A 104,091-nucleotide genomic window follows, 5' to 3' on the forward strand; every position below is an offset into this window, starting at 1 on the left:
GGGGGGGGGAGTCTTCTTCCTCCAGGTCTCCCCCTTGCCAGGGGCGGGGACAAAGGTGTGTAGGAGGAGAGTTAACTCGCTACCAGAGAGACAGAGAAACAGAGACTACATACCTACAGATAGAGATGGACAGAAGGAGGGAGAGGGGCAGGGAAGAGAGAGGGAGACACCCACAGAGACAGAAGAGACAGAGACACACGGAGAGCAGAGATAGGAGAGACAGAGACACACACATACAAATGGTGAAAGAGGAAGGCAGAGTGAAAGCAACCAAGGACTTAGACAGAACCCCGAAGAGACACAGAACAGATCCTGGCACAGAGGGAACCAGGGGCACAGAGGCGAGAGTGAGGGACTGAGACAGGGATACAGGGAAAGGGACTCAGAGAGGCAGCAGCCAGACTCTGCAGGACAGGACCCCCAAGAGATGTGGAGAGACAGAAAGACGAGACCCAGACGCAGGAAGGCGGGGGCAGAGCGAGAGAAGGCAAAGGGGGGCTGCCCCAGAAGGGCTGGGGTGTTCTCGCCCCCTCAGTGCCCAGGAGGCACCCCCTCCCCAGCCCGCCATGCTCCCTGGAACACAGGAGGGGCTGAGGATGTTGGCTGCTGGTGGCGCCCCCAACCCACAGAAGGGACCTGGTATCCCCACCCGGGATATGCAGCCCCCAACCCCCATAAAGGAGCTCAGGGAAAAGCGGCTCCTGGTTCCTCAAATGTCCCCCTCCACCCGCCTAGGGCAACACCATCCTTCCTCCACGCCCCCCGCCCCCCCCCCCCCACGGAGGGTCTCTTACCTGCAGCTGCAGTCTGGAGCAGGGCCCCCAGCACTGGGCTGGCAGTGGTGGGCGATTCCGCCCGCCCGACAGAGAAAGAGAGAGAGAGAGAGAGAGAGAGAAAAGCTGGAGACTGAGAGGGAGAGCCAGGGAGGAGGGGAGGGAGAGGGGATAGAGGGAGGAGAGGAAGAGGGGGGAGGGACACGGGGGAGGGGGAGTCGGGAGAGAGGGAGGAGGAGGGACGGGGGAGAGTGCTGGGAGGGAGGAGGAGGAGCCAGAGACAGAGGGGAGGAGGAGGAGGCGGGGAGAGGGGAGGCTGCCTTGAGGCGGGGGAGGCTTGGGGAGGGGCCTGAGAGAGAAGGTTGGGGGGAGCCCGAGGCTCCCACCCACCCTTCTGGTTCAGCACCACAGACGAGGGACAGCGGCGGAGGGCACATGTGTGCGTGTGTATTTGGCGGGGTTGGGGGTCATTCAGAGGCATCCTTCCCCCTCCCCAACACACACATACTCTGATCCATACAAGGGCCAGAGAGGCACAAACAGCTACAAATAGTTACAGGCTCTCAGAACCAGGGGGAGGGCAAGAATGTTTAACCAGAGTCAGATCCAAATTCACAGGCGGTGCCTGCAGACCTGACCTCCAAAGCAAGCCAGAAACAACCACAAAGGCATCCATTAATAATAGTAACAACAGTTGCCATTCATACCGCCCTTACCACGTGCCAGGTGGTGGTATAAATATTTTTTAAGTGATTGACAGGTATTGACACAACTAGCCCTAATAACCCTGTGAGATAATGCTATTAGCCTCATTTTACAGATGGGGAAACCGAGGCACAGAGTAGCCAAGTGGGGCTTCAGGCTCCACACCCTTAACCACTCCACCGCACGTTGTCCCAGACAGAGGAGCAAGTGAGAAGTCAGGCATCACACTGCAAATGGCCAGGTGAGGGGCCAAGCCCTGAAGATACAAAATCCTGAGCCCTGAAGTGGACACACAGGTGCACATAGATGCCCGTGAGCACACGCTTCACAGATTCACACCATCACTGACTAAACTCACCTAAGTCCCACGCTGGAGTCCCACTCCCACCCAGGACGGGACGTGATGGAGCTCTCTGCCTCGGCAGGCGGGCAGCAGGAGGGAGGCAACCCCGCCTGCGCCAACGGTCCATGCCCATCGCCAGACCAGGCTGGACACCGTTGGGCGGGCTGCCAGGAGAGCGAGGAGATTCAGCTCCCTGCAATTTCCCACGATAGGGCCCGGGGTTCTGGGAGATGACAAGGGTGGCCAAAGACTGGTGGGCTCCTGCCTCCTAAAAACCCACCTGGTGGCTTGGTCTCCACGGTCAGTGTGGGTGGTCAGACTGTTGGGTGGACTTCCTTGGTAGGAGGTAGACGGACGGCCAGAATGACTGTGGTGTCTGCCCCTCCGCCCCGGGAAGCAGGAGTCCCACCCAAACCCTGGCCCAGGGAGGAACAAGCCCACCCTCCCCACCAGCCTGTATCCTGCTCAGGAATTACTTCCCCAACCCCCCTGCCCCAGACACTATTCTTAGCTTGCGGTGGGGGAGGGGAGAGCTCTCCTGGTTCCTGCCCTCCACTGGTCCCGGGGATACAAGCCTCTGCTTCCTTCTCCCTTGCCACAAGAGGGAGCAATTTCTTCAGCCAGCCCAGCCTTGGGCCGGGGAAATCAGCCCTATCTCAGACTCCCTGGTCACTGGACCCCCTGGGCTTTTCGATCAGGTTTAACCCAGGTCCTTTCCAGCATGGCACACCCCGGGGGTCTTTCCCTCCTAGGTCTCATCTCAGTATGCCCCAACTTGAATCTAAACTCAGTTGCTTTCTGCTGGGTCGGGTCTAACCTTGGCCCTTGGCACACGGTCTAACCACAGTAATTTTTGTTGGGGGGTCCAACCTCAGCATTATTTATGGGGGGGTCTAGCCTTAAACCCTCTGCTGCAATTTGACTGCTGCTTCCCACAGTAGTCTTTCCCACCTGTATCCTTTCCTTTCAGGCTTAATTTCTGTATTTTCCCCACTGGGGTCTAATCTCAGATGCAGAGCGCCCCCCCGGGTATAGCCTCAGATCCGGGGCACCCCCCTGGGGTCTAGCCTCAGATCCAGAGTGTCCCACTGGGGTCTAACCTCAGTCCTTTACCTTGGCTTCTACAATCTCTTCCACATTGGGTTCACTTCAGCCTTTATGCCAGGTCCTCATTTCTAACCTCATTTCTGTCCTCTGAGGTCTACACTATGATCTCAGCTCAGTTCTGCTTCTAGGTCTAACCTTGGATTTTCTCTCCCCATATGCCCCTCCCTCCATTCTTCTGGGCGAATCCAGCACCCAACACCGAGCCTGGCACACAGCAGGTGTCAAACACTTGCCAGAACAAAAGAATGAAGACAAATCAAAGTCTGCTTCCTCTGGACATATCAATAATCATTGGTTGACCAATTCTCATAGGGGGCGGAAGGTGCGGGGGTCGGGTAAGATCATCCTGTTTTCAAACGGGGACACTAAGGTACAGAGACAGGAGTGCGCCAGCCAGGGCTGCAGGGCACAATGGGGCAGCCAGAGCAGGGGCTCCCAGCTCCACCATCCTGGTGGGCCTGGGGAGACCATCTCCTCCTTCAGGAGGCTTCCCCACCATGAATGGCTAGAGGCGATTACTCCAGTGAACTGCCCCTGGGCCTGGGGCGGGCAGCGGGTGGGAGCTCAGGAGGCGGGGGTCTCAGCAGGCCCCGGACCCGCCCTGTCCCCAGGCCTCTGTGACTGATGTTTCCTCTGCTGCACTTGATGCCGAAGCCGGGTCAGGACCAGCTCCGACGCCTGGACCAGGCTGTGCTGTGGGAAACAAGACGAGGCCGGGGCTGAGACAGAGCAGGAGGGACAGTGGTTAGAGCACATGTGAGCTTGGCTGTGGCGGGAGGTCGGAGAGCAGACCAGCGTGTGGCGTGGGAATGGGTCTCTGTGATGGGGTGAAGGTTAGACCCAGGAGGACTTCAGTGAATTTCCAGTGGGAGGAACAGAGCCTAGGCCCAAATGTATGGGTGTGAGGTTAGAACTCAGAAGAGACAGGGAAGGACCGGAACATGGGAGAGACACTACACTGTACGGGAGTGAGGCTGAGGTTAGACCATAGTGGGGGAGACAAAGGTGAGACCTTGACAACAAAGGATAGGCCAATAAGGCAGAGGAGGAACCAATCAAAGTGAAAAAGAGAGGAATATGGCACATGAGGGACAGAGTGAGACCCTGGTTGGAGGGTCTAAGGCTAGACCCAACAGAAGAGACAGAAGACATTACAGTGATGTGGCTTGAATGAGGCAGGAGGGGTGAGGGGATGGTTTGGCCACAGTAAAGGGAAATCCTTTGTTCCACAGTCGGACCCCAGCCTCTTCCACTGGGATGTAACCTATGTCCTTTCTGTTTAGGGTCTAACCTCAGACCTCTCCACTGGGGTCCAGCCTTTCTCCTTTCTGCTGAGGTCTAACCTTGACCATTCCATTGAGGAACGGACTGTAGGAAAAGACCCAAGCAAAGACTGCAGAGAAGGCAGTACCATTAGCTTCTGAGAGAAAGAACCCAGGCTAGACCATACAGAAAGGGTCTTGGAGGCAGACCAGAGGCAAGGAGAAGGCAAACAATACGCTAGGAAACAGAGGGAGACCACAGCCTGAGAGGTGGTGGTTGGGCCACAGGGAGAAAGTCGGAGGTTAGACTATATTAGTGGCAATGGAGGGTTCCAGGTTAGACCTTGGACCATTGGAACGGTTGGCTACTAGACCCTAACAGGGGTATGGCAGTTAGACTGCTATGGGGAGGGGAGGGTGGTCAAAGTATAGCAGAAGGCTGGACGACAGACCCCACAGCTCAAGGGCCGGGCCACAACAGAAAGTTCAGAGGTTAGGCCAAAGCGGAAAGGTTCAAGGTTAGTTAGATGCTAGTAGAAAGCCGGAGACTGGTTGCGGGAGGGCTAGAGGTTAGACTACAGGGGAGGGTAAGTCCCCGCCTGCTGTGGAGGGCAGAGGTTAGACCGCAGTGGACGGACCGAGGTTAGGTCATTCGGGGGTGGGGGTGGGGGGAGAGGGCAGATCTGGGCTAAACTACAGCGAAGGGAGAGAATCAGACAAAGCGCGAGGAACCGAGGACTGAGGTTAGGGAGGCTGAGGGTGGGCAGGGGCTGACTGATGTCCCGTCGGCATCCCCTTTGCCAGGACGGTGCCCTCCCGACCAGCGGCCCCCCTCTCCGGGAACCGTCCTTGGCCAACAGGAAGCACCCCCCAGAAACAGTTACTCCTTCCTCTGGGAGTGCCTGTAGCCCACGGTCCCCTTGTGGAAGGTGGGCTCAGGCTTGCAGAGCTCCCGTGGGGTCAGGCCCCTGAATCCACGTCCTCATGGGGCTTCTCCCCTGTCCCCTTCCATGTTTCTGGGGAGAGCGTGCCCTCGACAGAGGTGTGCCAAAACCCCCCGCTTAGTCTCTGCTTCAGGGGGAACCCAACCCTGGAAGCCCGGCTACCTGCAGGATGTGAACGCCCTTCAGGGAGACCACAGCGAGCTCCCGCAGCCCGTCTCCGGTCAGGTCGACATGCGCCATGGCCAGCAATGGGCTGGAGAAGCCTCGTTGCCACAGCAGGCGGAATCCGCGCTCGGCCTCAGGGAGCCCCGACTCTGGGCCCAAGTACTTGTAACAGAGCAGTTCCTGCGGGGGCGGGGGGAGCGGAGCGCAAGGAGCGAGGATCACACGGGCACGCGGGGCAGAGGGCGAGGGGCTGGGCGGCGGCGGTCCCATCCCCCAGGTCCCACCTGCCCGTAAGTGGCCACCAGGACTTCAGGCCGCCCATCCAGATCCACATCGGTGACCAGGCCGCAGAGGACGCTGTCAAACTGGTCGCTGCCAGGCAGGAGAAGCTGGTCCTCGAGGCCCCGGCTCAGCAGGTCCCTGAGGGTCCCCGAATGCGGTGGGGAGACTGAGGTCATACCACAGCGCCCGCCACCCTTGGCGGCAGACCTGGGCTCGGTGCCCACACCGCTCCCTGTCTCAGGTCTGGGCCATGCTGCTCCTCCTGACCCCCGGACTCCCTCATCTCCGACCTGGACATCGTCACATCACCAGGGGGAACCCAAACCGCTCCCTCCCAGATTGTCAACCTGCTATTCCCCAGTAGGGACACCCACGCTGTCCCCTGGAGGCCGGACCATCTCACCCCCACGTGGAGGCCCCCTTTGTTCCTTTTGGTGACACCTCTGCCTCCAGTCTGGACGAGCACACGGCCTCCGTGGGGCCATGGGGGCTTGATCCCAGCCTGGCCACCTTCGCTGCCCACCAGGGGACCCACAGCTGGGTTGCTCTGGCTCCCGAGAGCAGATTGGGACATTTTCAGAAATTTTGCGAGCTGGCTGACATCATGTTGGTGGCTCGAAATCCACCATGGCGGGAGCAGGTACGCCCCAGAAATCGGCCAACACCACGAATCAGGGCTTTCTTACGCGCCGAGCAAGTTGATAAGCATTTGTCAACATGCTTGTCCGGGGGGAGGGCGGGCAACTCGGTTCCCACCCCAAGGCATCAAGGTAGCCCCGACAAGTTCCAGACCCAAACATTCGCACTCCCCCCCGCCAGGGCACGACCACCTTGACCTGCCCAGCCCTGAACGACCTCCCCCAAGGGGACTTCATGCTGAGGCCCCTCACCGATACACCACGGCTGGCTCCAACATGCTGGCCACGAGCACGCTATAATCCTCCTGCTGTGGTCGGTCCCTGGTCTCTGGAGAAGGGACACGAATGGGGCGGGGCCTAAGGGGACAGGCTCCAGGCTCCTCCTCACACCCCCAGCTCCATGAGAGGAGCTGTGCTAGGGAGGGACGCTTTGAGGTTAGACCAAAAGAGGACGAGGTTAGATCACAAGAGGACGAGTGAGGGGAGACGCCAGAAGGAGGAGCAGGTGGGAGGCCAGAGCGGGAGGGGGAGGAGTGAAGACCAACCAGAGGGGCAGAAGGCAGCCTGCAGAGGTCAGGCAAAGGAAACAGCAAGGGAAGGCCAGGGCACAGCAAGAGTGACAGCGACATGTCAGGGGCGAGGGGAGCCCAAGCAGAAGGAGGAGGGCAGCGTGGAGTCCCCAGTGGGGGGGTGAGGGGGAGCTCAGGGTTAGATCGCAGCAACAGACAGAGTGAAGAGGCCAGAGGGGGGATCAGAGGAAGTCACAGTGTGCAGACTGATGGTTAGACCACCAAGGCAAAGGCCGAAGTTCAACTCCAGGGAGGGTCTAAGATTAGACTACGGGGGCAGGTCGCTGAAGTGAAACCTGAGAGCACAGAGGGCAGGGAGGGGGCCTGGGAGGGATGGGGGGTGCCGAGGGGCTGGCCACTTTGGGACAGGGGCATGAATCCGGTGTGGGGAGCTGAGCTTGCAGAGTCGCCCCCCAGCCCAGGCCCGGCGCTCACCCTCAGGGGCCGAGAGGCTGAACACGATCACTCGGGAGATGGGGCCGTCCTGCAGGATTGTCCATGTCTGCAGGACCTCTGTGGGGAGGGGGAGGACTCAGGGCTCTGCCCCCAGCCCCCGGACCCCGGTCCTGGCCCCCACCCCGGCTGTCACCTTGGCTTCGCTGGTCCACGTGGGCAACTCGGACATAACCACTCTGACAGCCAAGGGCGGAGAGTCGCCGGGACGTGCCAGGGAGGTTGTGGACGTCAAGCCAGAGGACGCTGGGGGGACAGTGGAGCTGGAGGGCATCACCAGGTCCTGGCCCCATATTCAGCCTTTCCAGGGGCATCTGCCCCCTTCCTGTAGCTCTGGGACCCCGCTGGAGAGTCTGATTTCTCTGAGGTTACCCCTACCGCCGCCCTCTTTCTCTGATTTCCCTGAGTCTGTTTCATGCTTTCTCTGCGATCACCACTGTTGACCAGCTTCTCCAAAGTCATATCCGTGGCCTGAGTTTTCTGAACGCCCCTCCCCTGCCCAGTTTCTCTGAGGTCATCTGCATTCCCGCTGTCCCTGAGGGTTTTCCCACCACCTGATTTCTCTGAGGCCACCTGCCCCGGTCCCCACGGGCCTCTTTCCAGTGGGCTCTCTTACCTACTGGTCAGGTTCGTGAGCTCTGGGAAGAGGTTTTCCACTGGCTGTTCTTCAAACTGATGGAGCCCCTCGTTCTGGGGGAACCAAGACCAACCCCCCCCCCCCCACGTGGGAGTCAGTGACCAGCTTCACACCCAGCACCAGCCCATGGTGACCCGGGCAGGGCCATGCCCACCGCGCCTCCCTCTGCCTTACCTCCTTGTACAGATGAATGGCCGGGTCATTCCCGCTCAGGAGAAACACTGTCTCCAGTTGATTCCCGACCTGGACCCTAAAAGCAGAGAAATCTAGAGCCCAAGTGTGGCAGAGTCCATGTGTAGAACTGTCCATCCTCAGAATCGCAGAAACCTTCTGTTTCCAGGGCCCTCACCTGCTAGAATCCTCATTCTGGGTATGGATTCAGGCACGGAACATGGGGCTGTAGGGTTCTAGAATACTAGAACCTCTTTAGTCTAGAACTCCGGTGTTCCAGAAGTTCTGTTTTCCATCTCCTTTGAAATACTCGAAGTTCTAGAAATTGCCACCATGGACATTCGGACTCAGAAAATAGCAGAACATCCAAATCCTAGAATCCAGAACATCAGCTTCTAGAATTCTCACCTGCTAGACCAGAGGCTGACAAACTATGACCTACAGACCAAATCCGACTTAGCCTCTATTGCTGTAGAAAAAGTTTTACAGAAACACGGTTACAACAATTATTTACTAGTGTCAAGGGCCATCTTGTTGCTCCAGTGGCAGACTTGAGTGGTTATAACAGAGAGGGTCTGGCCCTTAACAGAAAAACTTGGCCAATCACTGTGCTGGACCACTGGTGTCATAGAATGGAACTCAGAGCTCTAAAGTGGAATTTTCCTACTTTGGGATTCTAGAAACCTCACCTTCTAGATGGTCTGTCTAGATGGTATTCTGTCTCCTTGAAATAGGAGAACACGGAATAGGAGAATGACTTTATCACTACAGAATCTCAGAATTACCAAACGGCAGAACTGTTAAATCTTGGCATCTCAGAGCTTATGACCCTAGAAAACTTAGCATCTCTGGATCTTCCAGGCTCCAAATCCAGAAGCCCAGAACCTACGAGTTCTAGATGTCTAGAACACAGGTGCTCAATCAGCCCTCGGATGACCTAGTTCAGAGCCGAGGCTGGTCCACAGCCACTTTAAAAGCACAATGCTCTAAAAAACAAAACTAGAGCCTGACGCTCTATGGGCAGGTTTGCGGCCTCGTTTGCTAGAGCTTCCCTAGGACACACACGTGTGTGCACATACGCACACACACACACACTCGGTTGTATTACCCCTGCAGCTTACATACTCCGCATGGCACAGCTGGAAAGGCGTGAACTGCAGCTCCAGGTTCAGGCAGCTCTCTGTGAGGGGAGCACATGCAGATGGGACTGGGGACCCGACAGGTGCCCCCTCCCATCTTTCCCAACCCTCCTTCCCTCGAGGCCACACTTACGGGCAATGGAGTCAAGGTTGTACTCAGAGCCTGGCTCGTAGTCGCAGTAAATGTTAAGGAAGGGGCTGCCCTTGTCCCCTGAATCCTGGGGTAGGAAACTGGCCTCAGGGGCGAGTAGGGGCAGCGAGAGCGATTTGGGTCAGACGCAGTGGGATCGCAAGGAAGGAATGGGTAGGTGGAGGAGGGCCTGGATACCTTGATGAACGTGATCCCCACCACCAGGCCCCGCTTTGGGGGTGACTTGTTGAAGGTGTCAATGGAGACAATCTCTGCGTCCACTGGGAGGGGACAAAGTTCACGTCAGGCAGACTCCTGACCCCTATATCCCCCATCACGGTGACCCCTGACCTCTAGGGCTCACTAATCTCTGGCAGTTACCATCATCTCTGGGTCCGTGTGAATCCCGATCATCATAACCGTGGTAGGAGGGATCCTAACCTCCGGGTCTGAGGAATCCTGAACCCTACCCGCTGACACCGATGCCTCCTGATTATCAGCCTTGATCCCTTTCAGTCACCGTGATTCCATTCTCATCACGGTGCTCAGAAACCTTCTCAACACCAAGTTCGAGGCCCCCCAACCCCATGGCGCCACGCACCGGGAATGTAGTTGAACTGCAGCTCCTTTGCCACGGGCCGGATTTTCTGTCGGAGGTCTTGGTAGCGGAAGCCCAGCACCTTGCCTTTAAGGGTGGCGGCCAGTAGCTCCCCGCGCCCGCCGGCGCCGCCCGCCAGCCCGTACACATTGCTCTGCGACGAGAAGCGCGTGAAGCTATCCTCGCGCAGCGGGCAAGGCCCTGCGGCCACGGCCGCCTCCCCCATCACGCCCCTCAACCACTCATCCCCGGCAGCGCCCGCCGTGCCCCACCCCACCCACCGCTCCCGAAGCGACCTGTACCGCCGGGTGCCCGCACGCCGCGCAGACTGGTGACGTAAGAGGCTGCCGTCGCTGCCCTTTACCAAGATGGCCACCCGCCGGGCCGCCCGGGCTTCCTATAAGGCTGCCCCATCGCGCGTGCGCGCTCCTCGCCTCTCCTTTTCAGAGTCAGGGAGTGGGTTGCCCCAGGCCGGTTGTGGCCTGAACTGGGGAGGTGGTGGGACTCGCTGCGGGCTGTGTGGAAGTAGAGCAATAATCCTAAAACTCAGTAGCCCTTACGTGCCAGAACTGTTCTAAGCGCTTTCCATCTATCGATTTATTTCAAAGTCACAAGTAGGCTGAGGTAGGTACTGTGTTTTATGCAAGAGTCGGGGCACAGGAGGTAATTTGTCCGCGATCGCACAGCTGGTAAGCAGCCATCGTGGAATCCAAACAAGAGAGCTCCCCAGGTTGTTATTTTAATCACCTTACCTTTAAAATGGTGGAATGCATTCCTACCCAAGGAAAAAGGATCTGTCTGTCCTGGCAAATAACCACCTCCTTCACTGAATACCTACTTTGTGCCAGTCATGTTGGCCCTGATTACCTCTGAATCCTGACAACCACCCAGCTGTTGTTACTCTGCATTCATTTACTCAGCATGTATTGAGCACTTACTGTGTGCCAGGTCATCCTTTACACATCAGTCTCAACGAACCCTTCCAACTCTGCAAAGGAGTTTATTATCCCAAAGTACAGAGGATGAAATTGTGGCTCTGATATGACTGGACGTTAACCTGGCGTTTCTGACTCTGGGGTCTTCAGGGGTTCATACACGTGTGTGTGTGTGTGTGTGTGTGTGTGTGTGTGTGTGTTGTCCCTAGAAGGGCATGAGGAGTTTGAGGGCTCTGTATACATCTGTCCATCATTTCCAGAAGACAGGAGTTGGCCAACTGTCCGGCCACGTTGAGTAATCTTCTGTCAAACACACACACACACACACACACACACACACACTGCAGAAAGTACGCATGCACGCACACATGCATGAACAAGGACTGCAGGATCTGTGAAGGTAGTGACTAGATCTCCCTTGGTCACAGTCAGAGCCCCAGCTCCTGGACCACAAGGCCTGACACCAAGTAAGCATTCAGTAACTATGTGTTAGAAATCACAGGGGCGCCTGGGTGGCACAGCGGTTAAGCGTCTGCCTTCGGCTCAGGGCGTGATCCCGGCGTTCTGGGATCGAGCCCCACATCAGGCTCCTCCGCTAGGAGCCTGCTTCTTCCTCTCCCACTCCCCCTGCTTGTGTTCCCTCTCTCGCTGGCTGTCTCTATCTCTGTCGAATAAACAAATAAAATCTTTAAAAAAAAAAAAAAAAAAAAAGAAATCACAAACACTGTGCCAGCCCCTTTGCCAAGCAGCAAGGACATTGTTACATAAGAGACATAAGGGGAAAGTTCTCAAAGGCACGTGGGATCTGGAGGGTGATGAAGGGGAGTTTGTGTCCATTCCAGACTCCGGGATTTGGTGAGCAAAACCTCCTGGAGGGCAGGGTCTGGCTATGTGGTTTCGTGCTATATTCCCAGGGCCTAGACCAGGCATGGCATACTGTAGGTGCTTAGTAGATGCTTGCCGAGTCAATTGAATGTGGGGTCTAATTCTGCTTCTGAAGACTGTTTTCTTCAGGCTGCTTCTCCCTCACGCAGTAACCTCTAAACTACATTCGCTTGACATCTGTCAAGTGAATAAATGAAGTTATAGGTTGGGAAGGAAAGAATTGACCTGCTCTGTGATTTCCACCCCTAGCAGCACATGTGACTCAGCTGTGGAATTTTCAGGAAAAAACCAAAACCCCCCAAAAGACTGGGGAGCTTCACCCAAATCACAATTTATCACGCTGTGACCCAAGCTTGTGTACTTTAAATGATTTTAAGCACAGCCAGGGTTGAGACTCACTATTGAGGTCACGGGTGGCAGAAACAGACTCTGGTGCTACATATCCTTCACTCTGTGCCCGTGGCAGACATCTGTAATCGATCTCAGGTCTCAGGAGTCTTAACTGAGCTCTAGGCAGCCATCATCAATCAATCCATAGGAGCTGTGGGAGGAGCTGAAGGGGACAGGAGCGGGGCACAGTGCTGTAGTCCATTCGCTCTTGACATGGTGAACCTGAACCTCTCTTGGACTTCTTCCAGGTTCCAGCCTGAAGCATCTCTTCGAGGAGCCTGACCTGGTCTCCCAGGCGGCCCCTCCTCTGCATCCTGACCCGTGTTCATTTCCCAACATCCCATCCCATGGTGCATTTTGGGAACTGAGCCTCCTCCAGCTCCGTCCCCCGCAACCCAGGGCCAGGCACAGCACACGCGCATCAGACTGCTTACCTCCACGCAAGCCTCCATTGTGGCGTGTGGTGGAGGCAGGTGGTTCTTGCCCACCTTTCCCAGGCAGAGGGCTCCTGTCGTCCCCTCCTCCACTTGCCATACCCACTTGGTCTTAGTGCCCTGCCCACCAAAGTCGTATCCCCCCTCTTGCAGGGCGCCGGGAACAAATACCACTGGGGCTTTCAACCCTCCTTCCAGGGATACATGGACACAAGGAGGCTCTTCCACCCTCCTTACCGCCGCTGTCCTTACCCTCCATTCTCCAGCCAGCTGTGGGCTGCTACTGCCACCCACTGTCCCAGCAGAGGAAACTGAGGCCCACAGAACCCTGAGGCCACAGGACCAAACCAGGTGCTCCTAGCCTCCCAAGCCCGTGGCTCCTCCCCGAGCCCACCCATCCCCAGACCTCCCCCAGGACCTCTGACCCCAGCCCCGTCTTCCAGTCATGCTTGCCCTCTCCTTTCCCACGAAGCGTGCCCAGAGCCCAAGGTGGGGACCAGGAGGGGCAGGAAGACAGGACACCGGCCCTGGAGGGAGAAGGGGGCAGCAGAGGCGAGGAGGAAGAGAGACTCATGCAAAGTGTTCTTTTTTATTTTCTTTCTTAGGCCAGCTGCAGCTTCCGACCACAAAACCTCAAAGCACTAGGGAAGGAGCAGATGTAGGGGTGGGTGCAGGGATGACCCTCTGAGCTCCAGGGTCTGCGGTCTGTCCTGAGAGGTCAGGGCTGCAGGAGGCTGGGGGTGGGGTGGGGTTCCCAGCACTGAAGGGGAAGGAGCCCACCCCCACGGCGAGAGCAAATCTCAGCGGCTACATGTGCTCAGAGCTCGGCTGGAGGACAAATGGGGCCGACGGAAACCAGCCTCGTGCCTCAGCTGGTCAGGAGATGGGGGACCAGATGCTGACCCCCACCCCTGGCAGCACCCACAGCAAATAGGTCTGTGTCAAAGAGTCTGTGTTTTGGGCCAAAGAAGGGGCACCTTTGAGGGGCTTAAATAAATGGGCAGGAGGCAGGGGATGCAGCAAGATCAGAGGGGGACTGTCCGGCCAGCAGGCCCGGCCTCAGGGGCCCCGAAGCAGGCCTGAGCCCGCACTGTGGCTTGGGGAGACTCCTCTGCGGGAAGGGAGGGAAGGTCTCACAGCCAAGGTCTCGGCCCCACCTCTCTCTCTGGGCTCACGCGCTGGAGGGGCGCGAGGGTAGAGAAGACGGGGCAGGAAGACAGGCGCCAGGGGGCTGGGTGGGGCTTAACGCAGGTCCTCCTCATCCCCCTGGATCGTCTTCTTGATGCGAAGCAGCATGGTGGTGAGCCACTGGTCCAGCCGGGAAATGGCGTCGTACTCCTTCACCTGGGATGCACGGGGAGGGGGAGGGGGAGGTGATGGGGGGGCTGGTCCCACACCCGGCCCTGGCTCCCTCCTTGTCCCCAGTCCCACAGTCTCTGGTCCCCAAATTCTCTACATGTGTCCCAGCCTCCCTGAGGAGGAGCAGAGGGAGGGGGCCCCCTCTAAGGCTGCCTTGGGGAAAAGAAAAGATGCTCCCGCATTAAGTGGTCCAGCTTCCTATTTGATGGGTGGGAAACAGGCCTGGAGCTGTGAAGGCCTGTTCCAAGCCACGGGCAAGCGGGCCAGAGAGAGAATCCGCGCCCTGTTACTGTGCTGTGGCCCCACTTCTCCCTTCTCCGTGGCTGAGCACCCTGACATCCCACCCGCCGCCTGGGGCAGGACGGATCAGAGGGACTTTGGTCTCTGTCATCGCTTGTGGTGTAGGATTCCTGAGGGGCACCCAGGAGACACAGCTGACAGATGCAGTCTAGATGACTGGATTAGGTCCTGACCTGGGCCCAACCAACTTCCAGACTGTTCAGAAGAGAGTAAGGAAAGGGAGAAACACGTCTGCGGGCAGTTCTATCATGGAAGCTGGTGCTGGAACGGGGGCCCTTCCATGACTCATCTCCCTCCGTCCCCGCTCCTCCCTACTGCTCACTGGGGGCACTCACTGGTGCAAAGACCTTGGCCTTCAGGGACAGACAGACAGACATGGGTCTGCATCCCAGCTCTGCCTGCAAGGGGCCAAGGAGTCTCCTCACCTCACCCTAGTGCCATCATCTCTAATATGGGGAGAACACCTCCTGTACCCCTGGGGCTCCCCGTGAGGATTCTGGGGTGACTGGAGAATGCAATTCACAGCCAGGGCCGGGGCTGGAGAAAGGGTGGGATTCACAGCAGAGTGTGTCTGAGAACGGCACCCCCTGCCCTCACCCCAGCCACTCACCGCCTCAGTGTAGCTGTCAACGTTCTGTTCCTCATGGGCATCTAACAATTTCTGCAAGGAAATGGCAGGCAGGCAGGGGTTAGGGGCCAAGGCTGGCCTGAGGCCTGACCTGGATTAGACCCACACATACACCACCCGGGGGCTGGAGGTCAGGGGGCTCCCGTGCTGGAGAGGGAGTAAGGGGCTGTTCCACTCCTGCCCCGTGCATGTGTGTGCGTGTGCGCTCGTGTGAGAGATCACACAGCCTCCCGGCTCTGTCCCCACCTCCATCACCACCTAAGCCTATGGAGCCCCAAATGAGAGGAGGAGGAAAACAGAACAAAAACCAGAGACCCTTAAGAAGCACTGTACACACCTTGGTGATTATAGTAACCAGAGCCCAAGGCTCTGGCTCCCCCCCCCCCCCCGCCCCAGTCCTGGCGGAGCCCTCCAGGCCCAGAGGCAGGGAAAGGCCAGGGGGAGGGCGTCGGAGCGCCCTACACTCACTTTCATCAGCGTGCACTCTCGGGAACCAGAGAACGCAGGGAACAGCTCCTCGTACTTCTGGACAGCAAGCTGGACATCGCGAGGGTGGGAGGAAGGAAGGGGACAAGCTAATGAAGATGGGCCATCGGAGCCACCAGCCTGGCAGCCAAGGGGATCTGAGACGCCTGGCTCCAAGTCCGTGCTCTGTGCCCACCCCCCAGCTTCCACTGTCACCCGGCTCTGCGCCTGGCGGGCACCTCCACGGGGCTGTGCCCAGCCAGGCCTGGCTGCAGAGACAGCTTGTGGGGATGAAGCGGGGGGTGGGGGGGTAGGCTCTCCCAGGCCGGTGCCCAGGGTAGGGGGCAAATACCAGCTGCCTCATAGGAGCCCACGCTATGTGCCAGGACTGGTGCTGGGCGCTTCGCACATTTAACCATCATGTGGACCCAGGGAGGGTCGAATGATGGTGACCCCCATTCTGAAAGTGGGGAAACACACAATGACCTGCTCAGGGGACAGGGTACGTGAAGGGATGCGAACGGGCCCAACGCCAGAGCCCGAGCTCTTACCCACAACTGGAGCAGGGGTGGCGGTGGCACTAAGACACACTGTGTGGCGGAGGACAGGGTGGCTGGAGGGCCCGGCAACACTGCACCCCGGAAAACTCCAGCTCCTCCCCTGACCGTTCCCCCCCCCGCTTTGCCAAGAAGCCCTGAAAATGGGTGGTGTGGGCATGCACGCTATGCTTCAGATCATGACACTGGGAGTCAGAAAGATCTGGAATCCAGCCATGTGGCCTTAAATAAGGGTCTCTGGTCTCAGCCTCAATGTCCTCCTCTGTAGAACAGGGACAGTGATGCTGACTTCAAGGGATGCAGTAAGGATTCAAAATGTGCTCTCACTGAAAACAAGGCCTGGCACTGACTCAGCCAGGAGCTGGATAAACTCAAAAGCGGCAGAGACTGGGCAGGCGACACCAGCGATGGGACACGGCAGCGAGAGCAAGCACCTTCTGCCCACGGCTGCCTGTCGGGCGCGGACATGAGGGAGGGGCTCGCCCTTCTTAAGGGAAGAGGCAACTTGGCCTAAGATAGATGTAATGCTCCCAGGTGCTCACTGGGAGCCGGGGGAAGCTCTGGGTGGGCCCACAGGGCCCCGGCTCACCTTGGCGTTGAGCATGTCAATGCAGAAGTGGCAGAGGGCCGCCTTGAAGAAGTAGTCCTTGGCGCTGTACTTGAGGAGGGGGCTGTCCATGGCATTGGTTCCCACCTGGGGGCATGTGGAGGTGGCACCGTAAGCTTGGGGCAGGCAGCCAGAGGGCCAGGGTCACAGCCAGGCACCTGGGGGCCAGCTAGGAGCCGCGTCCGTGTCCCAGGTGAAGCGCTGCTAACCCGGGACCCCAAGGGGAGGGAGGCCAAGGACCAGCCCCAGGGAAGTCGGGCAGTGGCGTGCTGGAAGCTAAGGACGAGGGAATGACAGGGGGTGGGTGTTGCCACAGGGCTGAAGCCAGGTGTCCCTGGGCCCCATGAGGCGCCCGAGACGCTGGGGAGGAGGCGGCCCCGCTGTCAGGCCCCACGGGAGGCTGGCACACGGTGGGCAGAGGGGTGGCAGGCTGCGGGAACATGAGAGGTGGCGCCCGCCCCCCTCTCCTCCAAGGCCAGCTGCCTGCCTTTCTCTTGGCCAAGCTGAACCCCCCAGGACAGCCTGGCCCGCCCAGCCCTCCCCACACAGCCCAGGGGAGACCACACACCCACGTGACGCTCCCTCCCTGCCCCTCCCACCATGTGCGAGGGACCGTACTTTCTGGCCCCCTTCCTGAAGGCTCCTCAGCTCCCTCTGGCCACCCCAGACCTCAGTGATTCTTCCCATTCCCTCCGGGACCCTGGGCCTCCCAGGAAGCTCCCTGTGAGAAGCACGCAGGGAGAGAGTGAGGCCACCACGTGGGGTCGTGGGTGGAGAAAGGTTTAGCCAAGTGAGGACAGGAGGAGCGCCAGGGAGGTGATGGAGGGAAGCGGAGAGGAAGGCAGGGGGAGGGAGCACGGTGCAGACGATGGGGCGGTGCCCTCCCGGAGAGCGGGGCCTGGAGCCCCACCTGTCCCCACCTGCTCATAGATGTCAATGGCCTTCTGATACTGCTCCAGCTGTGCAGCGTAACCGGCCACCTTCAGCAGACACTTGTTGGCTGAGCTGTGCGGGGTGGGCGGAGAAGACAGAGGTCGGGAGTGGCCTGGTGGCCGGCCTGAGGGCTGGGGAGGGCAGGGGGAGGAGAGCCCATGGCTCCGTACCTGTTGGATTCCTCCCCTTTGTAGTAGTCTGCAGACTGCTCGTAGTGAGCGATGGCCTGGGGGAGACACAGGGAGGGGACAGAGGGCAAGGAGGTGGCAATGCGACTGCTGTTCACCACAGGCCTGGCCCTGAGCCCTTCGTGCAAGTTCTGCCAATGCTCCACGCCCCTCTTCCAGTACTCAGACACCAGAGGGCTCCCAAGTAAACAGAGCAGGCCAAACAGAGATGCGCCCCAGCCCGAGGGGACTGGCCGCTGCGGTCCTTCCCTACCATCAGCCAAGCAGGGCCGCCGCCGGCCACTCACCTTCTCGATGTCCACTAGCTCTGTCTCATAGATCTCGGCGATGGAGATGTGGTGCTTGGCCGCGATCGTGAATCGGCCCTGGGTGGGACACGGGAAGGGGCCCTCTGTGACGAGTGACGTCCCCAGTGCCCCACCCCAGCCCCTCCTGCCCTTCCAGGTCCCCATAGCTGGCGGGTCCCTGCCCCTTGGCTGTACCAGTGAGGTGTGCACAAGAGAGTACCAAGAGCCAGAGGGGCACAGGCCTTCAACAGGAAGCTCGACTGAGAGGCCTGGGTCCGAGTGCCGCCCTGACAGGGTGACCCGGGGCACGTCCCTCCACATTCAGCCTCCATGTCCATCCTATCCAAAGGGACACAGGCAGACGAGGCGACGCCAGAGGTAATGGGGGCATGTGTACCTGGCGGAGGGCCTGGCCTGGGGAAGCATTTGACAGATGGCCCAGAGAGGTGGAAATACCAGCCTAGAATCGCCTGGTAAAAGCTCTGGAGAAACCAGGCTGACAGCCAGGCATCCCCACTGCGGCAGGAACAGCCTTTCTTGGCCTCCCCTGGCCCCCAGTGTGGCCGTGGAGGCTGCCCCCTTCCAGACCCACCCCCTTGCTTCCCCCATAGACAAGCACAGCTCTCCCCAAAGAGGCCTGGAGCTCCCAGAGGGGCTGAGCACGGGCCACCAGCACCCAGCAGGCGTCCAGTCTGGCCCTGCCGAGGGACATCAGGAAAGGGCGAAGCTCTGGGCTCAGCGACTCCTGTTTGTGGGCATGTGTCCCTGGGCAAGTCACGTCGCCTGTCTGGGCTCCCCTTCCCTGTCACATGGGAGAACGGTTCCCACCCCACGGGGCTGTGGCAGGGGAGGATTAAACGAGCCAGCTGACAATGCCGGGTTCAGCAGACGAGAGCGAGCGCTGTTCTAACTGCGATACGCCAGCATGGCCCGGGACCTGCCTGGGGAAGGGGTCCGACGAGACAGAGGTAGAGTGTGAGGGCCAAAAAGCAGAGTGGACAGGAGCCTGAGCCGGGTCTCGGGCCCTGGCCCTGGCTCTGGCGGAGCCGCCTCTGGGCCTCACCTGTCATGGGGGTGCTCCCTGGGGCAGGGCAGGGGCTGGCCCAGGTGACCAGACTCCCCCAGCTCCCACTGCCCCTCGCGCCTGCTCTAGGTGCCGGAGTCGGGGAGGGCAGGCTGCAGTAACATGGTGGGACAGGAGGGGGACAGGACGGGCAGCGACGCTTACCATGTCTGTGTAGATCTCGACTGCTCTCATCAAACAGTTAATGGCCTCTGGGGAGAGAAAAAGGGAGGCGAGGAGAAGAGATGAGAAAGAGAAGTGATCTCAGCAGAAGCCAGGAAAGGAGGAGGCAGGGTGGGCGCCTGGCGGCCTGCGGAGAACACTGGGCCCTCGGAGCGGCCAGGGCTGTGCTCCCGTGGCTGGGCGGGGAGCGGGAGGGATCCCCGAGTCCCAGGTAATGTGCTCAGAGGAGTGGACTGTGCAGACCGTGACCTGCTGACGGCTGCCGTCTCTCCCAGGGCTGCCACAATGCCACCACCCTCCCGGCAACCCCGGGGACGGAACACAGGCAGCCAGCTTCCCATGGGCGTTCGGAGACAGGCCCACAAAGGCCCTGCCCTCCACAACAAGAGGGGCTGGCAAGGGGGAAGGAGGACCAGAGGCGGCCAGGCTTGACCTCTGAGGGGCGCCCAGGGTTCCACCCGGGCTCTGGCACCTTGTCACTGCACCATGTCCCCTGCACCTACCCGGCCTCTGTCTACGGCAGGAGGGGGCTGGATGCCGGGACACCCAGGCCCCTTGGGCTGGAATCTCCCTGTCTCCTACCCACATGTCCGCGTTCAGCAGAGCCCTCTGCTCTTGTCCCTCCGCCACCCGCCCGCTCCTCAAACCACAGGTCTCCCCACCACAGCAAACACCAGGAAGGCCCATGAGAGGAGAACCTTTGTTCGGCTACCTTTGTCGTACTGCCTCTTCCGAGACCCGAAATCTGGGTATGGCTTCTTTTTTTTTTTTTTTGACATGTTATTTGGAGGAAAGAGAGCAGCATGAGTGGGAGGCATTTTCTAACAGACAGAGATGAGCTCTCAGGGTGGATTTTTTTAATGCATCTCTGAGGAAAAGGTGTTGGGGGAGGTGCAGACCCAGGACGTGGGCTTTGAGCTGGGGTGGGGCTGGAAGTTCATCCTGCCGTCCGGGGCACCCAGCAGGCTCCTGGTCCGTCCCCGGGGCCCCCACAGTCAGCCAGGCCCACTGGGCGGAAAAGCCACGGAGAAGGGCCGAAGCTGGTGCCTGCTCTTATGGGGCTAAAAGTCTCACTACCTGGGGGGACGGGGGATGGGACACATGTGAACAGAGGCGCTCAGCTTCAGACCTGTGGCTGGGCCTCCAGGGGGTCCACAAGCCCCCCTAAATTTATATGCGAAAGGTGGGTGTCTGTGAGCACTCCTGGGGGGAGGGAGGGCCGGTAGGTTTGGTCCAGTTATGAAAGGCCTCCGGGGATGCCAGAAAGATTCAGAGAACGTACAGCATTTGGTCAGGGTTCTGAGGCGGACAGCTGGAAGCCCGGGGCACCAGAGAAGAAGAAAACAAGGTAAAGAGGAGGCAGAGAGAGAGAACACAGAAAAAAAAAACTGTAGCCGGCAACGGTCTCGCTTGAAGACACGCACACATTTTGAAAGAGAGCATTTGTGAATTGAAGCAGCCAGGGGGTGGTTGAACACGACGACGAGAAGGCTGGTAAGGAGCTAGCTGGCTGGGCTGCAGGGAGCCGCCTCTGCACATCTCCCCCCTGCTCATCCTCCACGCCAAGGTGGGGGGTGCTGCGGCCAGCAGGGCGACTTACTGGCTCCCTCTCCTGGAATACGGGGAGCCCCACCCAGCACCTGCACGGTGGGGCGGCGCAGGCGGCTCCCGGTGAGATAAGCAGGCCGGGGGGAGAAGCTGCGAGCTCCTCTGGTAGGATAGGCTCCCCCACGGCTGCCGCCGCAGGCCTGCAGGTGCTGGTGCCAGAGTGCTGTCAGCAACGCATGGCCCCTGGAGCAGCAGCAGCTGGGTGGGGGAGAAGATCCCCCCCAGGCAGCAACATGGATTCATGGGGTTAAGTCCCCCTCATGCCTGCTCCTGGCTCGGGGACAGCCATCCCTCCAAGTGGCAGGCTGCCAGCCGACACCCCAGCAAGTGCTGGCAGACAAGCCGCTGACACACGGGACACGACCGGCTTATCTCCAGTAACCAGGCCCCCACGGATGGGCGGCCAGAGCACCCCCGGATGAGATCCAGCCCGGGGTGGGGGGTGCTGCGGTCCAGAGGCGTGAAGGTGCTGGCTCAGGCCCACTGGGAGTCGTGCAACCCAGGGCCCTCTCCCCGCCCACTGGGCTCGAGCGGCCTCCGGGTCCAGCTGCCGTTTCCCACATCAAGCCTGGGACTCAGCCCTCCTGGGTGCAACGGGGGCAGATGGCAGAGTCCCACAAGGAAGCGGACTGGGTTAAAGGAAGCTGCTGCCGCGTCTGGTCTGCAGGAGGCACCAGTAACTGGTGCACGCTGCCCCGGGCCCGGCTCTCTGGTGCCTGGGGTTAGATGCCTCCCTGGCTGGGGTCACTCTGGCAAAGGCTGGGAAACCGGGGAACCACTGACACCTAGGGGCATCATGCCCCCCCCCCCCGGCCCACCATGCCAGGCAGACCCGCAGAGACAGAGCACTCTGACAGGCCTTCCGTGTGGGCTGGGCACCAGCTGCCTCTTGCGGGGAGGGCCCTCCAGGACTCCTGCAGGAGGTGCTGACACGGACAGATGTCTTCCAGGCAGCCGAGGGGACCAGCAAGGCCCAAGGGAGCTGGCCACCTGCTTGGGGAAACCCGGTGGGGTTCCGAGTGGGCCCTCCAGCTCTGTCTTACAAGTCGCGTGCCCAAGGGGAGGAGGCCAGGCCTCTGACGGGAGCCAAGGGCCTCCCCTTACTAGATATTTATTACACGCCAGGTGCTGTGCTGGCCAAGCCTGTGCTTTTCTCCCCCATGTGGCCCCTGCCTTACCAGACCAGGAAACGGAGGCCCAAAGGATGGAGCGACTGCCTGAGGTCACAGGGGAAGAGGCTCGGTCTAGACTCAGGAGACCGTGCTGAGCCCCGCGCTGCACGAACCATTATTCGGGTGGGGAGTCGCGAGGTGGCGGTGCTGGGTCACTGCTCCAGTGCCCCTCCCTGCTCAGCACCAAGAACCTGGCCCTCCAGCCAAGGCACCCGCTCCGGGCTGTGCCCCAATTAGGCTCCCCTCCTCATCACTGCTCCTCTTCTGCCTGAAAGGTCCTTCCTCCCCCCACCCCCCCAATCAGCTCCCAGGGCAGCAAACCATGCTTGCTGATCCCTGGAGAAACCAAGTTGGTCTGTGAGCCCCACGATGGCCGCGGCAGCAGACCCAATGACGGCCCCTCTCCCACTGGCGTGGGACACCTCTGCTACCCTCCGTGCTTCCTGGGGCCCCGCTTGGGGTCACACCCCCCCCCCCAGGCCCCAGCACCCAACACACCCCTCGCAGAGCCCTGCCTCGAGCTGGAAAAGCTCAGATCAGAAGCCACTGGAGGACTAAGGACGCGACATCACAGAGCCGGGTGGGGGCCTGTCCAAGGGAAGCGCTGGGGTTTGTTTAAAGAGCCCACGGCGCCACGCACGTGTCATGAAGCCTGGCACTGGACTCCTGCCCCAGAAACGAGTCCTTCCGGTCACTCCGGAGGAACAGCTGAACATCACAGATGCTGGGGCGGCAGCTCCAGGAAGACCAGTTCCCCAGGGAGCAGAGGGAAGGCTGGGCAGGGGGAGGGGGGGCATGGGACAGACATCCCTGGGTGATTCGAGGCTGCCCTGGGTCCTCATCCCATAGCCCACGCGGTCTGCTGCAGCCCACCCCACCACAGGGCCTCCCCTCTGGTTCTCGCCGAGCCTGGGCCTCCGTCTGTGAGACACCCAGCTACGCAGCAGTGACTGGTCACGTCTGGGGACACAGACACCCAACCCCTGCCTGGGAACGACAGGTCCCTGGCGGAGGCAACGGATCTGCCAACCACTCCCCAGCACCGGGGCGGGAATGGTGCTCGCCGAGCCTCGCCAACACCTCGGGGCCCGGCGGCCAACTGGCCTCTCTTGGAAAGGGCAGGTCTGCGTTCCAAGATAAGGCAACTCCTTTTTGGGTTTTTTTTTCTTGAAACATTCACATAGTGCCTGTTCTCATGAGAGAATAGTAACAATAGATGGTCACCTAAAAAAAGTATCTTTGCTTGCTAAAATTAAAAACTCAGCAACCTGTGTCTGGCACCAAGATGAGAAACAGAAATTAAAATTCCAGCTCCGAGACCCAAAATTCTGGTACCCACTGGGCTGTGCTTCTGCTTCGGGACGAGCCCAGTGGGACAAATCGTTTTCTTGCCATGAGTCAGTCCCAAACCGGGCTTCTCTCCCCAACACGCCCTCATTTTAAGTAACTTGTTCTCTGGCAACTCCCGTCTTGGGCGCTGTTCTGATTTCCCCCCCAGGGTGTAGGGAAGCCAGGTTAGGATAATTTCCGCTCCTTTTTCGGCAGCAACTCCTACCTGGCTGGTCTCAGAACCCCCTCCCACCCCCCTTCTGCATGTTAATTCTGACAACAGAACAGATTTTCCCCTCTCCTTGGCATGCGGTGGGTCTGCAATGTAACTCCCACTCCCAAATGCTCCCAGGCTGGGGTGGGGGGAGCGCTCAGCGGCGCACGCAAAGTAGCAGGGGGGAGGCGGAGGCTTGGAGCGGGATGCAAATGCCAACCGGAAGGGAGCCAATTCTGAAGTTCGAGCGCAAGTGTCTCCCTGCCAGCCTGTGGCGCGTGCGGCGGCCCCTGGAAGAAACTGGAGCCTCAGGGAAACCGGAGGACTTCTCTGCAAGAGTGCTCAGACTGGCCCCGGGGCCCCGCCCAGGCTCACCTTGGGGGTCAGCTTTCTTGAACGCGTTGCCGGCATCCACAAAGCAGGTGGCCGCATCGTGTTTGCTCTGGAGCTGCAGGTGCAGCTGGGCTGCCTGGCAGAACGCGCTTCCGGCAGCTGGAACAGAAAAGAGCGAGCTCAGCCTTAGTGGAGCTCTGCTTGTTGGAAGCTGCTCCGAAGCTGCCCTGGGAGGTGGCTCTCGGGAATGCAGAGGGGGCCAGAGCGAAGAAGGGACTGGCGCGGGGGGTGGGGTGGGGGCGGTGTATGAAGGCCTCAGCCTCAGGCCTCCTGACCCCAGCTATCCCACAGTCTTAACCCCAGCCTTTGCCAGCATTTCCGGGGCCACCCGCTTCTAAAGATCCAAGGAGAAGGCAGACAGGGCCAGGGGCTTTGCAGGATATAGACACGATCCCCAGCTAATCCCAGCAGTGGCCCCGTGGGACAGCAGGAACTCGAGGGCATGGGGACAAGTGCCCATGGGCAGAGGGCGGTGCAGACCACAGGGGAAGCCCCGTCTGTCCTGTACTTGGCTGCATGCTGTCATCCTGTGCTGCTCCCAAGCCACTGTGGTCACCCATCTGTCTCAACTGCCTTGCGGCTTGCAGGAGACCATGGCATCACTCCTCCTCCACGGCTGGAGAGCAGGGGTGGGACTGTCCTAACCGGAAGCTCCAAGGCCCACCAGCAGCTCGGCCAGCCTCCACCCGAGGCTCTGCTGCCCTCCACCCTCCTCCAGCCACATCGGAATCACAGAATTCCTGAGCTGACCCCCTCCTGGAACTTCATCAGGAAAGACAAAGCAGCCCAGTTTCCATGTGTGATTTATTATTTTTAAGGGCTCAAACGTGAGCACAAACTTTCCAGAAAAGCAGTGTCGTTGGGAGAAAAACGAAACACGGCCCAGGATTTTTGTTTGAATAGGTGGGGAGGAAGTAACAAATTTTAGGTGCAAAGCAACCTCTCTGTGATGGAGAAATATTCTTTCTCTAATGGCACCTTCTTAGTTTGCGAGCATGAAATTACACAGGGCATGTGGCTGTGCGCACAATATATTCGGCGAAAGCTCAGAAAAACCCTTCTAGTTTCCAGGAAACCAAAAGCGTTCTCAGAAAACGAGAAGACTCCGTCTCACCCTGGGCCTCCACACTCTGCCTCCAGGGTCCCATTCCAGGCTGTGTCTCCCTCCGGTCAGAAAGTTCCTCCCTGGGTCCCATACCTGTCTTTGCTCGATTTCCTTGATTCAGTGCTGAGGCTTGAGGCCGTGTCATGGAATCAGCCACCGATGAGCAAAGCTCTCCTGCAGGCCCTCGGGCAGCTCCCGGCCAGCTCTTTTGGCCTCTCTGACCTCTAGGAGCCCCTCCCTGCCTGCCCACCTCTGCTTGGTGGAGCCGGCCAAGCGCCAGCCTTGCCAGAGTCTGACCACAACCTCGAAGCCAAGTCAGAGCAGCCGCAACTCTGGTCTCGCTCTGCCCATTGACACAGGTAGCGAGCGTCTCGGGAGGCGCGTGACCCGGCCTGCCCTCTGCTGGGTGGAGGCCCTTGCAGAAGTATGTGACGCTGGTGACACTGTGTGCGAGTCCCCACTGTGGCCTCACAGGGGTGGGACTGCTGTCGGACTGAGGAGGAATCAGATCGGGAAGTAACCTGCCCAGGGTCACACGGCCAGCCTGAGCCATGCCGTGAACCGAAGTCACTCCGGCTGCAAAGGTCCTGAAGCCACACACGGGCAGGTCAAGCACCCTGCTCCAGCGCCAGAGCTCTGCCTTCTGAATTCTGGTTCGGTCCCTCACTAGTGGTGGCGCCCCAGGCCCGGGGCTCAGCCAAGCCTCGGTTTCCAACAACGGGGGCTACTAACGGTAGCGCCCCTCACAGAGCTGCCGTGATGATTCAATTCAGTGCGTGTGCTCAGCACTTAGGGGAGCACTTGATAAATGGTTAGTGGTTAAAGCGACTATTGGAACCACTGGAATGGTCCCCCAGGCCTAGAATTCAGACCTGATCGAGGCACTAGGGAGGAGTTTCCAGGGAAACTTCACATTCTGAGTTTAAGAAGCAACCCCTCGGGGCGCCTGGGTGGCACAGCGGTTAAGCGTCTGCCTTCTGCTCAGGGCGTGATCCCAGCGTTATGGGATCGAGCCCCACATCAGGCTCCTCCACTATGAGCCTGCTTCTTCCTCTCCCACTCCTCCTGCTTGTGTTCCCTCTCTCGCTGGCTGTCTCTATCTCTGTTGAAGAAATAAAATAAAATCTTTAAAAAAAAAAAGGAGCAACCCCTCTAAGAGCTATCTGGATTCAATAATCTATCCTTATCCGGACAGTCCTCTCGCCAAGAGCCCGTGACCCAAGTAAAATAACCCAGTGGGCTCGAAGCGAGCTAATGGCAGACCGATGGGATTCCGGTGCCAGAGATGGCATAGAGAGATGGGGGGCTGCAAGGCGGTCCCGGACCAGGTCTCCAGGATTGGAAGCTGAGGGAAGAGAGGAGAAAGGAGCACGAAGGGGTTCTAGCGGAGATCACATACCACTCCAGTTTTTGGCCATTTTGAACATGTTTGCTGCTCTGGTGTAGATCTCACATGCTTCCTCTATTTTAGATGAGCCTCTGGGGAAAGAAGGGAAAAGGAGATGAGATGCGCTCGTCTGCTAGTGAGGAGCAAGCCAGCGTTCTGTCCTGGTGACAGTGGAGCTACGTGCCCTCAACACCCATAAGGCCCCTGGGAAGCCCACTACGGCCCAGGCCTCTGCTGAGGGCTCAGGGGAGACCGAGCCTGTGGCCCCCGCTCCCTCCACACAAAGGCACACTTGAGGCAGGCTGCCTGGGCCCCCCCGGGGAGGCCTGGGTCACCCCCACTCAGCAGGACTGGGCTGGGGAGGGAGAAGACTTCCGAACCTCCCCGTGAGCCCGGCCTCTGACGGGCTTTTCCACTTCTGCTCAGTGAACACTGGTTCCCAGGCTCTATGCAAATTCCCCCACCGCCCCACTCCCCACAAAGCATTCTGGGGGAGCCCAGCTCTGGATGCCTGGTCCATTTCCCAATGCCTTAAGCCCGTGCCCTGCACACTGCAGATGTTCAGGGAAGACCTCTCGACCCTACAAGCGTGCCGTTACTAATTCAGGACGGAGCAGATGGACCCAAAAAACCAGTCACAGCCTTTTTCCCTCTAAAGTAGGGTCTACAGAACTGGGGGGCCAGGTGCGAGAGACAAGACTGCATTACCATACACTTCTCGTTTGTACTGTCTGAATTTTTCTATCTTCTGCCTATTTTATCTGCTAAAATGTAATAATATAGAACATATAAAAGATATATATAAATCTTTTTAAATATCAGGATTTACATTTGGTTCTGTGGTCCAGCAATGAACTACATTTCTAGCAGTCTACCCCAAGAAACTAATCAGAAAAGGTATAAGGATGTTCAGTGCAGAATTATTTAAAATGGCAAAACCAAACTTATCGTGCAAGAGTAGGCGCCTGAGAGATACGGAGGAATACGTTTAAAATAAATGAATAAATAAAGAGCATTCCGTTCGGGCAGCTTTGCTCTGCCCTCCCGGTCTCCAAGCAGTACACAGGAAGCTTTTTCTGAATTGCGGGGGGGGGAGACCTCCATGAGCACCTCGTGAGTCCCTGCCATGCTTCTGTCCTTCCACCTCCAAGAATGCAACCCGCCTCAGTTCGTGAGGTCTGTGGCCTCCGCAACTGTTCAAACTCCCATGGCCCAAAGAAACCAGGAGAAAAAAACCCCACGCGCTGAGTTCCCCCAAATGGATTTCAGATTCTCTCTTCGCTGACATCAGTCAGTGTTTTGTGTCGAACGGGGAGAACAGAGAGGTATTTTCCAATAAAGAGCCACACAAATCATCGCTCCTGTTCCCCCCTGACCCATGTCCAGTGGCCCTGGAAAGCGGCCAGCCCCAGCTGTGGCTGTGGAGGGCCTCCAGGGTAGTTCTGGGAGTCGTGTTCACAGCGCTCCTTCCTTCGGTCCCGTCCTTTGAATCACAGGAGCTGCTAGTTAGAATAATCACACCAGTCCCCCTGGCCACCCTCCCAGGAGGATTTCACTCAGTAGGTCTGGGTGGGGCCTGGAATCAGGCTTTTTAAACAATGGGCCCAGGCAATTCAGAGAGCTCAGGTGAGCTGGGGAGGAAAAAGCTGATCTAGACCCACCACTTGGAAAGTGGCCACCAGTGACGTCTTCCGAGTCAGGCTATTTCCTTGGTAAATACACCCCAGGGCAGGCTGGCTGTCTGTCTAGGACTGGAATTCCACCAGAGGTGAGCTGCTTCTTCAGACGACAAGTCTCTGCCTTCTGGGGCCGTGCTGATGCTGTCTCCCCTCCCTAGCCGCTGCTCTTCCACGGGAAGTGGCCCCCCAGCTCCCAGGGTCTTCCCTGGCCAGCTTCGCCCCAGCGGGCTCAACACACCTTGGGCTTGGGGGTCCTGCCTGGAGTGACTTCTCTAGAACCCGCTCCTGGCCTTGGAGGGGTGAGGAACTTGCACAGGTGGTAGGGGCCTTTGGGGCCTAGCTACAAAAATCCTCTGGGGGACCTTCTCTAGAATGTTCTCTGACTTAAAGGGGATGGATGTGTTCACAGACTGAAATCCTATCTCCCTGTGCCATGGATCGCCTAGCTCATCCTTCCCTTCTTTGTGGGAACAACGAAGTCCTATCCAGATGCAGCCATTCTCTGAAAAAAACTCGTCCCACCGAGAGGCCCAAAGCGGGGTGATCAACAATGAACAGAGTCGGCCCCAGCTGGTTTGTTTCAGCTCAGTGGGACAGAGTGAACACAGAACACAAAGGCTGTCAGCTGCCGGGCTGAAATTCTGTGATCCCAGGCCAGCTCTGCACTGGGTCAATGGTTCTAACTGCGGAGTGGGGAAACCGGAGGGATTAGTGTCTGCTCAGGCCTGCCTCCTCCCTCCTCTCAGGACTTGGGTCCTGGCCATTTCCATGCCAGGCGATGACAGGGGAATCTCTGGAGTTCCATCCTCTTCTTCAAGGGATGGAAGTCCCCAGAGGGGACAAGTGACTTGCCTCAGGTCACTGGCAGATCTTGCAACAGAGGCCCTTCCCACAGCCACTTATGCACCTGGGGAACAAATCTGAGCACTTATTATGTGCCAAACACTGCAGATAATAGCAGTAAACCGAGGAGAAGGACCTGGCCCTCAGTAAACAGGAAATCAGCAAGACGACTTCAGAGTGAGTAAGCACTGGAGGGACTGGGGGAGCAGGGGCCTCTCTGGATGGGCAGGTCGTGGTCGCCGCTGTGAGGATGTGAGATTCAAGGTCAGTCCTCAGAGATGACTAAGGAGCTACGGACAGAAAGAGGGAAGAGCATTCCCAGAGAGCAGTCACAGCATGTGCAAAGGCCCTAGGACAGAAACAAGCGTGGCCAGTTCAAGGAACAGCCGAGGGCCAGGCTGGCTGCAGTGCAGGGAGGGGTAGGAAATGAGGCCGGAGAGGCAGGTGGGGGAGCCCCAGGCTGGAGGCCAGGGGAAGGGGTGAGGCCCTATGATAACATAACAGGGAGGTTTCTGGCAGGGAGAGTGACCAGAAGGAAGAAGTCCCCAGCTTCGGTGCTCTACCAAGCTGCCTCCCTACAGTGTAAACCTGCAGAGTTTATGACAGGACTTTTCCCCGAGGTCAGGGTGGCTCAGAGCACTCATCATAGGGTGGCAAACTCCCTTCGGGGAAGAAACCAGGCCTCCTCCAGTGCCTCCTGCAGGAGATCCAGAAAAGCTAGTTGGGCCTGTTTCTCCTGAAGAGCCCAGTGGCAGCACATGCGACAGCTGACTGTCCCTCCCCCACTGACCTCCCCCGAGCTGCCTCTGCTTAGCTCTCCCCATCCCGAGGCTCCGGCTCCGAGTCATGCCAGGAATAGAGGGAACTGGTTTGGGCCAGCCTGGTACAGGGCTGTCTATAATTACCCACTCAGCTCTGCTTTCTGCCCCCTCCCCAGGCAGAGGAAGCAGTCTTAGGGCTCCCAGGCACAGCCACCAACCTCCAGCGACTGCCATATGGAGAGGCGTGTGCGGTGCCAGCGATGCACAGACGGGCCCAGCGGGCCCCGGGCCAGGGGGGTCTGCAGGGCAGAGTCTCTGCCTCCCTCGCTCCTTCCTCCACCCCCTGGGCACTTCCTGGCTCCCAGAAACACGCCACCCGGCCCACCTGCACTCTCCTAAGGGCCGCAAAGGGCAGGGCGGATGGAATAACTCCCGTCGTAGGTCCTCGACCCTCCCTGACTCTCCTGTGCCCCCGGAGGCCCACAGCCACCGCCCCTCAGTCCTGTCCTCAGTTTCTCCAGCCAGTGTCCCGGATGGGGAAGAAGGGACCCCAGGGCCTGTCCCACCCTTACCGTGTCTCACATCCTACACACCTCCATTATGTGATTAGAATGGCCTGGTAGGGGCGCAGGGTTCCATACAGTAATGCTTTGGGTAGTACCCCTGCTTCACTGAGGCGGAAGCTGGGACTCAGAGGGGTTAAGGGGCCTGCCCACACTCACACTGCCAGAACGTGGCAGCGCCCAGAAACAGGACTCGGGCCTGGAGATCAAGTCCTGCCTTGCGTCTCACTCACTCAGTCATCTGAGAGGCTTCCTTTCCCACGTCCAAGGGTCTTCTGGAAAACGAGAAGGTGGACAAGGTCCCTGCCTGCTCTTGCCTCTGCTCTAGATTAAACAGCCAACACTGTGCAGATTTCCCTCACCTGACGAGCAGACGCTGCTCTCTGCTGGAGCCGTGCTGAGCTGCCTCTAAGCGAGGGAGGTAGTCGTTAAACCAGCCTCCCACGGAAGCTCCCATCAGTGCTGCAGGCGGAAGGAACGTCAGAGAACACGAAGGTCCACCTGGCACGGGGAGCGGGAGGCCACCGGGCCCTGCTCCTCCGCTGACGACACCGAGCTGTCACGGCCAGAGCTGCGGGATCCCCTGGCTTCTCCTCCTGCCCACCTGCAAGGCTAAGCCCTTCACCGCCTCCCCCCACCCCGGCCTAATGGCTATGAGCACCTGCAGGGCAGGGCCTGGGCCCCCACGGTGTGCACACAGGCCCCAAGAAAGATGAAAGGATAATGTTACGTGCTAACCGCCGGGTTCTGCAACCATCACGGGTCACTCTTGTGACATGTCTGTAACGGGCAAGAAACAGAATGGACCTGGGGGCCAAGGGACCTAGGCTGAGACCAGTTTCAGGCACTCTGATAACGGCGTGAACTTGGGCTAGCAATCGCAGAGCCTCTGTCGCTTTACCTGTAAAATGGAGACAAGGAACCCGATGTGGGAAGCGGCCCTGTGGGGATTAGAGATGACGCCTGCGCCATACCTGGCACACAGGGTAGAACAGAACAGGTGCTCAAACGGCTGCTATTATATGAAGGAGGAGAAACACGCTCCGAGGGCTGCCAGCCACCTGGCAAGGGGAATTCCAGAATCACGTGAGGTGGTGGAAAAATCGGGGACTGTAGTTAGGCCTGGACTCAAATGCGGGCTCATGGCTCGCGTGCCCTGGGTCCCTCTGTCACGGCGGGGGGCAGGGGGGGGAGGACGCCATACCTGGTGGGGTTGCTGGAGGCTCTCGCAATCTCGCAGGTAGCACCTGGGAGAGTGCCTGCCCCACGGCAGGGGCTCAGCTTGGCTCTTATCAGGCTGGCAGAGAGAGCACGTTCTAGAAATGTTTACCTATTTCCAATCTCAGTGTGAGCTTTACCTCACCTGCCCCCAGGTTGGTTAAAGTGGCACCCTCCTCTGATTTCCACAGAGCCCTGGGCCTCCAGCCTCCCCACCCCCCTTACTCATCCTGCTGACAATGCTTATTCACAGGCCACTGCCTTCCTGACCTTAAGCTCAATGGCAGGAGGCCACGCCTACGCACGGTGGGGGGTGGGGGGGAAACTCCTCTAGTTCTCCTACTGATGCCCCTCTGCACCCCAACAAGATGATTTCACTACAGCCCAAGAACTGAACGCATTTCCTTCCCTTAATAGATGTTTCCAGAAAACCTCGGCCTCTCAGCTGTCCTGCCCCAAACAGGAGCCCTGGAAGTTCTGCACAACCGGGCAGCAAAGTCCCCTCCATCGAGAAAGGCAGAACCCTAGGACTGCAGCAAACTGATGGCCGGAGTACCCCCAAACCTTGCATCCCCTCGGGCAGGACTCCACTCTGAGCCTGGCCAAGGGACACCCGAGTTTTCAGCTGCAGAGGCCAGCAGCTGGCAGGGCGCTCTGAGGGGCCGCAGCGCCCACTGGAACGAGGCGGGCCAGGCCTCGTGCAGGCTCTGCAGAGGGAGGGGGGTCCAAAGCACAGTGGGAAGCCGCAGCTCCCACACTGGGCTTGGCTAAGGCCCGATACCCAGAACGGCACAGCCATTCTTCCCCTACAAAAGCCAGCCTCCAGGGCTCCCGGGGCTCCCTGGTGCCTACAGGCAGTTTAAACAGGAACTGATCGGTCAACATTCCATCTTTGGGGACGTGCTCTTGGTCTACACAACACCCTATCATCCCCATTGGTCCAGCACCTCCCGCCCAACTTCCAGTGACAGTACTTAATAATAACAGTGAGTACAACACTTACCAGGGTCAGGGCCGCGTGCTCACTTCACAAGCACGTTCTCTGTGACTCTTTAGGACCACCCCGTGAAGTAGCTATTACTATGATTTTCATTTCACAGACACAGAAACTTCCTATCAACGTTGGTATCCAAGCAGAAAAGTTTTTGTCTTGGATGTCAGTAGGCAGGGGATGGGGGGCAACGGTGGAGGTGTCAGGGACAAGGACCAGCCCCAGGGAACACAACCACCGCTTAGAACTTGTACCATGCCAGAGGGGGCACAGCAGGGAAGTTTCTGGATTCATCTGAAGCCTTGGAGCAGGAAGAAGAAAGCGTGCCCCCTTTTCTGAGGTTTCACTGTGCTTCACTCAGGAACTCTCCATCTTTTTGCTTCCAGTGAGAAGTCTGGGCTCCCCGCCCCAGGTGCATGTGCTCTGGCTGGGGACTTGAGGGAGGAGGAAGGAGCCAGAGGGAAGGTATACAAGTAGTTCTGATCTACTAACTGGCTGGTACCAACTCCCTCACGGGCTGCTGGTGCCCCAAAGCCCTCTAGTGTCTGGCAGCCCAGAAACAGTGAAGAACAAAGAAGGCCCTAACATCCAAGGACAGGGCTTGCCCCGGATCCCAGGTGGGAGCTACCCTACTTGGACAGTGACTAGTTTGGAATGTTATCACTGTTTCTGAAAGGGGAGGGAAAAACATGAGAGACAAGCTGAGCCCCAACACTCTCTTCTTCGGTCCCCGAAGCCACTGGGGGCCTTAAGAAAAAGCAGCTGTGAAATGCTGAACACATGAAACCCCAGCTTCAGAGGTGAGGTGCCAGGAGTGGTTGCTGGCCAAGAGTCGTCGTCTGGGCTGACTTGTCGCTATCCTCCCTGCTCTCAGACAGACAGGCTCCCGTCAGTACCTCTGCCCTCTGCTCTCGCCTTGCCCACTCCCCTCTCAGCACCATCTCAACTGCTTTTGGAGCTGTAAGGGACTGGAATGAACACACTGGCTCTTTTTCTCGAACGTTTGGAGAAAAGTGCCATGTAGGGCGGCGGGGGGTGGGGGGGAATTACAGGGTGGGAGCCCCCTAAGACACCGAAGTCTGCCAGCATCCTTCCTAAGTGTAGTGTCCAGAAATGGGCACAAGTCTCAGTGAGAAATGAGTGTGGCAGCAAGACAGCTCTGGGATGAGAAAGGCCCAGGTCTCCCACTTACTGAGGAATCAGGCAACTAAATCTGTCCACCTTCACAGGGATGTTACGAGGATTCAATGCAAGGACACGGGTAAAGTGCCTGGCCCAGGTCTGACTCAGAATCAGAGGACTTAATGAATATTATCGGGTATTACTACCGTCACTGCCTTCACTCTCCCCCACACCAGCTGCCGCAGTCCTTTCTAAAAGGCAAATGGGAACCCTCCAAGAGTGGCCCTGTTATGGACTGAATGTGTCCTCTCGAGATTCATGTGTCAAGATCCTAACCTCCAAGATGATGGTATTAGGAGATGGGGGCCTTTGGGAAGTGATTAGGTCATGAGGCTGAGCCCTCCTGACTGGGATAAGTGACTTTATAAGAGAGACTCCAGAGCGCTAGATCCCCGCTTCCACAATGCGAGGGCACAGTGACAAATCCCCTATGAGAAACCAGGCCCTCACCAGACACAAAATCTGCCAGCACCCTGATCTTGGACTTCCAGCCTCCCAATTGTTAGAGATAAATTTCTGATGTTTATAAGCCACCTGTCCTAGGGCACCTTGTCATAGAGTCCCAGACAGACTAAGACGCCCCCCACTAAAATCCTCAATGTTCTCCAGCACCTCAAGTCCAAGCCCTTTCTCCAGTTCATGCAGCTTTCTCTCACGCACCCTCACACACCGCAGACTTGGGCTCATCACTCCCAGGATCACCTTAGCCCTGACCCCCTCACCCTCATCGCCCAAAGCTCATGCAAAACCACTGCGGTGCGCCTTGGAAAGGTCAATCCGCAAGGCCGGTGACTTAGTCCCAGGTCCCACCGTACCCATCAGAAATCCTTCAGATAGATTCTCCTAGAACTCCAAAAGACTCCTTGACCTGGCCTCTCTCCCAGGCCGATCCCCTTCGAGGCCTCAGACCGTGTTGCCTCGGCCTAGGTTCTCCTCCGGCCTCTTGGCCCATCTTCAGCCTGGGTCCCCTTACCGCCTCAGGACGGTGTGGCCTCGGTTTGGGTGCCCTCAGCCCAGGGCCCTCCCAAAACCTCAGACTGTCTCTCCTCCAGCCGTGTTGACACTGCCCGGGCCCCCTGCCCTTAGCCTGTGTCCGCTCTGCTACTTTAGATCACGGCACCTCCTCCCGGAATCCCCTCCATTCTCTAGGCTCGAGCTGTGCGACTCTACTCCGCTGCTTCAGGCCATGACTCCTTCGTCCTCCCAGCGTAGGTCCCAGCCGACCCCTCGGCGCGGTTCTCACCCAAAGAGGCCCGAGAAGAAGGACTGAGAGTTCTTCACTTTGCGCTCCGCCTCGGCCAGCAGCGCCATCGCCTCCGCTTCTTTCCCGGAGTTGTCCATGGCGGCCTCAAAAATACTCAGCAAACGGCCCGACCCGGGCCCACGGGGCACTCGGCCGAGGCCCGGCCGCGGTAGACAGGTCGGGGGAGTTTAGAGGGCTGCGTTGACGTCGCACCGGTGCGCGCCGCCCGCTGCCCGGCACCATGTGATGTGCGCCGGCCAACCAGCGGGCTGGTAGGAAGGCGCGCGCCCTGCCGGCCACGCCCTTGCCTGCCGCCGCACACCGCCCCGTGACTCAAGGCCGCCAATCGGCGACGCGATGCTTCAACGCTTGCGCATACTTCCGCGTAGGCCACTCCACGCTTCCTGGGGCGCTCTACGACATACCACGTGACTCACATAAGCCAATCGTAGTTCCCACCGTCAAAGACCCGTCCCGAGGTCCCGCTCTCTGGCTCCTGCTCCACCAATCAGCAGCGTTCCTCGCCTCGTCCCGTACCTCTCCGCGGAACTTGCGCCCCAGTCAGCCGACCATTGACCCTCACGTGACAGCTCCGGCGCTGCAGGAAGATACGCCCCGCCCCCCTCCGGGTTTGACAGGTGTCCTGCGCACAGCTCAGTCCCGACCTCCGCTGCTTAACTCCCGCCGTTCTTCACTACAGAGGCGTAAGCGGTAAGGGAAGCACTCTGCCTTTTCGTGCGCCCTCTGCTGACGGATACTGGAACTGGTTTGGGAAAGCCAGTAAAGTACTTAGAAACAAAACTGAGCGAGGGCTCTCTCTGGATTCATTAAAAAAAAAAAAAAAAAAAAAAGCTGGAGAGAGCGTGTCAAAAATTCACACGCAGAGCCTAGATCTTTGTTTTTAATACCATTCTCCAATGAAAGGAACCAGGACTCCTTGGTAAATGGCTGCTTGGAGTCTTGGGCAGGAAATTACACAGGATGAGCCTGGAGCATCTTGTAGTGCCTAAAAGGTGTGTGTGTGTGTGTGTGTGTGTGTGTGTGTGTGTGTGTGTGAGAGAGAGAGAGAGAAAGAGAGAGAGAGAGAGAGAGGGAGGGAGAGAGAGATACACAAACGGTAGGGTATGTCAGAGACACAGGAGCCAACCGAAAGAGCTCCCAATGTCCAAAGCTGGAACAACTTGAGCAATACAATAAACTCGTACTGGATTATAATCCAATGTATAAAATGTCCCTGAGCCCATGCTGGTGTAAATGAATGACTGAACAAATACATGGGGGGAATCGACAAATATTTCATGCAGAAGAGTTCCGAATAGTTCATGTCGACTCCTCCCTCCAGAAGGTGGAGTGTAACCCCTCACTCCTCAGTGTGGACGACCCCGGGACTTCCCTCCAGAGTGTGGTATGGGAAGGGGATGGGGAGCCTGCTTCCAGTGGAGAAACCTGAGACCCACTGTCAGCCAGGTGACTGAGGTTAACATTAACAGTGGTGAATCACGCTGACAGAACGTACTCTCAATAATGGGACGTGAATGGCACGTCACTTCTGTGAAGGATGGCTCCTGACACCACCTTCTCCCCATCTATCACAAGCATCAAACAAACCCCAGTTGAAGCACATTCTCCAAAACACTTAACCAGGCTCTCTCAACACTGTCAAATCATTAAAAACAAGGAAAGTCAGAGAAACTGTCACAGCCAAGAGAAGCCTATGGAGACACGCCCACTAAATGAAATGTGGTGTCCTGGGTGGGATCCTGGAACAGAAGATGAACGTTACGTAACAACTAAGGAAATGGGAAGAAAGTGTGGACTTTACTTATAGTGTCAATATTGGTTTGGTAATTGTAACAGCTGTGCCACACTCATCTAAGATATTAATTAGGGGAGACTGGGTGGCTCAGCTGCTTAAGTATCTGACTCTTGATTTCAGCTCAGGTCATGATCTCAGGGTCCTGTGATCGAGCCCCAGCTGGGCTCTGCACTCAGGGCGAGTCTTCTTGAAGATTTCTCTCCCTCTCCTTCTGTTCTTCCCCCTCCTTGAGTTCTCTCTCTCAAATAAGTAAATCTTTTAAAAAAAGCAATAGAGGGAACTGGGTGTGGGATTTATCAGAATTGTCAGTACCATTTTCACAATCTTTCTGAAAAAATCTAAAAACGATTCGACTATGAAATCTTTAAAAAAAAATTCAAGTTCTAGGGCCCTACCCCCAACGATTCCAATTATGAAAGTCAGTGACAGCATACGGGACTATGCATTTTCTTACAGGACTCCCAGATAATTCAGACACACATAATCCGAGGACTACTGGGGGAGAAAACACTGTTATTTGTGGGTGAGGATGGGGTTTAGCTGAGGCGGAGTAATTCACAAGAAACCTTTGCTCTGACATTCTGAGACTCTCTTAGACCACCTTCTTGCGGTGGGCACTGTCTTCCGACCGCAGATCAGTGTGGGGAGGTGTTGGGGGGGGGGTCTGGATCACCACAAGCAGTTTCAGTTCCCTGTCTGAGTGGTGCTATTATAAAAGCTCCAGTTTGTTTAAAGCTGTTGAATTTTAGGGCGATTTGTTTTGCAGCACTAGCGAACTAATATACCACCCACCCGTTAAGTCAGGGTCTTTCCGTTCCAGCAGCTGAGCTTGTCGTTGAGGGCGAGACCCAAACAATAAGAGCAGGAGGACGCATTAAACAGCAGCTGCTCAGTTCTTGCGGGGCACCCTGCCAAACCTGTCATTTACCTCTTCTCACTGAACCGAGACGTAGGGGAAGGCACTTGCCATCTCATTTTACAGAATGAGAACATGGAGGCTGAAACAGGGAAAGTGACTTGCCCAAGGTCACAAAGAAAGGAGTCGGGCTGTAAATTACAGCTCTTAGCATACCTGATTCTGAGCCCTTTCCCTCAACCACAAGGGTCCTAAGTGCTTCAAACTCAACTTGCTCCTCCGCTCCCCCTCCTGCCCAGGTTACTTAGTTGCAACCTGGCCCCCCTGGGATGGCTGACACTACCCTCTGCCCTGCTCTCCCCCAGTCCCTCAGAACACAGCACCTGCTATGACGGACACAATCGCACCTTGAGGCGATCAGTCCTCTGAGGTATCCCCGCTCTTCCCCATCTGACTTACTGACATCTACTCAGGTGCCGAGCCCCAAAGCTGCCATGCTGGCCCTGACCTGTCCTTTCCCTTACCACCTCTCCCTGGGAGGGGACCCAACAGCAAGGCTGAGTCTACCCCTAAGATGCTCCCCTACTCCCCGAGTTTCTGTCCCTCTTCAGCCTGGGCCACCATCTCACCTTCTTACCACCATACCTACTGTCTACGCTTGCCATCTTGCCTCCTACAAGCTCCACAGAGTATCCGGAAGCTCTTAGACCTCCCTCCACTAGCCCCTGTGGCAGAGTGCTTTGCCGTGCCATGGCCTGGAATCCTGGCCTTGGCCCCAGCAGTCTCCTCGGGGTACCTTCCCTGGCCGGCCACTGTCTGCCATGCCCTGGACACTGCCTAGGACTTGCCCCCCACTTTATATTTTCTTCATGTCACCCTGTGGTGGACACACGGTCTACCTGCCCAGTAGCCCTCCCTGTGTCCTCTTCTTTTCCTGGCAAACAGAATTCCAGTTTTGACCCGGTGGCAACAAACTTGAGAGATCACACTGGATTCCCCGGTTCCTGGAGACACACCCTCAGTGTCCGGGAAAACTGTGGCCGTCTTCCTTCCAGCTGCCAGGGATCAGTGGAGAAAGAGCACGGGCTACAGTTCTGCCGGTGGGATAGGAGGGGCATTCTGCTGGGGGCTGCTACAAGCACTCCTGGCTCTTCAAAAGGGACACGAGGGAGGGACGTGCTCTCTTCCCCGCAGCCTCCGGAGGTCTGGCTATTGGTGTAGGAAGAGGGGATTTTTGGTGCTGTGGCAGCCGACAGGCTGAGGCTGGCCTCTGCGGGCGCTCCTGACCTCACGGCTGAGCCACGGGAGCCACCAGGCCTCCTGACCGCCAAAGCCTGCACTGCCTCCCTGCTACCGTGGCCACGAGCATACCCACGATCAATATCTCAGATCACCTTTTTGTTCATTTACCACCGCGACTCTCCCCCTCCGAAAACGGAAGCTCTACACGGAGGGCCCTTGTTCCTCTTGCGTCACTGTAGCCGCACTGCACGGACTGGGCGTCGTCGGGCTTATACTCTGTAGTAGGTGCTTCCTAAATGCTGGCCGAGTGAGTGTAGGAGCCCCCCCCCCCCCGCCCCCCGCTTACTCATCGCTGTGGCTCCAGCAAGGAGCAGGGGCTCAAAAGCCTTGGTCGGATCAATAGGCCACGGAAGCCAGAAGACAGCTGCTCAAGAACCCAATTTAATAAGATTTACAAGTCGACACGTACAAAAAAAAACCTAACAATGGACAAGTCATTGCAAGACTAGGGACTGAATCTGGAATGCAGAGAGACTCCCCTGGAGAGGGGTCCCCAACATGTTGGAGATCTGAAGGTATCTTCCCACTGATTCTCTACATCTTGGCCTTATCTAACAAATGTAACCAAACCCCAAAACTGAGGCGAAGATTTAAGAGCTACCCAGATCCACCTCGTTCCCTCCCCAAGCCTCCCTGCTCTAGAAGGAGTGGAACTGCAAGAAGGGGAGAGACGATTTAAAACCTAAAGGGAATGGAGCGTCTGATGACTGGGTGCTTCTCCTGCCTATTTATGGCCGATGCCCACCATGTTTCCATGCCGGGCTGGCCAGTGAGGGACAGTAAGGGTGGGGAGGAGGCAGAGGGGTGCCCCAACCCCCTGGAGAGGCCGAGGGGAAAGGTGACAAGGCTGGAGGCCCCCATCCAGACTTGCTGCCTTGCCCCAGCTCCCCCCCCCATCACCACTGCAGGGGGCCGATGTCAGCCCCTATCTCCTCCTCCTCCTCCTCTTCCTCCTTCAGCTGGAAGGGCTTCACAGGCCACTTCACCCTGACGATGGGCTCCACATGGTCCTGAAGCCGGTGGCGCTTCATGTGGGCATTTCGACTCTTGATCTTGTCGAACACCCTGAGGAGTCACCAGAGGACACAAGTCAGAGCAGAGGGAAGGCGGGTCGCCTGAGGGCAGCAGGGGGGGGATGAGGGGAGGTGGTGTGAGCGCATCCAGGGACAGGGCTGGTACCTCTCACACTCTCTGCAGGGAAAGACACCCTGGCCCTCCACACTCCCCGGCGGCTCGGGAGTCCGCTTGGGGCCGGCATTCGGGCTGGAGTTGAGAATGGACTCCCTCCTGTAACTCTTGGTCTTTATCTTGAACTCAGGAGTGGGACGGTGGCTGGGTCTCTCCCGAGGGCTGCAAGTGACCTGCAGAGGGAGAGAAGCGACGATGGAAGGGTGCCGACCCTCCACCCTTCCCAGGTAGCCGCTTGGCTCGGCAGGGAAGCCCTTCCCCCTTCCCTGACTTTGGTGGGCAGCGGCATCCCGATGTGCGCTGAACTCCAGCCCCACCTTCCCCCAGAACCTTCTACCTTTGCTTCTGTCCTGTCTGCCTCATCTGGCTCTCTCTTGACCCTCTTTTCCAGTCCTGGGGCTCGGCCACAGTCAAACTTGATCATTTTTTTCCAGATGTAATAATACTCAACACACTGGGCTACAGTCTTTGTCTGAATCTAGTGAAAGAAAACAGAAGGCAGCTTTGGGCAACACCTCACGAGCAGCCTCAAGTGTCGCCATGATGCCCTAAATCCCCTCCCCACGGGGCCACTTTTTTAAAACCATCCTGAAAAGCTTCTTTGCATCCGCCTGGCGTGCCCCTTCGGGGGCAGAGAATCACGAAGTCCTTGCAGGTGACGAGGGGTTCGGAGTGAGGCCACCACGCCACCACCAGCTAAGCCCTGCACACCCCAGGGAGCAGGTCCATGCCGGAGATCCTCCCCTACAGAGGGCACACCGGAAGGCACACTACGAGGGTGCTCAGGGCGCCATCACGGCTAGCAGCCACACGCTTGCCAACTGGGACTAATGAAAGCAGAATGCCCTGAGGCAGTGGGGGCCACGCAGCCTTTGCGACAGTGAGGCAGGGCCCTAAAGTCCAGAGGGAAGGGGCCCATGAGAGAAGGAAGAGGCCCTGGGGGCACGGTTTGATCCTGGACGTTCAGACCCCACCGTTTGCTCCTCTCTCCACTAAGAAGTGATCCTGTTAACAACAACTTCTGTAAGAACAAAACAGAATGGAAAAGTTTAATTGCTCCGGAAAGAACATTTCTCAGGTAAATTCACTTGGCCATTTAGTATCTGGAGCTCACTTCAGAGGATACCTTCTCCGTGTGAAATTTTTTCAGCTTTGTGTGTCTTCACAAACTAAGAGTCAAAACAGTACCTCCCCTGACCATCTAGGAAACAGCACGAAGTTAAAAAAAAAAAAAAAGCCAAAAAGTTGAACTTCTGCTTCCAAACAAGATGAAGCAAAAGGAGGACTTAGATCTTCCTCCCATCCAAAACAATGAAAAGACACAGGCAAAATACAGGAAACAGTGGTTGGAAAGACACTAGGGCATCAGTCAAAAAACATCTGAGAGGAAGAAAATACACTACTGCCTTGGGAGAGTTTCCAGGCCACGGCCTAGGGGGAGGGACCCAGGCAGAGCCCAGCAGACTCCCTGAGTTGAGAGGGAGCTGAATGCCTGGGGAGACCAAGGTGGTGAGAGTCCACAGGACAAAGGACAGGAGAGGAGACAGCAGCACCGAGAAAAACGCCAGAGATCTGGACAGAGTCCCCTCAAGTATTCAGTGAAGTGCGTGGGGAGAGACAACACAATGCTAAGTAAAGACCCATCCTAAAGGATCAGAGGGAAAGGCGCCTGTGGCTCACAGGGGCCAGGAACGGTGCCTGTCCCCACCAGCTGGGGTGGAAAACCTCCTAATTCATGGGGCATTGGTAGAGTAATGAGAACGGTTTTGCCTCAGAAATGAGAAATAATTAGCCATAGACAAAAAGCTGTTCTGGTACCATTTAAAAAAACCTAAAAGCAATACCCGAAAGGAACAAGTTGTTTTCAAGTAACTGTGCCGGAACAAAGGTCAAGAATATTTATAAGATGCAAAAATATCCAGCACCCAACAAGCTAAAATTCACAATGCCTGAAATCCAGTGAAAAATCACCAGGCATGCAAAGAAGCAGGAAAATATGATATCGAACAGGGAGAAAAATCAGTCTGTCAAAATGAACCCAGAACACATGCAGATGTTAGAATTAGCAGGAAAGGACATTAAATTTATTATATCTGTATAATACATGATCAAAAAGTTAAGTAGAGACATGGAAGATATGAAAGGGAGCCAAAGAGAACTTTAAGGGACAAAAACTATGTCTGAGATGAAAACTGCACGGCAGGGGATTAATGGCAGATTTGGCATTGCAGGAGGAAAGATGAGTGAACTTGAAGATACAGCAATAGAAACCATCCGAAATGAAACACAGAGGAAAAACAGTCGGGGAAAATGAAAAAGAGCATGAGTGAGCCATGGGGCAAGTGCAGGAAACCACACACACACACACACACACACACACACACACACAGCAGTGGGGTCCTTGAAGGAGAAGGGAGGGTCACAAGAAATATCTGAAGAAAGAAGGCCACATTTCCTCAAATTTAATGAAAACTAAAAACCCACAGATCTAAGAAGCTCAACCAAGCCCAACCACAAAAAAAAGAAAAAAAAAAGAAAAAAAAAAAAAGACGACGACCATGCTAAGCACATCATAATAAAACTGCTCAAAACCAGGGATAAAGAGATTCATATAAACAGCGAGAACAAACAAAATACATGTTTTATACAGAGGAACAGAGGCAGGGAAATCAGTAGATTTCTTGCTGGAAACAACAAAAGCAAGACGGAAATGGAGAACATCTTTAAATGACTGCAAGAATTAAAAAAAAAAAAAAACACCTGTCAGACTAGAATTCCATACCTAGCAAAGATAGCTTCCAAAACGAAGGCAAAATAAAGACTTTTTTAGATACATAGAAGCTGGAAAATCCATGACTAGCAAACCCGAACCACAAGAAGTGGTAAAAGATTCGCATCTATTTCTTTCTGGAAAATGATACCAGATGGAAACACGGATTTACAAAAAGGGATGCAAGCAGTAAAAATGGTAGCTATGTGGGTAAAAAATATAAGACTTTGTATTATTTAAATATCTCTAAACATAGTTGGCATTCAAACAAAAACAGTAACAAGGTATTGCGGGGTTTATAACATGTATAAAATAAAAGGCATAACAATCACAGTATAAAGGCCAGGAGGAGAGATGGAAGCCCACTACTCTGCGGTTTTCATTCTGCACATAAAGTGCTATCAAATCACTTGAAGGTTCAACAGTGATAAGTTAATGACGCACAGTATAAACCCTAAAGCAACCACCAAAATAGTAGTTAAAGCCAATAAGCCAACAAAGGAGATAAAACAGAATCCTAAAATATACTACATTAATCCAAAAGAAGACAGAAAAAACAGAAAGGAGAAACAAAGAACAGATGAGACAAACAGAAAACACACAGCAGGGTGATGGACTTAAACCTAACTATCTTAATAATCATGTTAAATGTGAATGGTCTAAACACCCTAATTAAAAGGCTGGATATTTTTTTTAAAAGCATATAACAGAGTATTACTCAACCGTAAGAAGGAATGAAATCTTGCCATTTGTGACAACATGGATGGACCTGGAGAGTATAATGCTAAGCAAAATAAGTCAGTCAGAGAAAGACAAATACTATATGATTTCACTCACGTGAGGAATTTCAGAGACAAAACAAACAAAAATTTAAAAAGATAAGACAAATTCTTAAACACAGAGAACAAACTGGTGGTTCTCAGATGGGAGGATGGGGGAAACAGGTGACGGGGATCAAGAGCACACTTCTTTTGATGGGATCTGAGCAATGTACAGAAGTGCCGAATTATTATATTGTGCATCTGAAACTAATGTAACACCGTATGTGAATTATACTTCCATTAAAACAAATAAAAAAGCACCATCCAACACATGCTACTTATAAGAACACACTTTAAATATAAACACACAAATAGGTTAAAAGAAAAAGGCTGATAAAAGATACACCATGCAAACACCCATTATAAGAAAGCTGGAGAAATTGGCTATATTAATACCAGAAAAAGAGACTTCAGAGCAAAGAATAATACCAGGCATAAAGGAAATAATTTCATAACAATAAAAAGGTCAATTAATCAAGAGAACTTAAGAATCCTAAATGTTTACATATCTAAATCAGAGCTTCAAAATACAGGAAGTGAAACCTAACTACAAGGAAAAACAGATCCATAGTTACAGCCAAATATTTTAATAGCCCATTCCCAATAATTGCCAGAACAAGTGGATGGTCAAGGTATGGAAGACCCAACCCACATTATCAGCCATCTTGAACTGTTATTTCTAGAGCTCCAGCCAATAGCAGCAGAATATACCTTCTTCAAGTGCACTAAGGACATCTACTAAGATATAGACCATATTCTGGGCCAAAAACAAGAATCCAAAAATTTTAAAGGATTTGAGTCACATGAAGTATTTCTCTGACCACAGTGACGTTAAATTAAAAGTCAGTAACAGAAAAACTCTGGAAAAGCCTAAAATATCTGGACACTAAATGACACACTTCTAAGTAACTCGAAGGTCAAAAAGGAAATCAAAAGGAAAGTGAAGGGCGCCTGGGTAGTGCAGTCGTTAAGCGTCTGTCTGCCTTTGGCTCAGGGCGTGATCCTGGCGTTGTGGGATCGAGCCCCACCTCAGGCTCCTCTGCTGGGAGCCTGCTTCTCCCTCTCCCACTCCCCCTGCTTGTGTTCCCTCTCTCGCTGGCTGTCTCTCTGTCACATAAATAAATAAAATCTTTAAAAAAAAAAAAAGGAAAGTGAAAACGTATTTTGAACTGAATAAAAATGAAAACCCAACATACCAAAATGTATCAAAGCAGTACTCTGAGGAAAATTTATAGCACTAAATACCTATATTAGGGAAGAAGAAAGGGCCATATCAACCAAGTTTTAATAAATAGAATCCACCAATATACATATAAAGGAAAGACATCAGGACCAAGTGGAGCTCATCCCAGAAATGTGAGGTCGATTTCGCAATCAAAAATCAATGTAACTGATCATACTAAAATAAAAAAGAATAACCATAGGAGCGTCTCGGCAGACGCAGAAAAAGCACTGTTGCTACGACCCCATATCATTTACTGATACAAACTCTCAGCAAACTGAGAGTAAAAGGAACTTCTTCAACCTGATAAGGAACATCTGCAAGGACCCCACAGCTAGTGTCATACTTAAGAGGGAAAACAGGGGCTGGTTTCCCTCTAGGTCATGAACAAGTCCAGAAGGTCTGCTCTCACCATTTCTACTCAGCAAGGTGCTGGAGGTTCTAGAGTGCAGGGAGGAAACGAAAAATGAAAGGCATCCAGTTTGGGAAGAAATAAAACTCTTTATTTGCAGATGATATGATTACCTATGTAGGAAATCCAATAGAATCTACAAAAAAAGCTATGAAAACTAAGAAGTGAGTCCAGCAAGACTGCAGAACACAAGATCAATATTATTTCAATTTTATTTCAACGTATACTAGCAAGAAACCACTGGAAACCAGAATTTAAAAGAACCTTCCATGACAGCATAAAATCAGAATGACTTAGGAATAAATTGGATGACAGATGTGCAATACCTATCCACTAACCTTCAAAACACCGTGGAGAGGAATTAAAGACTTAAGTAAATAGATATACTTTGTTCGTTGGTCAGAAGACTAAATACTGTTAAGATACCAATTCTCTGCAATTGACCTAGAGAGTCAAATGCCGCACCAAACAAGATCCTATCAAAAATTTTTTTAAAGAAATTGACAAGCTAATACTAAAATTCACATGGGGGGCGCCTGGGTGGCGCAGTCGTTAAGCGTCTGCCTTCGGCTCAGGGCGTGATCCCGGCGTTATGGGATCAAGCCCCACATCAGGCTCCTCTGCTATGAGCCTGCTTCTTCCTCTCCCACTCCCCCTGCTTGTGTTCCCTCTCTCGCTGGCTGTCTCTCTCTCTGTCAAATAAATAAATAAAATCTTAAAAAAATAAACAAATAAAATAAAATAAAATAAAATTCACATGGAAATGCAAAGGACCTAGGATAGAAAACACTCTGAAAAAGAATAACAGAGTTGAAGAACTAATGTTTTCCAATTTCATGACTTATTATAAAGCAACAGTAATAACAAGCATGCTAACAGCTTAATGACAAATAGATCAATCGAACAAAATGGACAGTCCAGAAATAAACACATACATATATGGCCAACTGATATTTGACCAAGGAACAAAGGCCACTAAGTGGAGAAAATATAGTCTTTTCAACAAAAGGTACTGGAGTGGTTAACATGCATACACGGAAAACAAACTCCAATCCATACCTTGCACTGCGTATCAACCCAGAATGGGTCATAAACCTAAATGGAAAATGGAAAACCATAAAACTTCTAGAAAAAAACATAGTGGTGGGGGGGCGCCTGGGTGGCTCAGTTGGTTAAGCGTCAGCCTTCAGCTCAGTTCATGATCCCAGGGGCCTGGGATTGAGCCCCGAATCTGGCTCTCAGCTCAGCAGGGAGTTTGCATCTCCCTCTCCCCCTGCTCGTGCTCTCTCTCTCTTTTGCTTGCTTACTCTCTCTCTCAAATAAATAAATAAATAAATAAAAATCTTTACAAAATAGAAAACATAGGGGAAAAATCTTGATGACTTTGGGTTAGGCAAAGGTTTCTTAGAGACGCCACCGGAAGCATGGTCCATAAGAGAAAAATTAATAAACTGAGCTTACTCAAAGTCTAAAACTTTTCCTCAAAAGACGCTGTTGAACCGAGACTGAGACGCCAGAGACTGGGAGCAAATATCTGCAAAGCAGGTATCTGGATGGAGAGCTTGTGTTCGGAACAAATAAAGAATTCCCACAGTTTAATAAAAACACAAACACCCCCAAAAAAACATAGGCAAAAGATTGTGAGCAGACACCTCACTACATGAGGCACGACGACAGTGACAAGCGCATGAAAAGATGTTTAGCATCGTCGGGCTTTGGGGAAGTGCAGGGAGAGAATGCTGCGTGCTCAGAACGGGGCGAAAAGAGGCCCGATCTCAGTGGGGCGTGCTGGGGAGGGCGCGGAGCCCCTGGAACTCTCGAGCAAGGCCTGTGGTTACATGAAGTGTTTCCACCGACCTGGATACCCATTTGGCAGTTTCCTCAAAGTGAAACATGACACTCACCGTGTGATGTACTCATTCCCTGCTAGGTATCTGCCCCGCGGAAAAACAGGGCCGGTCCATGAGAGCCTTGTACGCGATCGAGTGTTCACGCGGCTTTATCTATAATTGCCGATATCTGGAAACCAGCCAGGTGGCAAGAGCAGAATGATGAAACAGCCGGTGGTACACCCACGCAATGAAATCTTCCCCGGCAGTGAGAAGGGGCGAGCGGCTGGTACTCAAAGACTCGGATGGATCTCCCCGATGCTGAGTGCGAGGGTATAAGGGGCTGGGCAAAGCAGAGCACGTGTCGTGTGAGGATTCCGCTCACAGAAAACTCTGGAAAATGCAAACTAATTTACAGTGACAGAAAGGAGACAAGGAGTTGACTAGGAACCGGGCTGGCAGGAAAGAGGACCGAGGTGCAGGGGGAAACGTGTGCGGGGTGACGCATGTGTTTGTGATCCTGACCGTGGTGATGGTCTCGCAGGTGTGTAAGTACACGGAAACATCAAATGTTGCACTTTGATTACGTGCAGCTCTGTGTACATCAGGTTAACAAAAGAACGAAAAACCACCAGGACATTCAGTGTAGTAGGGTCTCAGCCTTTCCTAAGCGCGCGCACGGGCGTGTGTGAGACGTGTAAGGGCTGCGCGATGCCTGAGGCGCACGAGCGAGCAGGCAGACGTTAGCTGCCAGGAGGGCCTCCCCGGAGCATTTCTCAAGCAGAGAATGGGAGCGTTCATCCATTCGAGCCCTAAGCGTTGCTGCACCTCGCCAGTGTTTGGAGGTGCTCCCAGCACCTCGCTCTAGCTCGGCTCAGCTGTGTGAGGCGAGGCCCTGTCTGCACGAGCGCTCCCACATTCACCTTACCGTCTTGTGTATCAAGTAAAAGTCCTTCTTGTGGGCACAGAATGCCTTCTTAAAAAGCCTCTTCTCCAAGGGGGTCCAGATGTCCGAACCTATGAGAGAAAGAGCCGAGCAGGGGGAAGGACAGGGCTGGCGTGCCGACCACCCTCCTTTTTGAAGCAGCCATCACTAAGCAGCACTATGTGTCCAATGTTCTGCTAAGCTGCTCACTTGCTGTATCTCCCACAACCCTCACAAAAACCTTAGCAGGTAGGCACCATTGACCTGCACTTGACGGAGGCAGCCACGGAGGCTTGCCCTGGTGGAGAGACCAGCCGAGGCTGGGGGAGGGCCCCAGACTGCCTGAACCAGGGTGGGCCTGCCCACCGAAGCTCAGCCCGCCTCCCCCTCTCCCCGGCCAGGGGCATCCCCTTCCTGGCTGGGCACAGCCCATGAGGGAACCACCAGAAAGGGGGAAGGTAGGATGCAACTAGAAGGAAACATGACCACAGAGTCCCCGCCAGAGAGGAGAGGCCTTTCTGGAAAGGCAGGCGAAGGCCCCAAGAGAACTCCCAAAAGGCGCAGGCAAAGCTTGCTGTTGGGACTGACTGTTCACAAGGTCTCAGCCACGCAAACGCCACACCCACAGCCTTGCCCGGTCACCTGTGTAGCGGTAGTCGGCCAGTGGGTGAGTCTGCGGCTTCTGGGGTCCTCGGAGTAAGAGGGTCTCCAGGGCGGTCTGGAACAAGAGGAGTCGCAGGCTACTTGCTTCCTTCCAAAGACACCTCCAGCTTCCCTAAGGCCTTCCCTTGCCCCACTACTCAGAATGGGGTTGGTCCACAGACCAGCCACCCCCTGTAAACCACTTGTGGCCACGTGGACTATATCACTAAGCGGACCGCTGAGCGCCGCGGACGTCGATTCCTCACGGCAAAGTGCTCCTGATGCAGTAGACTGTGTGGGTTTAATCTGCTGTGAGCTCCTGGCTGTCAAGGACCAGCATCTGGACTAGCACTGCCCCTGCGCGCTGGCCCCTTACATTTCCTTCATAGCGTTAACTCTCCAGCAATCTTCTAAAACGTATCTCCTGTTTGACTCTTCTAAAACGTCAGCCCACAAGAGAGGGGTTTTGTCCTGCTCCCCAGTCAGGTCCCGCCATGGGATTTGTGGGACCTGGTGCAAAATGAAAACCTGGGCCCTCATTCAAAACTTACGAAGAATTTCAAGACGGCCGCAGCAGAGCACGAAGCCAAGACGGGGCCCCCAAGCTGGCCCCGGCCCCGCCCCAGCGCCACAACATTACAAGCACCCAGCCGAACCCACAGAGACGGGTTGATCTCTCTGCCGAGCACCTACTATGTGCCTGCCGCTGCCTCTCAGCTCAAGAAAAAGCCTGACCGTGGCACTGACTCTCGGGGACCGACCTTGCGTGACGCACTTTTCCTCTCCCGCTACTCAAGAATGTGAGCAGGGTCCTTAGAGGAGACAGAGGCAATTCTATTCCATCAGAGGTTTTCACGCACGGGTTTTTAATCAAAGAGAGAAAGCTCCATAAGTAAACCTGATCAGCACAGGACCTGAGATGGGTCTACTGGGCGCCAGCTCCCCAGTGCCCGGAGATGTCTCGGAGGAACCCGCGCACGGCTGTTGCACCACACAGACAGCTGATTCACTGAGCGCACGCCTGCAGCTCACCAATCCCAAAGCCCCTGGGAAGCAGGACGGTGGCCTGCCTTCACTTTTCATGAGCCGCAAACCCCCAAGCAGACCGCCCACGGCATGCACCTGCCGCTCCCGGCCCCAGGGGCTTCCCCAGACGCCCGCTCGCCCTGCCCCTGCCTCCACGTCACCTGAATGTTGCCCTGGGCTTCGTGCAGGCAGTGCAGAGCGAGCTCCAGGTTGGTGCCCCCTCCCGGCATCACGCTGGAGCAGGCCACGTTGCAGAGCTCAGTCACTGTTTCCCCGGCAAGGCAAGTGGTCCCAGCAGAGGGAGAGACAGGAGACACAAGGAGTCAGCAAGTGCCAGGGAGGACACTTCCCTGACAGCACAGAGAGGGGGGCTCCTTGTCACCGACCCCTCAGGGCTCAGCTGAAAGCAGGATGAGGGAAGGGAGAGACAAGGAGGAAGGGCACAAACCCTGCTCCCGGCACTTGGTGTGAATGGCCTGGCCAGACCTGCGTGAGAAGGGAGCTGGGGGCAGGAGACTGCCACTCTAGGGAAGACACACAGCACCAAGGGCGAGCCTTCCCCACCCCCTCACCCCGGGGTACTACTTCTTGGCCGAGGGGAGACCTGGGAGGAGAAGTCCTCAGACGAGGGGGGTGGGGGCAGGGCCCTCGGGAATTTGGCCCCAAAGTCTCAGCCACCTCTGTCCTGCGTTTCTGGGTTGGTCGTCACATCTCCCCACGGCTTCCAGACCAGAGAAGCTACGTGCTCATCAACTCCAGCCAGCGATCTCTCCTGGAGCTCTGGGATCTCAGCCTGAAACCGGCTTCCTATGTTGATGTGTCTGAAATGAGGCCGCGTACACAGACATGCGAGACATACACACGTGACTAAGATGGGAACTGAAACAGAGACGGGCGGTGTGCCCTGCTCTCGCGCCACAGCCCTGCCCGGTGCAAGCCCTCTGCCATCTGCCAGACGTGTTAAACGTCCATCATCCCTGACAGATATGTGCGGGTATTCCAGAAACCTCTCGAGGGGGTACTTCCTTCCTTCCTCTGATTTTCCTTATTGCCATATCTCTGGCCTCTGGTGTTTCTTTGGGTGTAAGATAGGGGACGTATACGCTGATAGCTGGCATGCTTCTACACCCGTGGCCGGATCTATCTAGCTACACTCCATGGACACTCAAAAGTCTTGTATGGTACCATCGCCAATTCTACCTAGAACCCCAGGCTCCTGGGCATTCTGTCCCCCTGGCTCCAACTATCGTATATCTGGACAGAGAGAATATTGGGGGAGCTTCCCACATATACCCACAGAAGTGCACCACTTTCCTCTTAGGGAGGCTCTGTGGCTAGACCTGATCCCCTATGATGAAGGAGCCCTTGGGAAAAACTGGCCCACAAGGAGGGTAAAAGCACCCCCACTTTGGAAGGACCCACCCTCAGGTGCTAAGTCTGTTCCAACTCACGGTTCAATGCTGATCTTGGTGTCATCCTTTATCATGCAAATACCAAAAGAGCCATCCACTTGATCTAGAAAACATACAACAGCAACAGAAAGTCTCCAGAAGACTGACCATAAGTGTTCGGGGGTCCCTTCTGCCTGCCTTTGCAGAGTAGCTAAAAGCAGGCTCTTTAAGATAGTGTGGGAGGGAGATTCCTCAAAAAATTCAAAGTAGAACTACCATAAGATCCAGCGATCCCACTTCCGGGTATTTTTTTTTTTAAAGATTTTATTTATTTGACAGAGATAGAGAGAGTCAGAGAGCATAAGCCAGGAAGAATGGGAGAGGGAGAGGGAGAAGCAGGCTCCCCGCTCAGAGGGGAGCCTGACACGGGGCTCGATCCCAGGACCCTGGGATCATGACCTGAGCTGAAGGCAGACGCTCAACGGACTGAGCCACCCAGGTGTCCCCTGCTTCTGGGTATTTATCCAAAAGAACTGAAATCAGTATCTCAGTGATATCTGCACTGCCATGTTTATTCAGCACTATTCACAACAGCCAAGTGGAAACAATCTAATGTCCGTCAGAGGAGTGGGTAAGGAAAATGTGGTATTTACATACAATGGAATACTAGTCAACCTTTTTTTTTTTTTAAAGGAACCTTCAATATGCAACAACATGAATAAACCTTGAGAACATTATGTTAAGTGGAACAAGCCAGTCACAGAGAAGGAAAAACTGCATGACTCCACTTACGTAAGTATCTAGAATAGTCCAATTCAGGGGCGCATGGGTGGCTCAGTTCGTTGAGTGTCTGACTCTTGGTTTTGGCTTAGGTCATGATCTTGGGGTCCTGGGATCGAGCCCCACATCAGGCTCTGCACTCGGCACAGGGCCTGCTGGAGATTCTCTCCTTCTCCTTCTCTCTCCACCCCTTCCCCCTACCCACACGCATGCTCATGCTCTCTCAAAATAAATAAAAATCTTTAAAGAATCGTCTAATTCACATAATCAAAAGTGGAATGGTGGCTGTCGGGGCTGAGGGAGTGGGAAGTGGGCATTTACTAATCCACGAGCACAGAGCGTCAGTTATGCCAGAGGAGTAAGCTCCAGAGCTCCTCTGTACATGGTCCCCACAACCAACGATAATGTACTGTGTACTTGCTCATTTAACGGGGACCCATATCAACTTCGTATCACGATAAAACACAATTTTTAAAAAAGATTTACTTATTTATTTATGTATTTATTTGAAAGAGAGAGGCAGGGGAGAGGGGCAAATGGAGAGGGAGAGAGTAACCTAAGCAGACTTGGTGCTGAGTGTGGAGCCCGACGCGGGGCCTGATCTCCCAACCCTGAAATCGTGACCTGAGCTGACACCAAGAGGTGGTCACTCAACTGACTGTGCCGCCCAGGCGGCCTGATAACACACAATTTTAAAAAAGATTGCACGGAAGGGGGACTGGACTTCTGAAAAACAGAGTAAGGAACTCAGCAAGACAACAAATTAATGGATAAAAACTATTTTTAAAAATAGTAAGCTAAGGGGCGCCTGGGTGGCACAGCGGTTAAGCGTCTGCCTTCGGCTCAGGGCGTGATCCCGGCGTTGCGGGATCGAGCCCCACATCAGGCTCTTCCGCTATGAGCCTGCTTCTTTCTCTCCCACTCCCCCTGCTTGTGTTCCCTCTCTCGCTGGCTGTCTCTATCTCTGTCGAATAAATAAATAAAATCTTTAAAAAAAAAATAAAAAAAATAAAAATAGTAAGCTAAAGTCTCTGGAAGGTGTCCTAAAGGCATACAGCATTTTAGGAAATACTCATTCAAGAAAATGACCAAATAGTGGTAAGAACAGTGAGAGTCTGGGGCCTCTGCTCATCCCTTACCCACCCAACCCCCCGCTCCATGTAACAGAAGCTCTAGCTGGAGTGCCCAACTCTAGGCAGGTACATCGAAGGGGCCAGACTCCCTCTCCCCGCAGCATCCATGCTTGAAGAATTAAAGGGAGGTATGATGAACATTTCTTATCAAGGAGAGAACACCATCAAGAGACAGAAAATATTTTTAAAAAGAACCAAATGGAAATTCTGGGGTTACAAAAAGTACAATAACCAGGGCGCCAGGGTGGCTCAGTCAGTTAAGTGTCTGACTCTTGATTTCTGCTCAGGTTGTGATCTCAAGGTCATGAGATCGAGCCCCGCATGGGGCTCTGTGCTCAGTGGCGAGTCTGCTTGAGATTTTCTCTCTCCCTCTGCCCCTCCTCCCCCCAAAGAAATAAATCTTCAGAAGAAAAGCACAATAACCAAGATGAGGCTCAACCGCAGATTTTAGCCGGCAGGACGAATGAGCAGCAAATCTGAAGATAGATCAATGGGGATTATGTAATCTGAAGAAGAGAGAGAAAAAACAGTGGAGAAAAATGGAGTGAGCGTCAGAGAAATGCAGCACATCATTAAGTGCAGCAAAATGCTTGTAATGAGAGTTCCAGAAAAGGAGAAGGAAGGGACGAAAAAACACGTAAAGTATTATGGCATTGATACAACAGCTGAAATCTTCCCCAGTTTGGTAAACACACACACACACACACACACAACAATATATAATGCAGGAAACTCTATAAACTCCAAATAGAATAAACACAAAGAGCTCTACATCTAGACACATCTGTCATAGGCAAAATGGTGAAAGCCAAATATAAAGATCTTGAAAGTAAAAAGAGAAAAACAACTTGTTTCATGCAAGAGCACCCCAGTAAGATCAGCAGCTGACTCCTCGTCAGAAACAATGGAGGTCAGAAGGCAAAAGGATAACATAATCAGGTTGCTGAAAGTAAAAAACTGTCAACCAGGAATCATATCCAGCAAATCACTTTTCGAAAATAACTGTGAAATAAAGTCGTTCTCAGATAAATAAAAATTGAGATTTGTTGCTATTAGGTCTGTCTTGTAAGAAAGAGTAAAGGTGAAGGGGTGCCTGGGTGGCTCAGTCAGTTAAGTGTCCAACTCTTGGATTCAGCTCCGGTCATGATCTCGGGGTCGTGAGATCGAGCCCTGTGTTGGGCTCCATGTTCAGTGGGGCGTCTGCTTGAGATTCTCTCTCTCCCTCTCCCTTTGCCTCCCCCCCCACTCTCTCTCTCTCTAAAATAAATAAATCTTAGAAAAAAGAGAAAGCGAAGGAGGAGTATCATTCAGTCATAAAAAGGAAAGGAATACCGACACATACTGCAACATAGATGAAACCTGAACACATCGTGCAGGAGACGGTCACAAAAGACCACATACTGCAGGATTCCATGTCCATGGAATGTCCAGATTAGCCTAATATTACTACAGAGACAGAGAGTAAACTAGAGGTTACCCAGGGCTGGGGGTGGGGGCAGGGACAGGAGTGGCTGCGAATGAGTGTGGGGCTTCTTTTGGGGGTGAGAACAATGTCCGAAACTTGATGGTAGCAATGGTTGCACAGTTCTGTGAATGTAATAAAACCCACCGTATTACATGCTTTAAAGGGATAAGTTTTATGTAGCTTGTATCTCCATACTGATCACAGACACCTAAGAAAGTTCTTTAGACTGAAAGCAAATGACACCAGATAGTAATGTGAATCAAAACAAACAAACAAAGGGTGCTGGGAAAGGTCATTATATGGGTAATTACAAAATTATAATCACATATTTCTTCTAACGGACTCAAAAAGTAATTGCAGAAAACTATGTATTGTGGGCCTATAAAATATAGAAATACGCTCTATGTGGCAATATTACCACAAAGCAGCTGCACTGGTGTAAAGAAATACTACCCCAGACAAGAACCTGAATCCACGGGAATAAATGAAGTTATCAGTAATGGTAAATGAGAAGGGTAATATAACAAACTCTATAAATAATGCCTATTTTCCTTTATTCTCTTTTTTCATCTAACATCAAATTACATAAAATAATAACTATGACAGTGTGTATCTGGGTTTCTTTTTTTTTTTTTTTAAGATTTTATTTATTTATTTGACAGAGATAGAGACAGCCAGCGAGAGAGGGAACACAAGCAGGCAGAGTGGGAGAGGAAGAAGCAGGCCCATAGCAGAGGAGCCCAATGTGGGACTCGATCCCACAACGCCGGGATCACGCCCTGAGCCAAAGGCAGACGCTTAACCGCTGTGCCACCCAGGCGCCCCTGTGTTTCTGGGTTTCTAATATCTATGTGCATACATACTATACATTGTTATATACATATTTATAACAACCATAGCAAAGGGGTTAGAAGGGACAGAATTAGATTGAAATGTTCCTATATTTTATTAAGTTGATACACAACTGAACACACTCTGATAAATTAAGATGTATGTTTTAAGTCCTAGAGCAACTCCTAAGAAATGACTAAGAAAAAGTGAAACATTAATTAAAGGAAGGGGCGTGTTGTACAAGAAAATATTCACTGCATACAAAAGAAAGCAGAAAAGGAGGAACAGAAGGAGAAAATGACACGAGACATATAGAAGATAAAAAGCAAAATGAAAGCTATAAACCCAACTGTACCCCTGGGACATTAAAAGAGAAGGCGTAGGCAAACCAATCAAAAGGCAGTTTGTCAGACTGGATACGAAAATATGACCCAACCGATGCTGTGTGTAGGGGACTCGCTTTATTTTCAAACAGGCTGAAAGTAAAAGAAGAGGAAAAACTATACCAAGCAAAAAAACATAAAAGAGATGGAACGGCTCTACTAATGTCCGGCAGATCAGACTTGTTCTTTTATTTTTTTATTTTTATTTTTTTTAAAGATTTTATTTATTTATTCGACAGAGATAGAGCCAGCCAGCGAGAGAGGGAACACAAGCAGGGGGAGTGAGAGAGGAAGAAGCAGGCTCCCAGCGGAGGAGCCTGATGTGGGGCTCGATCCCAGAACGCCGGGATCACGCCCTGAGCCGAAGGCAGACGCTTAACCGCTGTGCCACCCAGGCGCCCCCAGACTTGTTCTTTTAAAGATTTTTTGAGAGAGAGAGAAAGAGAGTGGGGGGAGGGGGAGAGGGAGAGAGAGAATCTCCAGCAGACTCCTTGCTGAGTGTGGAACCCAACGCAGGGCGATCTCATGACCCTGAGATCATGACCTGAGCTGAAATCAAGAGTCAGAAGCTTACCGACTGAGCCACCCAGGTGTCCCTGCAAATTAGACTGTAAGACAAAAAATATTACTCGAGGCGCGCCTGGGTGGCTCAGTCGTTAAGTGTCTGCCTTCGGCTCAGGTCATGATCCCAGCGTTCCGGGACCGAGCCCCACATTGGGCTCCCTGCTCAGAGGGAAGTCTGCTTCTCCCTCTCACACTCCCCCTGCTTGTGTTCCCTCTCTCGCTGCCTCTCTCTCTCTCAAATAAATAAATAAAATCTTTTAAAAAATATTATTCAAGAAAATGACAAAATTATTGTAATAATGATAAATGATACCATAATGGAAAAAAGTCAAGCCATCAGGAAAATATGGCAATTATGTAAACATAATGTACCTAAAAAGAGAGTCCATAACAACTGACAGAATAGAAGGATAAAATGAACGATTAAAAAATAATAGTTGGAGGGATGCTTGGGTGGCACTGTCAGTTGAGCGGATGACTCTTGGTTTCGGCTCAGGTGGCAATCTCGAGCTTGTGAGATCGAGCCTTGAGGTGGCCTCCATGCTCGGTGTGGAGTGTGCTTGGGACTCTCTCTCCCTCTCCTTCTGCCCCTCCCCCCCATGCATGCACGTGCTCTCTCACATAAATAAATCTTTAAAAAAATAATAGTGGGAAATTTAAATACTTTCAGTAATGCATAGGACAGCTAGGCAGAAGATCAACAGGAAGTAGAATACTTGAACTAACTACTCGTCGCAGACAAATACAGTGTATTCCGTCCACCATCAGGAGACTACATTCTTCAAGTACACATGGGACATTCTCCAGGACAGAATATGTGCTAGCCCACAAAAATGCTTCAAAAAATGTAAAAGCACTGAACTAATACAAAGTATGTTCTCTGACCACAACAGAATTAAATTAAAAATCGATTTTTTAAAAAGGCAATTTGGAAAATTCACAAATAGGTGGAAATTTAACGACACACTCTTAAATAATCACTGTATCAAAAAAGAAATCAGGGACGCCTGGCTGGCTCAGTCGGTTGAGTGTCTGCCTTCAGCTCAGGTCATGATCTCAGGGCTGTGGGATCGAACCCCAAATCAGGCTCCCTGCTCGGCGGTGAGTCTGCTTTTCTCTCTCCCTCTGCTCCTCCCCACCCCACTCGTGCTCACTCACTCACTCTCTCTCTCAAATAAATAAAATCTTAAAAAAAAATCAGAACACACTTTGAAATAAATGAAAATAAAAATACAACATATTGAAACTTGTGAAATGCAGGTAAAGCGGTGCTCTGAGAGAAACTTATAGCTCTAACTGTCTGTATTAAAAAAGAAGAAAAATCTCAAATCATTTATGGTCAATTGGCTTTCCACAGGGTGCCAGCTCAAGCCAGTTCAAGAGGGAAGGAACAGTGTTTTCGATAAACGGTGCTGGAACAATGGATATCCCCATGCAAAAGAATGAATTTGGACGCCCACCTTACACAATATATAAAAGTTAAAATGGATCAGACGTGAATTTAATACTTAAAATGATACAAATCTTACAAGAAAACACAGAAGTAAATCTTCGTGACCTTTGCTCAAACAAAACCTTAGATACAACACCCAAAGCACAAGTGACAAAAAATGAATTGAACTTCATCAAAATTAAAAACTTTAGTCTTGCAAACAAGACCACAAATAAAATGAAAAGACCATGCCCAAATTGGGAGAGAATGTGCAAACTGTTTATCTGATAAAGGGCTTAATTTCAGAATATATAAGAAACTGAGTAAAAAAAGATAACTCAATTTAAAAAATGGGCAAAGGGGGCGCCTGGGTGGCACAGCGGTTAAGCGTCTGCCTTCGGCTCAGGGCGTGATCCCGGCGATCTGGGATCGAGCCCCACATCAGGCTCTTCTGCTATGAGCCTGCTTCTTCCTCTCCCACTCCCCCTGCTTGTGTTCCCTCTCTCGCTGCCTGTCTCTCTCTGTCAAATAAATAAAATCTTTAAAAAAAAATGGGCAAAGGATCTGAAAAGATTACAAAGGGACAGTAAGCACACAGAGAGATGCTCAGTCTCAGATCGAAACCACTGCACGTACGAGGATGGTTACATAAGAAGAAAGGTCACGGGTGTTGACAAGGACGCAGAGAAGCTGGAACTTTCATACGACGCTGGCGGGAATTTAAAATGGGTCAGTCATTTTGGAAGACGGTCTGGTAGCTCCTTGAGTGGTTAAACACAGAGCTACCCTATGACCCAGCAATTACACTCCTGGGAATATATGTGAGAGAAATGAAAACATCTGTCCAACGAAAACCCGTACGTGGACGTTCACGAGCTGCATTACTCACAGCAGCCAAAGACAGAAACGACCCAAAGGCCCGTGAACAGACGAACGGATACATAAAACGTGCTGTGTGCAGACCACGGGATATTACTGGGCCATAAAGAGGCATGAAGCTCCGGCACGTACTATCACATGGATGAACATGGGCGCTAAGTGAATAAACTAAACACAAAACGTCACCCACCGTATGAGTCCAATTATACGAAATGTCCAGAACGGGCAGATCCACAGAGAGAAAAAAGTAGATTAGAGGTTGCTCGGGGCTGGGGAGATGGGGGCAAAAGGGGGTGTGTGTGACTGCCTGGATACGTTGCTTCTACTGGGGGTGACAAAAATGCCCTAAAGTTAGGTGCTGCGATGGGCACACAACCCTGTGAACATACCAAGAAATACTGTATACTTTGGGTGATTCATATGGTTTATGAATTACACTCAGGCAAAACTGTTAAAAATTACTCAAAGGGCAGGCAGAAGGGGGTCAGGCTGAACGGTCTCTGCATTTCTTTCTGGCTGTAAAATTCTAAGCACCTAGAAGGCTGCTGGTCCCAGGTGGTGCTGGGATGCTCCGAACTGCAGTGGGACTCACAGGGCAGTGGATCTGGCCCCCCGGCAGGCCCGCCACATGCGGAGCAGAGACTGTGCTGCCCATGTCACTCACCAAGCATGTTGCTGATGAGTTTGTCGGGACCGGCGTGAGCAGAGGTGGAACAGAGGGTGTTGAAGTACAGCCCCGAGCCCTCCCGGATGGGGCTGAGCATCGGGGGCGGCGTGTAAGGGGAGCACTGGAACAATCCCTTGAGCAGGCGGTCCACCAGGAACACCGGAGAGCGCAGACAGCTCTGGTGGCAGCCTCCCAGACCCAGCTCCCCACATGAAGAGGGTGGAGGAGGTGAGAACAACGCCTTGGGCTGGGGGCGCTTCTTCCGCTTCCTGTGCTGGCTGCTCTCCTTGCTGTCTCTTTCCTCCCCATCTTTGTCTTGTCCCTGGGGAAGAAGAGAGTGCAGAACCGCAGGGATCACTTGAGGCCACCCGCCACCCAGCTCAATCTTCAGGAGAGCAGGAGAGTGGGAAAAGAGGACAGACTCTGGGGACAGAGGGACATATGACCTGCAAACTGGCATGCCCATGCCTGCGGCCCTCAGAAGAAGGAGTCGAGCAGGGGCCCACGCCTGAGCCAGACCCCAGATCCTAACTAAGCCGCTGGAGCCCTCCCACGCCCCCGTGCCCTCAAGGAGAGGCCTTGACTCAGGGGAACCTGGAAACAGGTGAGGCCAGTGTCAGTTCTTCAAATGCCTGGCCCTTAGAGAGTAGGGGCCAACGGTGCAACAGCATGACCAAACGAAAAACAGCAACAGGTCCTATGAGACGAGCAAAGGCATCTGTGTGCCTGGTCCCTGAGGCCGGCACGGGCCTGTCTGGCGGGATCCTCCAGCACGGGCTGAAGACACTGGTCACTTGAACTCTCAATGTTCTCTCTCACCTCCATGCAATATCCCCTCCTCTCTGCCAGTCTTACTCGTCCTCTCCTCCAGGTCTCAGCTGCCACACCCCTCCTCCAGGAAGACCCCCTGACCTCCTCAGGCTGAGTCTCTGATGCCCCCTCCGGATGTCCTGAGCTCCCTCTGCTGCCCCTCACAACCCAGCCCGCCCAGGGGCATCACTGTCTGGGGACAGGTCTACTGACTCTACTGGACCAGCAGCTCCAGGGGGCACGGTCACCAGAGTCCGCAGCGCTGCCACCACAGGGGGGCACCAAGGAAGCTCAGTGGATGTTAATGACTGAATGAACATGCTCTCTGAGACTCAGATATTTTTTTGACGTTTGGCCTGGGTTTCTCCGCGGCTTCCGCCAGCAGGTAGGGGAAACTGCAGGGAGGAAGTGGCCTGACCGGCACCCACCTTGGCGGTGCTCCCAGTGGGTCGGTTCCCTGGAGCTACAGGCACGGGGATCCCCGAAGGGGCTGCAGCCGTGTTGTCGGAGGACTTCTTAGCTCCTGGGGGACTGTGCCCATCCCCCTCTGGCCTCAGCACTTGTCTCAGTGGCTTGCAAAACTCTGTGCCAAATACCTAAATGCAGAAAATCGATGGCTCTTTAAGATTAACTGGCGGGCAGGACAGGAAGAGCTGCCGGCCTGCCCCCTGCCCCTGACTCCTGGCCCCCCTGCCCAGCCTTCCCCCAGGGGGATATCTCCATCCTGAGATAAATGACATCCACTCGCCTACTCCCCGAAAGCCTGCCAGAAACCCTGAATGCACAGAGCCCACTGTGCGCGCCCCTTCACCTGCTGCTCCTGCTTCCCTCGAGGTGACGGCCACTGGTCGCTGTGAAAACACATGTGGCTGCTCAGCCCTTTCTCTGTATAAAACATCTGGCTGCAATTCTTGCAGACATAAGTGCTCCTTGGCTCTGCCCAGTCTGCAGGGCCCCCATTTTGCTGGTTACTGTGGGGAAACATGGCAGGAGGGAAGAACGGGAGAATGGGACTCTGTCCCCATCACTAATTTCGCTTTGTTTTTGTTTGCTTGTTTGTTTTTAAGTCTGATCCACTGATAACCCTAAGAAGTGGAGAGAGGACACCCCAATTCTTCATGGCCAGGTGCATACCTCTTCAGGACTGAAGCATCCAGAACTCGGTGACCCAGGCCCAGCACAGAGAAGCCACCAGAGGAATCTGAGGGGCTGAGCTCCCCTGGGCCGGGCGGGGTATGGCTTCTGAACTTACCAGCCACCTGCCACGTTCTCCTCCTTCAGCGGATGGGGGAGCCGGTAGATATTCCCACCCTGAAGATGAAAATACATCTGAGCCAACATACTGGAAAGGAGGTATGCAAGAGCTACAACTCTAAGACTCTGAGAAGAAAGCACAGGCATAATTCCTCGTGACCTTGGAGGAGGCCCTGGTGCCTTGGATGACACTGAAATGAAAGGACAGAACTGACAAATTCGACTTCATCAAAACTTAGAACGGCCGTGCTGCCAGAGAGTGAGAAGACGACCCCCGGCATGGGAGAAAATCACCGCAAGTCACATACCTGACAAGGGACTTGTATTCATGATACATAAAGAACTCATATACAGCTCAATGACGAGAAGTCCAATAACCCAATTTAAAAATGGGCAAAGGATCTGAAAGACATTTAACCCAAGAGGACTCACAAATGGCCGCTATGCACATGGAAAGACGCTCAGCGGCGTCAGCCACCAGGGCAATGCCAATCAAAGCACAGTGATGAGAAACCACGTCACACACACGAGGATGGCTGGGCTAATCAACCTGGAGAGCGAGCAGTGTCTGTGAGGATGCGGGGAAGCTGGAGCCCTCCTATACTGTGGGTGGGGATGTTAAATGGTGTGGCTGCTTTGGAAAAGTCTGACGGACCCTCAGATGGTTAAACACAGAGTCGCCATGTGACCCAGGAATGCCACGCTTCGGTACTTCCCAAGAGAAATGGAACCTATGTCCACAGAAACCTGTACGCGAACATTCACAGCAGCACTCTTCACTCTGGCTGAGAAGCGGGAACAACCCAAATGCCCGTCAACTGATGAACAGATTAACAAAACAGGACACAGCCACACGGTGGAGCATTACTCAGCCATAAAAAGGAGCAAAGCTCGGACAGATACCACAATGTGGACGAGCCTCGAAAACACACTAAGTGTAAGAGGCCAGACACAGAGGGCCGCGTGCCGTATGAGATGTCCAGAAGGGGCAAATCCATAGACACAGAAGGTAGATGCATGGTTGCCAGGAACCGGGAGGGACGGAGAGGTTGGGGGCGACAACTAAGAGTGCTGGGCTTCTTTTTTGGGGTGACGAAAATGTTCTGGCCAACAGTGGTAACAGACGCACAACCTTGTGAATATACTGAACGCCACTGGAAGGTACACTTTAAAATGGTGAATTAAATGATATGTGCTGTTAGAAAAGAGGCAGCTGTGGGGTGACAGGAAGGGTGCTGGACCTGGGCCGTGGTGAGGAAGAGCATCTCCGCACCCAGACCCAGTGCCACCCACATGGACAGAGCCACTACCGCTCCGCAGGTGCCGGTGGGCGTTGGGACTGTGACTCCCACCAGGAGAGACATGGCATCGCACGCAGAAATATTTACAGGGACAGGATCTCTACCTTTATGTCCTCTGAAGAATTTAAGGAGGCCGATCCAAAAGGAAGTGGAAGGCAAAAAGCAAGCAAGCAGAAAAAGCTTCGGGGAGAAAGTGTCTCTGACAGTTCTAAAGACCTCATTCTCAGCTCTTTTGCGGGAGGGGGGAGACAGGGGGAAACCACAGTCTCTGTGAACCTTCCTTTCCACCTCTCTAAACATGCCCCGGAGGACCCCAAGATTAAACACAATGCCTGACCAACCAGTAAATGTGGGAGCACGTCACAAACAAGACTCTGGCCTGGAGCACGGGCAGGTGTCGGGTCTCGGGAGGGAGGGCCCAGGTACCTGGATTCTGTTGAATATGGTCAGCTTGGACTTGGAGTCCTGGGGCGGCTCTGCTGGAGGCCCGGCCGACGAGAAGGAGGCCATGGCTACCTGGCTCGGGGAGGCTGTGCAGCACATATCCATTTTCACCTTCTCCTTTCGGAAGCCGGAGAAGCGCTGGGACCTGGGGTTGCCGGAGAAGAGCCTGTAGCCTCCGCCCCGGGCGCAGGCCTGGCTCTTTTCACCTTTTGTGGCCCCCAAAGCTGTGCCATTCTCCGCCTGGGTCGGCTTCCCTGAGAGCTGGGCTCCGAGGGACTCCTCCCCACCTAACTGGGTCTGCCGTGGGCCCCCTGGGGAAAAGATGTCCCCCAGGTCCAAGGTCCCTTTTGTGGATCTCAGCTGCTTGGCCAGAGAGATGTCTGGATTCGCGGGAGGGTCCAATGATGATGCTGTGAGGGACGGAGGAGCGGTGGCCACTTCTGGACCTGCCTTCGAGTCCCGTCTGGTGCTGGCTGGGGAGGCCTCTCTAGGGAACGCTGGTGTGATTTTCCTCCTGCGGGCTGGGGACCCCTCTGGCTCCGGGTTCCCGGGGCCAGCATGGAGAGAGTCAACAGGGGGTGCCGGCGGTGGGGGCTGCTGGGACCAGGGCCCCGGCAGTGGCTTCAGGGTGGCCTGCTTGCCCTCGGGCCCAGGGAGCTGCGAGAAGATCCGCTGGGACTTGGCGATCATCTGGAACACCTGCATCTGCTCGTGGCTCACCAGAGACTCCTGGGACTTCAGGAAGAGCTGCCGAAAGAGTGGTGTGGCATCCGACGGGGGCCCGCTCTGCTTCTGGGCATCCTGGAGGCCAGGCTCCCCAGGGGTTTGCCACGAGAAAGAGTCGCAGTCAAACTTGTTCTTCTTGGAAACCCAGGGGTCATCTTCCCCGCCGGCATATCTCGGGTCACCGGAGGCCTCCCCAGGTGCCTTCAGGAGCGTGGCAGGGAAGGGCAACGTGTCCTCCAGACTGGTGGTGCCCGAGCTGGGCGAGGGCTCCCCTGCAGGGGAAGTGTTGCTGGGCCCGGGGCCTGACTCACAGCCCTCCCGGGACGGCACTGAGGGGGGCTTGTGGACCATGAACACATCGTTCCCTTTGCTCTTGGGGCATCCCGGCAGGTTCCGGAGCCACTGGAAGTTGTGGCTGGCTGGCTGGGAACTGGCAGGGACCGTCTGGCCTCGGAACAGAGGCAGGCAGGCAGGCAGGGGGCCGCCCTCGGGCCAGCCCTCCAGGGTGGGCGGCAGGGAGAGCACCGGCGGCTCGGACTCGGCTGGGTCGGTGCCGCCGTTCTCCACGGCTCTCGAGTGGACGGCCGTGACCATGGCAGCGGCGGGCTCCTTCCGCGGGGGCCGAGGCTCCTCGGGAACGTCCGTGCCCAGGTTTGCGGGGGCCCCCGGGATGCCTGCTGGGGTGCAGGAGGAGGGCCCAGAAGAGGGTGCGTGGGAACAGGCCGTGCTCCTCCCCTCCCCGCTGTCGGAGGGCGCCGCAGCGGCCGGGACGGGAGAGGGGATCTTCTGGTGGACGATGCTGCTCACCAGGCAGCGCAGGAGGTCTCGGTTGGGCAAGAGGGAGCCAGGGGACCGGGCTTCGGGGGGCGCCAGGGAGCGCGGGGCCTCATGGGCGTGAGGGGAGTCCCCGCAGGCCTCCTCCTCCGGGGGCGCCTCCTTCAGGATGCACAGGCCGTGCTGCACCTCGTAGTGGCGGCGCAGGGAGCGGTAGTCGCAGTAGCTCTTGCTGCAGCCCGGCTCGACGCACACGAACGGCTTGGTCTTCTGGTGCGTGAGCATGTGCCCGGTCCTGCGGTCACACGGACGCGGCGTTAGCGGGTGCCCGGCAGCCGCTCGCCGGGGACCCCAAGTGTATCCCCGAGGGGCAGTGGTGCATCCGTATCACCAGTCAGAAGCTACGCTCAGCTCCCCGCCTCCCCACGAGGAAAGACCCAAGCGGCCACCCCGACGGTCAGAGCGATTCGAGGGGCGCTCCTCTCCCTCACCTTCAAGCAAACCCCTTATTGGAGGGAAAAAAAAATCAATGAAAGCCAGACTGGCGTTCCCCAAAGTGAGTTCCCAAGGAACACCAGTCCTCCAGGGCTGCTCCCTGAGGACGCGGGCTCAGCTGGCAAGGAAGTTTTGAAAAAACACTCTGCTCCTTGGAGGTTCGGAGTAGCGAACTGAAAAGCCACACAGTACACTGACCTCTCTTTCACCTCCCACGTCTCTCAAACTTAATTGCCCACAAAACCATTTATTCAAATAGCCCCTTTTACTTGAGGAGACGCTTACTTGGGCATGACAACCGCCCCCCACCCCGGCTTAGCCAAAGTCTTTGCCTTCCCACAGCACCCCTCTAAGGAGACAGCTACCCGGAACCTGCCCCCAGAAAACAAAATTGTACAGATGCCCCATCAGTAAAAACTTCCTAGCAAACGGCCAGATGCGCCTCCTGTAATTTCCGCAATCATATATCACGACGAGTATTACTACGTTTACATCGTACTTCTAGCTGCATTATCTATCGCAGCATAAACCAACCAGTACGTCCGCCTCTAGGTTCCCAGCAGCCCTACCCTGGTCAAGGCGGGGAGGGGAGGAGCACGCCCCCCCCCCAGCATGCTCCCACATACAGGTGGTCCCCCCCAGCCCCCGCACATGCTCCCACATACAGGTGGTCCTGGCGCTTGAAGGCCTTGCTGCAGATCTTGCAGACGTGCTTCCTCTCCTGGCTGTGCGTCAGGTAGTGCTTGCTAAGGGAGCTGGCGCTGCTGAACACCTTCCCGCACAGGCTGCAGTCCAGAAGCGGGTTCTGGGGGGAGGCATGCTGCCGCTTTCCTTTCCTGGCGCTCCCACAGGTGACCCTGCCTCCTTCGTCAGCCTCCTTAGGCACCTTGAGGACGCCGAGCCCCAGGTCTGAACAGAGGGAGAGAGCACAGGTTATGGACCCGTGGGGAAATCAGAGGGCACCGTTAAGGCGCTCGGCGGGTCTCGGGGCCACAGCCCGCAGGGGCAGAGGGACCAGGTCTGTGCCCTCCAACTCCAGCGGCTTCATGCACGGAGAAAAGGGGGAAGGGAAAGGGACCCCGGTCAGGCCAGCCCCGCGGGATGGCACTGGGAGGGACGGCGGTGGTCTGAAGCACTTCTGGGACAAGGTGACCACCATGGGCCCGGCTTTACGTTTCGACCATCCATGGCACTCTTGGAAGGCCAAGCCAGAAAAACAGAGTCCAAGACTTTAGCCAAGTACAAACACTTCCTTGCAGCCAATTCCACTTCTGGGACGTCACAGGAATAAACACAGATTTGTACAAAGAGGTGGCTGGCAAAGCAGTTAGCAGTAGCACCGCCTTTCCTGCTAGAAACAGCCCAGCATCGGACGAAGGGGCGCACAGGGGACCCCAGGATGGTGTAAACGGTCTAGGGCACAGCATTTAAGATAAAACTGTGGGAAAACAGCTGACGACATGAATGGATATTCACACTGCGCTCATCAGTGAGAAAATAGCAACCTGTTACAAGACAGAATAGGACAAAACAATTTGCGTGGAAAACAGCTGAGAGAAGGGCATGGGCAGGGGATTACGGGCCACTTCCATTTCCCTCTTCTCGTGTATCTGAGTGTGGTTCCATGTTTTCTGTATCCCTTGAGGTAAAATGATAAAAAGCATGTTTACAAACCATTCACCTGAGGGCCTGGGGAAGGGACGGGGAATGCTCAGGTGGGAGAGGAGCGGAGTGGCCAAGCCTCTCAGTGGCCAGTGTGCGGGAGGGAACAGCCCGCTTCCGTCTTGCTCCAAGAGACAGAGATAGGTTTGGTTTCATCTGACTGAAGAGAAGCAGATTTCAAACCACTGGAAATGGAGGGGCCATGGATGCAAAGACGTGCGGGCTCCTGGAATTCCCCTCCCGGCACTCGTGAACACCCCACAATCGTCTGGTGGACGGACCAACTGCAGAAGATATTCCTGCTCTTTAGGTGGGTCTTCAGGACAGACCGGACCACCTTGTGAGATGGCAAGTTCAGAGACCGCCGCTTCCCTTGGGCGCTGCGAGGGGCGAGCAGAGCGGGTGCGGCGGGAGACACCGCGGGAAGGAGCCTGGACTGGAGACTCCCAACGCTGTCCGGGCCGTGGGCCGTTTGTCCTCCATGTGCCTGCTCGCCTTCTCTTCATGTAAGAAATGACCGTGGCAAGTGGTCAACTGGTCCCAACAGTTTAAATGCAGAATAAGAGGACTCCCGTCGGAGAAGTCCTCAGACCTGCTAAGCGACTTTAAAAATGCTCGTGAAAGCAACTATTAAACCAGAATACAAAACGCTGCTTTGCGGGGCGCCTCTAAGCGGCTGCCTTTGGCTCAGGGCGTGATCCCGGCGTTCTGGAATCGAGCCCCACATCAGGCTCCTCCGCTGGGAGCCTGCTTCTTCCTCTCCCACTCCCCCTGCTTGTGTTCCCTCTCTCGCTGGCTGTCTCTATCTCTGTCAAATAAATAAATAAAATCTTTAAAAACAAAAACAAAAACGCTGCTCAAAAAATTGGCAAGGACACTGAAAATCAGGCAGGGTCACTGGCCTGGGAAGCTGCTGGATCTTCACAGAAGGCAGAGTTAGGAGAGTGTTATAAAATGGCCTAAGTTCTCTGACGGGCAAGCCTACTTGGAGGAATACGTTCAAAGAACTCATCCAAAAGGAAGCTCAACATGTAAAAAGTTGTGCACAGAAACACAGTCTGACGAGCAGGAATATGGTCAAACAGCACGATGGGGTAACTTATGACAAGGGAATACCTCACATGAGAAAGCAAATACGCTCGGTTTGAAAAACCTCAAATTGCATCACACACTTACTGCATCCGTGCAAACCCATGTTTTTCTGAGTGTCTTCGCTTGTGTTCTTCAAAATCTACATGCGGGAGCCAGGCTGGGGAGTTTTCCTGATGTGACTTTTCTCTGTTTCCTAAGTTTTCTTTAATAACTCTGTATTACTTTCCTAATTAAGAAAACGAGTACAAGTGTATGTGTTTATATCGGCCTAAATTTAAGCTGGAGAAGTATAAGGAGTTAGAATTTAATAATGTACAGTGGACTCCTCTTTATAAGGTAAAAAAAAATATCAAGTTTAAAACACACCAGGAAAAGCTGAACTAGATTAATGATTTGGAACACATTTTGCAGGGAGGACACAGACCCCCATGAAAGTCTGGTGAAGCTAGTTTCCCTGCCCAGCAAAACGGGCATGTACCCACACTCCCAGCGTTGTTCAGGTGGTTTCTGTGGCCGGGGTTGAGAACCCTAATGCCCACACCCCCCGCAGGCCTGGCGCCATGCCTACAACACTGCACATGTCACGCGATTCTAGGATTTTGTATCGGCCATCATTCCTACATGGTGACAAGGCTGACCCCCTGTCTACTGCACCTTGTGTGGAGAGGGGCTTCAGGAGTTTCTCATTTTAGCAAGTCTTTAGGACATTTCCTGAGCCACTTATCCTGGCTGCCATTAACACCTGTTCTGCAGAGCCATCGTGGACGTGGGCCTTCCGTGCACGTGCTGTGAATATAACTATCGAAAAGAGCTCTAGCTCAGTCAACCCATCGAAGCAACTTAACCCATGGAAAGGGTTAGCGAAAACCGAATTTGGGGCACCCGGGTGGCTCGGCCAGTTGAGTGTCCGACTCCTGATCTGGGCTCAGGGCTTGATCTCGGGGGTCGTGAGATCGAGCCCCGAGTTGGGCTCTGTGCTCAGCGGAGAATCTGCTTGAGATTCTCTCTCTCCCTCTTCCCCTCCCCCCTCAAATACATAAACAAATCTTTTAGAAAATTTTAAAAATTGGATTTATCTCGTAGGGAAGAGTGAAAGCAAGCAAACAAACAAAACAACGAAAATTGCACCAAGGTCTTTAACTATTCTATCAGTTCTCCTTCTGCTCCTCTACTATTGGAGAGAGAGGCTTAGAACTGAACGGACTGTCTGGGATGAACTCTACCGACACTGATGGAAATAAATGCTGCCTATCCTGTGCTCTGCAGTCTATGCGGTGCTGCTACACTCGTTTCTCCTCTCACTTCTTACTGCCGTTACTCTGGGGGGCGCGGAGTGGGTGCTATCATCCCCCACTTCACGGATGAAGACACTGAGTCTGGGGAAGGTTAGCCAACCAAGTGGCACACGGACAGGATCCCAGGTCACTCTGCAAACGTGAAAAGGGCCTCTGAGATGTAATCGGTAGGAAAATCTCCTGTGAACTCCAAAGTCTGCCCACACCACACACGAGATTGGGACATCCACAAATGGCCGGGTTTCTCAACATTATTCCTTAGGATCAGTGTTCAGCCGGAAACAATTCCCAAGTTAAAAAAGAAAGTGACCGTCCCTTGCTCCCTATTCTCCTGTGGAAGATAAAAATGTTCCTATCCAATCCATGCGGAAGCAACCCCGAGCCGGCCACAGGAGCTTTCAAACAGTGCTCTGGGCCCTCGGACCCAGGTGCACAGGCTTACCTTGTAAGGAAGCCTGAGATTCCGGGTCTGCGTACTCCTCCAGCAGCTTCACAGAGTCACTGTCCTTCCCTGAGTACAGGGACAGCGTGTCTAAGTTGTCCTCCAGCACCTCGCTGGCCATGTCGGGCGTTGGGAGGCTGGGGTCCAGGTCCAAACCACTCAAGCCAGCATAGAGCAGGTCTCGTGTGCTGGGACCCAGATCCCGGTTGAGGGTGTCACTGCAGTTGAGTCCCTGGCTCTCAGAAAATGAAGAGAGATGCATCTCTGGAGGAAGGGCACCCTCGTCCCCAAGGCTGTACTGGTCCATGGCTCTCCACTGCCAGGTCTTGGCCAAGAGCTACTCTCCAGACAAGCAAGGCTGTGTAAGGAGTCAGGGAGGCGAAGCTCTTGGTGCTAATTCCTGAAAATGAACGAGGAGGAATCAAAATTATGAGATGGCAATACAGCATGGCGGATGGAGCATGGACTTGGAATTCAAACAGACCTGTGTTTGGGTCTGTTCTCTGCCACTTAACAGCTTAACAGTGTGAACTTGGGCAAGTCACTTAAGCGCCACGAGCCCCAGTTTCCTCATCTGTAAACTGGGCATAAGAGTACCTCCATCAAAAGGTTGTTGTAAGGAATAAACGAAAGGATTTCCGGCAACATGGTGGACAGAACTGACCTCTTTCTCCAGCTATAAACACAGAGAAATATGACAAAAGATAATTTTTAATACACGGCGAAGCTCAAGAGACAGGTATAGCCCCATGTGCCAGCAACAATGAGAAAACATGAAGAAAACTCAGAGGTGTAGGCTCAAGTCAGCCAGAGGGGAAAGTCAGACTCAGATAGTGAGTCTGTTGTCCAATATGGCGGCAACTAGTCATACATGCTGTGAAGCACCTGACTCATGACTGGCCCGAACTGAGACGTGCCACGAGTCTAAAACACACACTGGATTTGGAAGACTTAGTATGTAAAAAAAAAAGTTAAGTTTAGTATGTTTTTGTATTACTATGTGTTGAGACGATAGTATTTTGGATACAGTGGATGAAATATGTTACTAAAATGAATTTCATCTTCTTTTAAGTTTTCAGTGTGGCTCCTGGAAAACTTAAGTTATACATATGGTTTGTATTATATTTCTATTAAAGAGCATTACTCCAGAAGCTGGGACTCAGGGTCATAACAGACACGGGAGAAAAGGAAACAGGGCCCTGAGCTTGCATGAAGTGGAGATCTGGGGCCTTGGAAGAGCCAGGCCATCCACGGGAAAACTACACAAACAATAAGAAAAACTCTGCACACGGGGCGCCTGGGTGGCTCAGTCAGTTAAGTGTCTGCCTTCAGGTCAGGTCATGATCCCAGTGTCCTGGGATCGAGCCCCGCATCAGGCTCCTTGCTCAGCATGGAGTCTGCTTCTCCCTCTGCCTCTAAAAGAAAAGAAAAGAAGAAAAACTCTGCACACAAGCCTAGAGAAGTACCCCAAGAGTTAGGAAGAAAACAGGGCAATGAGAGACAACAAAACCTAGCATGAGAAAAGAGTAAGTCAGTACGGGACAAGAACAAACATTTTAAAAAGAAACCGGCGAAACCTGCATGAAGACAGTTAAATTAAAAGCTCACTGGAAGGGTTAAGCAGCAGAAGAAACAGTGCTGAAGAGAAAACTAATGAACTGGCAGAGCAATCTGAGGAAATCCCCCCAGAATTCAGCACAGAGAGAGAAAGAAATGGAAAATATGAACGGGAAGCTGAGACAGTACAAACGGAGAAGCAAATGCAAAGACTAACAGTGTCCAATAGGAGTCTCCCCCCAAAAGAGGAGAGAATACAGAAGATGTGACATCGTTTTTTTTTTTTTTTAAGATTTTATATTTAAGTAATCTCTACACCCAGTGTGGGGCTCAAACTCACGACTCCAAGATCAAGAGTCACAGGCTCCATGGACTGAGCCAGCCAAGCGCCCCAGGAGATACATCTTAAAGAGATATTGGTGGAGGAATTTCCAGAACTGCAGGGACAGCAGACTTAAAGATCATAATTCCTGACGATACATAGTTAATGACCAAGCACTGCAAGGCCCAGCAGGATGAATAGAAATGAATCCACTCCTCAACACACAACAGAACTGCTGACCACTAGAGACGGAGAGAAAACCCTACGAACTACCCAAAAGAAGAGGCAGACGGTCTACAAAGGGACAGTGACTCAGAAGAGCGGAGGCTAGGAGGCAAGGAATAACACCGCCAGCAGATGAAGGAAGGGTGAGAGCACAGAACTCAACATGCAGGAAAACTAGTATCAAGAGGGCGCAACTAAGACTTTTTCATACAAGGCATAAGAGGTTGCCCACAGACGTCGGCTCAAAGGCTAGTACAGGTTTTGAATCACTTGGAAAAGAAAAGACAATGATTAACTTTGTACTTTATGTAGGCTACAAGGATCTAAGTGTAACTACCAAAAGAAAAGGAATAAACTATGTAACATCTGAACTAGTAGAATTTATCCCACCCCCAAAAGAGAAAAAAGAGTCGAATGACTAAAATAAGAAATCAGAAACAAAAATAGAAAGGATTATGAAAGATTACTATGAACAACTGCACGCCAACTAATTAGGTAACTTCGAGAAAAGTGGACAAATTCCTTAAAAGACACAAATTACCAAACTGACTCAAGAGGAAACAGACTATCTGCATAGCCCTGCAAGAAGGAAGAAGATTGAGTTAGTAATGTAAAAACTTCCCACCCATGCCACTGCAGAAACAATGAAAAAAATCAACTTTATTGGAACTCTGGAAAATAGTCAAAGGTTTACTGCAAACAAACGAACCCTTAGCAAGACAAGGGTGATGAAACTTGGTAGGAGGGTCCTGTGGCATTTTAACTTACTCCTGTCTTATCCCCCACTCCCCGCCCTGCCAGCAGTGGCTTCGAAGGCAGAGCCACATTCTGGTGTGAGCTCCTAGTGCAGAAGGGAGCAGAGAGCTGAGCTTGTCTGTCTTGACCTGTCAGATGGCTCCTGAAGGGCTAACATGAAGGTCTTGCCTTGATTTTGCCTAACTTGGAACTTTCTCAGGGCAGAGAATAGCCACAAAGATGGCATTTGTTGGAAACATTAAAGGTGATATTGTACACCTGAAATTAATGTAAGCATATATTAATGATGCTTCAACTAGAAATGCTCGAAAAATAAAAATAAAAGCAATGAAGCAGGAGCTGCAGCCCAGGGCAAAGGATATTCACTGGGGCCAACAGCAGACATGGCACTGAAAGCCAGGGAGGACAAGCTGGACAATGAGAGGCTTTGAGGCGTAAGGGCTTTGAAAAAATCCCAGGCTGGCAGTTTCTTACAAAGCTAAACATGGTCTCACCATATAATCCAGCCACCACACTCCTTGGTATCTACCCCAGGGAGCTGGAAATTTATGTCAACAAGAAACCTGCACACAAATGTTTACGGGAGTTTTATTCTTAACTACAAACAATTAGAAGCAATCAAGATGTCCCTCAGTAGGAGAATGGATAACCGAACTATGGCACATATGTACAATGGAATGTTATTCAGCAATAAAAAGCAAGGAGCTAGGTGTGCCTGGGTGGCTCAGTTGGTTAAGTGTCTGCCTTTGGCTCAGGTCATGATCCTGGGGTCCTGGGGTCCTGGGATTGAGCCCTGCATTGGGCTCCCTGCTCAGTGGGTAGCCTGCTTCTCCTTTTCCCTCTGCCCTTTTCCCCCTCTCCCAGCTTATGCTTGCTCTCTCTCTCTCTCAAATAAATAGATAAAATCTTAAAAAAAATGCAAGGTGCTATCAAGCCACAGAAAGACTTGGAGGAACCTTAAATGTGTGTTGCTAAGTGAAAAAGGCTGGTCTGAAAAGACTACCTATTATATTTCAACCATATGGCATTCTGGAAAAGGCAAAACTACAGAGACACTGAAAGACTGGTGGTTGCCAGGGTTCGAGGAGAGGAAGGAGGGATGAATAGGTAAAGCACAGGAGGGACTTTGAGGGGAGTGAAACTATTCTGTGTGATTCATGTAATGGTAGGTACATGACATTACACATTAGCCAAAGCCCAGAGAACTACACGACACAAAGAGTGATTCCTACTGTAAACTATGGACTGTAGTTAATTAAGAATAAAATAAAATAAATTAAAAAAATAAAAACCGTCCACATATTTCAAGGAATCGAGAAGGCCATGTGCCCAGGGCAGGCACATGCTCAGAAAACACTTGTGAAGTCTCTAAGCTCTCACTTCTGGTTGACCTTCGGTCTGTGAAAGCAGGAGGTGAAGGCGAAGGCAGAGGTGTAAACTCCTGCTGAGTGCTGAAGGTGTGTCCCAACACTCAGACAGAGCCCAACTGCAAAGACCAGGAGATATGTTTGGACTCCAGGCATTTAAGGAAATCTCCGCCAAATCAGAGCTGACTGCAAACTAACAGAACAGAGACTTTGCTGACCACACACGACAAAGAATACAGTCTACAAAAAGAGTGTATAAAAGTCACTAACCGAACATTACAACCCATAAGCAGCAGCAACAAACCCTGGAGTAGGCTGAAGGAGAATCTGAGTACGAGAGTCACCACATTAAAATATTCAAAACCTCCACTTTCTCCACAAAAATAGTTACAAGGCAGGCAAACAAAGTATGGCTCAATGAGAGGACCAACCATTTCATACAAATGATGGAATCAAACCACACCAGCCTTCACGTCTGGCTGCTTTCACGAAGAATAGCATTTTCAAGGTTAATCCACATTGCAGCGTGCACCATTACTTCACTACTTTTTATGGACAGACAATATTCCACTGTCTGCATATAGCACATTTTCCTCATCCACTCATCTGCTGATGGGGATTCGGGCTGTTTCCATTTTGGGCTATTATGAATAATTCTGTCCTCGCCTAAACATTTAGTAAACGCTGGATGACTCACTGGTAACAAATCTGGTGACTTCTGGAGTAACTGGAGTTTGGGTCTAGATTCCTAGGCTATTGGTTTCCACTGTTTTTAAACCTTCCATGTTGAAATGTGGTAGAACTGCTGTGCCCACAAAATCTGCACTTTACATCATGCATCTACCTGGGTGTCTGTGTTGTGGAGACTTTTGGGGGAAACTCAAAAGGTGAATACGGGCCAACAATAGTATAACTCTGAGACCCAAGTGAGTTCTAGAATTCAGAATATGGAGTAAATCAATGAAAAACACTGTATTTTAAGCAACCTTCGGTGGGTCTGGGGCAGCACCTGGTAACCAAATCACTCTTTCTGCATCGACACCTGCAATGACTCAGAGTAAATGGAATAAATACTGTAAAGAATAGCACGTGAGTTCAGGTCTGCCCACCAACTGAGGTCTGCGACACTGTGGCGTTGTCAGAGTTTTTGGGTTTCTTTCTTTTTTTTTTTTTTAAAGATTTTATTTATTTATTCGACAGAGACAGAGACAGCCAGCGAGAGAGGGAACACAAGCAGGGGGAGTGGGAGAGGAAGAAGCAGGCTCACAGCTGAGGAGCCTGATGTGGGGCTCGATCCCATAACACCAGGATCACGCCCTGAGCCGAAGGCAGACACTTAACCACTGTGCCACCCAGGCGCCCGAGTTTTTGGGTTTCTAAATTGCAGAGAAGGGAGTGTGGACCACTAAAATTTATATTCTGAGGCAAAAGGAGTTTCTCTGGCAATTCTGAAGTTTCTTGTGCAGTGCTGCAATAAACTCTCTTCGGCACTCCAAAGAGGAAAGAAGCCATCTCTTTTTTCATATTCCAATAATAAAAAGCTAATAAAACAAAATAGAAAGCCCTGTTTAAAATACACGTGAAGGATGGGGCGCCTGGGTGGCTCACTCGTTAAGCGTCTGCCTTCGGGGTTGTGGGGTCGAGCCCCACATCAGGCTCCTCCGCTGGGAGCCTGCTTCTTCCTCTCCCACTCCCCCTGCCTGTGTTCCCTTTCTTGCTGGCTGTCTCTCTATCAAATGAATAAATAAAATCTTAAAAAAATACATGTGAAGGAATATTTAATAAAATAAACTATGAAGCATTTTCTCCTTCTCAGGCATCACACTACGAGCTTTCCATGCACAAATTCACTCCCTTCTCTCTATAACCCAGAGGTTGGTGCTGTGCTACTTCCATCATCCTGAGAAGGAAAGGGACTGACCCTGAGACGCTAAGTAATTTGTCCAAAGTCACATGCCTAACAAGGAGTTGAGCCAGACCTTCAACCCAGATATTCTGACTTTACAGCTTGTGTTCTTACCCACTACACAATGCTAATTCGCCATAAATAAATTTACACTGTGCTGCAGCAATTAATCTAGAAAGCACTAAAGGTTCTGGATAGGGACAGAATTCCCCACAGGCCTAACTGCAGGCTTTCCAGCATACTCCCATAGTCCACAGAACGAACTGGTCTCATTAGTGCTTGGGGCAGGCACGCCCAAGGTCCAAAGGCCATGTTTTGATATTTATATCCTTTCTCAGTTAGTAAAGCAAACCCCCCTCAGCCAATATTGAACTTGTTCTGTCAACAGATAAATTCAATTCAACAAGTTTTAGCACCTTCTATGTACAGGGCTCCCTGCTAATCCCTGTGGGGCAGGGTTTGTGGTCCCCTGGAACCTTGCAAACATTCCCAATTCTTTCCAAGAATTTTATAATTTTGTGCTTTCATTTGGAGAACAACCTAAGAAGAAAATCAGTCTATGTGGATTACTGGTTTACTACCTTATAACCCAGTACTACTATTTGGTTTCAGTGCCCGGGGTACGTTTATAATTGCACGAATGCCAAAAAGGATGGTTTTAATTGCCACGGGCTAATGAGAAGAGGATAGAGGTGGATTTAGCTCATAATAATGCCTTTGGGGTCACCTAAAAGACAACAGACATCGTGGTACAAATGGAAGTCTTGCTGCAGTTCAAACTGAGGAAAAGGACAGGAGACCTGAGACATCACAGGGTCTGCTCAACCCACAGCGGCCCAATGCAGCCTTCAGCAAGATGTTTGTATCAAGAAAGTTGTTTGGTTTCGGCAGAATCGCACCCCTCCCACTAAACTGATGTTTGTAATTTGAATTACATTGGTTTGGTGCTTTGTTTTACATTTAATTTGCAAATGGATTTTGGCTTTATGGTGCCACAAGAACTGTAAGCCTTAGGAACAAATGCCTTGTTTGATCATCGTTTATGCCTTGTCTAATAGTTTAAAAAACAATTTAAGCCAACACTAGGGATCTGAAGCAATTTGAATGTTTTTCTTTTAAAAGAGGCCTGTCATTCTAGGACTGGTGGGAGCAGGAGGAGACAGGGATTCTCCTGTGAAATGCTACAGCCTCTTGGGAAATTAGTCTGCCATACGCTCTAGCCCACAACGACAGGTACACAAGCAGGTAAATACCATTTACCGAGGCCTTGTCTGGATGGCACGGAGGGAACCACCTAAACACTTACCGCTTCTACAAAGAGGTTTTATTTTGCCCGCAGTTAATCTGAATATTTTTCTATTTGTTATCAAGTCGAAAAATCCGTCAGACTTCTTTTGGACCGAGCGTCGTTGTCCAAAAGAATTTTGTGCGCTGATGGAAACTGTCTAAATCCGCACTGTTCGAGGAGCGCCTAGAAATGCAGGAGGCGCAACTGAGGAGCTAAATTATTTTATTGGCGTTTCATTAAACGTAAATGTACCCAGCTACAAGTGCCTGGCAGCTACCACCCTGGACGCTCACTGCAGATCTAGAGATTTCTCATTGAAGTAAGGCTTTCCAACTGCAATTTCAAAACCTTGGAAAAGGGGCGCCTGGCTGGCTCGGGTCGGCGGAGCATGTGACTCTTGATTTCCTGGCCGCCAGTTTCAAGCCCTGTGTTGGGCGTGGAGCCTACTATAAATAAATAAATAAGTCCTAATATTTAAAATAAAAAAATCTGAGGCTCTGTCAACTGCAATAATCCTTTTCAAGAGAAGGCTTGCTATTGCAAGGAAGCCATGGGCTGGGGCTGAGAAGCTGCTTCGGACAGAGCAGGCGTTCTCGGGTTTGCCAGGGTCCCCACCAACCCCTAATCTCTCACCCCCTCCCACCTCACTCATTTATATGCCCTGCCAGGCGCCGGGAGACCTCTTCCCTTAGGACCCTGATTGTGCAGTTTCCTTTGACCAACCTCTCTCTACTCAGCTTTACCGAACGAAACCCTTCAACAGCAGGCCTAAGGGGCCCCTCCCAACATAACCGGGTCTGAGACGACCTCTCCCTCCTTCCGAAATCCATAAGCACGTGTCAGGCAGGCCACTTCACGCTTACCCCAGATGGCCTCGGAGTCTCATGATCTCTCAAGTTCTTCCCTTTCTCCCCAGACTACAAGCTCTAGGATGGCTGTGCCTCTGCCTACCTGTCCATATGTCTCACAGCGTCTTGCCTGGCACAGAACTGACTCTGATCAAAGAAAGCTTTCTGCATTCCTTTCGCAGATGAGTGACAAGATCCCACCGCGCCACCTCCTTTCCTCTTTGAAAAGCCCCAGCCTACTATTCTGTCTGCTTTCCTTTCTTTCTTTTTTTTTTTTTCCTCCAAGCACCATCTTCTCCTTTCCCTCTCTGCATCAATGTAATCAGGGAGAGAGTGATCATGTCCAAGTAAGATCAGACTGTTGGAGCTGAGAAATAGGAGAGGTTTGCAGCTTCTACCCCAGCTATGCAATTCTTTCCTTGTTTTCCCACTCCAAACATTATCGCAACTATAGGCCTGTTTTGTTTGGCCTACGTGGTGTTTTTTTGCCACTGGGTTTGTCACCAAAATTTTTTTAATGAGGAGATTTCAACTAAATATATTAATTTCTGCCTTCTCCTGAAAATTATTAGATTTCGCATTTCCTGACAGTTATCAGAAGAGAGGTGAGGGACAACTGCCATCTCTGAACAGATGTTCCCACAGTCCTCACTTTCTTCCTCTCTGGCCCCTATAATCACCATCGTTATAAATACCAAAGATAACAGCAAACACTTCTTGAGGATTTGTCATGTGCCAGGCACTCCTGGAATCACTTATGGATCATTGGATTCCCACAACATCCCTTTGAGGCACGTCCTCTGTTCTTAACCCTATTTTACAGATGAGGTAAATAAAGTCCAGAGAAGTTAAGTAACTTGCCCCGAATCAAGGTTAGGATTCAACCCCGGGTAGTCTGACATCAAAGCTCTCACATGTAACCAACCTCAATGCTAGGATTCCGCACCTGAGCCTGGCACTCCTGCCCCGCACTCCGCACCTACTTTCTTAAGCTGAACAACCAAAGGGACACTCCCTCCCCTGGCCATGGAACCAATATAATTTTAACCAGAAGGTTAGTTCATCTCCTCTGATGGCTCATTAGAAGAGATTACACCCTACATCGGAAAAGAGAAAGAATATATGGGGGAATCAGAAGGCTAGACCTACGCTTTCCAGGAAAATTTTTTACGTAGAATTAACTAAGGGAGGAAAGGAGACCTCAAAGCTTCTCATTCCAAAAGCCAATCCTAGCACAAAATGCAAATTAGCTAACAGCAGTTTTCAATGGAGGTGGATGGGGCTGGGGAACCCTGGGGTCCTCAAGAGTCTTTCAAGGAGTCTTCGAGGTTAAAACTATTTTCATAATAATATTCAGACGTTATCTGCCTTTTTCATTCTTGGTGAAACTTTCCAGAAGCTACAGGGAATACCTCAAGAGGCTGAATGCAGAAGCAGATATGAGATTCCAGAGGACTCTAAGAGCATAAGACAATGCCACTATTCTCTCTAAATTTTTTGTGTTCTGAAATATAATCTTTTAAAGAAAATTTTTTTAAATAGTCAATTTTGTTAATATATAATGACTTTATTACTGTTATTTTTAAGTGAATAAATATTTTTAAAATTTATTAAACTTCCAACACACCAAATATCAGCACATATAGTTCCCATGCACAAACTCTCTGGGGTCTTCAGTGATATTTAAGAGGGTCCTAAGATCAAAAAGTTTGAGAACTGCAGCTCTAAAGAGAAAAAGTCCTGCGTGTACGTCGTGTCTAACACAGAAAGAGACCCTAAACCAAATATCTCAAAGTGGTGGCCAGCCGACATGTTTTGCAAGGGCTTCACGCTGTCTTTAAATGCCTTTTAAATTCATTGTCACCATTTAAAGACCAAAGGTTTCACATAAAGACAGTGTTCTGGTCTCTTCTCAAAAAAAAAAAAAAAAAATTCTGGCAACACTGTCCTGGCATTTCCACTTGGCCATTTCCACTGACTGGTAGGTATTACTTAGATGGGGCACACGATCCTTGGTTTGCCACACTGCAGGCCTTTACCTGCCTGTCCCTGAAGGTATCTAAGTTACTACCCTGAGCAATGGGGGGAAAAACATTTTTGAAATAAACAATGAAACATATATCAATTTAATAAATGTCTGCATTCCTCCAGAGAAGTCAACATGCACTACAAATAAGCTTTTCCTTATCTGACTTCCCAAAGCAGCAACTTGTAATGGTTTCACCATCGGTACAGAGACTCTCAGATCAATTAGACACCCTTCTGAGAAAGAAAGAAATCCACCCGACAAAATAGGTATCTTTGGACAAGGGCAAAGGGAGACAACTCACCAGGAGAAGAGCAAACGAGTGAATCTCCAGGGAACAGGAGGGCCCAGGTTAGGCCCCACAGGGAGAGGGTTCAGGTGATCGTCAGACCACTGGCTATTTCTTCCTGGAACTCTGAGTAGTAAATTCAGGACACTCATCCAACTTCTTTTGCCCTGAAAGCAGGTGGTGGAAAGGAAGAGGCATTCAGAATCTGGGTCCCCAAAGAAGCAAACACGCAGGTGTGAAATTGGGGAAGATGGGCAATTTCTGGAAGAAGGAAGAAAGCAATGCTAAATTGGGGAGATCTAGATGGGAAAAGGGGTTTTGTTAAGGGAAAGTTATTTTTTTATCTTCCTTTCCTTATTTTCCTTCCTGGGGAAGGGACCTGGAGGGTTTTGCTGGGAAAAGCCTAATTGGGGTAGAACTGGTGATGAAAAGGGATTTTTGCTGAAGAGGTGGGGAAGAAGATTGGAAAAACAAATATTACATGAGAAACTGGAAGAACTGAGTTGGTCTGTTATCAGTGGAAAGATACTACAAAAAGGGGGGACTCTTGATGGGAAGAAACAATTTTTGCTGGAAAGTGATCCTGAATGGAGGAAAAATCTGGAAAAGAAAAAATATATATTTCTATATATATTTTCTTTGCTAGAGGAAGTTCCTAAAAGGAGGGCGAGGGGTATAATCAAAGAAGAGAGGACAGATTTTTGTTTTTGCTGGAAGATCTTAAAAAGAAACAAATCTGGGTCCCCTATTCAGAAGAAAGTGGCTTTTTAGCAGGCCTGGAAGGTAGGGCGAATGCAAGGCCGCGGTGCAGAAAGCGCGGAGGTCGGTAGGGCCCCGAGGCGCGAGCTGGGGAGCTGCGAGGGGGCAGTTGGGGCCTGCGGGGCGGGTGAGGAAAGAAAGGGTGTGCAGCGGACCAGGGACCCCTGAGGAGAGCCTTCTCCAAGGGGGAAGGGGCTGCGGGGGTGCAGCGGGGCCCGGAGCTGTTGGGGTGCAGAAGGTGCGTGCGTGACGCGGGGTGAGGGGCGCCCGCCGCGCCTGCTGCTCTCCTCGAAAAGGAGATGGGTCCCCTAAAAAACAAATATATAAACGAATTAGATTTTAAAAGGGGGGAGGGGTTGAAAAGTGAGGAGGGGCGGGAAGGGGGGGGTAGGGAGGAAAGGGAGGGGGCAGGGGCAGCAGCAACCGGGTTTTACCCGCCCCCGGGGGCTCGCGCGCCGGCCTCGAGCCTCGCGCCTGGCGGGCCTCCCAGCGGCCCCCTGCCTCCCTCGCGCTGCCCGCTGGCCGGGCGCGCACGCGCAGCCGGGCCCGCCCCCGGAGCGGCCCGCTCACCCGCGGCGCGGGCGCGCGTGCGTGCCTGCGGGTCGCCTCACGACGCCCAGGGCGGCCTCGCGCGCCCCTCGCGCCGCCCGGGCTCCCGGCGCGTGCCGCCTGGCCGCGGCGTCTCCGCAGCTATTGGGCCCCCGCCGAGGGGCGGGGCCACGCGAGGGGCGGGGCTTTGGTGCAGTCAGGTGACCAGCGGCGGGCGGGAAAGGAGGCGGTTGGTCGCCATTTTGCGAGGAGGGCCGTTGAGGGCGGGAGAGTGTCAAGGCAGAGCCCGGGAAGGGGCTGCGGGGGGAGGGGCCGGCCCCCCAACACCCACACACACACGGAGGCCCAGAGTCTGGCGGCCCCGGCCATTGTTCCTGGAGGGCGGCTTTAGAACGCAGTGGCGGAGCACTGGGGCTCCCTGCGGCCGCTCAGAGCTGCAGTGGCCCGCGATGGGGGCTACGAGGGCGGGGGCCGCCCTGGCCGGGTCGTGGGGCCCAGCGAGGCAGCCCCGCGTGTTCCCGAGGCAGCCGCGGCGTGAGCGGGAGCCACGGAGACCTGCCCTTCAGTGGGTTGGGAAGATGCGGGGCTGCCCTGCTTCGATCGAGGGCTGGTGCTGAGCCGTGTTGAGGGAGGGGTGGAAACGGGGTAAGCAGCGGTCGGAGGGTGCGGCCTGGTCAAGGAGTTTGAACCCTGGAACAGCTGAGACCGGGAATTCATTCCCTATTAAGTGAACACTGAACATCTATGGACACGAAGTAGCTTTGCGGTTGCCTGGGGGGTGGGAATGGGGATGGGCGGTGCCTGAGCACAAGGGGAGCTGATTGGGGTGATGGAAAGATTCCAAAAGTGAGTTATGGCAATGGTCGTGCAACGTGGTGAATTTACTAGAACTCCTTGGATTGTACACTTAAAATGGGTGACTTTTATGTAAATACCTCAGTAAAGTTTAGTTGATTTTCAAAAATGGAGCCCTGGGGTACACAACAGAGAGGAGAAGAAAAAGACCGGCATTCTACTTTTGGATTTCTTTCTTCAGCAAATTTTATGAGGTAGAGCAGTGTCTGAGTCAGACATCCCTGCTCTAGCTTACATTCTGGAGTAGGCTGTCTGAATGAAACAGAATAAAAAACGTGAAATTAACTTTAATAATACAATTTAACCCCAAAATGTTATTTCAATATGTAACCAATGTAAGATTTTTAATAAGTTACTTTTTTTTTTTTTTTTGAAAGTCTGGACATCTCAATCCAGACCCATCACATTTCAAGGGTAGCCACAGGTAAGCTAGTGGCTCTGGTACTGAACAGCATATCTGTAGTGGGAGAGAGGCAAATACATTTAGAATGTGGTTATAATTTAAAGAAAAAAATAAGGAAAGAGGTTGGATATCGTCAGAGGATACTGTTCGATACAGGTCAGTGAAGGTTTCTCTGGTGAAGTTACACTGAGCAAAGACCTGAAGAAAATAAGAAAGGGAATCTATAAAATATCTGGGGGGAAGAGCAAGTGCAAAGGCCCTGAGACAGATGTGGATCCATTTGAAGAACAGCAGAGACCAGTGTGGCTAGATCTATGTGAGTAAAGGAAAGAGTAAACTAGGGACAGATCATGTAAAGCCTTGGAAGTTATGCAAAGACAGGAATTAAACACCGCCTTTCAATTTAGGAGAGATGTTTGAATTATTTAGTGAACATTTAAAAAAATAGAGTTTTGGCAGTGTGATCTAGCCCCTTGATGGAGGAAATAGGAAACCTGGTCAAAGGATGCATGAGGGTTTAAAGAATAGGACTTAAACTCCTGAAATAAATTGATATCTTCCCATCCTCTGACAAACATTGAACACTTTATGGACAAAGAAGACACCTGCAACATATAACACAAAGAATTGGTGTTCAGAAATTATTTTAAAAGACTGCAAATTAAAGCAACAGCCAAATTAAAAAAATTTTTTGAAGAGATGCTTCATTCCAGAGGAAACCTATGAAAAAAGGCAAAACCACGATAATGAGGAATGTGAGTTAAAACCACAGGTATCATGTCATGTCTATCAGCACGGCAAATTTTTAAATTTTTCTATCAGGTGGAGCAAGGGGAACTCATACAGTATTCATAATGGGTAAAATTGGGACAGTCGCATTGGAAAACAAATTTGACTTATTGAATACAATTAAAGATGTAATGTATCCCATGCCCCAGCAAACCCAGAGGTTCATTGTGAAGAAACTTAATTCGTATACACTAGGAAATGTATACAAGAATAATCATAAACAGCAATGCTTTTGCAACCCCCCATAAGCCTGGACTGGATGATGCTAGAACAGAAGAAGGACATTAGTGGAAAAACTACTGGAATCTCGATAAAGCCTGGAAGTCAGTTAGTAGTAATGTATCAATGTTGATTTCATGGGTTTTTTTTTTTAAGATTTATTTATTTGACAGAGAGACAGCCAGCGAGAGAGGGAACACAAGCAGGGGGAGTGGGAGAGGAAGAAGCAGGCTCCCAGTGGAGGAGCCTGATGTGGGGCTCGATCCCAGAACGCCGGGATCACACCCTGAGCCGAAGGCAGACGCCCAACGACTGAGCCACCTGATTTCATGGTTTTGACAAGCATACTATGATGATGTAAGAGGCTGGCTTCAGAGAAAACTGGATGAAGGGTATATGGAGGTGTCTTTCTAACTGTCCTGTAATTCTAAGATTATCTACAGGATACTGGATAAATTATGATATATTTACGCAACAGACTATTATACAGCTGTGAAAATTAGTCAGTTTCAGTCACAACAGTACAGATGTGTTTTCACATCACTTGCATACAAAGTTTCAAAAGAGGCAGAACAAAACAATATACAGTTTAGGGACACAAAGATGTCCCTAAAGACGATGATGATGATTTTAAGTAGGCTTGATGCCGTAAGGAGCCCAACGTGGGGCTTAAACTCACCACCCTGAGATCAAGACCTGAGCTGAGATCAAGAGTCAGATGCTTAACTAACTGAACCACCCAGGCGTCCCGTGGATTATTTTTTTAATGATAAGATAACACAAAGATAAGATAAGCACAAAGGTTAGCAAAGTAGTTACCTCGGAGGGATGACAGGAGGGAATGAGAAAGAGGAGGGCCCACAAGGAAACTTCAGAGGAAATGGAATTTTTTTCTTTCTTAAATTAGGTGGTGGGACCATGGCTGCTCATTTTATTCTTATTCTTTATATTTTATGTTTGTACATATGTATATATTATATATTTATTTATGTATGTATTTGATCGTTAAGCATCTCCATACTTAGTTAAAAACAAAGAAACATTTAAGAGAAATAAGAGTTAAGCTAGAGAAGCAAGACCATGGACTTGAAATAATTCAAGCACTTCCTTCAATCCCATCTTAAACCTTGAAAGCCTTCTGAGTGCTATTCTTTGAGGGGGATCCAAAAAAAGGAAGAGGGGGACACTGGTCGCAGGAAACAGGGGTCCAGTTAGGCAGGAACAGTTTTTAAAGCATTGTTCTTTTCATTATTTAGCAAGTATGAAGAAATACCGAGGCTGTGTCACTGGGCGCCACACCTGACCCCGGCAGTCAAGCAGATAAGGACACAGGGTCCTGGCTGTTGACAATCTACTTACAGGAAGTAGGACTTAACTGCTGAAATGATCTAAGAACAAGCCATTGCTTCTTCCCTTACGGAGCGTCTGCCCCATGCTCAACCCAGTGATCAGCTTTTCTATGAAGGGGCTCACAGGAGGCCAAGAGACTCAGGAAGGAGAGGGCCCTGGACAAGGGAGATGGCAGTCTGCTTAGCCAGAGGGGACTGAAACTCGAGGAGTGAATTCACAAGGATTCTTGCATTTATTTAATAGACGTTAGAAAATATTGAAAGCCTGCCTGTCTTCTGCTCAGAGCTTATGCTGGCGAGGAAAAAGAAAATGCAAGGAGCCTAGTAAATGCTAAGAAGTCCCGGAGAAGGATTCGGGCCCTTGCCTCACTATCACATATTGGTTAAGTAAGCACTTGCTTTGGCCCAGAGTAGACTAAGAATTGCCGCTTATGGGAGAGCTCACGGCCTCACGAGAGCTAGACATCGCCAGTCCCTGAAGATACCTGCAGGAGGAAGGTCATTAGAGCCGGTCTCAGAATGGCTGTCTGCTCTCTGTCTGGAGAAGAGGCTAGCATCTGTGCAAATAGCCTTTTGTCCCCATTTTCAAGTGGAGACTTATGTTTAAGGGTCAGGTGTGCAAAGGCATTTCCCATCAAGACGGCCCTTCTAGATTAAAACGCCTTCAAGAGCCCCCGTCGGCACTCATCAGGATAGCCAAAAGGTGGAAACGACCAAATGTCCATCTACCAACGAATGGATAAGCTAAACATGGTAGATCCAGACAATGGAATATTATCCAGCCATAAAAGGAGGGAAGCATTTAACGTTATATCCCCATGATTTATTTCGTTCATCAGAAATAGGTTCAACACCAAAACAGGTGAACACACCAGGGCACCTGGGTGGGTCCCTGGGTTAAGCATCTGCCTTCGGCTTAGGTCATGATCCCAGCGTCCTGGGATCGAGTCCTGTATTGGGCTCCCTGCTCAGTGGGGAGCCGCCTTCTCCCTCTCTCTCTGCCCCCCTCCCCTGCTCATGCTCTCTTGCACGTGCTCTCTTTCTCAAATAAATAAAATCTTTAAACAACAACAACAACAACAAAAAACAAAAACAAAAACACCGAAACAGGTGAACATAGCTGTGGTAGAGGCAGGGCCCTAACCAGTGCCCATTGGTACTAACCACGCCTGATACAACGACATCTGTCTTCAGGGCCTAGCACTCTGCATTTTTGCTTAACTGAATTTAATTAAATGCGATGACTTTAAAAAAAGAAGAAGAGTGGAGCCCTGCTATGTGCTACGACATAGGCAAACCCTGAAAACACGATGTCAAAATATTCAGAGGAGGCCAATCCAAAGAGATGGAAAGTAGACTAGTGGGTGCCCAGCAGTGGGGGCCAGGGAATGGCCCCCAGTGACTATTTAGCAACTATGGGGTTTCCTTTGGAGGTGCTGAAAATGTGCAGGACCTCCATAGGGAGGTGGTGGCCCAGCATCGCGAATGTACAAAGCACCACCAATCGCATGCTTTAAAATGGTAAACGTCCTGTGATGTGAATTTTATTTCACCAAAAAGTCATTAAAAAAAAACTCTCTCAGTATCTTTAAGCTTTGGAAAGTAAAAAAGCATCCCTGTGTCTCTTTTACGGGACATTTCCTCTGGCTTCCTCTGTCCAGCTCAGTGTTTCTCCCAAGGGAGCCTGGAGGGCCGACTCAGGAGGTCTGGTGTGGGACCAGAGAAAGTGCGTTTCTAACAAGTCCTCCAGTGATGTGGCTGCTACCGGACGGGAGGCCACGCTTGGAGAATTACTATTTTTGTACCAAGAGTCTACTAACGTTGGAAGGTGTTCCGCTAGACACTTTCGAGGGAGGGGTGGCAGCCCCCCCAACTCAGCACCGTGCTCTGAACACAGCGCACGCTCACCTTTGTGGAATGAATCAGCGGGGTGACTGTTGCAGGATTGAAATGACTGGCTTTCCCCTACCCCGAAACACAGTATCTGGAGACACTGGCAAGATGTTTCTGGTTGAAATTAGGACTTGAACAATCCTTGAATAATATAAATAGAAAGCATTCATCAAGCTCTACTTGTATTAACTCACTGCTCACAACATAGAAATATTAATATCATCCCCATTTTCCCGATGAAGAAAACCGGCTCAGAGAGGTTAAGTAATTTTCTCAAGTTTACACAGCTAGGAAGAGGCAGCCGCAGGAATAAACCCATCCTTTTTACCACCAGGGGTGTTTAGTAAGTATTTGTCAGTTGAATGAGTAAATCGAGAATCCTTAGTAGCTTCGGATTTGACCATAAAATCTAGTTGAAGAGACAAGACACTCTTACTCGTCTTTGTACCTCTGTAACCTTGCAGGGCTGGGCACGTCCGTCCGTCGTAAACCAACATGAAATCCCACAGCTTGGAATGTTCAAAGAGTAACACCAGCAGCGTTTGCTTTAACTGCTAACGGAGGAGCTTAGCTTCCACGGGCTGTAGGAGGAAGGAGAAGGTTAGGAGGACTGAAGCTGATTGAAAAAATAGACCTAATCTGCATCCTAAAGGACCAGTGGATTCCGGCATCAGGGGGCCCATTAGCAATCAGTTGCTTCCCATGTACCACGATGTGTGGTTGGAGGAGGAGGAGGGAGAATCTTCCTGGACAAAGGGTGTGAAACGGAAAACAAGGCTAGGAAATTCAAAGACTGGCCAGACTTAGATCTGGAGGCAGCAAACTGATGCTCCAAGACCAATGGAATAATAATAATAATAATAATAATAATAATAATAATAATAGTGAATAGTAATAGTAATAACAGCAGCAGTCACAGCAGGAAACATTTCAACAGTGCGTATTGTGTACCAAGGCTTCCTCTCGACATTCTATATGCAAATCTCACTTCATCCTCCCAACATGCCCGTGATGCAGATACTATGACTCACCTCGTTTCATGGAAGGGGAGACTTTGAATGGAAAGCGACGGGTGGAGGAGTTGCAGACTGTGTTCCGTAGGTCGCGGGGAGTCCCCTGAGCAGAGCTTTCAATCTCAGAGCTACTGTCATTTGGGAGGGTCAGGCCCTTCTTCGTTTTGGGGGCTGACCTGTGCATGGTAGGCTGTCTGGCCACAGCCCCGTCCTTTACCTGGTAGAGGCCACGAGATCTTGCCTCCAGACCTTGCCAAGTGTCCTCCGAGGGAAAAAAGAAAGGAATCACTCCTGGCTGAGAGCCATTGCACTGGTGGTTTTTCAACGGTGAAGGGATACATAGCTGGGTCTGGAATGATTTCTCCGAGAGCCCAAGATAACGAGTCTGAAACAATGGGCTAGATACTGGGATGGCGGGCTGTGCGGCCCCCCTTGATTTGTCATTGGCTCAATACTCATCTTTCTGCCATACCAATTCAAGGCTTTTAAAATGAGAATCAGGCGGTGCCTGGGTGGCTCAGTTGTTGAGTGTCAGCCTTAGGCTCAGGGCGTGATCCCGGAGTCCTGGGATCGAGCCCCACATCGGGCTCCTCTGCTGGGAGCCTGCTTCTCCCTCTCCCACTCCCCCTGCTTGTGTTCCCTCTCTCGCTGGCTGTCTCTCTCTGTCAAATAAATAAATAAAATCTTTAAAAAATAAAATAAAATGAGAATCAGAGTTGAATTCTGAGCGGAAAGGCGTTTTTGTCTTTTTGTCTTTTTTTTTCTCCTACCTGGGGGAAGGGGAGATGAGATGTACCAGGGCGCTGGGCTTTCTCCCAGGGCTTGGGGATGGTGAGATGGCGGGGTGGGAGGGCAGGCGTGACTGGGAAGGGAAGCCACAGCATGTTAAGGACTGGACTGAACTCCAGGGGTCCCCAAGAGTACCCTCAGGCTTAAGGATTGGCTGGAAGGATGCCCAGAAGAAAGGGTTAAAACGTAAAAGGTACACGCGGCAGAGTCCAAGCAACACCAGGTGCGAGTTCCCAGCTGTCCCTCGCAGTGGAGCCGCGAGGGCTTATTTCTCCCAGGAACGATGTGGGACAACATGCAGGAGCTGTCGCCAACCAGGAAAGCCCCCCTGAGCCTCAGCGTCCAGGCTTATTGTGTACCTGACCTCCGTCGCCGGCCCCTCCAGAGGTCAAGTTGCCGCTGGGTGGGCCGAGACCCCGGGGAAACAAAAACACTCTTGTTGAGAGGCCAGGCAGACCAAGGGCTTCAAGGATTTACCTCCTGGGAGCCAGGGTGTGGACGCCCCAGGCCTACTGAGTTCAGTCTATGCCATTCAAGAACAGAGTAAGACTTGAGCCCAGTTTTCTGGTCTTCTAATCCGGGCTCATTCCTCTTCAGACCCCTGCCTGTGCGAATAGAAGTAATTTCCAAAGTCGAATTTGAACCCACAACAACAACGCAAACATCCTTTCCTTGTCCACCAGCCTTCACAGCACCGGATTGACTCAGTCCCCCAGCCCCTGCCCGGGGCAGCCTTTGAGATGCTCGGCTCCCAGAAGGAGTTCTGATACGTGACTATTCTAAGGTTCTGAAGTCATTTATAGGCTTACGCACCCTCTCTGGACTTCAGTGCCCTTTGCCATCATACACTGAGTACCCCAGTCACCGTGCTGCTGGGACGTGGAATTTCAAAGATGACCGGCGATGGTGCCCGCCACCGAAAATTCTTTCAAGACCCATCACCTCCTCTCATCTAAGAACATGGCGTGATGTTGTCACTCTTGCCTGTGTAAGAACCCCTAGTAACGTCCATATGAAAACCTGTACACAGATGTTCACGGCAGCATTTTTTGTCCAAGCCAAATGGTGGAAACGACCCAATGCCCATCAACTGATAAATGGATAACAACATGGCGGATCCATACAGCGGGATATCACTCGGTAACAGGAAGGCATGAAGGCCTAGTACTTGCTACAACATGGATGGATCTTCAGAACAATGGGTTGTTTCTGCCTTTTTGTCTAAGAGGAACAGTGCGACGAACATTCACGTACAAGTTTTTGTTTGAACACCTGTACTGGTTCTCTCACGCATACACCCAGGAGTGGAATTGCCAGGTCATAGGGCAGTCTGTGCTTAACTTCTAGGGGAGGATTGGTTTCGAAGGTAGAGGATTTGCTGAGGAGAAGGAGATGCGTCAAAGCTGATTCCAGAATTTTCGAGCCAGGCAATTGGGTGAATGAGCGGTAGGGCCAGCCACAGAGATGGGAGCGCTAGCAGGAGGTGGGGAACAGATGGCAGAGTGGGGGGCAGCCACGAGCTCAGTTTTGGACATGTATGGACCCAATGAGCCAGGTCCTGGAGTAGTACATATCCGAGTCTGTCGGGCTCTGCCCACACAGCCCACAGGGGAGACAGACATTAAATAAATAATCGTGCAGCTGATCACGATGGTGACAAGGGCTGCAAAGGAGAAATTGAGAGCCCAGGAGAGGAAGAGGCTGTGCCTTGAGAATCTGGTCAGGCCTGGAGGGTCAGGAAAGGTTGGCTTAGCCAGGGATATTTGAGTTGACATTTAAAGGATGAAGAGGAGTTAACCAGTGTTCTGATTATTTATTGCTGCATAACAAATCTGTCATAAAACAGTGGTTTAAATAATGACAATCATTTATTTGGTTCACAAATCAGGGCGAGGGGGTTGGCAGGCTTCAGGCTCAGGACCTCTCACGCAGTTACAGTCAGATGGTGGGTGGGCTGGAGTTGTCTCCAGGGCTAATTCACTTGCTCTCTGGTGGTTGACGCTGGCGTTGACCAGGACCTCAGCTGGGGCTGTTGGCCAGAACACCAACACCTCCTATCCGTGTGGTCTGGCTTCTTCCCAACATGGCGGCCCCAGGGCATTGGGACCTCTTACATGGCAGCCGAGGGCTCCAAAGGCCACAACCCAAGAGAGCTAAACAAATATTATGTTGCTTTTTTATGACCATTCCCCAAAAGTCCCACGAGCCACGTATTAGTTTGCTAAGGCTGGTATAAGGAAGTGCCACAATGTGGCTTAAACCACAAAAACGTATTTATTGTCTTACTTATAAAATCTGGAGGCTCGAAGCCCAAGATCGAGGTGTCGATAGGGTAGGTCAAGGTATTGGTAGGGTAACCCTCAGGAGGAAGGGATGAGCTGTCCCTGTCTGTCTCCCAGCTTCTGGGGGTTCGCTGACATCCCTGTGTTCCTTGCTTCTGCTACCCCTGACCTCTGCCCTCACCTTCACATAGGGTCCTCCCTTTGTGTGTGTGTCTGCGTCCGGACATCTCCACTTTTTTTTTTTAAAGATTTTATTTATTCATTCAACAGAGAGAGAGACAGCCAGCGAGAGAGGGAACACAAGCAGGGGGAGTAGGAGAGGAAGAAGCAGGCTCCCAGCGGAAGAGCCCAATGTGGGGCTCAATCCCAAAACGCCAGGATCATGCCCTGAGCCGAAGGCAGATGCTTAACAACTGAGCCACCCAGGCGCCCCCAGACATCTCCTCTTTATAAGGACACCAGTCACGTTGGAGTAGAGGTCCACCCTCCTCCAGTATAACCTCATTCTAACTAACAACCCCAACAACCCTATTTCCAAGTAAGGTTACATTCTGAGGTGTTGGGGGTTGAGACTTCAATGTAAAAATTTGGGAGGGGAGGCGATTCAACAAATAACAAATCACTTCTGCTATAGCCCCAAACCTGCCCAGATTCAAAGGGAAGGAACATACAAACCCAACTCTTAATAGGAGACAAGCCAAAGTCACATTGTAAGAGCATGTGGGATGGTAGACGGTGTTGTGGGCTATATTTGGAAAATACAAATGTCAAATGTTGAGGTAGAGGCTGGGGTGGAGGTAGGCGTTTCTTGATAAGGGGCATGCTCAGTAGCTCTGGAATCAAACTATATCCACTAGGATGAATTCCTCTGTAAGAAGAAAGAATATTCAACTAACAATGATGGGATATAGGTGACATGGGGCTGGTTCCACAGCTCTGGCACATCATCACAGACTTGTATATCCTTCTGCTGTGCGCTGTCCTCAGGGTACTGGTGTTTTTGATCCTCCTTGTTGCTGCCTCATGGTCACAAAGTGGCTGCCGTAGCTCTACACGTCACATATTCACTCCATCGTCCCAAGTGGGAAGGACGAAGAGCAAGAGCAAAAGGCTGTCTTCTTAAAAGACTCAATATTTTTATCTGGAAAGATTTGCTGTGGCAGAAACAGCTGCCCTAGTCTCCTCCTCTCCCTGTGTTCTTGCCTTGGACTTTGTAGCGCCCTCTCACTCTGACCTTCGCCATGGAACTCGCCCTGGCCAATGGGATATTAGCAAATGTGACACCAAAGGAAGTTTGAACTGGGCGTGTGAGATTGGGCTCGCTCACTCCCACGTGTCTGCCATCACCATGAGGCCATGCCCAGGCTAGCTTGCTAGAACAGGAGAGAGAGAGGCGCGTGGAGCAGAGTTAAGTTGTTCTAGTTGCCTGAGCCACGTCAATCACTCAGCAGCCACTAACCACCAGACAGGCGCACAAGCCCCATCGTGATCAGCAAAACCACCTAGTTTACTCCCAGCTGACTCCAGAGGCACGGGCAGCTGATGCTTAGTATTATATTCCACTGAGGTTTCGTGGTGGTTTTCCACGCAGCATTATAGTGACAGTAGATAACTGATTCGCATTTTTCAGAAATCGTCCAAGCGCTCTTGGACAGAGCAGGGAGGTGGTGAGGGGTGAGAGGGGGTGGGGGGGGGTGGGAGAGGGGTCGCACATGCAAACACAGCTGCATGGAGTCTGAGAAAGCAAGAAGAATGGGATGGAGCTGATTGGCTTGGGCCAATCAGGATCAATGCCCTGGGATTAGTGCCCCAAACAAAACCGAGGTTCTGTGAGCAAAGACAAGGCGGGGTTGCCCGGGGGTGGGCAGCCCGTAGTATCTGCCACTACTAAAAATACTGTTTTTGCTCGGGGAGGGGGGGGGCAGCCAGATGCATGCAAATACTTACAAGGTTGTCAGAGGACCCAGAAGTGATCGTGTTTCCTTCTGGGGAGGGGACTGGGATGGGAGACAGATCGAGGAGGACGTCGGCACAAGCAGTAAGGATTTCAATTTTCTACGAAATTTTAAAATTTTAAAACGTACGAACGAAACTAAAACGCATTAATTACACTAAAATATATGAATTCTGATTAAAACGTATTAACTAAAATTACATGAACACTTATTAATTAAGTGAAAACTGATTAATAAATGAAAACTTATTAATTATAGTTACACTGAATTGTACGGTCAAAATTGAATTAAAGTATATTAATTTAAGCGCATTGGTTAAAATTAAATTGGAATTATTGATTGAAATGAAATGGAAATGTACTCACAAAATCAAACTTAACGTTTAGCAGTTGGACGAATTTGATATTGATATTTCAATTAAAATGTAGTAAATATAGGGGCGCCTGGGTGGCACAGCGGTTAGGCGTCTGCCTTCGGCTCAGGGCGTGATCCCGGCGTTCTGGGATCGAGCCCCACATCAGGCTCCTCCGCTATGAGCCTGCTTCTTCCTCTCCCACTCCCCCTGCTTGTGTTCCCTCTCTCGCTGGCTGTCTCTCTCTCTGTCAAATAAATAAAATCTTTAAAAAAAAATGTAGTAAATATAAAAATAAAAAGTTAAAATGAAGTTTTAAAGTATTTAAGGAAATAACATTTTCCCCAGATTGTGTTCCCCAATTACAATCCTATAATCGAAAGAATTCATGCAACATGCGTGTGAAGATACCAAACGCAGTGCCTGGTACACAGGAAGTGCTCAGACGGGTGAGTTAGGAGGTAAGACTGAGCTCAGGCTCAGAGGGTAGGGGAAGAGCTACCTTCCACCAGAGACTGAATGCCTGGTGGAAGGAGCGTGAGATCTGGGGTCACCCATGCTTTACGTATATTAACTCCTTGAATCCTTATAAACACCCGCTGAAGCAGTTACTATTATTACCCCCATTTTCCAGATGAGTAAACTGAGGCCCAGAAAGATTAACTTAGTAAATGGAAGAATCAGGATCCAACGATCTGGATTTGAACCCAGGCCCCGACCCATGGGTTATATGGCCTCAAGCAAACCTCAGTTTCTGCCCCAGAGATTGAAGACAGCGACCTATCCTAGCGGGAGGTCTCAGGGAAAACGGGAAGACTGTGTAGAAAGCCTTCAGTAAACCATATTGAACGTATGTCAATGATCTCTTCTGGTAGTGCTGGCTGGCAGCATGATTCTGGGGGGGTCAGCTCCTTGGGTCAGGACTTCCCACCCTGAGGACATGTCCTGTTATCCCAGGCACAGTCTCAGAATTCCCCTAAAACCGCTGGAGAAAACTTACCTCGATTTAGGAAAATGGAACAGGATATAGAACTGGAAAGGAGCAGAGAGGCCATATGGTCCGACCTTTTCAATGTGCACAGATCTGGAAGTGGAGGCCCAGAGAGGGCAAGGGACTTGCCCCAAGTCACACAGCAAGTCCGTGACAGAAACAGATGGCAGTATTTGCCTTGACAATGCTCAACCATCCCTATGCTGTTAAATTTTTTTCAAGTTTGACATTCAGCCATTTTAATGAATAAACATGATTCAAGTGTCCACTATGCCTCCAGTAATGTGCTAAGCACCATAGAAGATGGGAGAAAAAGACCCACCCCGTTATGGTCTGAATGTTTGTGTCCCCCACCCCCCCAAATTCCTATGTTGAAACCTATCCCCCCAGTGTGATGGCATTAGGAGGTGGGACCTTGGGACATGATTAAGAGACACCCCTTCTGCCACGTGAGGTAAGAGTGGAAAAGCGACCAAATCTGCCAGCACCATGACCTTGGACTTCCCAGCCTCCAGAACTGTGAGAAGTACAGGTTTATTGTTTGTGAGCCCCTGGTTTATGATATTTTTTGCTATGGCAGCCTGAACTAGTGGACTAAGACATACCCTTACTGACTTTACGATTGAGAGACTTAGAGAGAAAAAGAGATGAAAACCGGCACCTGGGGGGCTCAGTCAGCTGGGCATCTGCCTTCAGCTCAGGTCCTGGGATCGAGCCCCAAGTCTGGCTCCCTGCTCAGCGGGGAGCCTGCTTCTCCCTCTCTCTCTGCCCCTCCCCTGCTCATGCTGTCTCTCTCTCTCTCTCTCTCAAATAAATAAAATCTTAAAAAAGAGAGAGAGACGTTAAATAATAAAGAATAAGTATTAAGTTTAGGATTAACCTTCTTTAGGGGCGCCTGGGTGGCTCAGTCGTTAAGCATCTGCCTTCGGCTCAGGGCGTGATCCCGGCGTTCTGGGATTGAGCCCCGCATCAGGCTCTTCCGCTATGAGCCTGCTTCTTCCTCTCCCACTCCCCCTGCTTGTGTTCCCTCTCTCACTGGCTGTCTCTCGGTCACATAAATAAATAAAATCTTTAAAAAAAAAAAAAAGGATTAACCTTCTTTAAAAATAACCCGCTTTGGGGCACCTGGCTGGCTCAGTCCAGGGAGCATGTGACTCTTGATCTCGGGGTCCTGAGTTCGAGCCCCGTGTTGGGTGTAGAGATTTACTTTAAAAAAAAAATTAAGAAAAAAAATAACCAGTCTACATAAGCCTTCACCATACTCTGCCACACCTCCATTATCTCATTACAAGTGTGAGTTTGCCCTTCAGTATCCTCTGGTGGGGGACCTTCTCTTTTTATCGTTGAGTCCCCTGCAGTCAGGCCCTTAACAAATACAGAGCACCTGGTCTGTGCTAAGATGCCACCGTGAACTAGCAGCAATCTCCCCAGCCTCGTGGGTTTAAGTTCTTGTGTCACAGGCATAAATCAACAAGAAAAGAAACAAGTTAATTCCAAAGTGCGATGAGAGCTATAAAAGGAAGAAACACGATGGCGACGCATGACAGAGCGGACCTGGGTGCTTGAGACCCTTTGCTACTGAAACCGTGCCCCGCAGACCAGCAGCACTGGCAGCTTGTGAGAAAAGGCCCAAGTTCAGGCCCCATCCCAGACCTCCTGAGTTAGGAGGCCTTCCACTTTATTTTAGAAAGATCCCCCATGGGATTCATGTGCACCTTAAAGGTTGAGAAACACTGCCTTAGATAGCGTGACCCATGAAGGCTTCTCGGAGGAGGTGGCATGTGAATTGAGACCTAAAGGTTGAGAGAGTCATGCAGCGAGCGGAGCACAAATTCCCAGCAAAGGGAACTTCAAGTCCAAAGGTCATGACAGCAGGTAGAAGTCTGAGGCGCTCCAAGGGGACTGGGGTGGTTTGGGCAAGCAGGTTGGGGGTACTGGCTGAGGTTAGGGAGGCAGGGGACAGCCCCTGGTGGTGGGTCCTGGGAAGGGGTTTGGATAGCTTAGGGCATCCATGGAAGGGCCACATTGGGGCCGGGGCACGATCTGATGGACATTTACAAAAATGTCCCTCTGGGTCTGCTGTGGCTTCCTACGTACTGTGACAACTTAGCTCCCCTGGAATTTCCTCCTCTGTGTTAGTCTTGGCCAGAAGAGAAATGTGCACATTAAGACTCATTCAGTGATTTTTATCTAATATATTGTGCAAAGATTGCCTCAATTGTCCTCCAAATATCTCACCTTAGAAATATTAATATTAAGGGGAGCCCGGGTGGCTTAGTCGGTTGGATGTCTGACTCTTGATTTTGGCTCAGGTCATGGTCTCAGAGTCGTGGGATTGAACCCCACATTGGGCTCCCTGCTCAGCACGGAGTCTGTTTGGAATTCTCTCTCTCCCTCTCCCTTTCCCCACTCCTAAAATAAATAAATAAAATAGTTTTCAAAATATTAATATTAATAATATGCTGGGTAGGGGCGCCTGGGTGGCGCAGTCGTTAAGCGTCTGCCTTCGGCTCAGGGCGTGATCCCAGCGTTCTAGGATCGAGCCCCACATCAGGCTCCTCTGTTGGAAGCCTGCTTCTTCCTCTCCCACTCCCCCTGCCTGTGATCCCTCTCTCGCTGGCTGTCTCTCTTTGTCAAATACATAAATAAAATCTTTTTAAAAAAATAATATGCTGGGTAATGATGAGAGCTGTCCCAAGATTGATTATATGTAATTGCAGAAGAGAATCTGGGAGGGGAGGCAAAATCACCACCTTCCAAGCTTCTCCCCTGGTATGACCAAATTTTGCACAACCAACCCCAAACGGAATGGCAACGGAGGCCAGTGCATTGTCTGAGGGCCAGCCCAGTCTCGGGCCCGGAGATGGTGAATGAATTGAGAAGGCGTGGACCTGGGCATGATTTGGTTTTGTCTTTTAGGATTTCTTATTTATTTATTTGAGAGAGAGAGAGAACGTGTGAGAAAAAGAGAGAGAGAGAGAGAGAGAGAAAGCATGAGTAAGGGGAGGGGCAGAGAGAGAGGGAGAAGCAGACTCCCTGCTGAGCCAGGAACTGATGCTGGACTCCATCTCTGGACCCTGGGATCATGGCCTGAGCCAAAGGCAGACGCCCAAATGACTGAGCCACCCAAGCACCCCGGCATTTTTTGTTTTAAAGCTCCCCAGGTGGGGCACCTGGGTGGCTCAGTCGTTAAGCATCTGCCTTCGGCTCAGGGTGTGATCCCAGAGTCCTGGGATCGAGCCCCACATCAGTCTCATCCGCTGGGAGCCTGCTTCTTCCTCTCCCACTCCCCCTGCTTGTGTTCCCTCTCTCGCTGGCTGTCTCTCTCTCTGTCAAATAAATAAATAAAATCTTAAAAAAAAAAAAAAAAAAGCTCCCCAGGTAACCCTGGTATGGAGCCAGGCACTGCAATGACCACAGAAAAGCTGCCTGTCTCAGGAGTCGGACCCTCCCCGCACTCTCTGGGGTATTGGTGGACAGACCTGCCCCCCGTGGTCCTTTAGCCTCCCACCATTCCCCACCTGCCTGCAGACCACCTACTCTTTCCAAAACAGGTTGTTGGGACAGTGCTTCTCACGCTGAGATCAAGGTTATCTGTAGTCACCGAACCCTGGGGAGGGGCACAGTAAAGGGGAGGCGAGCGGTGGGTGGCCGACTTGCACTTGGAAAAGTGTAAGCATTGGAGGAGTCAATCAGTGAGGACCCTGAAAAGGGGGAAGCAGAGAAGTGGAAGGACACCCATGCAAAGGGAAGCCCCAGCAAAGCCAAGAAAAAGAGGCTTTGCAGAAGGAGTGAGGGGTCCACTCTGACCCCTGGATCCTCCTCTCCACCACCCTTTCTTCACTTCTTTGCTTGGCTCAGCCCTCCTCTCCATGTTTCATTTTCGAATCACTTCCTTCGAGCACCTTCACACTCCTCGCCCCCTCATCCTCTGCGGTACACACCTGGCCAAACCCCAGCCATCTGTCTTCTCCGCCAGCTGAATGCAGTGGGAAGAAACCACCCAGCCAGCCCGACGGGTTTTACCTGAACCAGAGAAATCACAGACCTCACACAGGCGCCGGGCATTCTCTCCGTAGGCTCTGGTGCCTGCTTGCTCAAAAGAAGACTGTGTCCTTGCAGGCCTCCCACACCGGCCCCCACTTGCCCTCTAGCTGATGACCCTGCCCCACACTTCCCTGCGCAAACTGAAGTCATCAGACCACATCTCCTTGTTGCCCATCCCCAGAGCACGAGCCCCTCATCTTCTCACCTTCCATGCCCCCTCCCTTTCAACCCCCCCAACCCTTGGCTTCCATCCGCTCTCTCGGGATCGGTTATCCCCATTCTTCCTCCCCTCCCCTCCCCTCCCCTCCCCTCCCCTCCCCTTCCCTTTCCTTTCACCTCCCTCCCTTTTTGACTTCACCTTCTCCATCTTCTCCTTGTCTTTCTTCCTTGCCCCCACCTCCCCGGATACTCAGCCCCACCTGCTACAGACCTTTCTAAAAGGAACCTCTCCACCCTGCTCGGAAGAGGGGCCAGAAAATCACGGACCTTTCAGCTATCACAGGTGGTAACCGTTAGCGGCCTCTGTCGTGGAGGAGCCCTGACGGGGCTTCCAGTAAGAATGACACCAAAGCTCCAGGTCCTGTCCCAAGCCCTTCACATCCCCTTCGTCCTGAGAGGAGGACTGTTACAGATGGGAAGACTGAGGCACAGAGAGGTGGGTGACTTACCCAAGATCACACAGCCAGCAGGTGGCAGAGGTGAGAAACAAAGCCAGAGGCCTCCTTCCAGAGCCTGCCCTCTTCGACACTAGACTGGCCTCAGAAAGACGCTGCCAAGAATATCTTTGATTAATGGTGGTGGGGGAGGTGGCTGGGATGTGGGTCGTTTCAGCTCCCTGTCCTTACAATCATTTGCTGGGGAGGGGTCGCTCTGTTTTCTGTTTTGTTCAATGATGGTCAACGTCATCAAATGCCTTGCAGAATGACTCTTTCTTTCTTTCTTGGTTTTTTTTTAGGTTTTAATTATTTATTTGAGAGAGAGAGAGAGCATGAGCAGGGAGGAGGGGCAGAGGGAGAGGGAGAAGCAGGCTCCCCACTGAGCAGGGAGCCGGATGCAGGGCTGGGTCCTGGGATCATGAGCCGAAGGCAGACGCTTCACTGATTGAGCCACCCGGGCGCCCCCAGAATGGCCTTTTCTAAGTACAAGCAGCACCAGCCCAGACCTAGCCGACGGTCCGGTGCTATGATACGTCACATCTGTTTAAGGCACAGGCTCAAGGATTCCAAAGCACAGCTCCTTCCTGTCTCTGAGGACACCCAGGACAGTCCTTTTCCTGACAGAAGGATCCAGGTTCACAGATACCCTCCCTTCCTTACCAAAGTCCTCATACTTTCTCTGTGAGCGATCCAGAAAAGAAGAAAAGATGCATCCAAGGAGACGCGGGCCAAAGCCCTCTTGGGACGGGTGACACAGGTGGCTGAGTTTGCTGCTTCCCTCCCTTCCACCAGAACCTATCAGCTCATTTCCCGAAATTCAACAAGATCATCAGTCCCTTTGAAATTAAGATCATTGTTCCTTTACTTAAGTGGTCGCCCCCAGCTCAGAAACAATACAACCTCCTGGGGCTCCTGGGTGGCACAGCGGTTGGGCGTCTGCCTTCGGCTCAGGGCTTGATCCCGGCGTTCCGGGATAGAGCCCCACATCAGGCTCTTCCGCTAGGAGCCTGCTTCTTCCTCTCCCACTCCCCCTGCTTGTGTTCCCTCTCTCGCTGGCTGTCTCTATCTCTGTCAAATAAATAAATAAAATCTTTAAAAAAAAAAAAAAGAAAAGAAAAAGAAACAATACAACCTCCAAAGCCGTCATTCTCTGACCATTGTCTCTTTCTAAAAGTGTTAATCCAGCATCCCTAGAAGGGGGATATATTTTATTATTAGCAGCGAGAGGAGATCTGCATATTGGCATACGAGTTTGAAGGGGAAGTTTGAAGGAAAGAGAGCATTTTGGATTTCCTTTGTCATTCAATAAATCCCAAAGCATCGGGTGTTGGGAATGAGCAAACCTTTATCTTAGCTCTTAGTCTGTTCCCTTGCATCGGTCAGCTACAGCTGCCTAACAAATCGTCTCGAAACGCAGCAGCTGAAAACAACGAAAAAAATTTTTTTTCTTGCATGTATTTGGGACCTCTGGACAGTTTTGCTAATCTGGGCCAGGCTCTGCTGACCTTGGCTGGGCCTCCCTCCTGAGTGTGCCAGCCTCTGGCCGGTTAGCTAGAGGCTGGCTGGTTTGGAAAGACTTCAGCTGGGATGACTCAGTTCTTCTCTACTTCTCCCTCACAAGCGTCCAGTGAGCTAGCCCAGGCATGTTCTCGTGGCGAAGGCAGAGGAGGAAGAGAGAGAATAGAAACACTCAGACATCTTGAGGCCTCGTCTTGGGACTCGAGTCTTTCGTTCTGCCCCATTCTGCTGTCCAGAGCAAGGTGTGGGTTCCAGGTCAGGGGATGGAGAGACACACCCCGCCTCTTGTGGGGGGAGCGGCCAAGTCCTGTAGTAAAGGGCTTGCGCTAAGGGGAGGGGTGGGTAAGGGTGGCCTGGGGACAGGGGAGAGTGACACTTGCTCTTTCTGACTTCAGCGTCCTTTCGGGTCCCGTTTGCCACAACTGCGCCATCTGCCCAGCGCTCCTCGCTTTCTGGCTTCACTGTGTTCTCTAATATGTCCTGTGAGTCCCTTGGGTACCCTTTGGGAACTCTCTGTCTCATTTCTCACTCCCCAAACCCCAACCTCACCTCCACCCATCCCCAGAGGCTGAAGACCCCGGACATACTTCAGGATTGGGCTTCTGCCGAGTCCCCAGCCTTTTCTTCTTCATTCCATCTCCCACAAGAAAGTATTTCTCCTCAAGGGCTCGGGAGGGGTTCGGCCTGGACTTCTCCTGCTTGCTCAGGCCCTTCCCCAGTCACTGTTTTCCCTTCTTGGGGGTTGGTCCTCTGTTTCCATCCCCATGTCTCCACCATGGGCCAGCCCACCACCATCTCTTCCTAGACCAGCAACAACCATACATATGGGTGGGGGGATGGGGTCTGCGTGTTAATCCTGGTTCTGCTGCTAACTAGTTGGGTGGCCTCTCTGTGCCTCAGTTTCCTCTTGCTGTAGACCGAATGTTTATGTCCCCCCCCCCAAAATCCATAGGGTGAAATTCCCCCAATAGGATGGTATTTGCAGGCCAGGCCTTTGGGAGTTAGGTCATGAGGGTGGAGCTCTGCTGAATGAAATTAGCGCCCCTATACAGGAGACCCCAGAGAGCCCCCCTCACACTTCCGCCATGGGAGGACACAGGAAGAAGCTGGCTGCCTATGAAGCAGGAAGTGGGTCCTCACCTGTGCCTTGATCTTGGACTCACCAGCCTCCAGAACCGTGAGGAAGAGACTCCCGTTGGGGGAAGCCACCAAGTGCAGTCTCTGTCAGAGTGGCCAGAAAGAACGAACACATCTCCTCTACAAAGCGGGGATGATGGTAACACCTGCTTAGAACACGTTGTTAGCTGTGAGGAGCCAAAAAGGACTTCTGAAGATCGGGAGCACTGGGACTGTTCTGGGTCCCGGTAATTGGTGGGGATAAATGGGGATGACAGGACGCATGGGGGACTGGTGACCTCTGAGGTGCCGAGGCTCTGCTCTCACAGCAAGCTTAGGGGTTGGTCCCATTTTTCTGATGAGACAACTGAGGGTTCAGTCACTTGCCCAAGGTCACAGTTACTGAATTATTGGGCCACGATTTGAACTGAGATCCATCTGGTTCCTAAATTTCTCTTTCTGACGGGGAGCACCACCTTCTCACTGGTCTCCCTGCTTCCTCTCCTCTCCCCGCTCCAAGTTCCTCTCCCCACGATAGACAAAGGGACGCACCAAAGGGGTAAAGCTGATCAAGGCTCCCCCTTTCCTAAGACCCTTCAGAGATGCGACTCAGAACAGTGTGTGATCAGGGGCGAGATCCTGGACCGGGAAGCACATTGTTATAAAGGGACATTATGGAGGCAAATAGAAAGATTTGAATTTGTGGATTAAACAGCAGTATTAGCTACGTTTTCTGGTTACATTTACAGGCAGTGTTACATTTTCTGATTTTGATGATGGTCCTGGGGTTGCTGAAGATAACGTGTTCATTCTGTAGCTCCATGCCAAAGCGTTTATGGGGATTGAGGGACACAGTGTCTGCAACCGGCTCAACTGTTCAGAACGGCATGACATAAAACATACGTGGCAAAGTGTGATCGACTAATGAATCGAGGGAAGGGGAGTTCTTTTTACCCTTCCTGCTAGTTTTCTGTAGTTTGATCTTATTTTAGGTGAAAAACAAGACAACAGGGGCACCTGGGTGGCTCAGTCGGTTACGTGCCGGACTCCTGGTCTCAGCCCAGGTTTTGATCTCAGGGTCGTGAGTTCGAGCCCCAAGGCCAGCGTGGAGCCTACTTTAAAACAAAACAAAACAAAACAAAACAAAACAAAACAAAACAAAACAAAACACATAAGGACTCCTGGGTGGCTCAGTCGGTTAAGCATCTGACTTCGGCTCAGGTCATGATCCCAGGTTCTGGGATTGAGTCCCACGTCGGGCTCTGCACTCAGTGGGGAGTCTGCTTGTGCCTCTCCCTCTGCCCCTCCCCCTGCTCATGCTGTCTTTTAGATAAATAAATAAAATCTAAAAAAAACCCAACAATAACACATAAGTAAATAAATAAAAACAAAAAAAAACAGACAACAAAAACAAACCATTCATTCCACTCCTCAGTCGATACCCAAGAGAAATGAGAACCTATGTCCACACAAAAACTGGTACATGGGTGTTCAAAGCAGCATTATTCCCAATACCCAGAAAGTGGAAACAGCCCAAATGTCCATCACCTGAATGGGTGAACCAGATGTGGTGTATCCAAGTCAGTGGAATATTACTTAGCCGTAAAAAGGAATGCAGTACTGATCTCTGCTACGTGGGCGAACTTGGAAAACATTACACCAAGTAACAGAAGCCAGACACACGAGGCCACCTTCGTATCGCTCTCTTTATGTGGAACGTCCACGACAGACAGACCCATAGAGACAGAAAACAGACTGGTGGTTGCCTAAGGCTGGTGGGGAAGAGAAATGGGGAGTGACTGGTGATAGGCTTTCTGGTTGGGGTGATGGAATGTTCTGGAACTAGATAGGGGTGATGGTTACCCAGCCTTGGGAATGTATGGAAAACCATTGAAATGTACGCTTAAAAACGAGTGAGTTTTATGGTATGTGAATTGCGTAGCGACTAAAAGTAACAATGCTGATAGCAAGCCTTTCAGTGACTGTGTATCATCTTTGGGATCAGACCCCAAATCCAAGGTAAACCTACACAGCTGTCCAGTCCCTCAGCCTCTCTCAGCCAAGCTCCCGACACTCCAGCAGCCTGGTCTGCCTTCTTGCCCTGTCACTGCTGCCTCTGGGCCTTTGCACCTGCTCCTCCCTTCTGCCCTTGTTGGACAAGCTCTATTCACCTTGGAGTTTTAGCTTACAACTGACTTCCTGCAGGAAGGTCACCCTGAATCCCCAGAGATCAGGTCCTAGGCTCCCAAAGTAGCACTTGTGATCATTTCCAGGTGACTTATTTTCATGACCATGCATTTATTTTAATGCATGCTGGGGGGGAGCGGGGAGGAACGAGCCCATCACACCTGTGATTTCATGACTATCGGTGCTTAGGATGAGCCTAACGTAGCCCCATGGGGACCCATTTAAGGAAGAAAAAAAACCAAGTTGGTTGAAAGAACAAATTAAAAATATAAACAGTAAACGCCGTACTCTGCACAAATTGTGAAATGGTCCTTTGGGAACCCCCGAAGTTGAGAAGC

The 104,091-nt window shown here is 52.2% G+C and overlaps 3 protein-coding genes across 5 annotated transcripts; all 3 read right to left on the reverse strand.

Moving 5' to 3' along the window:
- Positions 1–3,195: 3,195 nt before the first annotated feature.
- KPTN (kaptin, actin binding protein) lies at positions 3,196–10,230 on the reverse strand. Of its 2 annotated transcripts, XM_026481954.4 has the most exons (12): positions 9,920–10,224; positions 9,517–9,599; positions 9,322–9,406; positions 9,175–9,229; positions 8,053–8,128; positions 7,858–7,931; positions 7,378–7,487; positions 7,224–7,301; positions 6,472–6,547; positions 5,584–5,719; positions 5,297–5,479; positions 3,196–3,621 (listed from the first exon to the last, which is right to left on the reverse strand). In XM_026481954.4, the coding sequence occupies exons 1-12, from the start codon at positions 10,140–10,142 to the stop codon at positions 3,493–3,495; spliced, it is 1,308 nt and encodes a 435-aa protein (XP_026337739.1). In that variant the 5' UTR covers positions 10,143–10,224; the 3' UTR covers positions 3,196–3,492. The 2 variants fall into 2 exon arrangements, with proteins under 2 accessions (XP_026337739.1, XP_044234152.1); XM_044378217.3 differs by lacking the exons at positions 9,175–9,229; positions 9,322–9,406 and having other exon boundaries at positions 9,920–10,230.
- Positions 10,231–13,135: 2,905 nt separating this feature from the next.
- Positions 13,136–35,081, reverse strand: NAPA (NSF attachment protein alpha). Of its 2 annotated transcripts, none has more exons than XM_026481953.4 (11): positions 34,819–35,081; positions 26,351–26,430; positions 23,829–23,945; positions 19,113–19,159; positions 17,885–17,962; positions 17,580–17,635; positions 17,397–17,481; positions 16,459–16,563; positions 15,316–15,384; positions 14,830–14,880; positions 13,136–13,904 (listed from the first exon to the last, which is right to left on the reverse strand). In XM_026481953.4, the coding sequence occupies exons 1-11, from the start codon at positions 34,914–34,916 to the stop codon at positions 13,803–13,805; spliced, it is 888 nt and encodes a 295-aa protein (XP_026337738.1). In that variant the 5' UTR covers positions 34,917–35,081; the 3' UTR covers positions 13,136–13,802. The 2 variants fall into 2 exon arrangements, with proteins under 2 accessions (XP_026337738.1, XP_044234078.1); XM_044378143.3 differs by having other exon boundaries at positions 30,547–35,056.
- A 4,084-nt stretch (positions 35,082–39,165) lies between these two features.
- ZNF541 (zinc finger protein 541) lies at positions 39,166–69,754 on the reverse strand. Its single transcript, XM_026481951.4, has 15 exons — positions 69,448–69,754; positions 65,622–65,865; positions 62,944–64,756; positions 61,215–61,273; positions 60,774–60,933; positions 60,391–60,558; positions 59,150–59,474; positions 51,079–51,142; positions 50,306–50,448; positions 49,789–49,892; positions 48,602–48,677; positions 47,963–48,051; positions 40,318–40,458; positions 39,972–40,153; positions 39,166–39,857 (listed from the first exon to the last, which is right to left on the reverse strand). The coding sequence occupies exons 1-15, from the start codon at positions 69,752–69,754 to the stop codon at positions 39,689–39,691; spliced, it is 4,044 nt and encodes a 1,347-aa protein (XP_026337736.2). The 3' UTR covers positions 39,166–39,688.
- Between the last annotated feature and the right edge of the window lie 34,337 nt (positions 69,755–104,091).

This window comes from Ursus arctos, unplaced genomic scaffold (assembly GCF_023065955.2).
Source record: "Ursus arctos isolate Adak ecotype North America unplaced genomic scaffold, UrsArc2.0 scaffold_19, whole genome shotgun sequence".
NCBI classification, from domain to species: Eukaryota; Metazoa; Chordata; class Mammalia; order Carnivora; family Ursidae; genus Ursus; species Ursus arctos.

What these genes read in the sequence shown, in the direction of transcription:
- NAPA (XM_026481953.4), bottom strand. Translation starts at nt 34,916, where the DNA reads ATGGACAACTCCGGGAAAGAAGCGGAGGCGATGGCGCTGCTGGCCGAG. An exon ending in CCATTGACATCTATGAGCAG is followed by an intron (nt 16,564 to 17,396) that starts GTGGGGACAGGT and finishes ACATGCCCCCAG; the next exon opens with GTGGGAACCAATGCCATGGA. An exon ending in TTGACATGCTCAACGCCAAG is followed by an intron (nt 15,385 to 16,458) that starts GTGAGCCGGGGC and finishes CGCGATGTCCAG; the next exon opens with CTTGCTGTCCAGAAGTACGA.
- KPTN (XM_026481954.4), bottom strand. Translation starts at nt 10,142, where the DNA reads ATGGGGGAGGCGGCCGTGGCCGCAGGGCCTTGCCCGCTGCGCGAGGAT. An exon ending in GCAGTTCAACTACATTCCCG is followed by an intron (nt 9,600 to 9,919) that starts GTGCGTGGCGCC and finishes GTCCCCTCCCAG; the next exon opens with TGGACGCAGAGATTGTCTCC. An exon ending in TGGGGATCACGTTCATCAAG is followed by an intron (nt 9,407 to 9,516) that starts GTATCCAGGCCC and finishes TTCCTACCCCAG; the next exon opens with GATTCAGGGGACAAGGGCAG.
- ZNF541 (XM_026481951.4), bottom strand. Translation starts at nt 69,754, where the DNA reads ATGGACCAGTACAGCCTTGGGGACGAGGGTGCCCTTCCTCCAGAGATG. An exon ending in TTCAAGCGCCAGGACCACCT is followed by an intron (nt 64,757 to 65,621) that starts GTATGTGGGAGC and finishes GTGTGACCGCAG; the next exon opens with GACCGGGCACATGCTCACGC. An exon ending in CCATATTCAACAGAATCCAG is followed by an intron (nt 61,274 to 62,943) that starts GTACCTGGGCCC and finishes TTTCATCTTCAG; the next exon opens with GGTGGGAATATCTACCGGCT.